The 102,961-nt window shown below is 36.8% G+C and overlaps 4 protein-coding genes across 4 annotated transcripts; 2 read left to right on the forward strand and 2 right to left on the reverse strand.

Annotated features, from left to right (window-relative positions):
- Positions 1-10,628: 10,628 nt before the first annotated feature.
- Positions 10,629-27,800, forward strand: LOC131957179 (putative ammonium transporter 1). The gene is made up of 13 exons (XM_059321906.1): positions 10,629-11,013; positions 13,601-13,828; positions 14,394-14,483; positions 16,655-16,882; positions 18,649-18,755; positions 20,087-20,224; positions 21,599-21,765; positions 22,538-22,601; positions 23,621-23,759; positions 23,909-24,003; positions 25,064-25,190; positions 25,949-26,062; positions 26,947-27,800. The coding sequence occupies exons 2-13, from the start codon at positions 13,660-13,662 to the stop codon at positions 27,264-27,266; spliced, it is 1,758 nt and encodes a 585-aa protein (XP_059177889.1). The 5' UTR covers positions 10,629-11,013; positions 13,601-13,659; the 3' UTR covers positions 27,267-27,800.
- Positions 27,801-28,036: 236 nt separating this feature from the next.
- LOC131957168 (tubulin alpha-1 chain) lies at positions 28,037-36,712 on the reverse strand. The gene is made up of 9 exons (XM_059321898.1): positions 36,572-36,712; positions 30,279-30,501; positions 30,004-30,196; positions 29,808-29,916; positions 29,517-29,716; positions 29,305-29,416; positions 28,924-29,139; positions 28,670-28,833; positions 28,037-28,310 (listed from the first exon to the last, which is right to left on the reverse strand). Exons 1-9 carry the CDS (start codon positions 36,572-36,574, stop codon positions 28,175-28,177), a joined length of 1,356 nt encoding a protein of 451 aa, XP_059177881.1. The 5' UTR covers positions 36,575-36,712; the 3' UTR covers positions 28,037-28,174.
- LOC131957170 (uncharacterized) lies at positions 34,276-35,934 on the reverse strand. The gene is made up of 3 exons (XM_059321899.1): positions 35,509-35,934; positions 34,647-34,762; positions 34,276-34,507 (listed from the first exon to the last, which is right to left on the reverse strand). The coding sequence occupies exons 1-3, from the start codon at positions 35,657-35,659 to the stop codon at positions 34,466-34,468; spliced, it is 309 nt and encodes a 102-aa protein (XP_059177882.1). The 5' UTR covers positions 35,660-35,934; the 3' UTR covers positions 34,276-34,465.
- Positions 36,713-38,256: 1,544 nt separating the features above from the next.
- Positions 38,257-83,722, forward strand: LOC131957167 (vinculin). Its single transcript, XM_059321897.1, has 26 exons — positions 38,257-38,534; positions 52,571-52,678; positions 53,231-53,402; positions 54,389-54,534; positions 55,387-55,555; positions 56,985-57,136; positions 57,604-57,676; positions 58,662-58,810; positions 62,361-62,553; positions 62,769-62,914; positions 63,057-63,149; positions 63,771-63,840; positions 64,489-64,640; positions 65,130-65,307; positions 66,053-66,250; positions 68,402-68,493; positions 69,516-69,627; positions 71,168-71,350; positions 72,744-72,791; positions 73,460-73,588; positions 75,741-75,865; positions 76,160-76,275; positions 76,589-76,712; positions 77,060-77,150; positions 78,815-78,853; positions 81,560-83,722. Exons 1-26 carry the CDS (start codon positions 38,478-38,480, stop codon positions 81,724-81,726), a joined length of 3,282 nt encoding a protein of 1,093 aa, XP_059177880.1. The 5' UTR covers positions 38,257-38,477; the 3' UTR covers positions 81,727-83,722.
- The last annotated feature ends 19,239 nt before the right edge of the window (positions 83,723-102,961 follow it).

The raw sequence follows: 102,961 nt of genomic DNA on the forward strand, positions 1-102,961 counted from the left end.
TATCGTTTATCCTTATCTCATAGCAGGGACTGATAACTCGAGCCCAACATGTTTCCAATTTGCCCTTGTTTTAAGAGCGCAACGCTCTAATAATAATAGCTGTAAACTAAGTTTTTATCAACTGTTATATTTAGACATTTTACTTTAAAAAGTTAAGAAAAAAATCATTGCACTAAAAAACAGACAAAATGGCTTTTCTGGTAGGTGATGTTATTGGTTAATCATCATCTTTTTCTCTCTTTGTACAAGACGAATAGTGACCTCGGTGTATAGGGGAATGGAGTGGTCAACACTATGCTCAAATGCTTTAGTTACCGTAACGGGAGTTCGGTACCCATCCACGTTGTGAGGACTCATTGACGTTAAACAGACTCGGGACCCAAGTTTCGAACTCAAGACTTCCGTGTTAGCAGTCGTGAGCTGTACCATTGCGAGGTCCTAGACCGACCCTGGAGAGTAAAAAAACAATATTCCTATCGGAAAACTCCCTTAGGGTCGTTAGATTTGTCCAGATGCTGTATTTTCTTATATAAACAATTATTTGTAAAAAAGTAAACAAAAACTACGTAATTTGGCCTGTGTACAGGGGAGGTAACTTTTTAAAGTAATCATTTTTTAATAACTTCTATACTATTTTAAAATAAAAAATAAAAATCAAATCACAAAGTATAGCATTCTTTTAAACAAATATTTCGTTTTAAATTGATTTATGTATTGTACTGAAAATATAAACATTAATTGCAAAAGTGTATGTAATATAATATTTGTTTTATACTATTAAGGAAGCCTTTGCAGTTCTAATAATCTTGCTTGTAATAAATTTGCGAATACTAAATGACATGATATTATCCTGGCAGTTTAAATACTTAAGCCGTAAGCACTCCGCAAAACAGCCAATCACCGATCAATTAATCATTCAAATTCTCGCTACACCCAAAAGAAATAAAAAGAATAATAAAAATATAAAAAACAAACGCAAATGTGGTCTGACACACACCCTCACTACAATAAAGATGATGGCTATTATAATTTGACACGAAAACAACAATACATAATCTTTCGACTCAGAACAGGTCATAACAGGGCATAACAGACTAAATCAACACATCCATAAAAAACTAAAGGTTGGGTGTGGCGAAATGTGCCCTTGTGGCAAGGCCCCGGAAAATACGGAGCACGTCCTTCAGGAATGCTCTTTGTATAGCCAGGCACGAGTCAGACACTGGTCCCTGCCCACCCCACTCAGGGAAAAATTATACGGGGCACCTGCCAAACTGCAGACCACAGTCCGGTTTGTTCACGAAGTTGGACTTGTTGTCTGAATCCTCCACCATATTCTCAATTAAGAACGAAGAAGAAGAAGAAAGATTCAAATTCTCAAAAGTTTTTTTGAACACCTAAGCGAAGCTAGGCAGTATGCCTAGAATATAAATATAACCATATGTATATCTGTACACCTTCGTTCTTCGTTCATATGTATATCTAAAATATATATGTTAGGCAGCCGACTCTTTCTATTGATTTACCCACCTCTACAACTAAAACCAGTTTTATTTTGTACTAATGAGTGTATCCAGAATAAGTTAAAATCTTAATGACGTTGGGGAAAAAAACGGACGGCCGTTTCTAGGCCCCTATATGGGATCTCTGCACGTGATGCTGACCCGAGTGTTTTGAGGTGGTTGCTCACACGTGTAGTTTTGGCTAACACATGCAGGGTCATATGACGTGGTCTAGGTGCAGGATGTGTCGAGATGTGTCAAGGATGTGTTAATCAGGGGGATTCATGTGTGTGTGTGTGTGTGTGTGTGTGTTTGGGGGGGGGGGGGGGGGGGATGGGGGTTTTAGTTGTGGGTTTAGGGGACACAAAGTGTGCCATTATGCACACGTGGAGTTAGGAGATTTGTTTAAATTTAAGAATTATAGTCAAAAGTTTGTGTAGGAAAGTTATCTATCAATGGTGGTCTGTCCAATTAAACCATGTATTTATAACCTGTATTTATATCATGTATTTATACCCTGTATTTATATAATGTATTTATAACCTGTATTTATATAATGTATTTATAACCTGTATTTATATCATGTATTTATAACCTGTATTTATATCATGTATTTATAACCTGTATTTAAATAATGTATTTATAACCTCTATTGAGTATGTTTTTGTTGTGAGTGACGTGAAGAAGTTGTGCTAGGGTGTTCATTCAATTTTGTTTGAGTGGAAAATAAACGAGTTCACAAAGCCATGGTATGATAGAGAAATCTTCACAAACATGTTACAAACTATCAATACGACACACAAGTAAATGGAAACCAACCAAGCATTATATCATGCAAATAACCAGCCAGCGCTTTCATTTATTGTCACCTACATAACGCTGCTAATAATCATTATATATATATATATATATATATATATATATATATATATATATATATATATATATATATATATACTACTTGTACTACTGTACGTATGTATTGTATATGTATATGTGTATCTCGGTTTTGTCATTAACGAAGTGTACAGATCTAATGTTAGGAGGCAGCACTGACTAGGGTTAGAGTTATATTTGGTTTACACATTTTAACGACGTTACTGATGCTAGTAAGTATAGTTCCCTTTCAAACCTGACTGTCTATGGGACAAGTGAAGTAGAGTTCACTTGTTTCTGTGACCTCGGCATATGAAGAGATAGTGTGGTCAGCACTATGCCCAGACGCCTTTACTTTCCCTAACGTGAGTTAGGTACCCATCAGAGTTGGGTGGACTCAGGGACGGTCTACTTACTTGAACCCGTTACTGATGCTAGCTTTTGACTTACTCCTTTCGTTTTTTAAGCCCTATTACGTTATATAACCCAAATCTAATTCTCATAGTGGATTTATCCTTATAGTCAAAGTAAATCAAACCCTAAATTAATCCAAAAAAAAAAAAAACATTTGAAAAAAAAAAGAAATCCACCCTGTTTCTCCCTAGACAAGGAAGCACCAGCACGTTCTTTAGGTGTTTTTTGTTTTGTTTTGTTTTCTAGCCCACTGTTTTCCCCAACCACTCAGAGGGTCGGAGTGATTCCGTGGCAAGCTGGCGGTAATTCGGTTCCTTCTCTTGCAGGAGAGCTCCACTGTTTTAACAACCGGCGTTTCCAGAAACCCCTGGCAGAAGTGACCGAGCCCGCAGCCCAGTAGGAAACTGACCACGGACTGTACTTCACCACCTAACCACCCCTCGCCAGATGTCGCTGCCGGAAGTGGACGAACGGCCGAATCACGTGACGCGCAAGGATTCATCATCCGGGTTTCTTTATGGCGGATGCGTGGACGTGAGTTCGACGCTGGTGGCATTTCCCCCCACATTACGGGTAAATTGTCTGCGGACAGACGACTGCTTCGTGTGCACAAAATTTACCGGAATCGCCTTAAGTATCGATACTTTATATAGCTACTGTGTGCCTCGGGTTGAATTCAACACGTACAAGTTCTAAAATTAGATCTTGGTGTGTTTTTAATAAGCTTTTATTTTCTAATGAATATCGATTTTTTAAAATATAGGCCTATATTTAAACGTTAAATGTATATTAACAAAACATTTTATATTTCTGCTACTTTAAAAAAATGAATTTACGTTAGCTTTAAGAAGAAATAAGTTCATAATGGTATGGGGATTAGAACATAATTGAGCGCTAAACCGCGGTCAGCGCAGGCCATAAGCCACGCCTAGTGACCGCTGGTGTGTCAGAGAGCGTCACCTAATGGCCGACACCGGCCGCTAATGGTCCCTGATGGATCGATTTGTCTGTGGAGACAGGTTCGATCGCTGCTTCGATTGCACGTGAACCATCAGCCCCCCCCCCCCCCCCTGGTGACGTCACGATGTTTGTCTCTGATGGTTTGTTGCAAGAAATTGGAACAACTTGGTCGAGTCGTAAAAATGTGTTTTGTTAACCCGAAAGTCGTGAGTTCGGTACCTACGCTCAAGGTCGTATGACGTAAACAATTCAAATACGCGGCCCTTACCAGATCACGTGTTATGATACACGTCGGGGGTGGGGGGGTTAGTGGTAATAAATGGGCACAGTGGATACGAGGTCTTCACTTTAGATATTGTTGTCATACCTGTGACAGTGGATGAGAAGACAGCACTTTAGATATTGTTGTCCTACTTCTTATTGCGGTTTGTCGGTTTCACCAGAACTGCTAACGCCAAAAATTCAGTGAAGCTTTACGTACATCTGTATTATAGTGCTGATTGTCATTTAGATACAGTTAATTAACGCTAATGATACATTGATATTTTGCGCTATTAACCAAAATTTAGAGAAACAAATCTTGATTTTATATATCATACAAGCAGTTTATATAGTGCTGCTACACACCCGGCCCAACGAACCAATCAAAACAGCCGACAATTTGAAGAGGTGGTTTCAGGCTGTCACTGTGTTACCTCGTGTTGTCAACAACAAAAGCACCATTCAATCTGTTTAAAATTGTGATTGTAATGATTGTTCTTCTATAGTACACGTGAAGTAATCATAATATTCAGCTCCAAATTCTGGCCGTCTAGACTAGACAATGTAGAATTGTGTTAGGCATAAGAAAGGGATAAAAAATCATAATAAAGTTTAGCCGTCAGTACACCCTCCTCCCCTCCCACATTGAGTGACATCATGTGTCCATTAGAGCATGGATGGACTGTGATGTGATACAGCAGTGAGCCATCAGACATGGGTCATTGGACCGTGACGAGATGTGACAGGTGCTTGATGTATGTGAATATGACTCGACTAAGTCGTGACTAATTTTTTATACTTTGATACAAGTGGCGTAAATGGGAAGTGACTGATGTCATTATGACGTGACTGTTGCGTGCTAAAATTGTGGCTGGGATGTGGCTTGGACCTGGTTGTGACATGACTTAGACATGACAGGTACATGACAATGTTGTGACTGGGACATCAATTAGACATGACTTTGACTGGGACGTGGCTGTGACTGAGACATGACTTAAACATGACTGTGCCGTGACATGGTTTGTGACTGGGACTTGACTTAGAAGTTACTTTGACTGGGATGTGGTTGAGACTTTATTCTGTCCTAGAGACTAGAAACTCGAGTGATTGGGGCTGGGTGGTTTAGCAACTAACCTCAGACCGGTGTATCCAGGTAATTCGCTAAACGGGTTTACCCCAGTTCACAACACAATCAACCAACCTTAAGTAAACTAAAAACAGTTTGTATGTCTAATCACGTGAACAAATGATCTCAATTAATTACTATTCTAACCATGTTTTCAACACAGGATTATTTTAAGACATTATTCTTATACAGCATTCAGAGTTTCTTCCGGGCATCACTTCGGGCGAGGAGGGGAGGGGGGGGGGTGGTGGGAGTCTACTGCCACCCCGAACGAAATGGAATTTATATAGAAAATATACTATTAAGGGTGTCCGCCCCCCCCCCCCCCCACCGGAGAAACAAGTCTGAAAAAAAAAACACTGACAGCATTGACGACTAACCTTTAGACTAACAGAGTCGGTGGGTGTGGATTCTTTAATTAATTAGTGTCTAATTAATCAGAATGCACTATTGCATCTAAAATTAGAGTAAAATTAGAGTAAAATCCATTTGAGTTTTAAATTTTTATTTTAAATCTTTTAATAATCACCCCCCCCCCCCCACACAAACTCCACCCACGATCTCGACTTAAACCCCCCCCCCCCCCACCCCATCGGTCCCCTCTACACAGAGCTCATCATTGCCAGGTTTCGTCAACGACCGCAGTTCGTGATCGCTCTTGGGTTGCCGGCTAGGAATTCCCGCTTAGAAGGTCGAAGCACTGGCTCCCAACTTCCGGTTTAGGCTCGCGCCAAGAGCGGCAACTCTAATCTGAGATGATCTCGCGGAGATACGTAGGAAGAGCTTTGTCAACAAGCAAACCTGGCTGTGTTTTAGCAAAAGTTTCAAGCACCATTTCAATTTGATTAAAACAATACAGGTTATTTTTATACAGTGACATGTGACTCGTCTGGCGACACTACATTTTCTGATTTTTCGTTAAATACATACATACGTACATGTTATATATATATATATATATATATATATATATATATATATATATATATATATATATATATATATATATATATATATATATATATGTTTGTAATCGTTTTAATGGAGACCAAACATACCCAGTGGACTGACCAAAGTATACTAATGAGGTCTAACTATGGATATGAGGAAGGAGACAAAATCCTTAACATGTCTAGCGATTTGTGGATGCATCCAAAAGAGATCAACATCCGATTCCTGGAGCTAAATGAGTTATTCGAATTGTGCTTCTGTGGCCCCTGAGGAGCAAAGAGCTACACCCACACATATCTAAAGGTCTAAAGAGCTACACCCACACCTATCCAAAGGTCTAAAGAGCTACACCCACACCTATCCAAAGGTCTAAAGAGCTACACCCACACCTATCCAAAAAGCTCAGATTTGGGCAGCTCTCTGTAGAAGAGCCTCTCCTTTCACCGTCCAGCTCCAGGATTCTCTTCGCCGGGCTTCTTCCCTCTTACCCTGGGGATTCCATTCTAACTCTTGCCTCAAAATGTTACCCTCTTCCCGTTTGCGGGATTTGATGTCCGTGTTGCCTTTTGTTAACTTTGGTGTCGTTTGTAAAAATATGAAAGGCGAGTGACTTTGGTTCGTTTTAGCCATTCCTATTTAAAATTATAGCATGTTTATCTTAAGTAGCTTATAATGCCTTATTAAAAACATAGTATAGTGGACGGCGTGGCCTAGCGGTAGACTGCTAACCCGAGAGTCTCGAGTTCAAATCCGGGTTGAAATCAGCGTTATGGAAACAAAGGCGGTTGGGCATAGTGCTGACCACACTATCCCTACATATGCCGAGGTCAATAAATCAGATGAACCCTACTTCATCTGCCCCATGTGTCTTGGACACCAAAAGGATTCAGAAGAAGAAGATAGTATTAGTATGTCAGATTCCTCCCTTTCCCCTACCCTTTTTTTTTCAGTTATAGTCACCAAAAAGCCGGAGCCAAGAATAGAAACTATCTAGTTACTCATAAATTTGATTTATTGAGGGAGATAATATTAGTGGGTTTTTTGTTTTGGTGATAAACGACATAAAAATATTTTCCCCATTGTACAAATAAAAATCATAATGCTAAAGAAAAAACAGTTCCAAGCCCTTAAAACTGTCACGATTTTGTTGATTCCAATATTTATTTTTATGAGTATCATCTTTTTTAAAACAATAAGAGTAAAATGTGACTTGTCTTGGGGTTGTTTCCCTTATCTCGCAACATAGTTGTGAACTTAACGCGAACGTGCGTGTGGGCGTTGGAAATAGAACTTTTTAGTGTACCGGCCCAGCGCCATATTGCCGCGGAGGGGGACGACTTCCGGTGAGGACCGCAGAGATAAGACAGTGCCGCAGTAAATGGGGGGGGGGGGGCATGAGACGGAGCGAGGACAAGCTAGATAAAACCGGAGATGACCCACTATTAGAAACCTCTGTGTTCGGTGTGTGTTTCAGTTAATATTTTTTCCCAATTTATGCCGGGTATTTAATAAAGCTGTTAAATCTCAAGCTAAGATATTGTTGGGCCAAGCTAGATAAAAGGGAGATGACCCACAATTAGAAACCTCTGTGTTTCTGTGTGTGTTTCAGTTAATATTTTTTCCCAATTTATGCCGGGTATTTAATAAAGCTGTTAAATCTCAAGCTAAGATATTGTTGGGCCAAGCTAGATAAAGCGGAGTTGGGTTGACCCACTATTAGAAACATGTGCGTGTGTATGTGTGTGTGTGTTTTTTTTTCAGCAAATATTTTCTCCACTTATTGCCGGGTATTGAATATAGCTGTTAAAGCTCCATCTCAGGTATTGCTGGAGATTACCCACTATTAGAAACCTCTGTATGTGTATTTGTGTGTGTGAGTGTGTGTGTGTGTGTGTGTGTGTGTGTGTGTGTGTGTGTGTGTGTAAGTGTGTGTTTCAGCAAATATCTTCCCCAAGTTAAGGCGGATATTTAATGCAGCTGTTAAAGACCCGCTTCTTCAGGTATTGCCTTTGTCAATATTGACTAAAGGGTGAGAAAAATATTGGCCTTTGGTTTAAACTGTGAGTTAGGATCGTAATTAGAATAATAAAAAATGAACACCAGAAAAGTTTTCAGTTCTGTTCATGATTTAAGTACACGGTAACAAAGCACTGAGTTTGAACTTGCCGCCCACCCACACAAAGCTGCACTTCAATTTATCAACATTTCAGCTTTGTTTTTCTTGTTTTTTTCTTCTTAAAATAAAACTTCAGGCATTTTCTTTTTCACTGCCCATCAACAAATGAAGAAAGAATGTAACATTCGGTGAACAAGAGGAGGGGGGAGGGGAGGAGGGAGAGAGAGAAGGGGGGGGGTGAAACAGCCAATCGTGGAGCGACTAGGGAAGACACTTTCTTTAATAAACGCATTGGTCATTAGTTGATCAAATCATAGAATCCTTTTAAATTTTAGACACATTATTTTTATAAAATGAATATATATATATATATATATATATATATATATATATATATATATATATATATATATATATATATATATATATTCATTTTATACAAATAAAATATAATGAAATATAATAACATAAAAAAGAAAATATGCATAACGAATATATATATATATATATATATATATATATATATATATATATATATATATATATATATATATATATATATATATATATATATATTGACATAGATATATATATTGACATAGATATATACATTTATACACAAGTATGTATGTGCATGTGTCTACAACAGATGAAAGACAGGAAGGAACACTATGTGTATGTAGTAAACAATACCACGTGACCCCCATACGACCGCAACAAGTTGTTGACAGACGTGACACGATTCCTCGCACGAGTGACACCACGAGGTACGGGGGGGGGAGTCTTTTAGTCATCGCCCCTGGCACTGTTTGTCTGCTCTTGACACGTGACACCCGTACAGCGGTGTGTGACACGTGACTACTGTGTTGTCCTGTATTACATCAGATTCACGCTAGAGTGATTCCATGGTTGACTGGGTCAAACCCGAATTAGCCTGTTCTAATTTGATATACGTTCACTTTCCAATACAAATGTAATGAATGATTTAACTATATAAATATCATATATGAACATACAAGCGAGATTTTTCTTATACCATTATACGTTTGTGTGTCTGTTTGTGGGTCTATAATCAAATATTGTAACTCAATTTTGACCCTTCTATCATACAGCAATTATTTTTTTCAAAATATTTTAAATAAATGCAATTACAATGCAGGAATGTATAATTTTCAGTTTAGTTGTTCATAAAAATTGGCCTTTAAAAATGTAGTTAATGTTTACTCTATTGAACAACAAAAGGGCAATATCTAGGTAGCATTAATCACTATATTAGTAAGGTGAGTTGGAGTTCATGAACGATGTTTACAATTCTTAGAGCCAATACGAACATAGGTGTTGATCATTTTCATCATGATCTACTGATTGGTTTTTAAAACAAACAATTTGTATTCGTATGGTGTATTGGCCTGATTAAAAACGATCGAACTGGAAAGAAAGGATATGTTACTTATTGATTTTATGTTTAAATATCGATTTATAATTATAATTCAGTAGAACAAAAGATAATGACGCGTAGAAAATAAAACACGAATAAAACCCATAAATAATAAAATGTTTCCAAATGCTTTGAAAATTAAATAAAAAATGTTAAAACTTTCTTTAGATATAACAGAAAAAGTAGATGCTTTATGTTCATCTTTGTCAATGTTAAAGTTTTTTATTTTAAGTTGTTTTTAAATACCAGTTTTATTACTAATCTAAGATACAGAAAGGGGAGGCTAGACGGGTGACAAACAAGACAAGACAAAAATGTAAATACGAGTTACTGTTCCTGAGTAGGTTGGGACGTGTTGAAAACCAGTTTCGTGTGGTTGCATCTTGTATAACCGTGACCTAAAAGAAACCCTTCTTCGCTTAAAGTGCTAAGTTACATCACGTAGTTTCCTGTGTTTTACCTTCGTGGGTCAAGAATAGTAAGAATAGAACTAACATCGGCGTCTAATGAAGAATCATTAATAGATGAGAAACTAGCCGAAATATAACAAAAAATACAACCGAGTTTTATATATATAAACATATATATATATATTTATACATATATATATATATATATATATATATATATATATATATATATATATATATATATATGCTGGCTTTATAATTTAAAAATAATAATGCTTAGAATATTTTTAGATAGAATGTGAAGTCTGGTTGTAAATATATCTAATTTAAATAGCCCTTTAACACCCCCCCCCCATCCCACTGTTGTGACAACGAAAATCATTCTGCCATAAAATTTGAACCAGAATAACATTCCAAACTCCCGTACGAGTTAGCTTCCACGAGTGACCAGGGGTGTGTAATGCACCATTCAGCTCAGGGGCTGAAAGCAGTGACGCCCCCTGTCACTAATGGGTGCCTTGTCCTGTCAATATATATATAGTCCACGATACCATTTTTTAACATTTCGTTACAATATTCCACCCGTGTTTAATTTTAATTCCAATTTTGTTCCGTTTATTGCTCTCTTTAAGACGACGCAGTTTTTGATGAACCAGCAGACGTTTGATTCCTGACCTGGCCGGTCTATCGCTATGCAAGGAAGTTTGATCTGTTCTGCCCCCGTCTTTGTACTGCTGATGAGATTACAAGAGCAATCTCATCAGCATCCTGCCATTGTACGTTTCAAGAAAAAGATCAAAGATCAAAAGATCAAACTTCTATACTAAAAACTTTCGAAAGATCGGAATCAACGATAGTTTTTTGAAGAGGATTTTCACTCAATAACATTGTAGTACTAGTTGTTTTTATATACTGTCAAAGAGTTTAGCCCGTAAAATTATTACACTAATAATCACAAGGTAAGACAATTTTAAATTCTTCATAAAAAAAATTTCTTATATTTATTTTTAAATCGATGTTCTATCAATAGATTAGAAATTGAATTTTAATTATTCTGCTTTCTTAATTACTAAGCAGCAATCACAACTAGAATTTTACAAGATGTTCGACCGAGTTACGAACCCTGAACAACGGGGTGAGGTACCACCCTTAATCATCTTATGGTAGAACATTCGATTTTGTTATTTTCTATTGAGAATAGAGTCTTTTATCACTCATAGAATTATACACTCGAAGTCACGCACTGTTGTTGCTTATATGCACATTTAGTATAATCATGCATATCATTGTTTAGGAATACAGAACTACAACAGCTCAGATAGGGGTTCATCCATTTATGACGTCCCCATTTTTTTTTATAAATATAAATATAAAATAAATATCTCACATCAGTAGTTATAAAAGTAAAGGTCCCTTTTCGAACCTAACGGTCCTTGGGGGAAGTTCGCCTGTTTCCTTGATCTCAACGTATGTACTGTGGTCAGCACTATTCCCAGTCGCCGTTACTTCCCCTTACGTAAATTGGGTACTCATTAGAGCTGGGTGGACTCAGAGACATTCTACTGACTTGAACTCGCATTCGAACTCGAGACTTCCAGTTTAGCAGTCTAGCCATCTACTTCTTGGCCACGTCCTTCCATATCAGTGTTTACAACTGCTCCATAACAGTTGCGTCATGAAGCGAGAACGGGGGTTGAAAAAAAGGGGGCTGGGGGTGTATGAAATGGTGTAAAATTCAACATTAAGCGCAGATGTACATCACTTAAGGTGAGGGCTGACACCAAGCCAATAATTTCAAAGAGAAGGGTCTTTTAATATTTTATAAATGACCTGACAAGACCCACCATTTAAAAAAAGTTATACCCGAGCTTGTGACCCCACTACTCCTGAAATATCCACGGAAAAATAGTTTTGTTTGATTTTATACCCTTTTTGTGTGGAGATCAGTTAGGTTTTTGCGCCACAAGTTTTAAACCCGTGTGAGTCGAGTTTAGTTAGTTTCTCAAATCTTTATCGTATGGTGCTCTACATGAATTGGGGTTTGGGACACAAGTTTTATACCCCTGTTGTAGTGCTCTATATTTTTTTTATCATCGATGATGTATGGGAGAGGGGGGGGGGGCAGCGGAGGGGTTTGAGAGGGGTGAATTTAAAAAGTGACAGTGGTTTAAAATACTAATTGTGGATTTCTCATTAATTGTCTTCTTTAAGCTTTTAAATGATGCTGTGTCATTTTTATAAAACTCCGGTGGATTCATTGGCGGTGGTGATGGGGGTGTGATAGTGGGGGGTGGGGGTGGAAGGGTAGGTCACATTCCAATCCCTTACCATTTGGAGTATAAACATACTCCAAAATGTTTTCGCTTTGTGGGTCTGTGTTCTTACACCCTACCCACACACCCCCACATACACAAACACAATCTCTCCCCCCCCCCTCCCCCATTTTTTTTAGCTTCAACTCGTTCAATGGTAAAAATTATCTGAGGAACTAGGGGTTGGCGTGGTCGAGTCGGTAAAGCTCATGGTCGCTAAACCGAAAAGTCTCGAGTTCGAACCCCCGGGCAGATGAGGCTCGTTAGCTGGGGACAGCCACTCTTCTAGGAGAGGCAACTCCAAAATTAAACAACTGCTGCCTTGTAGTTTGTTCTTGGTTGGACAAAGGCTATGGAAGCAAATCCAAAAAGAAAATCAGGCTGAAATCGGAGTCAATGGCCTCAATGGCGCATAACCAGTTGACACGTAACGCTTAATTGTGTTGGAGGCGTGGTCGAGTCGGTCAAAAGCTCATGGTTGATAAATTCGAACAAAGTCTCGAGTTCAAACCCACTGGCAGATAAATCTCGATCCCCTTCAACACTAAAATATTAAGAACGAAGAAGAAGAAGAAAGATCTGAGGAAGTAAAGTAAAATTCTCTTTTCGAACTTGACTGTCCGTGTTTTTTTTTCGACCAAATTTAGGCACAAAAATTTTACTAAATTATCACAAAGTGATACTCCTTTCCTTCCCCCCACCCTTTTTTGAAGAGTAAATTCCGTATTTGTAACTTAAAACCTGTCCTTTACCACAAGGTATTGATCCCATGCTTTCCACACATTTTCCATTGCCGCCCCACTTAACAAGGGAAGTCACTCGTGTGTCTCTAATGAGTCACTACCATCTCACTGCCTGGGTTGTCGATCTTTTGTTGTTTACATTGCGCCCCGTCACGCATGTTTGGATGCGACCTAATTCAAGAATGTAAAACTGCGGTCATCGAAGCGTAACGACGGCATCTTAGATTAAATTAGTTCGGCATTTAAGAGTATTAGAAAACTTTTATCTTTTTTCATTATTTTTTAATGATACACTTTAGTTTATAAATAAAAAAATAAAAATTAATTGAGTATGCATATTCCTTATTTTTAATAAATACGGGAAGTAACTGGGTAAATGATTCTACCTGAATTGTCGTGAAAAATGATGGGTGTTGCCTCCCTTACTTAGATTATATATGAAAAAAAACCAAAAAAACTAATGTTCAGTTTTATTATTTATTGTGTTGCAGGAATTTTGTATTCTACTTACACGTTGCCATCTACTGCTGCCCATAATCTTCTAGTCGCCATGGCTAACGTCACTGCTAAAACCGTGTCTGAGTTGACAACCAAAGCGTTCCTGGATCTCACAGTCATCAAACACAACAGCTCCCTCCACGGGGGAGAGGATGACGGGCTGACACCCAAACACTACACGGACCAGCTGTATCTGCTCGTCTTTGGGATCATGATCGTGTGTACGTCTTCAAACTTTCAAGGCTCTAGCTTTTATTATTATTCGAAGACTTACATTATATACACACACAAACATACACACACATACATATTTATATATGTAAGTATATATATATATATATATATATATATATATATATATATATATATATATATATATATATGTATAGGTATATATATATATATATATATATATATATATATATATATATATATATATATATATATATATATATATATATATATATATATATATATATATATGTTGTGTTTGTGTACGTGTGTGTGTGTTTAGTTCAAAATTATGTGTGTTTAATTCCAATTTATGTATGTGTGCATTATTAATTTCTATTTATATGTATGTTTCTATGTGTGAATTAGAGATAACACAATTAAAAGTTTTTTGGGAAAACAATTTTAATTAGTATTAATAAATTTAACAGCGACGTCATCTGTTGAAAAATATAAATTAAAAGTTAATGGAGATAACTCAATTAATGTTTTTTAAAGTACTTTAAACTTTGTTACCTCCCTTGTAACCTTCTCATTGTCTTGACATGATCGCAGTTATGGACGTAGGCTTTGGTCTGATTGAAGCAGGGAGTGTGAGAACAAAGAACACAACACACATCTTGATCAAGAACATTCTTGACTCGCGTAAGTTCGCTGCATGTGATTTGTCCCCATATCCCTAAAAAATCTCGACACCTGTGATTTTCAATGTGATTTGTCCCTTCACCCCTAACACCTTGCTACACCTCTGATTTTCAATGTGATCTGTCCATTTAACAAATCTCAGCACCTGTGATTTTCAATGTGATCTGTCCATTTAACAAATCTCTACACCTGTGATTTTCAATGTGATCTGTCCCTTCACCCCTAACACCTTGCTACACCTCTGATTTTCAATGTGATCTGTCCATTTAACAAATCTCAGCACCTGTGATTTTCAATGTGATCTGTCCATTTAACAAATCTCTACACCTGTGATTTTCAATGTGATCTGTCCATTTAACAAATCTCAACACCTGTGATTTTCAATGTGATCTGTCCATTTAACAAATCTCAACACCTGTGATTTTCAATGTGATCTGTCCATTTAACAAATCTCTACACCTGTGATTTTCAATGTGATCTGTCCATTTAACAAATCTCAACACCTGTGATTTTCAATGTGATCTGTCCATTTAACAAATCTCAACACCTGTGATTTTCAATGTGATCTGTCCATTTAACAAATCTCTACACCTGTGATTTTCAATGTGATCTGTCCCTTCACCCCTTACATCGTGCTACACCTGTAATTTTCAATGGTATATAATTGTCTCTTTCTAAAAACATTAATTCCTCTTTGTCTATTTAAATCACCTATGCCTTCTCGCTTGTCTTATTTAAATATGTCTGTTAACTTTCAATTACATCACTTTTACACCATGTCTTTATACCGGCTATTGAATATAATTGTCAATGTACATTTATTCTATTTGGTCAATGTACATTTATTCTATTTGGTCAATTTACATTTATTCTATTTGGTCAATGTACATTTATTCTATTTGGTCAATTTACATTTATTCTATTTGGTCAATGTACATTTATTCTATTTGGTCAATATACATTTATTCTATTTGGTCAATGTACATTTATTCTATTTGGTCAATATACATCTATATATATAATTCTCTTCTGGGAGCCGTTAGAAAACAAGCTGCAAGCGCGCGCCTTGCAGTCCCCTCTCTTCCTTTCTATCACTATCACTACCACCCCCACCCCACCCCCACATGATCTGGTGAGCTGTGGTTCACTGTAAATGTTTACAAATTGTAGAGTCGGGTTTGTTGACGGCTATTAGGGTCAGATAATTTAGTTTGAAACGATTTTAAACTTACAGGAGGTAACTAAGAGGAGGCTGCTTTCACGGGGGGGGGGGGGGGGGGGGGGGTGTAGGGTAGGGTAGGGTAGGGGTTGGGGGAAAGGGGGGTGGTTAGTGATTTAAAGCAAATATTTTCAGTGGCAGCATTGGTACTGTCGAATTCACAAATTATGAATTACTGAAAAGTAGAAAATAAAACAACTAAATAGCGGCGTATGATACGCCGCGGGTCGGCTCCTTTATTCTATTTGGACAATGTACATTTATTCTATTTGGTCAATGTACATTTATTCTATTTGGTCAATGTACATTTATTCTATTTGATCAATTTACATTTATTCTATTTGGTCAATTTACATTTATTCTATTTCGTCTATGTTAATCATCTCTGCCGTGTCACGTGTCTGTCGATGTCAGCCATCTCTACCATATTACCTGTCTAATCTAAACATATCTATTACCTTTCAGCTAATTGTCTACGTCTTCGTCAAGCATATTATTATGTCAAATGTGATTTGTCTAAAATAAACATATCTGTTACCTTTCAGTCGCCGCCGATACCTGTATGTCTATGTATATACCAATTATTTGTCCTATGTCACTGGTCTCATATAAACATGTTACCTTTCAGTCACTGAGGGATTCTAATTGTATTTTTCTCAGTCAATAATCTGTCGTATGTCATTTGTTAATATATCCGTTACCTTACAGATTCAGCCGTTATCTAAGTGTCTATGTCAGTCATCTCTACCATGTTACGTGTCACATACATAATCATTTTACCTTTCATTCGCCATGGGTGTATGTATGTCTATGTCAGTCATCTCTACCATATCACCTCTCTAACCTAAACTTCCCATTACCTTCCAGTTGCAGCCGGTATCTGTATGTCTATGTATATGTCAATCATGTTCCATATCACCTGTCTAACCTAAACATATCCATTACCTTCCAGTTGCCGCCGGCATTGCCTACTGGCTGTTTGGCTTTGCTCTGGCCTTTGGCTACGGCAATGAGTTTGTTGGCTGGACCAACTGGGCCATGGCCGGGCTGGACGACTCGAAGATCGCCTTCGCTTTCTACCAGGCCATGTTCGCCTCCACCGCCACCACCATCGTGGCTGGGGCCGTCACGGAGAGGTGTGAGTTCATCGCGTACCTGCTATACAGTTTTGTGCTTACAGGTGAGTTCTGGTGTGTGGGTGTGTGTGGGTGTGTGGGTGTGTGAATGTGTGGATGTGTGGGTGTGTGTGGGTGTGTGGGTGTGTGGGTGTGTGGGTGTGTGAATGTGTGGATGTGTGGGTGTGTGTGGGTGTGTGGGTGTGTGAATGTGTGGATGTGTGGGTGTGTGTGTGTGTGTGGGTGTGTGGGTGTGTGGGTGTGTGGGTGTGTGAATGTGTGGATGTGTGGGTGTGTGTGGGTGTGTGGGTGTGTGAATGTGTGGATGTGTGGGTGTGTGTGGGTGTGTGGGTGTGTGGGTGTGTGGGTGTGTGAATGTGTGGATGTGTGGGTGTGTGTGGGTGTGTGGGTGTGTGAATGTGTGGATGTGTGGGTGTGTGTGTGTGTGTGGGTGTGTGGGTGTGTGGTTTTGTGTGAGTTCATCGCCTACCTGCTGTACAGTTTTGTGCTTACAGGTGAGTTCTGGTGTGTGGGTGTGTGTGGGTGTGTGGGTGTGTGAATGTGTGGATGTGTGGGTGTGTGGGTGTGTGTGGGTGTGTGGGTGTGTGGGTTTGTGTGAGTTCATCGCCTACCTGCTGTACAGTTTTGTGCTTACAGGTGAATTCTGGTGTGTGGGTGTGTGGGTGTGGGTGTGTGGGTGTGTGTGAGTTCATCGCCTACATGCTGTACAGTTTTGTGCTTACAGGTGAGTTCAGGTGTGTGGATGTGTGGGTGTATGTGGGTGTGTGGGTTTGTGTGAGTTCATCGCCTACCTGCTGTACAGTTTTGTGCTTACAGGTGAGTTCTGGTGTGTGGGTGTGTGTGTGGACGTGTGTGAGTTCATCGCCTACCATCTGTACAATTGAGTGTGTTTGTGTGTGTGCGTGCGTGCGTGCGAGCGTGTGTGTGTGTGTGAGTGTGTGTGTGTAAGGTCATCGTCACAAGTCATTTCATGAGATCCGATTTTTGCGCCCCGGGCTATCATGTGATGGCGTTCGTTTTAAAGAGTGCTGTAAGTTATGGATAAAATTGGTTATCATAGTCGTTTACTAAATCGAATCAGGCGCATCATCCGGTATGGTACTATTTGGCGCTCCGGGCTTTCCCGTGGGCGCTATGGCGCCTAAGTTCTTTTTAAACAGTGCGATAGACTATGGATAAGTTGGGTATTATAGTCGTTCACAAATTGAATCAGGTGCATCAGCCAACCTCCCCGGTAGTTCGTAAGCTCCTTGTAGTCTAACGGGGGCTACCAGGGCTGCCCCGTTAGGTCCCTGAAATCGGGGCGGTCGCGGAGGTGTGTGCTTCGTCACGATCTCGGAAAGTGATCAACGTACGTGACTCAAGTTTCTCATACAGTACGCCCCAGGGTCCGTTGTATTACCCCTCTAACGACCATTTGTACAGTATTAATTATTTTAGCTTGGTAAATTAGGCCCAAAAAGATTATTATTACTTTTTGTTCCTTTTTTTTTCTTCTTTTTTTTCACTAAGATTAATAACGAATATAATACTCAACATATGGGAGTCATCGATCGCATATTAAGGAGTCGGCGAGATTTATAAATATTAATTAATTTTTAGCTCTTTATGGTTTACTTACTTTACAATATTTTATTTTGTTTCACGAGATCCATCTAAAATAAAAATATTTTTATTTTTATTGTTTGCTATATATTATTTATGTACTTTTGATATCAAATGTAAGAGAATGCCCACTTCCTTAGAGTCTACGATGCCGAATTTTTCCTGCCTGGATATTATCTCAGAGTTAGCGTTCTTTATTCCTCAGGATTTATCTACCCTGTTGTGACCCACTGGGGCTGGGCATACCAGGGCTGGCTTTTCAAGGGACACAACTTTAACATTGATGGCAAACTGGTCAAAGTTCATTATGAGGTGAGCTATCAAATGAACTATAGGTACTCAATGTCCCCCAACTCATAAATTTTAAACACAGTATCTAATTATTTAACTGATAATATCTATTACACCTGAATTACGGACATTCTAGTCTGGATATTCATTTACTTTATACTGTGTTCGAAGAATCGTTGTCAGATAGTAAATAGATACTCCAAATAATTTAGAAGTTTTGTAGATATACTCGTTCGTTAAAGACATTTCTTTCCTTGTTTGTGTACTGTTTGCCAATATGCACGTCTATATCGGGGGAATATACAGACATTTCTTTCCTACCAAAAATGGTTTGTGTACAGTATATGTGTTCATTTCATAATGGCTGAACTTTATCTTCGTTCTTAATTGTAATATCAAAGGGTAATTACTCCTATGATATAAAGTGTTGACAAAGCTGCCCTCATCGCCAATGTTTATCCAAGAACAATCTTTAGCAGTTGTTTCAATTCGAGTTTTCTCTCCTAGGTGTGTTTCTGTCCCCAGCTAACGAAACTTAACTACCTAGGAGCCGAACAGTGATTCTATCTGGCATCTCTTAGCACCCCCCTCCAGAAACACGTCTACCCCCCCCCCCACCCCACCCCCCTCAACGGAATAGAATTAATATTGAAAATATATCCTTGTTAAAGAATCTATATATCTATATATATATATATAATTTTCTTCTGGGAGACGTTAGAAAACAAGCTGTAAGCGCGCCTTGCAGTCCCCTCTCTTCCTCTCTAGGACGTCTGGTGAGCTGTGGTTCACGCTAAATGTTTACAATCGTAGAGCCGGGTTTAGTGACGGCTATAAGGGGCAGATAATGTAGTTTGAAACGATTTTAAACTTGGGGGAGGTAACTAAGAGGAGTTTGCTTTCAAGGGGGGGGAGGAGGGGTTGGGTGGGGGGAGTGAGGATGGGGGGGGTGAGTGGGGTAGGGGTTGGGGGAAAGGAGGGGGTATCGTCCTTAACGACCATCTGATAGTGTTTTAAAGCAAATATTTTCAGTGGCAGCATTGGTACTGTCGAATTCACAAATTATGAATTACTGAAAAGTAGAAAATAAAACAACTAAATAGCGGCTTTACGCCGCGGGTCGACTCGTTGTATTCTGTTTTGTCTATGTGATGGTGTGTCTTATATTACAGAATTGTATTATGTTGTGACTATGTGATTGTCTGTTTTATGTTACAGAATTGTATTATGTTGTGACTATGTGATTATGTGTCTTATGTTACAGAATAGTATTATGTTGTGACTATGTGATTGTCTTATGTTACAGAATTGTGTTATGTTGTGACTATGTGGTTGTGTGTCTGGTGTTTCAGGATTTTGGTGGCAGTGGTGTGGTGCATTTAGTTGGAGGTACAGCCGCGCTGGTAGCTGCCATTATCATAGGACCCCGCATTGGGAGGTTTGACAAGGACACGGGGAAGGTGAACTACATCAAAGGACACTCTGTTGCTGTAAGTGGTGGGGGTGGGGAATGTGTGGGTGTGTGTGGGTGGACTACATCAAAGGACACTCTGTTGCTGTAAGTGGTGGTGGTGGGGGGATGTGTGGGGGGTGTGGGTGTGTGGGTGGGTGAACTACATCAAAGGACATTCTGTTGCTGTAAGTGGTGGTGATGGGGGGATGTGTGGGGGTGTGTGGGTGTGTGGGTGGGTGAACTACATCAAAGGACACTCTGTTGCTGTAAGTGGTGGTGATGGGGGGATGTGTGGGGGTGTGTGGGTGGGTGAACTACATCAAAGGACACTCTGTTGCTGTAAGTGCTGGGGGTGGGGGATGTGTGGGGGTGTGTGGGGTGTGTGGGTGAACTACATCAAAGGACACTCTGTTGCTGTAAGTGGTGGGGGTGGGGGATGTGTGGGGGTGTGTGGGGGTGTGTGGGTGAACTACATCAAAGGACACTCTGTTGCTGTAAGTGGTGGGGGTAGGGGATGTGTGGGGGTGTGTGGGGGTGTGTAGGTGGACTACATCAAAGGACACTCTGTTGCTGTAAGTGGTGGGGGTAGGGGATGTGTGGGGAAATGTGTGGGTGTGTGTGTGGGTGAGGGTGGGAAGGTGAACTACATCAAGGTGCACTCTGTTGCTGAAAGTGGTGGGGTGGGGATGTGTGGGGGTGTGTGGGTGGACTACATCAAGGTGCACTCTGTTGCTGTAAGTGGTGGGGGTAGGGGATGTGTGGGGGTGTGTGGGGGTGTGTAGGTGGACTACATCAAAGGACACTCTGTTGCTGTAAGTGGTGGGGGTAGGGGATGTGTGGGGAAATGTGTGGGTGTGTGTGTGGGTGAGGGTGGGAAGGTGAACTACATCAAGGTGCACTCTGTTGCTGAAAGTGGTGGGGTGGGGAATTTTTGGGGGGATGTGTGGGTGAGTGGGTGTGTGGATGAACTACGTCAATGGGGTACTCTGTTGCTGTAAGTCTAGGGAGGAGGTGTGGGGAAATTAAGTGGGAGGAAGGGGTGGGTGGGTGAATGTACGTGTGGATGTGTGGGTAATTGTGTGGGTGAACAACATCAAGGGACATTCTGATGCTGTATGTCTAGGGGTGGGGGAATGTGAGTGGATGTGTGGGTGTGTGAGTGAGGAGTGTGTGGGATGTGTGGGTGGACTACATCAAGGGTTACTGTTGCTATAAATCTGTAGAGTGGGGAGCGATGAGCGTTGGTGGGTGTATCGGTTGGTGGAGTTTTGGGTTTATGTTTAACCCAATAAAATAAACCAACTAAATACATACAGGTGAATACGCTGTCGTATGTCCATATTGTTATTTAGCTCTGCTGCTTTTATCATGTTTATCAACCGCCACACCCCCCCCCACCCTCCATCCACAGCTGGCCACCATCGGTGTCTTTGTTCTACTCTTTGGGTTCATGGCTCTGAACGCGGGGGCCCAGCACCACATCAGCTACCCCGGGGACGCCTCTGCCATCAGTCTGGCTGTCTTCAACACGCTGATCGCTGCCAGTGTGGGGGGATTCGTCTCGCTCTTCACCCACAGGTCAGTAGCATGACCCACGTCATTGTCTTTGTACTTTGTGGCAGTGTTTCTTCCAGACTTTTTTTTCTCCGGGGGTGGGGGGGGGCACTTGATATATATATATATATATATATATACGGGGGGGGGTCGACATTCTTCGGAGAGAAGGCTAGTAAAAGTGTATGTTTATAAATTCCATATCGTTGGGGGGGGGGGGGCTGTGGATGCCTGGAAGAAACTGCTTTGTGGTGTTTCTTTAAGACATTATCTCTCGGTTTGGGAGGATTTGAAACTTTCGGCAGGGGGGGGGGGGGGGGCAAATGAGGGGTATTGATATTTCCAACCAACGGGGTGGGGGACTCTGATACTGGTTACAATATATATTTACAGAAATTATCTTTTATATTTCGTCGAAAACTATTTTCAACCAAAAGGGATCTCTTTGATTGGGTTCTAATTTTTTAAATATTTGCCAAAATATTTGCCAAATATACTTTTAAAAAGGCGTCTATTATTTCAAAACCTGATTTGAAAGGTGTTGTTTTATTTTTTACCTCGACATATGAAAAGGTTGTGTGGATAGCGAAAGATCCACCAACCTTGAGATGGATAAATTGTGTGTTTCTTGATGTTCATCTAAATAGTTTATGAAAAAAAAAACTATGTTAACAGCAGTGGAAAACAAACCGGGTGGGGGAACTAGTTATCGTCGCCACGTCACTGTTTCCAATTATTGAATGTACAGGTTAACTCAGTACTAACAAACATTGTATTTATGTGTATCTCACGACAGAATTGGTTTGTTTGGAAACAGCTGGAGCATTCATGCAGTCATCAACGGGGCCTTCGCTTCAATGGTAAAGACATGTGCGCGATTTTACAGTTGTGGGGGTGGCTGTGTGTGTGAGAGTGTGTGTGTAGCTGGGAGATTAGTAGCTTGTATGTGTGCGCATGTGTTCAAGCGTGTGCGTGTGCGCGTCTGTGTGTGTGAGAAAGAGAGAGAGATAGTGTGTGTGAGAGTGTGTGTGAGAGTGTGTGTAGTTGGGAGAATAGTTGCTTGTGTGTGTGCGCATGTGCTCAAGCGTGTGTGTGTATGTGCGTGCGTGCGTATGTGTGTGTATGTTTGTGTTCAGAGTTTCTCTCAGACATTTTTCCTCAGGGTGGGTAGGGTGGTTAAAGTATATTGGATAAGTATATTATTTCTAAATAAAATTGTTTTTTTTTAATTTCGTCCTAGGGGGGGGGGTGGGGAAAGGGCAGAGGTACAACCACCCCCTCCCCCCTATTCATCACCACCCTCCGTAGCGATGCCTGAAAGAAACAGTGTGTGATGTGTTTATGTAAATTGTTGTGAGAAAAAATTTGTCATGAAAATAACAGTGTATTGATACGTTGACGTGAATGTGTTCAAAATATTCGATACACAGGCTAACACCCCTTACAGTACATATCAACAACAAATCTTGACTCACCGCGCCTACAAGCTATGATTCATATAATCAATGCCACTCAGAGGCGTAGCGAGAGGGGGGGTGCGGACCGAACCGGTTGACACCATTTAGGGGGGGGGGTGACACCAAGGCAAAAAATAGTAAAATATATAGAGAAAAACTTGAGGGGGGTGCAAAGTGAAAGTTTGAAAGTTTGTCCCCGGGAAATGTCGCTACGCCTCTGAGGGGGGGGGGGGTGACACCATTAAGTGCCGCACCAGGTGACACCCGACCTCGCTACGCCCCTGATGCCACTATCACTATTGACACTGACTAAATCAGAGCCCAGCTGAATTACCTGTTCGAATAATGAAACAGACTTATAACTTTTCAATAAGTGTGAAATTATATTTGAATTAATGAGCTTTTTGCGTGGTCACCTCCAGGTAGCCATTTGCGGGGGGTGTAACTCAATGAGGCCATGGGGCGCCGCCATTGTGGGCGTGGTGGCGAGTTTTCTCATGAAGGGAATAGAACAGCTTCTGTTTAAACTGAAGATCGATGACCCTTTAAACGCCGTCGGAAGTAAGTTGCTGTATTGATTAAATCAAATCAATAACTTATTTTTTCTTACTAATATTCTACTTGTTACTTTTGTATTTGAGAATTTACTACAAATTGACAACGGGTAAAACTATCAATAAGTTGAATTTCTGTTCTGAAAATACCCACAGTTCACTTTGGAGGCGGTGCATGGGGCATTATAAGTGTGGCTTTCTTCAAGTACGATACTGGTATCGTGTTGGCATGGAACAAACAGTCAGGGGCGGTAAGTCAATAGAATTATTCTATTTGTCAATAAATGGAGTCACGCATGTAAAACGGACTAGTGAAAATTTGGGACTGATGTAAGGTTATAGATGATGGGGAAGTGTAGGAGGGGGGGGGGGGGGGTAGAAAAATGTGATGTAAAAGAATACAATGTATCTTAATTTACCTTTAGAATAAGAACGTGGAATTTTTTGGGGTAGGTTTAACTTTATGACATATCTTGTGCGGAAGAAAAGGGGGGGGGGGGATGACTTACTTTATGGCTCTGAAAATGTGCGAAAACTGCTTGAGTTGTAGCACGTCCCAGAGTCCACCTAACTCTAAAGTCTAAAGGTACGTAACTTACGTTAGGGAAAGTAAAGGCAGCTGACCACACGACGTTTAACGAGGTCATAGAAACAGGCGAACTCTACTTCACCTGCCGTCTGGTTCGAAAGGGAAGTTTACAAGTTTACAAAAAATAAACTTACAAAAACTTAACAACGGCACATAATTAACAGCATAAATTATTCCGTCACTACTTTGTTCATCATTATAAAATGTTCATCGTTTTAAAATGTTCATCTTTAAAAAATTACCATCGTTATAAAATGTCCATCGTTATAAAATGTTCTTCATTATAAAATGTTCATCGTTAAAAAACGTTCATCTTTTAAAATGTTGATCATTATAAAATGTTCATCTTTTAAAAATGTTCATCGTTATAAAATGTTCATCATTATAAAATGTTCATCGTTATAAAATGTTCATCATTATAAAATGTTCATCGTTATAAAACGTTCATCTTTTTAAAATGTTCATCGTTATAAAATGTTCATCTTTTTAAAATGTTCATCATCATTATAAAACGTTCATCTTTTTAAAATGTTCATCATCATTATAAAACGTTCATCTTTTTAAAATGTTCATCGTTATAAAATGTTCATCATTATAAAATGTTCATCGTTATAAAACGTTCATCTTTTTAAAATGTTCATCATTATAAAATGTTCACCGTTATGAAATGTTCATCATTATAAAGCGTTCATCTTTTAAAAATGTTCATGTTTGTTTACCAGATGCTGGCCTGGCAGCTGGCAGGTGTTGGTGCCATCGTTCTGTGGACAGGGGTTCTCACGTTCTTCTTGTTCGGGGCCCTTAGACTCTTGGGAATCTTCAGGGTTTCTGAAGAGGTCGAGAGGAAAGGTGAGTGACCGTCTCGATAGAAAAAAATAAAATATGAAGATTAGTTACACTAAAATAAACATAGTGATCATTGCTGTCAGTATCCTTATATTAAAAATCCCGATAACAAGGGCGTATTTTTTATACTCAGAAAAAGTTAAATATTATCGATGTCCATATCTTTATATATTTGACTGATTATATCGTTTTTAATTATCCCTATATATATATATATATATATATATATATATATATATATATATATATATATATATATATATATATATATATAAATATATATTCTATATATTCTATATATTCTATATATTCTATATATTCTATATATTCTATATATTCTATATATTCTATATATTCTATATATTCTATATATTCTATATATTCTATATATTCTATATATTCTATATATTCTATATATTCTATATATTCTATATATTCTATATATTCTATATATTCTATATATTCTATATATTCTATATATTCTATATATTCTATATATTCTATATATTCTATATATTCTATATATTCTATATATTCTATATATTCTATATATTCTATATATTCTATATATTCTATATATTCATTGTATAGATATAAACATTGTAAATGGCCGTACATGATATTCAATACATTTTCATAGTACAAAGTTTGTTAACACAAATGTCTGTTTCCCTATAATTGTTCATCTCAACTCCTCCGTATCGATGTATAAAACAGTATGATGTCCATGCGCTAGAAGATCCGTGTTATTTCTATTCCAGGCCTAGATATCACCAGACACCACCAAAACGCCTACCCGCTTGAGTCCTACGGCTACGGTCACCTGCACATCATGGCTGTCGGAGACAACGGTAACCCCAGCTCCATCGAGCAAGGTAAGTCACCATTTGTAGAGTTTTCTTCCAGGAATCACTTCGGGGGGGGGGGGGGGGGGGGGCGAAAAATTCTACCCCCCCCCCCGAAAGAAATCAAATTTATATAATTTATATAGAAAATATATACTTTTAATAGTGTCCGCCCCCTCCCCCCCCCCCCCCCGAAGAAAGTCTACCGCCCCCCCCCCCCGAAAATTTCAAGTTCCCCCCCCCCACCCCGGAGAAAAAAGTCTGGAAGAAATACTGTTTGTAGTCACCTTCAGTATCTCTTTCAAACACTTCTAAGTCCCCACATTTAGCCTCTGTAGTCACCTTCATACAGTGTCCCCACAGTCAACCTCTGTTGTCACCTTCAGTGTCTATTTCAGACATTTTTCATCCCTCCCCACACAATCACCCTCTGTAGTCACCTTCATACAGTGTCTATTTCAGGTATCTCTACACCCCCACAGTCACCCTCTGTAGTCAGTCAACTTCATACAGTGTCCCTTTCAAACACCTCTACGCCCCCCAGTCACCCTATATAGTCACCTTCTTTCACACATCTCTACGTTCCCACAGTCACCACCCCCCCCCCCTTTAGATCCGCCACTGACAATAAAGAAAACCCCTAAAATACATGTATTTTACTAACAATAAAGATCCACACCACACGACGTATATTTCACTGACAATGAAGATACCCACATGAAAGACGTATTTTTCTCTCAAAATGAAGATACCCTCTAAAAGACATGCATTTCACTGACAATAAAGACACCCTTTAAAAGACGTGTATTTCACTGACAATAAAGATACCCTTTAAAAGACGTATATTTCACTGACAATAAAGATACACGCAAGCAGACAACGAATTTCACTGAAAATTTTAATTTCTCTAACAGGTTACGTTAATAAGGTGTTTGTGACGTACGAGGGTCACCATGACCCATCGGACAAGCACGCCAACGGTATCCAAAGTATCCACACTGTACCGTCCTTCATTGAGCTGGAGCCTATCGACGACAACGACCTTCAGTCCCTGGACAAGGTCCGTATCCGGAAGTTGGAGTCCATAGAAGGGGAGGCTAATCTCTCAACTAAGAATAAAGTCAAGCAGTTAATGCCGCTGTTGTGGAAAAAGGGAAAGAATAAAGGAGATGGGGGTAAATTAGGGGACGTTATTTCAGCTCACACGATTGATATCGAAGCTACCAAAGTTTAATGTGGGTTTTGATTACAAAATGGTTTACAAATTATACTGTTAAAGCAGTAGCGTAAATACAATTAAAATTTTTGATCATACCTGCGACTAATTTGTTCTGGCCAATCTAGATGACAATTTTATTTTTAAACAAAAAGATGCGTGAGAATAAGATGAATGGGAACGTTAACTGTTGTATAATTAATACAGAATAAGGTTTTTTCATTGGCCACCACCCGCTATGGCTTGCCTTACCGATAGGCGCCAACCATTGTACCGCTCCTTGCCTGGTACAAAGGAAATAATGGGATACATCAGACTTGAAGATGGCAACATATCATGTTACTACCCATAGTAGGGCTGAAATTAGTTTGGGGTAATGTTTGTGCTGTTGATTATATTCCAGATTTTGTTTTGAAGACACCACTATTTCATGTTTTTTTGCATTTTATATAATTGCTTTTTTGTGTTGATTTTAAATATTTTATTTTCTTTAAGCATTTATATTTATAAATTATTTTCATGTCTTTTATAATTAATAAACTTTACAAATTATATCTGTCTGGTGTAATACTTAATTTAGCTTTAGTAATAGTAGCCAAAGTGATGCAAGATGTCAGGCAATTTTCTACACCTGCACTTGACTATCGTATAAAATCTACTATATAAATAATTTCTTTAGTTCAGCCTTGCAATTATTAAGTGTCTGGTGTGATGGTGTAAGTTTAAGCAACAGATAACTCAGACTTCTTTCAAAACATCCTTACAATCACAAATTTTTAAAAAGTATGCTTTGTTCAACAAGATTTTAATTTCACCAAAACAATTCAACATAAACCATACAATAAAAAACTGTAGAACTCTAGTAAAGAACGCCCAGCATTTACTCTAGGTATAGAATGTAAATTGTGTTGGTAAGACCTTTGGAATTAATATTCCTCTCCTTCGCCTTCACCCTCAGCTTCAACTGAGTCTACTCCAACCTCTTCATAATCTTTCTCTAGGGCAGCCAAATCTTCACGGGCTTCGGAGAACTCTCCCTCTTCCATACCCTCACCGACATACCTGAGACAATACAGAATTAGTGTTAACATAGTCATAGAAAAACGTAATATAAAAATTTATTAAAAAGCATACATAATATTTATAGTTTTAAAAAAAAAATGGCCATATGGTATATTGAAAAGTTGGAAAATCTCAAATATAATTTGACCTACATAGTCTTATAAACTTTTTAAAACACTAGTACACAAACATTGCTAAGAAAGGATAGTAGTAATTTATGTAATTGAAAACAAGTGACCCATGCCCAATTAATAAACAATCTACATAAAAGTTCATGTCACATTGCAGCTTTGATAGAAATGTAATCAGCTGTTAAAGAGTTTCCAAATATAAAAAGCTTGTAAAACAGTAAGACATACCAGTGCACAAAAGCTCTCTTGGCATACATAAGGTCAAACTTGTGATCCAATCTTGCCCAGGCTTCAGCAATGGCTGTGGTGTTGCTCAACATGCATACAGCACGTTGGACCTTGGCCAAGTCACCACCAGGTACAACAGTTGGTGGTTGGTAGTTGATGCCAACCTGAAGAGAAAAATGAAACCCATGTATTAAAACTTATTTAATGCCCGTAAAATCTAAACAAAAACAAACTCCAGAAGTAAAATAGCTTACCTTGAAACCTGTGGGACACCAGTCTACAAACTGAATGGTGCGCTTGGTCTTGATGGTAGCAATAGCAGCATTGACATCTTTAGGTACCACATCACCACGGTACAACATGCAACAAGCCATGTATTTGCCATGACGAGGATCACACTTGACCAACTGGTTAGCTGGTTCAAAGCATGCATTGGTGATTTCAGCCACAGACAGTTGTTCATGATAAGCCTGTACAGGGAGAGAAAGAAAACGTTAAAAACAAACATCATTGATAATACTAAAGAGCTATCACTTTCCTTTAAGTACTGTTATCGTACATGCCTGGAAATAGAACTAAAGCAAGTTAAATGCTAAGCAAACAAAATAAAAATCGCCTCAAAATATTAAACTCACCTTCTCAGCCGAGATGACAGGAGCATAGGTTGCAAGGGGGAAGTGAATACGTGGGTAAGGAACCAAGTTAGTTTGGAACTCAGTCAAATCCACATTCAATGCACCATCAAACCTGTAAATGAAAAATCAATACATTAAATTTTTTTTTTAAGAAATGTAATGGTAAACAACTTTGAGAAACAAGCATTTGTATACAACAAACACAAACTTGCCTAAGGGAAGCTGTAATTGATGAAACAATCTGACCAATGAGGCGGTTAAGATTGGTGTAAGTGGGACGTTCAATATCCAGATTCCTACGACAAATGTCATAGATGGCTTCATTATCAACCATGAAAGCACAGTCGGAATGCTCCAGTGTGGTATGAGTGGTCAGAATGGAATTGTAGGGTTCAACAACAGCTGTAGACACCTATGCAAGAAATAAAAAGGTTTTTACTACATTGTTGCTGTTAACACCTGCAGGCAACTATAAAAGTTCATGAAGACAGTGATTACAATACCTGAGGTGCAGGGTAAACTGAAAATTCCAGCTTAGACTTCTTGCCATAATCCACAGAGAGTCTCTCCATGAGAAGGGAAGTAAATCCAGAGCCAGTTCCACCACCAAAACTAGAAAAAATAAAAGGCATATAGAGCATACATCATACACATACCAACAGGTAACACATCAAAAAGGCCAACCGAAAAATAGGCTACCTGTGGAAGATGAGGAAACCTTGAAGGCCAGTGCACTGATCAGACAGCTTTCTGATACGATCCAGCACAAGATCAATCAGTTCCTTGCCGACGGTGTAGTGACCTCTGGCATAGTTGTTGGCAGCATCTTCTTTACCAGTTATCAGTTGTTCAGGGTGGAAAAGCTGTCTGTATGTGCCAGTACGAACCTCATCTGTGAGGCAGATTTCATACAGTTAAAAACCATACATTATATTAAGTTTTAATTAGGATAACCAGTTGCTTGATAAACCTACCAACAACAGTAGGCTCCAAGTCTACAAAAACAGCTCTAGGGACATGTTTTCCTGCACCAGTCTCACTGAAGAATGTGTTGAAGGAATCATCACCCCCGCCAATAGTTTTGTCAGAGGGCATTTGACCATCAGGCTGGATACCATGTTCCAAACAATACAGTTCCCAACAAGCATTGCCCATCTGGACACCAGCTTGACCAACATGGATGGAGATGCATTCACGCTAAAAAAATAAAAATAAAATGTCACATACAAATTTGCAGCCATGTAGTGTAGGCATAATGTTGATGTGTTTTGGCCAACTCTGCTTTTGATGTAGGTGCATTATTTAGTATCCAAGTTACATCTATGCAGGACTATTGTCTATGATTCTGATCTAACTGAATTTATTATAAAAAAATAGACATTTAAAAGAGTAGGCCAAAAATGCTATTCTAATCCCTAGGCATTTTGGTAAATTTTGCCTAATTATCTCAGAATGATAAAACACACATAATATTGAAGGCCATAAACTGCCATTTAATAAACCACTAAATTTATCACTGTAGGCCCAGTAGTTTTTTTTTTATGAATTTTTTAAGTTGTATGTTAAACAGCTTATATTTTATTGTAAAGTTGCAAAATATTTGGTGTCCTTCTTTGAGTTCATATAGCGTTGTTATTTTTTAACATGTAATGATAAAACTTTGCATATTGATACTAGAGAGTACAGGCAACAGGAATATGCAATTGAAATAAAGATCAGTAAAGGTAAAACCAAAAATAATTAAGACTAATTAAGGGTCATGGCGTTTTTATATAGAGAGCAACGTTAGTCTATTGTCAAACTGCACAACTCTGTTGTTAATAAAGATATATTGATAATACTTTGCATATTGGTGCTAGGGAGTACAGGCAACAGGAATATGCAAGTGAAATACAGCTTAATTAAAAGGAAAACAACTAATAATTAACTTAATAAAGCCCAATTAAGGAGTGCGGTGCCGTTCTACTATGATTGCCACAAGTCACTTTTCATACTGAATATCTATGTTGCTATTGATGATACAAAGATAAAACTTAGCACATAGATGCTTAAGGATGTTGGGAATAGAAATTTACAAGTCAAAAAAATGCTAGGAGAAAAAGACAATCACATATAATAAAGTCTAATTAATGGGGGTGGCACTGAAATCTTGTATCAATAATACCTGTGTATTATACTCATACTGGAATATGATATGGTTAGGATTATGTTGAAATATCTAAATATTAGTAGCATTAGTTATAGGCTACTTTTAATAAGTAGCCAAGGATGGTTAATCAATAGACAGCCTACAGAAACTAGATGAGATGTGTCGCAACCGAAGGATAGACAGCTGCCTTATTTGCTGATCTGAACCTACTGTTTAAAAAAAATTACTGTTGCTTAGTTTAAGTTATAAAATTAAGTCACATTGTTCAAAGTGTTACTGTTTCTGTTTTCTTTTTGACTTTTAAAAAAATGTATCTATCACTGTTGCTTTAGATCACATTATTAAAGTGAAGTGTTAATGTTTCTATTTTATCTTTGACTTCATTTATTTTACTTTCCATGCCTCTATAGATCTAGTAGTATATTTTAGCTATTATTAAATTTTAAAGATAATATACTATAATCTGAGAAATGACCAATTTAATCTTTGTAATTATTTTCTTAATCAGTTTTTCCTGAAACGGGGTAACTAAAGTTTAGACATCATCCATAAGTAATTTTACAACATAATTATATATTTAAGCTTGATGCAATAAATATTAGTTCTATTAGATTCTTATAAGCAATTACTCATTAAAATACATAGATCTAAATCTATTCTATAGGGGCCTAATATTTATAAGGGCCTATTTATTACTATTTAAAATTTTAATTAGGCCTATTATTATTACCCAATTGAAAATGACTAATATGGAAGATTATTAATGAATGGGACTATTAATTCCATTGCTTTAAATTTTATTTAATCCATAAAAAACATTCTATAAGCTAAAATCTTGCCAATTCAATGAATAGTGTTAAACAGTAATAGTAATATCAAATGTGCGATTTTTTATATTTCATGCATATGGTCTATGGACCGTCATAAAAATTTAAACTCGGCCGTCATTATTAAAATTGCGTAGATCCCCTTCACTTCACGCAAGAAGCAATATCTGGTTATAAAGAGCTAAAAAGCCCCATAAAACCAACATTTCCACCCATCAAAATAGTTTGGCATTACTTATTTACTAGATCTAGTTTCCTGAACTTATCTCTTTTTTAAATGCCGAAATTTGGTTCTATCGATAATAGGTAACCTCGCGGCCCCTATCGCCCTGTTAAAAAATTGTGTCAGCGGGACCCCCCCAAGATTTACCAATGCTTTTTAAGCATGTTCCAATGAAAAGAACTCTATGAAACTGTTATTTTTGTTCTTGAGAATGGTTAGGATGCTCATTACAACTAATGTCTAGCTTATTATACTTTACTTTCTTGCTAAAATTAATACTAATTGAAAGAAGTCGGTTACTGCGTTTAATGAGACGTGCTCGCTAAGATACCTCGATAAAATTGGGATCGATATGTTAAAATGTAACTAATAGTTTTCCATACAAACATAGAATATAAAAACAGCCCACTTTGACGTATCGAATACATTAATTTATCGATTCTCTCATGATAACTAAGCACTTGGATGGAAAATGGCCGAAATTACAAAAGTTGGCTTGAAAAATTTCGGATGTGGCCAGATTAAACAAAATGGCGGACATCGAAATGCCTACTAATCCCAAATGTAGCCTTTTTTCACACAGACTAGAGATCTAGAGTAAAAAAATTAACCTCAAAATCTTTAGGCCTAGCCTACCTGCTTATAATACTGATATTCATCTTATTCAAGACTTATTCTCAACTTTTCAATTAGGCCTAATCTAGATCTAGTCATTTAAAGTATTTAAGTCTGTATTTTTATTAGATCAAGTAGGTATTCAAAATGAAATTTTTATAATGAAATTAAATAAAATTTAACACTTCCACCTGATAGAGACTGTTTTCATCAGAACAGAAACACCAAATTTATTGATGTATGTCCATTTTTAAAAAAGTTATGAATTTTTTAAAACTAAAAAAATGCGTTCGCTTTTTGAACAGTAAAGGGTCTATTTGAGACCCCTACTAACTTCTACAATAACTAAGTTAGAACTCTCAAATTTCTTGCACACACAGCCAGTAATACAAATAGCAAACCCAATTTTTTTCAAGGTAGTCAGACAGATATAAATAGAAAATTTATTCACATAAAAATGAGCCAAAGCACAATTTTACCGAAGTACGAAAAGGGAGACAAAAAGTTAATTTACAGTCATTTTTAAAAAATCATATAAAATAAACTAATTAAGCCACATTAATAATATAAATGTTCTAAGAAAGGAAATTCAAACCATGTTAATATAAAATAAGCAGGTAAAGAATTAATAAAGAAAGTAATTAGCGAGACCAGATTCAGCAAGGTCAGTTTATAAAAATTAGAAATTTCATCCTTTTTCAAAAAATTATAAAAAAATATTTAAGTAAGGTATCTTAATAAATTTTACACCAACTTAAAGCACATGATGTTCTTAATATATAATAAACACAGAGACATAAAATAATCATTCTGCAAAACAATACAAGGCATCCTTCCTTAACGCCCAAAATCAAGAATTAAGTGTTCTTACTTTTAAGAAAGTAATATAAATTGTGTAGGAAACATGTCAGCATTACTTTGTTATAAAAAACTAAATAACTATACTACTACTTTACTTATATACTATAATAAGAAGAAATTCCATGCATTTTAAAAACTGACGAAGTAAGATAACTAATTAAACTGAAATTCTTTTTAAATTACCCTAATAGAGTTGTGATGTTCATCTAGTTTTGTTACTCTGGTTCCTAATCATGGCTTGTTAAGCATAAATTTACTTGTTACTAGTATATTTTATTTCTTCTAGATAGTTATTGATCAAAGTCAACTTCTGGAAATGTCTAGGTCCTAACTTATACAATTATCAGAAATCTTAGAGCAGGTTAAAAAAGACAGGTCAATATCCTGATTGGGAAAATTCTCTATGAGGTTGGGTAGCATTGTAATTAATAGTCAATATCCTGGTTGAGTTTGTCTTCTTCAGGGTTACAGATCAAATTATGGAATCTAGTAAGGGATCCTTCCATTGGTCCAGAGTATAGAAAATGTCTGTGAATAAAAACAATTAATTAGCATTTCAAATATACTGACTTATATAGCAGGCCTGTATATCTTTATACCAACTTAGATATCAATCATGTAACATTACATCATTATAAATAATAAGCAAAGTGCAAACAATACTAACATTTGACATATGGTTTCCTTCAAAAGTATTCAGGAGTCCTGTTGTTGCTCTCACAACAATACAAAATTTTTGGTAGGCCAATGAGTTTCCCCTTTCTTTTATGCTAATATCTTGCTCTGTAAATAGAATAATAATAATATTAAAAGTAAGGCTGCTCAATGCTTTTTAGATATTAAATGTAAGCACTATAGATAGTTCTACTACTAGATCTAAATATTAACATGAAAGCAATAGTGAATCTAACTAATCTAAGTAGATCTAGACTAAATCTAGAAACAACTTTGGACTAAACTATTATGGAAGGGGGGCTACATTTTGTTTTAAGTCGTCTTTACAATAAATCTAGAGATAAAAAATGTAAAAGATCGTAATATTCTAAAATTTAATGTAACTACTGCACATATATAGAATAGTTAACTATTAAACTAGGAAAGACAAAAAAAAAACCAATGCTACAATAAATTGAAAGTATGCTGTTAACCGCTGCGGTAATATAATAGTTGAACCCAACACTACGAGAAAGTAAAAAAAAAACATGGCGGACAATCGGCTTGAAATATCGACAAAATATTGATAGTTTAATCGGCCGATGTTATTAAGTAACATAATTTACTAAAACAAATTAAATTCTATCATCCTTTTAAACATCTTTTTGATTTAATTGTGCATTCCTTTTTTATTTCAGTGACCATAAATTAAATACAACTGACTTTTAAAAAAGGCTAGATAATTTTTTGGAAAAAATTTTTTTAAGCGTGGAGCAATTACCGATAAGCGGACACTAATATTCAAATGTATTAAAGCAGCAGTTAATCATAAATAAATAGAATATAGCTAGTAATATAATGTGCATTCAACTTACCTGCACGTGTTTTTAAATCCACTGTAATCAACGAATAAACACAAAATCTTGCTCTGAACCGAGGTCGGGTGTTCCGGAATTCAACAAAATCTTGACTCAAGCCGGCGAAATTTAGATGCGGGTCGTCGCGATTTGTATACATTGGTTTCATTTACTGCGGTCCGACCCCATACACGGAGTGTTCATTAAATCGTAACAGTTTTATGGCAAATTGGATGCCCTTTCGGAATATACAACTTTGGCGGCTGTAAAATTATTTTTTCATTGAAAAAAATCATTTTAAAATTTTAAATTGAACATTTTTAGCATTTAATTATATTATACAGCTGGTAAAGTTATACCATCTTACAGAGCTACCATTCTTCTTTCTAAATCAGTGGTTTCTAATTGCGTATGTGTTATGGGGTCGGACCGCCGCGCGATGCCGCAACGCGACCAAAAATTTTTAAAACCGGCTAAAATTTTTCGGCTCATTTAGAATACCTAGATCAAGCAAAAGTGAAAATAATTTAAGTTTAATTTTTAACTTTAAATCTAAGTTAAGTCAGTTCTTAAACAAAATCAAAATTAAACTTGTTAGGCCGTATGAATCATCGGTAACAGATTGCTAGCTAGCCCACCTATGAAAGCCCATCCTCCCCCCACTGTGATGACTCATTGCGATAAAGAATGCATTCTTTGTCGTAGGCCTAGACCAGCAACGGCAAGTGGCCGGCTAGCTGATGACGTGGTAGGCGACAATCATCCATTGTTTCGGAATTAATTTAATCAATAAACTTTAGGCAGATCAGTAACTTTGTTCTATATCGGGAATGTCTAGGTCGAGTTAGGAATTTGACTATTTGCACAATACCTAATTAACAAGCAAGGTTTATTCTACATGATTTTAATATTAAAACTTGGTGGGTGATGCCGGTAGTGATGGGAGGAAATGGCGGCTAACATCTCATTAGGTAGGATAGAGAACGCCTAAGCCAAAAATCGAATTCGGTAGATCGTTCTTATAGGATCGATTTATCTGTAGAATCTATTTCTAGATCTAATTCAAAGAAATCAAACTTACCATTTTGATTGTTTAGAGTTACTAGCAAAAATTAACAAAGGGAAAAATTCAGGTTGAACAACGTTCTCAATGCGACTTAAAGCGTCGAGAGATGAGACGAAGTAATGCGTAAAAAGCTTGCGCGCTGCTTTATATACCAGCGGTTTTCAAACACAGCGCGCATGTTTTAAAATGTGTCTCAGTTCCCATTCGGTTAGGCCTAGGCCAAACAGGAAAAAAAAACCTGTGACCGGAAAGTCACTGTTAGTCCGAAAATACAAGATATTAAATTATTATAAATAGGCCTAATATAAAGCATTTTGATTTTCTCCTGACAAATTGTAGCATAATAGTAATAGGATACATTTTGCACATTTTATTCTCAGGAAAAAAACAACGGAAATCGTGTAGATTCAATTGACATACAAACTTTGGTAGCTTAAATCTACTAGATCTAGTTCGTTTGACTCGTTGTTCCCGATCAGATACAATCTCTAAATAATCTGTGTTTATATTAAAATCGGCGAAATGCAACCGAGAAGAATTTCTGACGTTTAAAAATAATTTTAAATGTTGACGTCACACTTGTTTGCAGATGTTTACCCCCTCCCCCACCACCCCATCGTTTGGCATCTCGTAAGTCCAAACCTCCAACACTAAAATGAGATACACTTCAGTCCCTTCTCTCAACATTTACATTTTTTTTTTTTTAATGTCTAAACCTTTTATTAAGGGACGTATCCAAGAAAACAAATAACTGTTTGCGAGTCAGATTATTTTGGCCGTAAAAATCGCAACTACTTTTTAAAAAAAATCCTTTTAACTTGATACATTAATCCACTTTGATTACAACTTATGAAGTCATAAGTCTTTCAAAAGCAAAATATAAAATTCATTAAAAAATACAATATTACAAAAGTGTGACGTCACACTAGATTACACCCCTCTTCTTCGTCACCGACATCTTTAATGGAAAAATTGTTTCTTTCAGACATTTTTCTTGGGGGGGGGGGGGGGGGGGCACTTGAAACTTTCGGTTAACAACGGTTAAAGTAATTATTTTCTATATAAATTATACATTGTTTCAATTTCGTACGAATGAAGCCAGAAAGAAACTCTACCTCATATACTCACAGAAACCAGTTGTAAGGAACTGTTACTTTTTACGTAGCAGTTTTTTTTAAATTACTGTTAGACAATGGCCGAAGAATAAATTGTCATTCTAATTTCAAAATCACACCTTTCCCTATTTAGTCTTTACTATCATCGCAAAAGCTAGATCTTAATTTAGTTTCAAATTAATTCTGATTTAAAAGAAATTGTGCATATGCCCAGATTAGAGCTCTAAGGTACACTCGGTCAAACCATCAATGCCATCATATAAAAAATAGCCGACTATTTTACTCGCTTTTTCTTTTTATTGAAAGTATATGATAATTATATAATTATATGTTACGAACGGTGTTTAAAACGAACACTGCGTTAGAAGTTATTACACTGTAATTTTTAACAGATTTAGGTTAATTTTTTAAAAAGATATTCTGTCACCCCTATAGTACAAAATGAGAAAGTCCATGTAGGTCACATTCTCGCCATATATGGGAACTAGATACGAATCAATTACATCTGCTTCGCTCTATTAACTACTATTTAAACAAATGAATGTTATATTGTGTCAATATTTGTACTTTGATTATCTTTTAAGAACTCAAAACTACGGTGATTTTGTCGGGTTTTTAAATAAAGGTCGATCATTTTAACCCATGACCCCGAATTTATAATGATGCTTCCGGAAATAAACTATTTCGTGTGTAACTTGACTGTGTGAAAATAAAGCACAGTGTGCTGACTCGCCACTATCCTTGTATTTCTGGTTGTAACTGTGGATTTAAAATAATTTTATTTGCGGTTCACAACACAATTAAAGATGCCAGTCTTCCACACGAAGACGATCGAAAGTATTTTAGAACCTGTCGCACAACAAGTAAGTAAATTACTATTCAGTTCTTGACTGTACAATAAAAAATTTATTATCGAACTTTGCTGCTAGCAGAAACCTAGCAGACAGAAAAATAGGTCATTATTCCGGCTTCTAATGATAATATTTATATTATTAATAATAATAGTAATATAGGCCTACACAATATAGTCGATGTATGTGTAGATCTATATTTTAACCCGATCTAGATCTAGATATCTAGATCTGGTTGTAAACAAGAACCATCATCTATGAATAATCTATAATCTATGATACATGATTGATAGAGTTACGAGTAGATATTTTATTGAATTTTAGATTTATTTATTTACTATTTACTTATTTACTAGATCTAACACTAGAATCTAGATCTAGTATTACTAACTATATTAATTAGCCTTAGCCCACCTCTAGACTCTAGACTCTAGGTCACTCTAGGGCGTCTATCCCCTAGATTATTTTAAATTTTAAATATTTTTAGGCCTAAAAGGGTGTATAAAGTGTAGATCTATAGATCTCAAGATCTAGATCTAAATAAAATAGGAGAATCTCATACCATACTAACATATTTTCTGGATATTTTGAATTATTTTGCCTTGTCTCTATCAGCTCTATCTATACTTATTACTTAATTATTAACACCCGGTTAACTTAACATGAATTAACATGCCTATAGTTAACTATAGTATATTATAAATAGATCTAGCTAGATCTAGACCTAGCCTAGTATAGTCTATAGTCTATAGCAGGGGTCTCCAAACTACGGCCCGCGGGGTCCTCTTATCCGGCCCGTGGAGATCTCTTTGTCCACGGAAAAAGCGTTTGTTGGTAATGGCTGAGGAACTTTGCCCAGAAAATCAAAGACATGCCTGGAAGAAACTGGCCCCTGAACTGAAAATTGATAGTTAATGCGGCCCTCGGACTGAAAAGTTTGGAGACCCCTGGTCTATAGTCTATAGGCCTATAAATTATAATATATTATAAATACATAGGCCTATATAATATATATTATATAGGGTAAAGCAGGGCACTAGGTGCATGTTTTGAGCACTTGCACCTTTTAAAAGATGTCTACTAATTCAAGTATTTTCTAATATTGAAAATAAAAAAGTAAAGGTCCCTTATGGAACCTGACAGTCCATGGGGCAAGTGAAGTAGTTTACCTGTTAATGTGACCTTGGCATATGAAGGGATCATGTTATCAGCACTATGTCCAGCCACCTTAACTTTCTCCAACTAGAGTTAAGTACCCATCCAAACTAGATGGGCTTAATGATGCTCTGCTGACTTGAATCAGGATTAGATATCAAGACTTTGGAGTTAGCAGACCGTCGCCTTGCTGCTAGACCATGCTGTCCCCGCATTAGAACATTATTTTAATGCATCATACCCAGTATAAAAATAATACAAAGAATAAAAATAAGGCAACAAAAAAACCCACCTTAAATGACCTGTTCTTCAATATTTGCGAACACCCTTAGGATTTAGGTTCAAGTCGCTGTTAGAACCAGGATAGTGTTACAAAAAAGAATAAATGAACATAATTAAAATAACCTGCTGGCAAACGTAGCATTAGGGGATGGCGTGGCCTAGCGGTAGAGTCTTGAGGCCCTGTGAGATGGAGGGCCTTATTGGGAACCCTCCCTCACCTACCCTATCCTCACTATGTCACTGTATAAATAAGTTCTGCAGTCATCTAATTGTTTTAGGTTTTCTTTAGATTTGTTTAAGTAATGAATGTTTTTCATCAGGAATCCAATTTCTTTCTATTGGCATAGTCATCAAGCCAAATCCTCCAATATTTTTTGCTTTAGTTAAACAACTCATCCTCTTTTAAAACAGCATAGTTTAATCAATGTGTAATGCAACATTGTTTCATTTGCTTATGTTGAGATAGTTTCTTTCAATTTTTTCATCTCTAGCTGTAACTTCCTTTAGTTTCCCTGTAGATTGAGAAAAAATATTTCTCAGTTAAGTAACAAGTGTCTTATTTTCTTTGAACTTTTAACTGGAAAAAAAGGCATTTAAGTAATATGTGTCTTATTTTCTTTGAACTTTTAAACTGAAAAAAGGGCATTGAAGTAACAAGTGTCTTATTTTCTTTGAACTTTTAAACTGAAAAAAAGGGCATTAAAGTAATGTGTCCTATTTTCTTTGATTTTTTAAACTGATTGATCAAAAGGCAGAAGGCCTATAGTAACGAGAATCCTGTTTTCATTGAAGTCGAGAATCCTGTTTTCATTAAACTCCTATACTGACTGAATCAGGAATAAATTTTTCAGGCACCTTCCTTATTTTTTAACCACCATGTGTATCGTAGTATTAAATTTCATGCACCTTCTGATAAAGGAAGATTTATGTTTTTATTTTTAAAAGAAATATGCGCTATGTGTTACAATCTAAAGGTGCACAGTTGACAAGAACCGTGAGAAGGGGTTTGGTAGGAGGGCCACTATGTGGGGGGGGGGGGGGGGGGAGAGGGCTTGAATGATAAGTTACAATTATTTTTTCTTGGGCGTGCCTGTTGGCTCAGTAGTTAACATTTATTCATATAATATACCCAACTGTAAAAAAATTTTTTTTTTTTTTTTTGGGGTGGTGGGGGTTGGGGTTGCTTTTATATGAAATGGAAAGTAAAATTGCGAACACAAATTTTTGCCTTCTGTTTCGTGAAATACGGTACCATTTTCAGTTACCAGTTGCGTTGTCTGGCAAGTTGATTCCATTTTAACCTCTCCCTCCCACCCACTCCTCATTCATGATCCCAATATTTTTATGACATTATCTTTTTATCACCGATGACATTTAATGAGCTCACTGCTTAAGGTTGCCGTATTTATCTGCTGTGCTCTAACTGCTTTCTATTACACTATTTACACTTAATCAAGTTGTTGAAATATTTTTATTAGATATTAGGATAGGCCGAAGCATCACATTTGTGAAACTGTATAGAATCTATATGCATACACAGATCTAGTAAGATTCTGAAACCTCTTTACGTTACACGTATTCTAGTTATTAAATTTTTTTTATATGCATCAAATTCGTGAAACAGTATAGAATTTAGCTCTAGTAAAATTCAGATCTATATGCATACACAGAATTAGATCTAGTAAGCATCTCTAACTTCTCTTTTGTGACTTTTAAATTCCGTATCAATGTAAAAAAAAAATGTTGAACGTGCTCAGCACATGTGCTGCAGTGGTTTGCCGTGTTGAACTGGTCTAGCACACGGGAGGGCACCCACTGCGTTTTACCGGCTGGTGGCTCATCCTTGCTCCGTACACCTACGAATTTTATGAATCATCTAACAGGCGTGTTTCTCTCGCCGTATACTAACAGTTCAGTGGCAGTGCTGACGTCGTCACAGCCATACACAATCCGGATTCGTAAACAAGGCGTATGCGTAAACGTCAAGGGCCTTTGAAAAGCATTTCCGATAAAACTTGGAGAAAGCTCAGCCACCGTGCGTCGTAACAACACGCCACGAGTGGTTTTTGCAGTACGTCTGCGTATCGTTTGAGAGGCGACTTAAGTAATCTTTTTTTTTTTTTTTTTGGTACGCCGTGCCGCGTGCATACTGAAAAGGTCGTGTGCATGTACTTTAGGCTTCCATACTTTACTTGTGTACTATGCTAATACATTGTGCTGGTGTTATTTTAGTAGTGAAAAAAAAATCTAAACGTAGAGTCGCCTGCACTCACTTTAGGCATCGCTACTTATGAAGGCTACTATGCTGATGTATTTTGGTTGTAAATTTAACAGTATCTTTACGAAGCGTTGGTTTACTTGCAAGAAAAAGCGAATAAAACGTAATGTAATTTTTATTGATTATAGAAGAGCTGTTGCATGTTTGGTTTATTATTGATTAAGCGTACTCACATATTTGTATATTGGCTATACCCCCTTACGATTCTTTAAAGCCCTAAGTGTTGTAATTGTATGCGAAGTTATTGGCGATACTAGATGGAGGCCTTCGAATAAATGGTAGACTTACACATTTAAAATCAGAACATTTCATATACAATAGCTATCACACGTACTTTGGACATTTGAAAGCGAAACGAAGACCGATCTAGATCTCTATATGGTTGATTGACTGTAGCAGGGAGAAGATGATGCTTTTAAACATGAAAACAGTGCAAGGTTTAACACGCAGGGAATATTAATGACAGGTTTATTGAAAGCTAATTAGAGACTGTGAGTGCACAAGGACATTAGTGATGCTTTAGTAAATTAATCGCGGGCGAAAAGTTACTGAAATTGTGGCTATGTTCCATATATAGGCTATAGCCTGTATAGATATCTAAAATCAATTATATTTTCTATACAAATCCCTATATAGTATATAGAAACCATTACATATGTTACCGAACATTCTTATAAAATTACTTTAAAAATTGTACATATTAAACCACGGGCTGTCTATAAACTGGTATATAAACCTTTTCTAGATATGAAATCAGCTAAGCGGATTTGTGTCGTGTTTCTCGGCGGAAATCTGCCATCTTACACGGAAATAAAAACATGATAATTAAAATTAGTTAATGTCATCCATCACAGTTTGAACCCGTTTCATTTTTCCCCATTCAGCTATACCAGATGTGTATATCTTGTCAGTTTTCACACCATATGGCATAATGCCCATCTGGAAGTTCCGGGTCGGGCAGTCTAGAGTTGATTCCATAAACACACATGTATTTCTAAGCCAGCACCTCCCCCCCCCTAGTTTATTCGAGTTTCTCTCATGTGTATACGCTAGCCCCATCACTTGACGTTGAATATAAAAACATAAAGGTGAAACGTCATGTGTAATTATCATTGTGACTTGATAATGCTCTGTATTACACATAACACACACACACTCACCACTCACATGTGTGTTTACGTGTATAAACTACCAATCAATTATAACTCACCAAAGTATACATTTGCACTCATAATTTGTACATCACCTCATCTCATTATTCTCACCTCGCCATTACCCTCATCTTGACATCTGTACTCTCCCCTCAATCCTCCTCTCTCCTCAATCCTCCTCTCTCCATTAATACTCTCCTGTCACTCATCTTCTCTCCATTAATACTCTCCTGTCACTCTTCTGCACTCCTTTAATACTCTTCTGCACTCCTTATATCTCCGTTTATTCTCTCCTTTCATTCCTTTTCTCTTCATTTATACTCTTCATTCACTACCCCATCTCTCCATCATTACTCTCCCTCCCCCAGCTCTCCATCATTACTCTCCCTTCCCTCCCCCATCTCTCCATCATTACTCTCCCTTCCCTCCTCATCTCTCCATCATTACTCCCCTCCACATCTCTCCATCAATACTCTCCCTCCCCTCCCCATCTCTCCACCATTACCCTCCCCATCTCTCCACCATTACCCTCCCCATCTCTCCACCATTACCCTCCCCATCTCTCCACCATTACCCTCCCCTCCTCTCCACCAATACTTCCCAGCACCTTCCCCACCATACAGACCAAGACGCCCATCACCCGCCAGCCTGAGAAATCAGCACAAACTTGTTCATTAACGTCAATACCTGCTCGTTTAATTAGCCCAACGCTCTAGCACAGAAAGAAAGAAAAAAAACCTGACCCGGGAAGCCAAACGGTACGTTTACCTTGAAGGCAGGTTCCTGTTAGAAACCACGAGATAACTCTAACAATCAGGGTGAGTTTCTCGTGTGGACGCTGTTTGTTGCGACCACCTTTAGCGTAGCTCCAACAATCAGGGTGAGTTTCTCGTGTGGACGCTGTTTGTTGCGACCACCTTTAGCGTAGCTCCAACAATCAGGGTGAGTTTCTCGTGTGGACGCTGTTTGTTGCGATCACCTTTAGCGTAGCTCCAACAATCAGGGTGAGTTTCTCGTGTGGACGCTGTTTGTTGCGACCACCTTTAGCGTAGCTCCAACAATCAGGGTGAGTTTCTCGTGTGGACGCTGTTTGTTGCGACCACCTTTAGCGTAGCTCCAACAATCAGGGTGAGTTTCTCGTGTGGACGCTGTTTGTTGCGACCACCTTTAGCGTAGCTCCAACAATCAGGGTGAGTTTCTCGTGTGGACGCTGTTTGTTGCGACCACCTTTAGCGTAGCTCCAACAATCAGGGTGAGTTTCTCGTGTGGACGCTGTTTGTTGCGACCACCTTTAGCGTAGCTCCAACAATCAGGGTGAGTTTCTCACGTGGACGCTGTTTGTTGCGACCACCTTTAGCGTAGCTCCAACAATCAGGGTGAGTTTCTCGTGTGGACGCTGTTTGTTGCGACCACCTTTAGCGTAGCTCCAACAATCAGGGTGAGTTTCTCGTGTGGACGCTGTTTGTTGCGACCACCTTTAGCGTAGCTCCAACAATCAGGGTGAGTTTCTTACGTGGACGCTGTTTGTTGCGATCACCTTTAGCGTAGCTCCAACAATCAGGGTGAGTTTCTCGTGTGGACGCTGTTTGTTGCGACCACCTTTAGCGTAGCTCCAACAATCAGGGTGAGTTTCTCGTGTGGACGCTGTTTGTTGCGACCACCTTTAGCGTAGCTCCAACAATCAGGGTGAGTTTCTTACGTGGACGCTGTTTGTTGCGATCACCTTTAGCGTAGCTCCAACAATCAGGGTGAGTTTCTCGTGTGGACGCTGTTTGTTGCGGTCACCTTTAGCGTAGCTCCAACAATCAGGGTGAGTTTCTCGTGTGGACGCTGTTTGTTGCGACCACCTTTAGCGTAGCTCCAACAATCAGGGTGAGTTTCTCGTGTGGACGCTGTTTGTTGCGACCACCTTTAGCGTAGCTCCAACAATCAGGGTGAGTTTCTCACGTGGACGCTGTTTGTTGCGACCACCTTTAGCGTAGCTCCAACAATCAGGGTGAGTTTCTCGTGTGGACGCTGTTTGTTGCGACCACCTTTAGCGTAGCTCCAACAATCAGGGTGAGTTTCTCGTGTGGACGCTGTTTGTTGCGACCACCTTTAGCGTAGCTCCAACAATCAGGGTGAGTTTCTCGTGTGGACGCTGTTTGTTGCGACCACCTTTAGCGTAGCCCCGGACTACGACCCGGTTTGGTGCACCTTCTCCCTGAGACAACTATTTTTCCTGGTTAAATACCAGTTTGTTCAAGGCGCATCGCCATGTTTGTTTAAAGCAAGAGTTGACTTTCCTTGGGTCGGAGAGGTCAAGATGTCTTGTTACATTTTCTCTGTAGCTGTTAATGTTATTTAAGTTCGAGATAAACTACATGAAAAGGTATACTTTTGGTACACTAAGGAATTCATAAACTACACGAACAGTTATACTTTTAGTACACTGAGGCAAACTACACAAATAGGTATACTTTGTGCAGTCCCTTTAAAAACCACACAAAAAAGCATAATTTTGGTACACTAAGACCTTCACAAACGACACGAAAAGGTATACTTATGGTACGATAATACCTTTTGGTACACTAAAACCTTCATGAACGAAATGAAAAGGTATATACTTTTGGATACACTAAATCTTTATAAAGTACAAGAAAATGTATATTTTTGTTACGCTCAGGCTTTCATAAATTACATGAAAAGATATACTTTTGGTACACTATAAAGGATTTGATGTACACCTTTAAAATGTATATTATTGATATAAAAGCTATATGGAATGAGATTAAACGAATGAAGCACGTAGTCACCGATATAGTAGCGCAGCAGAACGAACATGTACACCTGTAATAGATAATAACAGGTAGCCCGTTATCTTAATGGGGTTAGTAGCTGTGTGGTAGAGCGCACAACCAAGTCTTTTAGGCACCAATATTGGACCATACTGTTTCTGAGGCCAACGGGCATGTGAGGGTTGTTTGGTCACGACTTGTGAAGTAGGTGTGGTCCAATCGTGATTAGTATCCCCGATCTAATCAGTACCGGTACATGTCTTAGTGGAGTGGACTCGGGAAGGTTCTACTGGACGTTAACAGACGTGCGCTCTACCGCTTGACCACCATTATTTAAAAAAAAAATTGTCAACACTTAGAGTGGGGGGGGGGGGGGAAGATTATAAGCCTTTGACAGAATCACATAAATACCACCTTTGACTCTTCTTGACACAATATTGACTTACCTTGACCGTTAGATCTCACAGGGAGCCCCCCCCCACCCCACCCCCAATTCCCATGTACACAGTATAAACAATCCTATATAAACACAACCTTTTCACCTGTTGATGTCCGTCCACCTGCCCACGTCAACATCCAACTGACATGTTCCTCACCTACACTTCCAGATGTTCATCTTACTCTTTGATCGATACAACAGGAATTCTTTATCTCTCTCGCCTATTTCAGAACGTGCTTGTTATAGCTAGTATTGAGCCCTTTATTTCCCCAAGAACCCATATACGTGCCTATAGTTGTGTAGAAATAATTAGTACACCCCCTCCCTCCCTCCCACGTGAACTGTCAGAACTGGAATTAGGTTACCGTTGTGTTGAGGCCAGTTAATCCATTCACTACGTGGGGTCTTAGTAAATAAGGGGGTGTCATATTTCCTTGTTTTATTCTAGCATGTTGTTCACGGAAAATTTATAATTTAATGCCAGTTATGATGATTCTCCATGCCGACGATATGAGTGGTTTACTAGGATCTAATCCCTTCCCTATGTGGGGTCTTAGTAAGAAAGGGGGTGTCATATTTCATTGCTGTTTTTTTTTTCATTTTTTCTAGCGTGTTGTTCAGATAAAAATATTTTTAAATGCTAGTTATGATACCGGTATTCTCCATGCCGACTATATGAGTGGGTTTACTAGGATTATAGCTTATGACGAAACTTTATTATATTGCATACATCATTGGCGAAGTATCCGACACCTAACTCGTTTTTTGATTGGGTGTTGTGTTGGCTTAGTTTATGCAAGCACCAGTATCTTTAACTTAATGAATTAGGCTCTTTAAGGGGATACATGCGATGCGGCTCTTTATATTAACGAAATAGTTTTTTTTTTAATTGATGAAATCTCTGAGTGGATGAATTCGACCATTTAAATATTACTGAGTGTGGTTCTTTTATTTTTTATTGAACACTGTCTATAAATAGCAAACAATTGAATGAGGCTTGTATGACATTTTTAAAATATAGTTTTTTCATTACCCTACAACTTCCTTACTATTTTACAATACTCGAGAATGGGGAAATGGCAGCTGTTCATAGCGCTGACCACTGTTCCCTCTAAGGCGCGCGAAAGTACGCCAGTGTAAGTACTCCAGAGTACCGCGCACACACAATATGAAAAAAGTTTCGTTCCTTATGGGGAATATTGGTGCTGACCACACGATTTCATCTGCTCTATTGTCTGAAAGTTTCTTGTTGTTTTTTTTGTTTTTGTTTTTTTATTAAAAAGATTACGTACTTGAAAATTAGTAACACAGTATGGCATGGCTCCGTGTCATTATAACATAGTCCATTCACAAAAACCCTTTCACATAATAGTTTCGCGGTACGACACTTGAAACTCAATCCTTAACCCTAAACATCAAAGGGCAATTAATATTGAACTTTTATTTTTAGAGTCTAACCTTTCATCTACCGACTGCTTTACCAACAGGATGTTCTATTTCCTTAAGCATTATTACATTTTAGAGGGACATAGTGACCTAGCGGTAGAGAGCTGCTAATCCGTAAGCCGAGGTCACAGAAACAAGTGAACTCTACTTTTCTTGCCCCGTAAACTGTCAGGTTTGAAGGGAACTTTACTTACTTTACTATAATCTATCTATATATATAATTCTCTTCTGGGAGCCGTTAGAAAACAAGCTGCAAGCGCCTCCTTGCAGTACCCTCTCTTTCTCTCTATCACTATCACTACCACCCCCACCCCACCCCCACATTGTCTGGTGAGATGTGGTCACGCTAAATGTTTACAAAGCTAAATGTTTACAAATCGGGGCAGATAATTTAGTTCGATTTTAAACGTACAGGAGGTAACTAAGAAATAACTAAGAGGAGGCTGCTTTCACGGGGGGGGGGGGGGTGTAGGGTCGGGGTTAGGGGAAAGGGGGGGGGGGTAGTGTTTTAAAGCAAATATTTTCAGTGGCAGCGTTGGTACTGTCGAATTCACAAATTATGAATTACTGAAAAGTAGAAAATAAAACAACTAAATAGCAGCGTATGATACGCTGCGGGTCGGCTCGTTACTATTAAATCGGGATCTCAGATGGACACAGGCAACATTTTTAGAACCTCTGTTTCCATCGTTTGGCGCGTGAGTCGTCGCTATATTAAGTTACTCACCTTCTGAACCCCCCTCCTCCCACCACCACTCCTTCTCCCACACACCTTGCTATCGCCAAGCCCTCCCTCACAAACTCACCACATTCCCAACAGTTCACGCTGATCCAGCCAGTGCTACTGAACTGTGTCGTTGCCTTGACCTCATTCTCTTTACACACCTCACTCCCTCGTGTGTATATTTAAATTTTCTGTCAGTTTTTACACACAGTAGGATATTCACAAGCACCAGCCGTTACACATCTGTTTTAAAAAAAAACTGTTGGTACACAGTAGACAGGTTGATACCCGACCTTTTATAAACGTCTGCTGCACACCTGCTGAATCATAGTCATGGGGAAACTACCTATACGCAGCACTGTATTATCTCCCTTGATACAGAGTTACCGTTCCTGCTTATTTATCAAGCTTCACTGTCACTGTCATAACTAGTTAAACTGCTCTCTTATACAGAGCAGTTTATAGGCCTTAGGCTTAGCCTACATTGATATCATTGCTAGACAACTCAGTGGGATGACTATTTTAATGATATTACCATGGCATTTGCCTAACATTAACAACTACATAAAAATTGTACAGTTTTAGTAACATTCTATGTGGTCGTCCATAAATGACTTCGCACTGGTAGGGGGGAGGGGGGGGGGGGGTCCGTAAGTTTGTGACGGTGTGTGACGAGGGGGAGAGGTTGGGGGGTTCAGATGGTGTGACGTCACTTTTTTGCATTATAAAAAAGCAGTTAGACAACGAGTTTTAGCTGTTTCGCGTTTTAGAAAACGGTTTTAATAAATTGTAATAGGAATTGATCAAAATACTCTATGTTGACAGAGTTCTGACAAGATTTTGGAAAAATATCGATGTTTTAAGAAAAATTCAACATCAATTTTGAGAGGGGGGGGGGTTGTAGGCTGAGGTGTGACGTCATTTTAGGGGGGGGGTCTGGCTTTTTGTGACGATGTGTGACAGAGGGTAGGTAAAAATCGGCAAAAAAATCGTGACGTCATTTATGGATGACCCTATATTGAAAAATACTTCATTAAAGTTTCAAGGGAAATTACTTATTTTTGAAACAATCCCATACTTGTTATAAATAAAATACTTATTGATTAACCATTCCCTAACCATAATCCAGTGATATGATTAGAGATACACTTGAACATGGATTATAGATAAAACAACAAACAATCAATAAAATATAATAGTTAATTAATCAATAAAAAGCCACTATGCTCTAATCTTCTTGAATATACTCAGCTAGTTAACACAAGACTCACAGTGGTTGCAGCTGATGTGATAGTTGAGATATACATTATCTCAATAGCTGCTCCACCATTTTATTTATTTTTTATTTTCCAACATTGAAACAATTTTATTTTGTTATGAAGCATATTAGGAAGCTGCAGATTGTAAACACGGACAGAAAAACAACAACTAATTAACTTGTCCAATTAGAAAGCTGCATGTGGAGACTGTCAGCTGCCATGGCTTCAATTTATTAACACTCCTCTTTGCCCAATTTACTCACACAGTCCTCTTTCTACACCCACCTTACACTGTACTCTTGCTACTGCTATTTTTGGAAAACCCCATACTGTTCCCATGACAATGCAATTACTTATACACCCTCTCCCCCATTCACAATCTCATGGATTTCCCTGTGATTTATCACTGAAATATATAATTATTAAATGTAATACTTTTTATTGTGATTAGTTAGAATTTTCAACTTTGTCCTTTTTTTATTTAAATTAGTAATTGAAAATTAATTTCTTTGCCTTTTATTTAACTAAACTAACCTTACAATCTAATATGTATCATGAAGAAATCCAATTTAACCTTAATTATCAACAAATACATATAGTATTAATAGCTAAAAGTCATAATGCTAATGATTAGAACAGCTAGTTAAAAGGAAAAGATAACTCGAGTTTCTTAATTTAAATTTCATATAGTTAACTCCCTTGACTATTTTAAGCCTCCCAATGAAAAGTTCACCAGATAAGGGAAATGTCAGGGGTGGTTCATCACTGAATGCTGCCCATTTTACATGCCCCAGAATTTTAGAATGCCACACCTTACAGACATTTTAAATAGGGCTGATTAGCTTGTAAAAACTATCAAGGCACTTTCCTGTCCAGCATTATATACATGTTAAGGGGATTTCCTTGTTAAGTTTTTTTTAAAGACACAATTTAAATTAGTTTAGAATTATTAAATATCACAGGGGATGATATATTAATTCTTCTTCATATTGGCTATCACAAGGGAGTCAATGTTTATTACAACTCATCAGAAACGCCTTCGTCTTCCATCCACCGCATTAAACATTACTATAGACAATTCAAACATTGAACAGGTAGACAGTTACAAATGCCTAGGATTGTTTATAGATCACAACCTCACTTGGTCTGACCATATTCATTTTCTAAGAATGTCCTTATTAAAAACAACCTTTCAATTAGCAAGGATAAAGAACTTTCTCAACTATAGGAGCAGGCTGGTTTTTTATGAGGCTTTTATTCAATCCAGGTTGGATTATGCTTCTATAGTGTGGAGCGGCAGCTTTATATCTAAGCAGCGTCCTCTTCTTTCTTTACAAAAAAGGGCTATAAAACTGGTTACTGGCTTGTCTAGTAGTCTGGATTCTTTTCTTACTACTAAAATACTTCCATTAAATAAAAAGATAATATATACTAAATCAATTTTCTTATATAAAATATTCCACGAAACAGCCCCCTCTTACTTATCAGATCTATTTTCTTTTAACATAAAATTAAATCGTCGTCTTAATTTACCATTCCCTTATTCAACCTTTTTCCAAAAACATAGCTTCGCCTACTCTGGTTCTAATTTGTGGAACAATCTTCCTAATAAAATAAAGCTATCTAGATCTGAAAATATATTCAAATCTAAACTAAAACTAAAATTATTTAATGACCTAACTGACTCATTGTAACATTTCTCATTCATCTATTATATTCTCTTTTTTATCTCATTATGTATGATAGCTATGTACCATTGTTTCTTTATTCCACGTTTTCAGTGCTATGTGTTACTGCTATGTGTTATTGAATTGCTTTATTTGTTTAAACGGCCAATGTGAAAAAAGGCCTTTGTGCCTACAATTGTAACCGTTGTTTGAATAAATTTGAATTTGAGATAATAAAAATAGTTTTTATTTATTAGGAATAGGAATTTCCAATAGGAATTTAGTTTAAACTAGTCATGCCTAAATGTTAAATTAAATTAAAATAGAAAATGTTGGGTTTTTTTTTGTTTTTTATGAACAAAAGGAAAAAAAAATATGTAGCATTCTGTAGGCCAATTTTTTGGCAAAGCCCACTGCTAATTTTTTTTGGCTGCATGAAGCAGTCAGGATGCCACAATTTAATGGTGCACAAGCTCATTAAAATATCCTTAGAAGCAACAGGTGGTTAATATATTCATTCTCTGATTTTGTGGTAAAAAGTTTTAAATAAAGTTACCATTTGACCTGTTGTTCAATAGAGCAAATGATGTCGAGTCCATCTGCTTCTGTTACTTCATCATGTAAAGGGATATTGTAGATAGATCTATGACCAGTCTTCTTTACTTTCCCTAATATATATAAGATACCCATCAGAGCTGTGTGGGACATCCTACAGTCTCAAACCAGCATCCGAACTCGAGCATTGGGCTAGCACTACCACCAGACCACATCACTCCATATAAGAAAGATTAGAGACTGCATAAATACCTCAATAAACTTGCCATTTATAAGTGCCAGTATTTACATTTTTTTGTCTTGCGCTCTCTCCAGGTTTCCAGACTTGTGATTCTCCATGAAGAAGCTGAGGATGGAAATGCTATGCCTGACCTGGCTCAGCCTGTCAGGGTGGTCAAGCTGGCTGTGGATAACTTAGTCAGGGTCAGTGGCTATCTGTATTCTTTATCCAGAAAAGCACACAGTTAGTGTGTGTTGGAGGGGGGGGGGGCATCTTTATTTAAACCTAGTATTTAACCATGAGTCTTTAAAATGCTGTTTATATTTTTCAATTGAATTAATTTTCAATATTTTTGTATCATTCTTACATTTAATTTTTTTTTTCGTTAATAAAGAAATTAAGGCAGTTCAAAACTTGAAATACAATCTTGTTCATCTTGACTAGATCAAACATGTACTGTCTTAATGATTCTGCTACATGTTCTGCTACATGTTCTGCTACATGTTCCATTACATGTTCTGCTACATGTTCTGCTACATGTTATGCTACATGTTATGCTACATGTTCTGCTACATGTTCTGCCACATGTTCTGCTACATGTTCTGCTACATGTTCTGCTACATGTTCTGCTATATGTTCTGCTACATGTTCTGCTACATGTTCTGCTATATGTTCTGCTACATGTTCTGCTACATGTTCCGTTACATGTTCTGCTACATGTTCTGCTACATGTTCTGCTACATGTTCTGCTCTAGGTCGGCTATGACACCATCAACAGCAGTGAAGACCAGATCCTCAAGCAGGACATGCCTCCTGCCCTCAAGCGTGTGGAGGAGTCCTCTCTGTACCTGCTGGATGCTTCAGAGCTCCTGAGGTCTGATCCTTACTCCGGCCCAGCCAGGAAAAAGCTGATTGAAGGATCTAGAGGTAAATTTTCTTTTCAGTATGAAAAAAATTATTTAATGACTTACATTAGCTTGTCAGTCGCACTAGTGTATCATTAGAACTAGTCTGAAAAGTCTGAAAAATTGGCCTCTCAAGTGGAAGGAACAGCTAATGTATAACTTAGCAGTACTTGAAGAGCACCATTAGGGTGTAGACGTCAGTGAAATCATATAGGCTCAGCTATAATGACAGCTATCAAAATGAGCACCCACATTCTAGCTCAAACTTACAGTCCTGCTATTTCTTAGCTAAGGTGTTGTGTTTAGTCAATCACAAACCTAAACCTACATACACAGTGTCGTTAAAATACAACTCAAAAGTTACATACAGGCATATAAAAATTTAAAGTCTTTGACTGATTTTAAGAGCATGAAAAATGTTTGATGTCTAATTTTTATGAAGCAGCCTGACCCTTGCTCTTGTTGTAGAAATGACTGAGAACTTCATTTCTATAAAACTGCCATCTATATTTTTACAAACCTAATCTTACCACAAAACTACTTTAGTGTTGATGTAAACTGGCTGACTCTACTACATTGTGTTGATCATTACATTTAAAAATAATAGTTCTCCCTAATAGTTGATTGTGTCTTATAGTAATAAAACAGATAGGGTTAGTTACCTCAGAAGTTGTGTCTTAGTAGCAAAATTGTCACAGCCTTTTTGTGTGACTGGGTTCACGATATAAACTTGCCACAGGCCTTTCTCCTACCTTTATCTATCACATACGAAATCACAAGACAAGCCTTCTTTCACGTTCTATATACATTTATTTTGTCTTCACATAGACAGCGTGTTCAGCCAACTTACACCATGTTCTTGCCTTCCTTTCCCTTCCTCTCACGCATGCGCACAGCTACTGTCTTTTTTTGATGCAATCTCAAAACACACTCCCAAGATACGATCCAACAATGTTTCACTGTTATAAAAATGTAAGGCAACATTTGTATTTTCTTTTTTCCCCCCAGGTATTCTTCAAGGGACATCATCCCTGCTGCTGGCCTTTGACGAATCAGAAGTCAGGAAAATCATCCGAGTCTGTAAAAGTGTGCTGGAGTACCTGGCGATCACTGAGGTGGTGGACAGGATGGAGGACCTGGTCACTTTTGTCAAGGTCAGTCAACAACGGGGTGTTGAAAAAATACAATATAATATATGAGCTGACCCGCGATGTATCATCTAGCCGCTATCTAGTTGTTTTATTTTTCTGCTTATCAGCAATTCATAATTTGTGAATTCGACACTACCCCCCCCCCCCCACAGTGAAAGTAGCCGTTTACAGACGACAATAAAAAGATTAAGCAGAAATTGTTACCTCCCCTTTGTTTCAAATCGTTTAAATACTAAATTTTCTGCCCCTAATAGCCAGCTCTACTATTGTAAACAACATTTGTCGTGAACTAAAGCTCACCAGACTGGTGGGGTGGGGGTGGTAGCGATATGCCTAGAGAGAGCGGGGTAGGAATGGCTAAGCCCTTACTTGGTGGTGTCTCGCATGGTCCCCACATAGAGAATTAAATATATATATATATATATATATATATATATATATATATATATATATATATATATATATATATACCTGGGATATCAATAATTTAAAAAACAAACTTGAAATATGACGCTAAAAAGGCTTCTGAATGTTGTTCTAGGCCAGGGGTCTCCAAACTTTTCAGTCCGAGGGCAGCATTAACTATCAAATATCAGTTCGGGGGCCAGTTTCTTCCAGCCATGTCTTTGATTTTTTGGGCAAAGTTCCTCAGCCATCACCAACAAACGATTTTTCCTTGGATGAGAGGACTTCGCAGGCCGCATCCGGCCCGCGGGCCGTAGTTTGGAGACCCCTGTTCTAGGCCATGAGTACCGATGGGATTTCTTATACATAAAAGATTTTATTGTTAGTAAATCTAAACCCTTTCCCGTGTCTATTTTCCAGTCTGTTAACTCTTAAAATTATTCCTCACAGAATCTGAGTCCTGTTTTAACCAAGATGACCAAGGAGGTGGACAACAGAGAAAAAGAACTGACCCACCAGGTCCACAGGGACATGTTGATAAGGTCCCTGGAGCAGGTGAAACAGCTGACACCTGTCCTCATCAGCGGCATTAAAATTTTTATCACCGCCAGCCAGTCAGGTGAGTTATAGCCATACAACTGTTTGCTGTCATGTAATTCTTTTAGCAGTTATGATAAGCGTACCTGGGATAAAATTATACTTAGCTACACTTTTAATTGAATTGATTGCTTGATTGCAGTTTAAACCTATGTGGAGTACAAGTAAAAAAGATTTGGTGCATTGACAACCTACAATATAATTAATGTGAACATGAGAAGTAAAATTTAAAAAAAAACTTTTTACATGATTATCCTTAAAAATATGAAATGAATAAATAAATATATTTGAATTTCATAAAAAATAAACCCGGAGTGATCTCCCCTAAACTTTCTTGAATATTCTTATATAAAATAACAGGGGATGGGAACTCGGGCTATAGACATGATTTTTAATCCATTTTAAATACTTAAATTTTTAAAAATAGAATAAAATCTAGTGGACAAATTAATTGCACACCAAGTGAACGCCAAATAAAAAAGTGCATAATAGTGCGCAATATTATTAGTACTTTAAAAATTTACATTAGTTTTTTGAGAAATCGGAAGTAGCGTAAATTACTACTTCCAGTCAACGGAAATTACTCAAAATTTAACAGAAGGTAGAGAATTAGATCTTTTACTTACATGTGAAATTTCATTTATCTATCTGAAATAGTACTCAAGTTATAGGCTTTTGAAAAATTCAAAGTAGGAAAAGTACCACTTCCGGTTATCAGAAATCGCTCAAAAGTTGATACGGATCTATGATTTTGATAAAATACTTATATATGAATTTTTATCAACCTAGCTGTAACGGTACTCAAGTTATCGTGTTTACACACGGACACACACACACACAGAAAGACACACAGACATACGGACTAGATGGCAAAATTATGATTTTCCGTATCAGTGAGATGCAAAACGTCACTGATTTTTTTTTTTTTTTTTTTTTTGCACGTTGACAAGACTTTCTTTATACTTTGTACATACGAGAAAGTAAAAATTGGAATAAAAGATGCTTTGAATAAGTTTAAACAATTATTTTCATGCCGAAATAGTCAGCATTATGTTTTATCCTGTAATACTTTTTATCATAAAGCAGTTTGCAGTGTTTTTACAAGCTTTTATTTAACTCACTTCCTCTGTCTGTCGTAAGTCTGTCTTGACGGAAACGCAGGAGTGAAAATTCGGACAGTTCTACTTGACCGACACGATTCACAGTTGGCACGTGGGTCAAGACATGAAGACAATGCAATCTGAAACTAAATTTGACTTAATTGGATGCTTTTCTTTATAGTTATTTAAATAGTAGTCTATAATTTATTTTCTACTTTTTAGTGCATCATTACATAAAAGCTTGTTATTAAAACGTTTTTTTATGAATTTTTTATTACTCTGCTCATCAGTAGTTTACATTTTCATTTGGTGGAGCTCTCTATAAAATAAGATCACTTTTCTTTCTTGCAGGTCAGGGTGTGAAAGAGGCACAGAACAATCGGGACTACACCGTGCGCAAGATGTCTGATGAAATTCATGAAATTATCCGTGTCCTGCAGCTGACCACATACGATGAAGACGAGTGGGACGCAGATGATCTAACTGTCATGAAGAAAGCCCAGGTAATACACAGGCAACAAAATTTCCACTTTATTAAGCCAGTAGATAATAAGTAGTGTTTACTGTATGGCTATAGTTCCATTGGTCATGTTTTACATTGTAAAAAATCTAACCCACTAATGCATGTTGAAAAAAAAAGAAAAATCAAAACCAGAAAAACAGTATTAGAACATAGTGCTATGGTATTGTTACAAGTATTATGTAATGTAGTTTAGTTTTGACAAAGATTTAAAAAAAATAATTAGGACCTCATTACCAAAGCTTGAAATATTAAAATATAACCATCCCAGATAGATTAAATTGAATCCAGAATTGCAACTCACTATGAATTAACATTTCTGGGAATAAAATTTATATAATTAATGTGCATTTAAATTATTGGTTTTGATTATATTTAAGATTTATATTGTGATATTTTAGAAAGCTGTATGTTTCTATTTTTTAAAGCTGTATCTATTTTAAATCCTAGAATGCTATTGAAGGCAAGATGAAGTCAGCTAATGATTGGCTACTTGATCCAGCAGCTTTAGTAGGTAGCTTAGGTGAGTGGGATTTTTCTTTCATTCTACTTTTGTATTTAGTCTATACTTATTCAAACACTTATGACAGCACTAGAGAGGCTAATTAATACCTGCAGCAGAATTGTGCTGCAGTGGATCCCGGGCCACTGCCAGATCCAGGAAAACGAGATTGCAGACCAGCTGGCAAAAATTGGGGGAAAGAAACCACAACCGGAAATTTCGCTACACCCAAAAGAAATAAAAAGAATAATAAAAAACAAACAAACGCAAATGTGGTCTGACACACACCCTCACTACAATAAAGATGACGGCTATTATAATCTGACACGAAAACAACAATACATAATCTTTCGACTCAGAACAGGCCACAACAGACTAAATCAACACATGCACAGAAAACTGAAGGTTGGGTGTAGCGAAATGTGCCCTTGTGGCAAGGCCCCGGAAAACACGGAGCACGTACTCCAGGAATGTACTTTGTATAGCCAGGCACGAGTCAGACACTGGCCCCAGCCCACCCCACTCAGGGAAAAATTATATGGGGCACCTGACAAACTGGAGACCACAGTCCGGTTTGTTCACGAAGTTGGACTTGTTGTCTGAATCCTCCACCATAATCACTATTAAGAATGAAAAAGAAGAACAAGAAGTCTATACTTCATTTTAAAGATTTTTATAATATTTTTTGAAGTATCACTAGACAACAACAGGTATCCAGTCTGTTTATTTGCATTTGAAAATTGTGTATTTTAAACTATTTCCAAAAAAATATGCCTACAGCTTTTTGTATAAGAATTTTAATTTTTAAATGCTTATATTTGGTTAAACTTAATATTTTAGTTCAATGTTAGTCAGCCCAATATATTCTAGTTTATGTTGGTTAAAAAAGGCCAGATTTTCAAATCTTCTTTGCAAGCAAAAATGTTCAAGGTTCACATATTGAAAAATGGCCAGCTTTCCCCATACTATACAGTATTCCTTAAACCTTTTTCCTTTTTGGTTATAGGAGATAAAGCTCTTAGACAAATCATTGACGATTCTAGAAAAGTCGCAGAAAGATGTAGTAATCCGGCGGATAGAGACGCCATTTTGAGAAGTGCCAGTGATGTGGAGAGTATGGTCAATGCATTGTCTGAGTTAAGACAACAAGGAAAGGTATGGCAATACTGTGGAAGATTTAAAAATTTTCTTTACATTCATATGCCTATTCCTGACACCTTTCATTAACAATTATAACAAAATAAAAATAATTAAACAAGCCTGGTTATTATTTATTTGAGTGTTAAAATTTAGTTAACAAAATCTGCATCTTTGAATTTTGCTGATTATGATTTAGTTAATGAAACAGCATTTTATATAATTTGCCATTCCACAAATCAATGGGGAAAAAAGATAGTCAGAACTAAAATTATTGGTGAATTAGTGAATAAATGAATTGGTTTTTACATTTAAAAAATAATTATCATGTTTAGGCACTAAATATTTAGTGTTTTGGCTTTTATTTATCATTGTTCATTACCACAATGGCTAAAACAAATGTCTCTAGTAATAACCCAACTGTCTTCAGTGATAACCCAACTGTCTTCAGTGATAACCCAACTGTCTTCAGTGATAACCCAACTGTCTTCAGTGATAACCCAAATGTCTTCAGTGATAACCCAACTGTCTTCAGTTATAACCCAAATGTCTTCAGTGATAACCCAACTGTCTTCAGTGATAACCCAAATGTCTTCAGTGATAACCCAACTGTCTTCAGTGATAACCCAACTGTCTTCAGTGATAACCCAACTGTCTTCAGTGATAACCCAACTGTCTTCAGTGATAACCCAACTGTCTTCAGTGATAACCTAAATGTCTTCAGTGATAACCCAACTGTTTTCAGTGATAACCCAACTGTCTTCAATGATAACCCAGCTGTCTTCAGTGATAACCCAACTGTCTTCAGTGATAACCCAACTGTCTTCAGTGATAACCCAAATGTCTTCAGTGATAACCCAACTGTCTTTAGTGATAACCCAAATGTCTTCAGTTATAACCCGTCTTCAGTGATAACCCAACTGTCTTCAGTGATAACCCAAATGTCTTCAGTGATAACCCAAATGTCTTCAGTGATAACCCAACTGTCTTCAGTGATAACCCAACTGTCTTCAGTGATAACCCAACTGTCTTCAGTGATAACCCAACTGTCCTATTTGATAACATAACTGTCTTCAGTGATAACCTAAATGTCTTCAGTGATAACCCAAATGTCTTCAGTGATAACCCAACTGTCTTCAGTGATAACCCAACTGTCTTCAATGATAACCCAGCTGTCTTCAGTGATAACCCAACTGTCTTCAGTGATAACCCAAATGTCTTCAGTAATAACCCGTCTTCAGTGATAACCCAACTGTCTTCAGTGTTAACCCAACTGTCTTCAGTGATAACCCAACTGTCTTCAGTGATAACCCAACTGTCTTCAGTGATAACCCAACTGTCTTTAGTGATAACCCAAATGTCTTCAGTTATAACCCGTCTTCAGTGATAACCCAACTGTCTTCAGTGATAACCCAACTGTCCTATTTGATAACATAACTGTCTTCAGTGATAACCTAAATGTCTTCAGTGATAACCCAACTGTCTTCAGTGATAACCCAAATGTCTTCAGTGATATTGATAACCCAACTGTCTTCAGTGATAACCCAACTGTCTTCAATGATAACCCAGCTGTCTTCAGTGATAACCCAACTGTCTTCAGTGATAACCCAAATGTCTTCAGTAATAACCCGTCTTCAGTGATAACCCAACTGTCTTCAGTGATAACCCAACTGTCTTCAGTGATAACTCAAATGTCTTCAGTGATAACCCAACTGTCTTCAGTGATAACCCAACTGTCTTCAGTGATAACCCAACTGTCTTCAGTGATAACCCAAATGTCTTCAGTGATAACCCAACTGTCTTCAGTGATAACCCAACTGTCTTCAGTGATAACCCAACTGTCTTCAGTGATAACCCAACTGTCTTCAGTGATAACCCAACTGTCTTCAGTGATAACCCAACTGTCTTCAGTGATAACCCAACTGTCTTCAGTGATAACCCAACTGTCTTCAGTGATAACCCAAATGTCTTCAGCGATAACCCAAATGTCTTCAGTGATAACCCAACTGTCTTCAGTGATAACCCAAATGTCTTCAGTGATAACCCAGTGATAACCCAACTGTCTTCAGTGATAACTCAAATGTCTTCAGTGATAACCCAACTGTCTTCAGTGATAACCCAACTGTCTTCAGTGATAACCCAACTGTCTTCAGTGATAACCCAAATGTCTTCAGTGATAACCCAACTGTCTTCAGCGATAACCCAAATGTCTTCAGTGATAACCCAACTGTCTTCAGTGATAACCCAACTGTCTTCAGTGATAACCCAAATGTCTTCAGTGATAACCCAACTGTCTTCAGTGATAACCCAACTGTCTTCAGTGATAACCCAACTGTCTTTAGTGATAACCCAACTGTCTTCAGTGATAACCCAACTGTCTTTAGTGATAACCCAAATGTCTTCAGTTATAACCCGTCTTCAGTGATAACCCAACTGTCTTCAGTGATAACCCAACTGTCTCCAGTGATAACCCAACTGTCTTCAGTGATAACCCAACTGTCTTCAGTGATAACCCAACTGTCTTCAGTGATAACCCAAATGTCTTCAGTGATAACCCAACTGTCTTCAGTGATAACCCAAATGTCTTCAGTGATAACCCAACTGTCTTCAGTGATAACCCAACTGTCTTCAGTGATAACCCAACTGTCTTCAGTGATAACCCAACTGTCTTCAGTGATAACCCAACTGTCTTCAGTGATAACCCAACTATCTTTAGTGATAACCCAAATGTCTTCAGTGATAACCCAAATGTCTTCAGTGATAACCCAACTGTCTTCAGTGATAACCCAACTGTCTTTAGTGATAACCCAACTGTCTTCAGTGATAACCCAAATGTCTTCAGTGATAACCCAAATGTCTTCAGCGATAACCCAAATGTCTTCAGTGATAACCCAACTGTCTTCAGTGATAACCCAACTGTCTTCAGTGATAACCCAACTGTCTTCAGTGATAACCCAACTGTCTTCAGTGATAACCCAACTGTCTTCAGTGATAACCCAAATGTCTTCAGCGATAACCCAAATGTCTTCAGTGATAACCCAACTGTCTTCAGTGATAACCCAAATGTCTTCAGTGATAACCTAGTGATAACCCAACTGTCTTCAGTGATAACTCAAATGTCTTCAGTGATAACCCAACTGTCTTCAGTGATAACCCAACTGTCTTCAGTGATAACCCAACTGTCTTCAGTGATAACCCAAATGTCTTCAGTGATAACCCAACTGTCTTCAGCGATAACCCAAATGTCTTCAGTGATAACCCAACTGTCTTCAGTGATAACCCAACTGTCTTCAGTGATAACCCAAATGTCTTCAGTGATAACCCAAATGTCTTCAGTGATAACCCAACTGTCTTCAGTGATAACCCAACTGTCTTCAGTGATAACCCAACTGTTTTTAGTGATAACCCAACTGTCTTTAGTGATAACCGAACTGTCTTCAGTAATAACCCAACATTCTCATGTCACTCTCAGTCCTGTTTCTTGGCCTGCCTCTTTGTCCCTACAAATTCCAGGCGAGGCCAGTATAGCTGTACAATCTTTACACTGTTTACATTTTTCATGTTTTAGGGCAGCAGCCCCCAGGCCATGGCGCTGGCCCGTGGCATCCAAGACAAGCTGCGAGAGCTACAGCACCAGACAGCACAAGGCATCATGAACACGGAGCGCAGTGGTATCCGTAAACCCGCACCCACAGTGGATGGTAAAGTGGAGCAGGCCAGGCAGTGGCTGGCTAATCCAGGCTTTGATGACAAGGGGCTAGGTGGGTGTGGTCTTAATGGATTGTTAGATATGGAGTTTGGTGGACTTGGACAAATGGCTGTCATGGTGTGGACTAAACATTGTTAGAAATGGGGCTAGGCTGGTAACATTTTTATTAGATTAACAGATTCACGGAATAGACATTTTGTATAATTTTTCTTTTTTAAAATATTTTTTCCAATTTGACATTAATTATAAAAATATTTATTTATCCAGGTGAAGCTGCTACCCGTATGGTTGTTAACGAGGGTCGTAAAGTAGCCAACTGCTGCACTGGCCCGCAGAGGCAGGAGCTGCTGAGGCTGTGTGACGAGGCTGAGATTCTGACCAATCAGCTGTCAGATCTATGCAAGAGAGGCCAAGTAAGAGCAAACAATGCTGACTGTGTTTTTTACATCTTATTTCCATGTGTAAAATCACAATAATGCAACAAAAGACTATATAATAAACAATATACAGTATTACTTAACAAATTGTATAACTGGAACTGTAATGTCTAACTAGGGTAATGGTCCACAAGCTCGAGCTATAGCTCGCAACTTATCTGAGAAGTTGGCCTCACTCAAAGTCAAAATCCAGGATGCTCTGGTTAGCCAGGTGAGTTGTGTTTTTCATGTAGGTACAGATAAGTGAATTATTCATTCTTTTATCATTCCTGAATGAAAACTGTTTTAGAGAAATGGTTACAATTTGCTAAGTTGGGTAAAAGTAAAGTTCCCCTTCCAAACCTGATGGTCTATGGCAGAGGCGTAGCGAGGGGGGGTGGGGGCAAGGGGCGCGGACCGCACCAGGTAACACCATTTAGGGGGGTGACACCAAGGCAAAAGAATAGCAACATATATAGAGAAAAACTTGACGGGGGAGGGTGCAAATCGAAAGTTTGAGGGGGGGGGTGCAAATCAAAAGTATGAAAGTTTTTCCCTGGGAAGGGTTGCTATGTCTCAGGGGGGTGACACCATTAAGTGCCGCACCAGTTTACACCCGACCTCGCTACGCCACTGGTCTATGGGGCAGGTGAAATAGAGTTCACCTGTTTCTGTTCCTCAGCATATGTAAAGTTGGGTTGCTGAGGTTAATTTTTTATAATAGAAAAACTAATGTAATAATAGATTTAAAGTATAAAACTTAAATAAATTCACAACTGGTTTAATTTTTCAAGACCGTTTAAAAATTGTACAGTTTATAAAACAAAAATAAATAATTGTATAACTTGTTCAGGTTGCAGAGGATTTCATTGATACAACCACACCATTAAAGCAACTCAGTGAGGCGGCTGCTGTTCCTCTAGGTATGATTGTTTTTTTTCTTCTTAACAGTTAAAACAATAGAGGATAAATCAAGGTTAATTTAGTGTTAATTAATGGGAGTTTAAAACTGCTAGTGCACTTGATTGCTTACCTAAAGTCTTAAATTTAGTTTTTGAACCTGCTTAGCTCTGATGGGTACCTGACCCTAATGTGAGAAAACTAAAAAAAGGCTATGCTTAGTGTTGACATACAATCTTTTTTTTGTGCCAAAGTTAAAGGAACAGATCAACTCCACATGAACCATTGGTCATAAAAAGTATCTGTCATATAAAGTATTTTACTTTACATTTACCAATACAATGTAACACCTATTATTTTAATTTTATATGGTATTGAAAGTGGTTGATTATAATTGAATTTGGTCTAGATAGTTAATAAGATATGAAATAATTGCATTAGGCCTAGATAGTTAAATTAATATGAAATAATTGCATCAGGCCTAGATAGTTAAATTAATATGAAATAATTGAATTGGGCCTAGATGGTTAAATTAATATGAAATAATTGAATTAGACCTAGATAGTAAAATTAATATGAAATAATTGCATTAGGCCTAGATAGTAAAATTAATATGAAATAATTGAATTAGACCTAGATGGTTAAATTAATATGAAAATACTTGTTATAAGGAACCCCTGGGCGTGAGGACAACTTTGAAGGTAAAGTGCGTCAGTTCCTGGACCACGCCAACAGACTGGCAGACACAGCCAACTCTGTGGCTACTGCAGGAGGCTGCAGGAATAAACAAACAGTGGAGGCCATTTTCAAAAACTCTAACCAGGTAATCTTATGGAATAAGCCATGTGATGTTTACCATGAATAGGATGTCTATTTTTTAAAATGTTTGATAAAAACCATTACACACACCACAGATATACAAAATAAACATGTACAGTCTCATTCTGAATCCCAATAAACTAGACAACACATTCCCCTTCCAGTTAAGAAGTGAAAAAAAAGCACACAGTTCAGGTCACTGTTTGTGGTCAGCAGATAAAACAGTGTCTTCTATTTTATTATCCAGGATCTGTCACTATCCATTTAAGTCAGCCGCTATAACCCCTTATTTTATTTGAAAATATTTCCAAAAACCAAAAAACCAAGAAAAATCATCTTGTAAATGAGTAGCATACACAATAATTATTTATTTCAATTTTTTTCTTATTAAATTTTTTTTAATACTAGGTACCTTGATTGATTTTAACTAATTATAAGACCACTTGCCAATTTTTTTTTTTTTTGACAACCTCTCATTGCTTGAACTTAACAGATCAAAGACTTGACCCCACAAGTCATCAACGCGGCCCGCGTTCTGTTCTCCAACCCCAACAACCAAGCAGCCGTGGAACACTTTGACCTGTTGAAGAAGCAGTGGTCAGACAACATGGACAGGCTGCGAGGCCTTGTTGACGAGGCTGTTGACTCTGCTGCACTCATTCGTGCTGAAGGTTTGTTTGCTAATTTTTACTCCAGTGTGTTTTTTAATTAGTTGTTTTAGTTTCTTTTATGTTTGATGAAAAGAAGTTATATTTTTCAAATACCAACATCAGATGGGCATAATGCACACAACTTTATACATAAACAGGATAAACTAAACTTATAATATAAGGGATCATAATACATAAAATAGTATAAGTTAATTATTTTTCAGCAACTATAAAATAGTGTTTATAAATTCTACTCACCTAAAGCTAATTTGACAGATTTTGAATTATTACCTTGCACAAACTTGAACTGCCTTGTACATTATTTAAGTTATTGTTATGCTGTCTGTGAGTCTATTTGGGTGGGTTCCTGACTCGGTTAAGGAAAATAGCAACTGGGCTCTGTGTTGGTGGCGTATTCCTTCCATTAGTCACAGACCTACAAACAGATTAGATTGTTTTTTTTTTCTCCAGCTTCATGAGACATTTATTTTCATAGGTTTTTTTTTAAATTTTCTTTGAAATAGATGAAATTATAATTTATTTATGATTTTTTTTTTTTTTTTTTTTTTTTGCTGAGTGGACTATTTAGTCTTTAAGTGCTTATTTATTTACTTAGCAATAGACACATTTTAGCTTCATTGGACATTCAATCACCTATTTTATTTTCCAGTGCTTAAAATTTTACTTTTTTCACAGAGGATGGACCATTTAGTCTCAGACTTTTGTCTCTAATATATCATGTGCTTAAAATTGTGTATCTTCACAGAGGAAGGGATCCTTCGTGACACAGAGAGGATAGAGGAGGGCATCAGGACAAGGGACTCACCAAAGATCGCCACCCACGCCTCCAACATTGCCAGACGTGCTGACCGCGTGCTGCAGGTGGCTGACATGGAGGCCCAGAACAGTGAAGATCCTGCTTTTGTTGATAGGGTCAACCAGGCCTCGGAGATTCTAGCATCAAGTAAGTGGGGGGGGGGGGGTAACTTTTGTTGATAGGGTCAACCAGGCCTCGGAGATTCTAGCATCAAGTAAGTGGGGGGGGGGGGTAGCTTTTGTTGATAGGGTCAACCAGGCCTCGGAGATTCTAGCATCAAGTAGTTGGGGGAGGGGGGGGGGGTAGCTTTGTTGATAGGGTCAACCAGGCCTCAGAGATTCTAGCATCAAGTAATTGGGGGGGGGGGGGGTAGCTTTGTTGATAGGGTCAACCAGGCCTCAGAGATTCTAGCATCAAGTAAGTGGAGGGGGGGTAGCTTTTGTTGATAGGGTCAACCAGGCCTCAGAGATTCTAGCATCAAGTAAGTGGGGGGGGGGGGGTAGCTTTTGTTGATAGGGTCAACCAGGCCTTGGAGATTCTAGCCTCAAGTAAGTGGGGGGGGGGGGGGTAGCTTTTGTTGATAGGGTCAACCAGGCCTCAGAGATTCTAGCATCAAGTAAGTGGGGGAGGGGGGGGGTAGCTTTTGTTGATAGGGTCAACCAGGCCTTGGAGATTCTAGCCTCAAGTAAGTGGGGGGTGGGTAGCTTTTGTTGATAGGGTCAACCAGGCCTCAGAGATTCTAGCATCAAGTAGGTGGGGGAGGTAACCAAGTCTTTGAGATTTTAGTATCAAGTAAGTGGGGGAGGTAACCAAGCCTCAGAGATTTTAGCATCAAGTGGGGGAGATAACCATGTCTTTGAGATTTTAATGTAATGTAACAACTAATTTCTAATTTGTAATCTAATCAAATTTAAAAACCTAGCTTGATAAAAATGTAAATAATTTTATATTATAAATTTGTTTAAAATAATTAAGGAACTCTAGTTTCTTATTAAAAATTGCATTATAATTAAAATAGCAATGTGAGTTGCTTCACACAAGATTAGAAAACAGCAGTAAATCTTACTTAATTGTGAACTGACTACAATCACTGTTCATGTCTTTCCAATATGTTTCTTAAGTTATTTCAACAAAGAGTTATTAATTATGTCCTCATTTCCTGTTTATGAAGAGTATGAATATAAACCTGGCCAAAAGTATAACAAAGATGGCAGCAGTATCAATTGAATTTCTGTTTGGACGGAAAATTGTGTGTACATTGTTTTGGTACTTTTCCTCACCATAGAGTACAAGACTGACAGCTACATGTGTACTGATTTAAAAGTCTTTACTAGCCTTTCACCTCTTTTCTATAGATGGTTGATTATTATAATTATAAAGAAACTTGCAATATTTATGGATATTATACAGAAGAAAATTTAATACTAACATTATATCTGTCTTTCATTTCAATTTACCTTTTTTTTTTCTCTGCCGCCCTCTATCTATTAATTTCAGATTAAGAGTTCTATATTAAGCCTACAATAATGTGATTAAGTCAATACAGTACAGAGTTAATTGGAATAATCCTGATGAGCATTAGATTTCAGATTAGATTTCAGACTCGTGTATATAATTTTGTATAGTTGGAAAATAAACTTTCAAAATTTCAAAAAAAAAAAAAAAAAAAAAAAAAAAAAAAAAACAACAACAAACAGTTATTAATTGTGTTGGCCTCAGTCTTGGGGTTATTGTAAGTTCATAAATGTTTATTTATAGTATCATGCCTGGGAGATACTTGTAAAAATACAAACTTAACAGTCTTGCAATTGTGAGTTACGTTTGTACTTCACCCATTGCCATGAAAATTCTGACACACGAACATAGCACATTCATATCATTCAATAATCTAAATTTGGATTTTTCTCAAGTTTTGACAAAAGTAAATTATCAAAATTAAAACAAAGTCAATCTCTTTGTATTTTTATTCATTTGTTAAAACAAAAATACAATGCAAATAAATAAATCATGTTTTTCTTAAAAAAAAAAAAAAAAAAAAAAAAACCAAGAGAAAAAAAGAAAAAGAGTTATTCACTCAATGAGCATGATATAAATAAGTTTAAAAATATAATATTGTAAATTACTTTTAAGTAGATTCTATTACTGGTCTTATATGTTATTTAATGAATATGAAAAGAAAATCTTGTGTTTGAACAATTTTCCCTCGCTATTCCTTGTATCAATCAAAGTGTAATATTTTAAATAAATATAAAAAGAAAATCTTGCGTATGAACAATTTTCCCTCACTATTTCTTGTAGCTATCACACCAAATGTGCAGACAGCCAAGGCTCTGGCCATGAACCCTGCTAACAAGACAGCAGAACAGGATTGGAGGATCAACAACAGGGCTGTAAGTACAGCTTAATGGGAAATACACAGAAGTGGTGTGGGATTTATACACATGTATTACATGATGTGATGTTTGTTACACATAGAGCTGTACTGAAAAGGTGTGGGATTTATACCAAGTATTACATAGTGTGGTGTTTGTTACGCATAGAGGAGTACTGAAAAATTGACTGTGTTTTATTGCACTAATCTCAGCCCTAATCCCTACCCTGATCCTTACATTGATACCAACATATATAAACTTTGGTCATTCACTTTGGAGCCCTGCTTGTAATGACCCTAGCCCTAATCCTCACACTGACCCTTACATTGATACCAACATATATAAACTTTGGTCATTCACTTTGGAGCCCTGCTTGTACTGACCCTAGCCCTAATGCTCACTCTGACCCTTACATTGATACCAACAGATATAAACTTTGGTCATTCTATTTGTAACCTTACTTGTACCAACACTATCCCTGAACCCTTGATGCTCATCACATCATCTTTACCCATATGTGCCCAGGACACATGGGGCCACCACAGAAAGCACTTTCCACTTAAGCCAGTCTCTGGCTACTGTCTTGAGTTCTCCAAGATAGTCTGGTTCTTGTCAGTTGCTTTTCTGCTGTGCGTCTCCACATCTCCCTTGGCCTTCCTTGTTTTTTTCCTTAAGGCGTATTGGCCCTAAGCCTTGACTCCTAACAGTGATTCCATCATTCTACTCATGCCTTAATTAGAACCCTATTATTTAACTATTACAACATGTTTGCTTTATAATTAGAACCCTATTATTTAACCACTACAACATGTTTGATTTATAATTAGAACCCTATTATTTAACCACTACAACATGTTTGGTCTACAATTAGAACCCTATTATTTAACAATTACAACATATTTGTTCCATAATTAGAAACCTATTATTTAACCATTACAACGTGATTGTTCTACAATAAGAATCCTATTATTTAACCAATACATATTTTTTCCATAAGTAGAAACCTATTATTTAACCATTACAACATGTTTGGTCCACAGCTAATTGAAGCCGTAGGGTCAGTGAGGAATGCAGTGACCGTCCAGCCTAAGGCCAGCTACTATGATGATAGATACCCTCCCCCACCTGACCTGTCCCAGCTCCATATATCAGGTAAAGTGATCAGCTTTTTAACAGCTATTACATTGTGTTGTTGGTTTTTTACTTTAATTGTTTCATATTCTAGTTGTGGGTTTTTAATTTTTGAAAGCATGGAAATGTTTTTAATCTTGTTATAATATTATTACAACTTTTTAAAACCTATATAATAAATTTATTTAAAAGTATTTATTATTTTAATAATTTATAATATGACATTTTATGCAGTATTTAACAGCTTTTTAAAATTATTTATTTTCTAAACTTGAAGAGTTTATTTTAATTGGGGCAACACCTCTGTTTAGCACTTATTAATTGTCATAAAACTTAGACTCATCACAATGTCTTGACATTAACATTAAGATTTGTAAAGTATATATTGTTTATCATTTATAACTTCATAGTAGCAACTTGTCATGTGGCTGTTGTGTGCTGCAGTTTATTTATAGACATGGTTTATGACAACCTAACAACAAGCACATAGTATAGCTGATAAGATACATCTATAGCTACAGAGTTGGACAAAGAATTTCTAACTCCCTCTCTGCAGCTTAAGTTACTAATCATATGAGGTCATAGCATACCCATAAGGCTATTAATCCTATGAGGTCATAGCATACCCATAAGGCTATTAATCCTATGAGGTCATAGCATACCCATAAGGCTACTAATCATATGAGGTCATAGCATACCCATAAGGTTACTAACCCTATGAGGTCATAGCATACCCATAAGGTTACTAACCCTATGAGGTCATAGCATACTCATAAGGTTACTAATCATATGAGGTCATAGCACACTCATTTACCTGAACCTATTCAGCTCTTCATACTAATTGTAAAGAATATAATTTTTTCAAGTTTTACAGTTTAAAAACAATGGAGCCTACTACAGCAAACAACTCATAACATAGACATCTTTTATTTCTTTATCGATGTTCATGTGAAATTATCTAATTAAGTAGAACTACTGAGAGTTATCTCACTCTACTTTTACAATAGTAAATAAACAAGTCTTTAGAAAAGAGAAAAAAAAAGTGGATAAAATTTTGAAATTCCTTGTGCTAAATTGTGATTTTTTTTTACATAGTCCTTGTGTGATACCTTAAATAAGTAGAAAATGAGGGTCCAACTACGTCCTTGCACTTATTATATTTTAAAGTTATAAAAAATTTGAGAAAACTAAACAAAAAAAAAAAAGCAGAAAAAAAGTGATTTACAAAGAGTAAAAATTCCATTTGAAATAAATAGTTCATTCAGCCATAGGTGCTAGTAATTTGTTGCTACATACCATTGCAAACTAAGTTACCTTACTTGAAGATTTATGTAGCATAAATAAAGTTGTAAAGACTCCGTTGTAGATTTGTACAATTAATAACTGTGATCTCATATGGTTGTTATTAATAACTTTTAAATAGATTTAACATGTACTTATTTAGTATTAAACTATGCATCATTTATTTATCATGTTTCTTATTAATTATTGATGTTTTTGCTTCTGTGATTTTTACGTTTGGTGCAATATTTTACATATTGTTGTTATGTCCTCATTATAGCACCGCAGGCATTTTCAGACAGGACCACTCCCCTCCAGTCCCCGCCCCAATCCTATCAATATCCTGTACAGGAACGCAGTAGTGTATATCACCCACCACCCCCATATTCAGCAATGGTACCTCCCAACCACCCCTGCTCCCTGGAGGTGGATGGTGATGTGGGCCGTTCTATAATAGCTAGAGGTAGTGGCATACTAGTGTTTTGCTGTGACTGCATCCCTTTTACAATAAACTATATAAAAAAAAATGTTTATAAATTTCTACATTGTTTTGTTATGAAATGTATTTTGATACTTCATTTTTAACAGTTTTTAAAAATTTCTTCTATGTTTAACATACCAATGATTTCTGCTTGTTGTAAAAAATTTAGTTAATATAAAATAACCTTTTATGGTTTTTTAACTTTTTTTCAGTTGTCTTAGTAATATTTCTTATACCTTCTCACACTCACAAAATTATTTTTTTTTGCTTGTTTGTATTAAATAACTCTTCAATTCCCTTAATCTTCTTTTCTTAGTAAGTTTAAAGACCAGACACAGACAGGTTTATTTATTTACACAAACTCTCTAAAGTTTTCTCAACATGTTTAACACTGTAGACCGCAGTAAAAAAATAAATTACCATAGCATTTTCATAGAGTTAGATTAGAGGGACTGTGGGCTCTGCACAACGCCCAGCTGACTTTTTGTTCTCAACACATATGCCAGGTACTCATCAGTGAACTGATTCAAAATATTTGATTTAGCCATCACATTTTCCTCTAGTGAAGTATATGATTTCACCCAGATCTAAAAAACACTTGAAACTTTTGTCATTTCACTTTCACTTACGAACCCCAAAATTTCTATAAATTGTCAAAAATGGCTAAGTTATTCCATAGGCGATTGATACAAAATAATTGCAAAATTAGTTGGCTAAAATCTGCTGATCTTCACAAAATTGACCATATAAAATATCTGTACAGGCCAAAAATATCTCTATACAATGTGACCTGTGTACAAAATAACCTGTATATAAAATGATGATTTTCAAAATGACTGAACTGACAATCAACTGCTCTTTTTCATGTTGAATTATTATTAACATTAACTGTGGCACAATCCATTTGTTTATTGATTGTTTTTTGTTTTCTGTTTGTCTTGGTTACCAACCAATGAGACCAACTATTTATTTAATATTTAAAGGCTCATTTGTTTTTTTGTTCAAACACCCTTATCCCTGCTAACATTTTTAAAATTTTCTTTGGTGTTATACAAAAATATATTTAAAATTGAATAATAATGATTTCTTACATTTTAAACTTAAAAGCAAAATCAAACTTTCATTCATGTTTCTTTTTTTAAAAATCAATGTGAAAATATTGTACTTGTATTTAATGTATTCTTATAAGTGTTGCTAAATGTTTCAGTGTTTCACACCACGTTTTTTTTAATTGAATTGTTGTCTCACCACTTTTGATGGAGTTTTGTTCCACTTATAATGGGTTGTTGTTTTTGAAAAATCTCTTTCATCTTTTGGCTGTTTGGTCTGCTGTGTTCTCCACCAACTAATTCCACCTGCTCCTTACTGCTACCAGTACCAGACCACTATGGAGGTGATCGACACACAAACTCTCTTAATGAAGGTATAAAGCGTCACATGATGCTGCTGATCTTTCCCCGCAACTTGGCATTTCAACATCAGCTTACTCTAAAAAAAAATATGTTACAAAATATTTTTGCATGAAGAAATCTTCTCTATAAAGTTATACATTTTAATTTATTTTAACTTATTATTTTAAATATTAATTTAATCCTATAAAATAAATAAAAAATAAATGTCATTTAATTTCTATTTTTTTTCTTAAACATTATTAAATAAAATAAATTTAGCTTTTTAAAATCAGTGCCTGTATAAAATTCAATTAGCAGTTTATTCTTTCTTTCAATGAATTACTAGTTGTGTATTGTAATGTAGCACATATAAAATGGCTTCTGTTCAGTGTTGCACAAAAAAGCTCATGTGTTAGTTTGTGTATGATTTTTGCTTCACATTTATCATATGCTTCTTGAATGATAAATATACTTTAGAGGTTCTCAAAACATCTGTCATATCCCAGATGCTTTAAAGTGTTCAAGTTTTTCTGTAACGACTTGGTTTAATTTTCAAAAGTGTTGTAAAAAAATTAAATAATTATTTTGTATGGTAAGTTTGATAAGGGGCTGTAGCATAGATTTTGAGAACCTTTTTTGTTGTGACAGCATATCAATGTATAACTATATTCAAGCCACTAATGGACACATTATTCACCAGCCTCTTTACGACCAGAAGAAAGGTTCAGCCAGCAAAGGGCTGCGGCGCCACCCGCGGCTCCCCCGCCACCACGCTCTATGCCACCACCTGTGCCCCCACCTCCAATGGATCCCTACGGATACTATTATGGTCAGCGGGAGTTGCTCTTCTCCCTGCTTGCCACTGCCGCTCAAGCAGTTTTTTTTTTTATTGCCTTGCTCTAAGAATGCGACTAATTGCATTGCTCCTTCTCTACTGGTTAATTAAAAAAAACTCCATTATCCATGATTACCTCCCTTTTTATCCATTGCATTACTTCCCTTGATGTCGTCTAGAACCTAAATAAAATTTAACTTTTAATCTGCAGATGGCTAATTTTGTGAATAATATTCACTGTTTTACATGTTGTAATTTTTATTTTATTTGATGATCTTATGCTGCAACTTAGTTAAACAAGGAGTGAACATTTTCTCATTTTAATTTTGATTGTTTCTTTGAGTGGCATGCTGAAAGCTTGCATGAAAAAAGAAATCAATTCCCTTCTGAAATATTGAAAATAATAAGCATCTGCGCAAACCAAAAGTATTAGTATTGATATGAAGTATAAATGTTATTACTAAATGTAGATTAATAATTAAAATGCTATTAGATAATATTAATTAATAAATTAAGGGGTTAGTAGTAAAGGTGTTTCAAGTACTTTCTAGCTAGAATCTACTTTACTTTTAAAACAACAAAATTTCTCAACAGACGAAAATAACCATTAAATTATTTGAAAATCTTTAAAAATTGCTGTTGAAAGTAAAATATTCTTAAAAAATTAAGCAACTTATTTTAGCCCAAAAAAAATCTTAAATTATTTAACTTATTTTTTTGAAACAATAAGCACTTCACATTTGAATATATACTTGTTGTCCAACTTTGAAACATCTTAATTAATCTTTTTGTCTCATGAAATCCCAAGAAACCTTTCTAATCTATAGCCCTCATTTCTGTGTGACTTCAGGTACATAAAAATGGTTTTCATAATATTTATGGTCTTAAAGATAAAAAATTTAAATAGCGCAATTTAAAAAAAAATCAAATTTAAAAAAAAAATGGAATGTTAACATTTCAAATAAAAATTTTGTTTTTACTGATGATGGTTAAGTAATTTCTTTGACTTGGTATTACAGCAGTTTAAAATTGAGCATGGTTGTTATTTATTGTAATAAATTTTCCCTCTGGACAGTCAACTAATAAAAGCTGTGCAAGATCTAAACATAATCTAAATTTTGTTGTTTTAAACTCTTTTTAATATAATTTCCAGTTATTTACCTGTACTTTCATTTTCAAAAATTTTTTAGTCACTTTACCTTGCTTTGCATATGAGGTGCGTTTAAAAAGATTTAGAATTGAGAGATGGATAATTGCTTTACTGGGTACAGATGTGCATATTTATTATGCAATAGCTTTATGGAGAAGGGTCTTTAGAAAAAGATGCAATAAAACTGATGATGTTTACATTTTTTATGTAATTAGTTTCCAGTCATTAAAATTAATTAAAAGAATCTTTAATTATATTTGCTTCTGGTCAGCCATGCAATGTCTTCCATATACCATTTCAAAATTCTTTTATTCTCTTTTTAAACTGTATATCTTAATAATTCCTGTTAATTTTCTGTTTATAATTTGATGAAAAAAGTCTTTTCTTTGTTTTCATGATTATAGATTTAGTTGAAAATGAAGTCATATAAATAAGCTGGGGTTAATACTATGGTGGATTATAAAAAATCATAAGTAAATGATCTGCATAATTTTTTGCATGAAAAGCTATTGTGGAATTCAAGAATACATTAGATTGTAGATTATGCATGTGTTGTTTGTATAATAATGGGGATAATATTCTTTAAAATAACTTTATAAACATGTGTAAATAGATTTAGTGTTTTGTTGAATCTTAGGCGATGTAACTCAAAATGAAAGGTTAACCTTCCCTTTATAAATGTAGCTTCTATATTTAGCTCCTTTTAAAAATAATTAGATCTTCATAGTATGAGAAATAGATTTAACTGTATGAAACTATCATTTGCTACATTGGTTTGTTAGTGTAATTCCCATGTAAAGTTTTATAGAAATATTTTTAGCATTTGTAGTGTTAGCTTTGAAAGGTTGAATACGCCATTGACTGATTCTTATATTCTTATGAGACAGTTTCAGCAAAAGGAAATCCTCTAGGAATAGCATACCAGGTGTTGTTTTAAAATTATTTTGAAATAATTACTTATAAAGTTTGACTATATTTTTCACCTCAATTCAACAGGAGAAGGTGCCCCACCACGCCCACCACCACCTCATGATCATGCACCTCCCCGCCCCCCACCACCAGAGACAGATGACGAGGATGAAGCAGCTTTCCCCATACCCCAAGCTAATCAACCAATCATGGTAAAAAAAAAATTTACACTTCATTTTCCTCAATTATTTAGAAACACTTCTAAAATATGTTACATGTAGTATTTAAAAATAATTTAGTAAAAAATATCAAATTCTTTTAATATATTAAAAAATACAATTATTAGTATTAGTTTTTAAAAATATTAATTTTTTGGAAAACTCAAATTAATTGATATTTAAATTAAAAAGTATATCCAATGTCTCTTTTAAGTAAAGTGAATGTTTAATTAAATCAATTAAATATTTTTTCTGTTAGTCTAAAACTACATTTTTTTAAATCTCTAGATGGCAGCACATGCCTTACACATGGAAACTAAACAATGGTCCAGTAAAGATAATGAGATTATTGCTGCAGCCAAGAAAATGGCTTTATTGATGGCAAAACTCAGTCAGCTAGTCAGGTAAAAAATATGTATATGTCCAAAAATAATGTTCTGAATCCATAATTGGGATGTTAATCAAAGACAATATACAAAATAATAGAATTTGTTTTTAAATGCTGAAATAGAAAAAATACCTTACTAAAATAAAATAAACATGGTAATCGAAAATAAAATAAAAATGCTGATCTAAAATAAAATAAAATTTTAAAATAAAATAATATAATTTAAAATAAAATAAAAAATGCCTAATCTGATAAGTAATAGCATGAGTTTTTGTCTACATGGGTCCAAACTTGTTATGAAAACTATGGTCCTTTTTATCTTCCTCTAGAGGTGAAGGGGGAACTAAGAAAGACCTGATAGCCACAGCTAAAGGTATTGCTGAGGCCTCTGAAGAAGTGACCCGACTGGCCAAGAAATTGGCTGCTGAGTGTACTGACAAGAAGATGAGGATGGTGAGCTCTTCCCATTTGAAGATAGTTAAATTTAATAAAATGGTTAAATCTATTACTTTTTTTATTCTTTGATATATAATACAATTGTTTGAATTATAGCTGTTTTGTTTAAAGTTAAGGAATCTCCTCATCACACCTTAAATATTCTTACAGTATGCAGTATATATGATTTGTTCAGTTTAGTTACTTTCTTTTGTTCCTTAAAAACCTGATCGAAGTTTTCACTATATTTTTTTATTACTGCTATCAGTTTAGCCATAATGAGACCTGAATAAAGCCCATGCCATTTGTGTTAAAACCAACTGTTTATGACATGTATAAACAGCATTTTAAAATCCAATTCACAGAATCTTTTGAATGTGTGTGAGCGTATTCCAACCATTGGTACACAGCTGAAGATTTTGTCCACCGTCAAAGCCACCATGTTAGGAGCACAAGGTAACTTTGTTTTATTTTGTTGTCATGATCATAACTGGATCAGTTTCAAAATTTTGATTTTCAAGTTTGTGTTACTATATTTAGGGGTATCTAATAAAAAAGAAAAAAATACATATGTATATTTTATATATATATATATATATATATATATATATATTCTAATGTTCCACGAACATAAAAATGCAACTTAGAGGCTCTTAAAGTTGAAAAAAATAGTATTTGCAAATGTAGTATTTATAGAAGATGTAGGCTATAATAATTACAGTGCAAACTTGTTAAAAAAATGTAATTCAGTTTAAAACATTTATTTTTAGTTAACAGAGGATTTTAATTTATCATAGAATATTCATTTTTTAAAGAATCTCAGTTAAATGAACACCAAATTTTAACAAGAGGTTCTTTGTTTTCTGAGGAGTGCACAGGAGGTCGTTGACATTTAAGATTTCCATCCAGCTAATGCCAGTCATGTACATACACTTGTGAGGGTTTATGATAAATTATAACATTGTAGCCACCAATGTTGACCATTATATTCCATTCATATAAATTGACTCCAAAAAACAGTTGCACATAATTTCATTTTTTTATTTTTTTGAGTTTTATTAGATCCCAAAGGTTTTAATATGCTTTCTTGAGAACATCTGAAATACATATTAACATGTACTGTTAATGTGGCTGAAGGTTCTTTAAAAACTCTGAAGTGCCAGCTGCTTCAAATTTTTAAATATTGTCATTCTAACTTAATTGATTTAAATTATTTTTTATCATCCTTCTATGAATCAAAATAATCTAATTGAAAAATGTTTTGCCTAAAAAAATTTAGCTTGCCTATTTATGCTAAAACATTATTTTTGTTTTATTTAAATTATTTATTCTGAAAATTCAGTTAAGTTCTCATTTTTTTAAAATACAAAAAAAACAACATTCGTAATAAATTTTGATTTCTACTATTCCTTGATTTATATTTTCTTTCATCTTTGGTTTTGCTTCTTTTATTTGTTTTTTTTTTTACCCTGAGTTTGGATTATCTTTCCTTATCAGAGCCAATATGTGGGCCAGACGGGAGTGAAATCCCTTGTGGTAAAATTATTGCCTGAAAAAATATGGCCGCAGCTGTTTATCTCTGAAATATCTAGAAGCGTTTTTTGTTCTTTGTGCTGATTTTGGTTTTCTTTCTATGCATTTTGTTTGGTTCAAGTTTTGTGTAGATATATTGCAGCTTTCTTTGTTTCTTGCCTTACCAAACCTTAGTTCATTTGACTACAGAGACTTTTTTCAAATCTCATTTTTACTTGCATGAAGGGCTCATTAATTTTTTTTTAGTTCTAGGTTCCCTGATTCATAAAAATAATACTAGTTTTTACAAAAAAATAATTTTTTTTACATCTTGTTTTTTAATTCAGGACTGTATTTAAGTAGGTCTTTAACATTCGAGATCACATTTAGAAATTTTTTAAAATAGTTTTTTTAAACAAAAATAAAATTTAAAAAAGTAGAATGAAAACAATTTCTATTTTGTATTTTTTTTACATTCCACAATCTTTCATTTTACTTGGGAAACATTTATGATATACCTAAGTAGTCTTATGGCTCATACACTTTCATACACGTACAAAATGTACACCATTTCTAAATATAATCATGACTTCCTCATCATGTGACAGAACCCATCCCAGCACCGGATGGCAGTGAGATAGCGTGTGGTAAACTTATAAACTTTTACTTGACAAATCGCATGTCACAACTGACAAATAGTCTGTCTATAATGTATGCATCATCCGCTCATTAACATCACTGAGACAAAATAGCTCGTCAGTAGTTTATGCATTGACTGGGTCTATGTCAAACCTAATTAACACCATCTGTCATTCTAAAACCATTACATCTCAGTAAGCTGTACTTGTTAAGGAATTTAGCTAAGGAATTTCTAAATATCGAGTTCTCTGCATCGAACTTTTTTAAACATCACCTATCATCCTGATAGCATTAAGTCAGATCACACTTTGCTTTACTCTTTGCAGCGGACTTTCTAAGCGCAAGAACTTTTTGCACCTCCAATCAAAATTTATTTTTATCTTACGACTGTACATATTCAATTCTACTTTGGTCATCGCCACATGATTAAGCCTTCACTATCATTTCTTTGAAAATATGTCAATTTTAATATTTTAAGCAGGAAGCTATACATTTTTTTTCCTTCCAAAAGATGAATCCAAACTACTCCAAACTATTTTCCGTTTTCTGCTAAAAGAATATCTTTCTATCCCACTTTTTGTTTCAATTCATATAAAGTAAATTGTGCTTTAACAGATACAAAATTAATTTTTTAATTTAATATTTGAAAGGTATTTCTAATTTAAGAATTTTCTAGAACTGTAATAAAAATATTGCTGTCTCACATTGTTTTAAACATCTCCTGCTAGAGCATGTCAATGTGGTCTAGATAACTAAGACATGTTCTTGGCTTGTATAGTGTAGTGGTCTAGTTTTGCAGTTTGTGTTAGCTGAAGTGTATGTGATGGTGTGTGTGTGTGCTTGTGTGTGTTTGTGTGTGAATACTGGCCCTAATGTGTTCAACTAGCTTGCAACTAAACTTAATTGCATGAAAGGAATAGTCCAATACAAGCATGGATTATGCTGTTTAAATTCTCATGCAATTGGTATGAGTTAGTTTCAGTGAAAAAAAGTAATTGTTGTGTACTATGTAACCACTTCTTGCTTGCAAGTTTATCCACCCTTTCTCTTTGCAGTAAAATACACATTTCAAACTCCACTTTAGCTGCCAAGTTTTTAATACAATTGTGTTTTAGTGTATTAAAATATATTTATTGTTTACTTATTTCTAATTATCTCTAATGCATCTGCTGGCCACAGAATCAAGTAAGTACTGCAACTCCAGTAAAGAAAAGATTTACTTCCCCTTACACATTTTGTTTTTGTTTTCTTATAGCAGTTTACCCTGAATGAGCTGAATTCATGAGTTCTCATGAGAAATGTTTAGCTATCATTTCAATTTAACTTTAATATTGTTTAACATTTTTACAAAAATATAAAATTTCTTTTCTTACCATTAATTGACAAGATTTGTTCAAATTGAAGTTTCAACATGTTGAAATAATACATAACATACTTTAAACATGATCATGCATATTTCAACAGGAATTTTAAAAGTGCAATTCTAATCACTTTAATTTTAGATGTATTTCCTTTATACTTTAAGAGTTTTAGATGCATGCTACCATAATAACCCAAGAAATTAGGGTTAACTTATAAAATTGAAGTAGGTAACTCTATGTTTTTATAAAATTAAAAAAAAATTCTATGATGACTGCCTTCTTCAAAGAAAAACATTTTGCTCCCTTGATTAATATCAATTTTGAAATAATGTCTCAATTCACCCAATTTTTAACTTTATTATTGAAAGATTCTTATATTTTTTTTCTAAAGACCATTTGTTACGGCACACAAATTTGAGTAAAAATCTTTTAATGATTATATGCTACCACTGCAATATATTATTTTATACCCCTCCCCCCCCAACTCTCACATTTTCTGTTTTTAAAATTTGATTTGATTATACCTGAAGGCCCTGTTGTTACTCAATAGAAAAACCTTTAAACAATTGTGTAGAGAAGTTATCAACATTTTTGTATTTAGAAACTCCATAGATAATAGAATAGTGACACGATTACATCTGGAACACGCAAACTCTCACAAACACACACTAACAATTAACTGGATCCACCATTAAATCTTGAACATTCAAACTCTCACAAACAAACTAACAATTAACTGGATAAGATCTCTCTGATATATTTGAATACAGTTTGATAACCTGTCTAACTTGTATACCTAAATATTGAAATAAATATACAAAACACAATTTGATTATCTGTCTAACATATGTACCTAAATATTAAAATAAATATACAAAACACAATTTGATAACCTGTCTAACTTGTATACCTAAATATTGAAATAAATATACAAACATACTGAAATTGTGTGCATAAAGATAAGAACACTTACACAATTATGGTAGGCCTGCTACAGAAACATACTTATAAACAAACTTATCCTCGTGTAGTGAGTTATAGTAGGTTTTGAATGTCATAGACTTAGGTTGTCTTTTTTTTCACCAATTTTTCCCCTCATTCATCACTTTTCACAAAATTTTAATGTTCTTATTTATCATTAATATTAAGTTTTGAATTGTAAAAGTTATTGTTTTATGACCCATTTTAAATATAAAATATTCCTTTTAAGATAATCAAATAATTAATACAGTGATTCCATATGAAATTTATTAGCAGTTTAAAAACCTTTCATCAGAGATGATTTACTATGTTTAAGAACCATCTGTATCTAGAAGATGGACCATTTTTTAAAAGTGTTTTTAATGGTTGTAGGTTCTGAGGAAGACCAAGAGGCCACAGAAATGCTGGTGGGTAATGCACAGAACTTGATGCAGGCTGTGAAGGAAACCGTCCGCACAGCGGAGGCCGCGTCCATCAAGATCCGCGTGGACTCTGGATACACCATCCGATGGGCCCGCAAGCGACCTTGGTACACATAATAGCTGTGACCAGGATAGAAGACAAGGGTAGAATAATAATAATAAAATTTTCAGGTTTTACTATTGCTGTAGATACCCTACTGTTTTGCTTACTTTGAACTCTTTAATTAATCACGTGTACAAGCCAAACCATGCTTATGGTTACAGAACAGTTTAGTCATGGTAATATTGATATTAAAGACTTTCAACCTACTGGAGAGCTTTTCAGTTCGGATTTATGATTTTTTTTTTCTGTCATATAAGATGTATATTTTTTATGTTGTAGTGAAGAAACAGATATAGTTTTTAGGTGAAAGAACAAAAGATAAAATTTGCTATTAGTAATAGATTGAAAGATTTATAAGAAAAAGTTTAGAAATGAACATTTTAAAAATTAGTTTAAATATGTCTTAGCTGGAAAATTTTTTAAAATATTTAAAACTATAGCATGCATTTTGTAACATGTGTTATATCTCTTTATTTATCAACACACTGGAGTAAGGTTTGGCCTAGATTCTAATGGTGCTAGCTGGCAATCCATCAGTTGAAGCTTGGCCAGGTTTCAACTGATTTTGGTGCCTTCATTGCTTTTATGTCATTTGTTTTTCAGTTTGAGTGTGAGAAATGAGTTGTTTCATTAAAAATTTAGATGTAAATGACATGGAATTTATTATAATTTAAAAAGCAAAGTAAAAACTTACAGTTTCAACATTTTGTTGAAACTATAAAAATAAAATGTTACATCATAGTCTCTTTATGTTAATATGTTGAACATAAAAACATAATTAAACTGTAATCTATATGTAAATTATTTACTGTTTATATTTGTTCATTAGCCAACTGTCCCAATTACTTAATGCCAACAATATCTTGGTTCATTATACCTGGGGAATATCCAACTAACTTTAACAGAAATATCTGATTTTATGAAAAGTATACTTAAATATGAGTTTGTTTTTTATTTTGTAATCATTTTTGTATTGAAATTTTTTGTGGTAAAAAATTTTTTTTAATGAGAGTTCAGTTATTTTAGACCTAATTTACTATGTCATAGCTTGATGACACATATATTCTGTAACTTTGATATATTTATTTAACATTATCTAATTATCTATACATTCAAACTATATGCATTATACAATAGCTATTTTAAAATTTGTTTTGTTTTCCTGTTTAATTCAGTTGTATTTTTAAAAGTCTGCTTTAGTATTGTATTGTGATGTATTGAAGTTTGTGTCTATAACGTATAAGTATTGTTAGAATTATTTATTTTTTAAAAATTTAGGGTTTACAATTCCAGTAAGTGCATAGATATTTTGTTTCTGATACAAACCACACATGACGAAAATCTGTTGTTAGTTGTGAAGGAAAGAAAAAGTAACTGTTACTTAGCAACCACCAAACATTGATGTAGTCTTGTTTTGTTTTTGAATGGTAGATTAGCATTTGTTTAACAAGTAGATCTAGTCTCCTCACTGTGTTATTTTTTTTTCCTCTTTTTATTTTAGCTAATGTGAGTTAGCATAATAAATTATCCACATTCTTTGTATTCTTGTCAGGGTTTCATCACTGAAATAGCTGCTAACGTTTTGCGCTAGACTAAAAAAAATTAGTTAAACGCTATTTTTTAAAATCATATTTTTGTTGTAAGAGAAAGAAAAAAGTACAAGAAAGCAAATGTTTGTAGTCCGTTGTGGCATATCGCATGGGTGTGAGGCAATGGGGGTTGATTATTTTTAATTACATACTGTAATATTCTATCTAGGCTGTCATTTTTTATTCTCTAAAAATATGATTCTAGAAAGCAATATAAAATTTGTATTTGCCTTGAGCAACACCAAACTCTACATTCAAAATTCTAGTTTTTTTTAAACCTGTTGGAAGTTTTAGAGAAAAAAAAATTTTATGTTGTTAAATTAATAAAATTAAACAACGAATATACTTATAACTTAAATTAATATTTGTTAATTTTTATTAAAAAATGGAAAAATTAAAATAAATTTCTGCAAAAAAACAATTGTTGTTTGACCAGTAGACTATTTTTAGTCTTTTAGCATTTAATTTATTACCTCCCCTGACAGTTGAAACCATTTGGGCGGGTTATGTTGGATTCTTCTTTACTGAATAAACTGACCAATCAGAGTGCTGCAAAAGCCATTGCTTTAGAATGTTAAAGTGTAGCTGTAAATATATTTCTGTATGCTACTCTCCATACTTTCTTGTTATGATCAGATATCTCACAATTCAGCATTCTTCTATTATTAGAAAAATCAATAGAGATTACTCGGATTGGAATAGAAAAGCAAAATTTAATTTTTGGATTGGAATAGCTTTTCCTATTAAGTATAATCTATTAATTGATTAATTTGCAGAGATTCAAATTGAAAAACATGTAAAATAAGTATTGAAAAACATGTCTGATAGAGTGGAAGAATATTAATGTTTTAATGAGTCCATATTTCTGCACTCTGTCATGTACAATTTTCTATTAGTTATGATAAAAACTTGTATTTCTAATAAGTAATAAACTATGATGTGTTGTATGCTAAAACTGTCTTTGTTTTCTCAATGTATGTATTATAATATACACATAGATAGATTGGATATACAGAGATAGGCTATGTAATGTATGTGTATATTTGTTTTGAAGTTGAACACTTACAATAAGCACATACTAATCGTTATTATTTTTTTAAAAAAACATTTTACTAGGAAAATGTTTAAACATTAATAACTTCCGTGTGAACCAAACTTTGTAAAAAAAAATAATTAATTCTTTTGGGTTATCAGTACACCCCATTTTGCTTGATATTAATCCCACCAACCAATCTTGAAAATATAACCTCATATAAAAACCAACACCAAATCCTCTAAACTCTAAACCTAACATTTAAATCCTATCGTGTGTTTAGCCCACAGCTACAACATTTAATTATTTTTTTTAGTTTGGAAACCCCACCTTACGTGCAATGAAACGATCAATCAATAGCCATTTACATTGATTAATTTAGCACACAGCTAATCTGAGTTGGTCGTGAACAGAAATGCTACCACGCGCAGTGATACGGATAAACACGGGAAGTAAATCCGCGTTAACTAGTGCGGTGATTTGTCTACCTTACAACAACGCGATGGCTGAGCGCATCTATTGGGGTTGACAAATCCGACATTTTCGCGGTAAAGCTTTTGATTGTTGGGCGTAAGCCTGTGGAAGCCGATTCTGAATGGCTGCTGGAGTCTGACATTTGGAACAAGATTACATGAATTCAGATGCTAGAGGGAGCAGGGTGATGAAGTGCAACGGTTTTTTCAGACTTTTTTTTTACTCCGAGGGAGCATTTCGATGTAGTGTGGGAGGGGGTGGACACTGGTTGATGTTGTATATTTTTCTATGTAAATCTTTTTTTTTTCTATTTCTTCTTCTTCGTTCTTAATTTTTATTTTTGGTGTTGGAAGGGATCGAGCCTATTATCTATTTAAAACGTAATTTTTTAAAAAAATTTCGTCTTGGGGGAGGGGCGATGGGCATACTCAATGGGGGGGGGGGGGGGGGGGGAAGGGGGTATCCCTCGAGTTGATGCCTGAAAGAAACTCCAATGAAGTGCGATACGGGTAACCAGATATGGGCAAAGGGGGAAGAGGCGAATGTGTTTGGAACAATGCGTTAAATTTATACATTTGCAGTGAATATAGTGTGGTACATAGGTAGATAAGCACATGGTCGGGGATTAAAGGGGAGGGGGGGGGGGGGGTAGAGTGCGAAATGCATAGGTTTAGTTCACGGTTCCGTGTTCACTGGACGTCCCAGAACTCAGCCATCTCTAATAGGGACCTGACCAGTCGGGGAAAGCCAAGCCGGCTGCCATAGGGTTGACCACCTTATCCCTTCATGTGCCGAGGTCTACTCGAACTACTTCATCTGCAACCTCTGGTCTGAAACGGGACTTGAATGGTGGAAGAGGGGCGTGTGTGTGTGTGTGTGTGTGTATGATACGGATAGCATGCGATCAAATGTTTGCTGTCGAGGGCGCTAGGAGATTGATGGAGGAGGGAGTATTACACTGATAACAAGATATCTCTTCAAACCAAGCTCGTGGGGGGGGGGGGGGAGTGTAGTGTAAAGCTAAATATTAGCTTCTGCAGAGAAATGGAGTTCGGGTGGAAAGGGGGGGGGGATGAAAATGCTACACTGAAATAAATTAGCGCGGCTACGGCACGGTTCGGAGGAGAGGGTAGGAGCAGTGTTTCTTTCAGACTTTTTTTTCTTCGGGGGGGGGGGCTGACACTGGTAAAAGTATATATTTTCTATATAAATTATATTTTCGTTCGGAGGAAAGGGGGCGGTAGACGTTCGGAGGCACGGAGCGTGGGGGGGGGGGGGTCGCTCACCGAAGAAATGCCTGGAAGAAACTCTCAGTAGGAGGGAATAAGAAACGTTTTCAATAGTGAGCAGAGTTTCTTTCAGGCATCTCTCTCCCTCTCCTCCCCCGCCCCACCGAAGAATGTCTCCCACGAATGAAATAGAATTTATATCGAAAATATATACCAGCTTGCTTTTATTTTCTCACAAAAAAAAACAAGTAAATTTAAAAATGTTTCCTTATTTATCTATAAGTCGCCCGATTGTGTCTAGAATGCTTACATGGAAGTGACCTTTACAATACAATTTAAAAATAAACCTGACCAGATATTCTAACAATACGTCACGTTCTACACACTGGTTTATACAGCAGCTGCGCCACCCCGCCACCCTTTTTCTTTCTTTCTCTGTCCTAGACTAAGTTATATAATAAATACATCATCCGCCATGCCCCAACTCAAACTACGGTATATAACAGTTACATCAACACCACCACCCTTCAAGAATCTATCTATCTATATCTATATATATAATTCTCTTCTGGGAGCCGCTAGAAAACAAGCTGCAAACGCGCCTAGAAAACAAGCTGTAAACGCGCTCCATACCTCCCCACCCCTACATGGTTTTAGTGAGCTGTGTTCACTCTAAATGTTTACAAGCAGAGCCAACGATTTTAAACGTAGGGGGGGATGGAAGGAATGGGGGGGGGGGTATGGTCCTTAACGAGCTACTTATAGTGTTTTAAAGAAATATTTTCAGTGTCAGCGTTGGTACTGTCGAATTCACAAATTATGAATTACTGAAAATTAGAAACAACTAAATAGCGGCGTATGATACGCAGCGGGTCGGCTCGTATATATAATTCTCTTCTGGGAGCCGTTAGAAAACAAGCTGCAAGCGCCTCCTTGCAGTCCCCTCTCTTTCTCTCTATCACTATCACTACCACCCCCCACCCCACCCCAACATTGTCTGGTGAGCGGTGTTCACTCTAAATTTTTACAAAGCTAAATGCTTACAAATCGTAGAGCCGTACAGCCGGGTTTCTATTAGGGGCAGATAATTTAGTTCGATTTTAAACTTACAGGGGGTAACTAAGAAATAACGAAGAGGAGGCTGCTTTCACGGGGGGTGTAGGGTCGGGGTTAGGGGAAAGGGGTTAGTGTTTTAAAGCAAATATTTTCAGTGGCAGCATTGGTACTGTCGAATTCACAAATTATGAATTACTGAAAAGTAGAAAATAAAACAACTAAATAGCGGCGTATGATACGCTGCGGGTCGGCTCGTATATAATTCTATTCTGGGATCAGTTAGAAAACAAGCTGCAAGCGCGCCTTTGCAGTCCCCTCTCTTCCTCTCTATCACTATCACTACCACCCCCACCCCACCCCCAAATGATCTGGTGAGCGGTGTTCACTCTGTTTACATTTTACAATCATAGAGACGGGTTTGATGACGGCAATTAGGGGCAGATAATTTAGTTTGAAACGATTTTAAACTTAGAGGAGGTAACTAAGAGGAGGCTGCTTTCACGTGGGGGGGGGGGGGGGGTAGTGTTTTTAAGCAAATATTTTCAATGGCAGTATTGGTACTGTCGAATTCACAAATTATAAATTACTGAAAAGTAGAAAAAAAAACAACTAAATAGCGGCGTATGATACGCAGCGGGTCGGCTCGTATATATAATTCTCTTCTGGGAGACACTAGAAAACAAGCTGTAAACGCGCTCCCTACCATCCCCACCCCTACATGGTCTAAGTGAGCTGTGGTTCACGCTATGTTTACCTTCGTGGAGTCGGGTTTAGTGACGGCTATTAGGGGCAGATAATTTAGTTTGAAACGATTTCAAACGTTGGGGGGGGGGGGGGGGAATGGGGGGGGGGGGGGTTATGGTCTTTAACGAGCTACTTATAGTGTTTTAAAGAAATATTTTCAGTGTCAACGTTGGTACTGTCGAATTCACAAATTATGAATTACTGAAAAGTAGAAAAAAGAACAACTAAATAGCGGCGTATGATACGCTGCGGGTCGGCTCGTATATAATTCTATTCTGGGATCAGTTAGAAAACAAGCTGCAAGCGCGCCTTTGCAGTCCCCTCTCTACCTCTCTATCACTATCACTACCACCCCCACCCCACCCCCAAATGATCTGGTGAGCGGTGTTCACTCTGTTTACATTTTACAATCATAGAGACGGGTTTGATGACGGCAATTAGGGGCAGATAATTTAGTTTGAAACGATTTTAAACTTAGAGGAGGTAACTAAGAGGAGGCTGCTTTCACGTGGGGGGGGGGGTAGTGTTTTTAAGCAAATATTTTCAATGGCAGTATTGGTACTGTCGAATTCACAAATTATAAATTACTGAAAAGTAGAAAAAAAAACAACTAAATAGCGGCGTATGATACGCAGCGGGTCGGCTCGTATATATAATTCTCTTCTGGGAGACACTAGAAAACAAGCTGTAAACGCGCTCCCTACCATCCCCACCCCTACATGGTCTAAGTGAGCTGTGGTTCACGCTATGTTTACCTTCGTGGAGTCGGGTTTAGTGACGGCTATTAGGGGCAGATAATTTAGTTTGAAACGATTTCAAACGTTGGGGGGGGGGAATGGGGGGGGGGGGGTTATGGTCTTTAACGAGCTACTTATAGTGTTTTAAAGAAATATTTTCAGTGTCAGCGTTGGTACTGTCGAATTCACAAATTATGAATTACTGAAAAGTAGAAAAAAGAACAACTAAATAGCGGCGTATGTTAAGCCGCGGGCCGGCTCGTAGGATATACAGCAGCTACATCTTCAACCGCCCCCACATTATATAATTACAGCAAACATCCCAGGCTACATTATACAGTAACCACCACTAGACTACATTATACAGTAATCACCATAGACTACATTATACAGCAAACATCCCAGGCTACATTATACAGTAATCACCATTATGCAGTAACCACCACCATAACCACCGCTAGACTACATTACACAACAACCACACATTCAACCATTCCTCAGACAAATACAGCAACCACCCCAGACTACATCACACAACTACACTATAAACCATCATCAACTACATTATACAATAACCACACCATCTACCACCTGCCATATACTCTGATTTATTATGACCCCCCCCCCTCTTCCAATTCTCCTCCCGCTCCCCCCCCCCATCCCCCCACAGCCGTACCCTAACGCAATACTCTGGGAAAACCAGCAACTGTTTATGTTGGCACTGGGCTCCATCAGTGGTAAACAAATACGTGTGGACGCAGGAGTCACTCGGTTCATATATCCCACACACTCAACGGACAAAGAAAGTAATTGACATTAACGGTTGGACAGGATTGATGAATAAATAAACAGCATCGGGTTTTCTCATTTTACACCTTAAAAAAAAAAAAAAAGTCACAGCTAAGGGAAACAATTCCAAGTTGTTTTTAGTTATCTCCCCTGGTCTAGAGTTGCTTTCGTGATAAAACATGGAAGTGATTTTTTTTTTCACGCCGGTGTCGCGGGTGAGACAAGCGCACATCCAGCAATGCCTCGTGTCCTATTCATGTTGTGACGTCGGATTGGCACCCGCGTGCAAGGGAGAGTACCTAGGAAAATCGATCTCGCTGCTAAAAATGAAATGAAAGAGTAGAGTCCCTTGTGGGAGGGGGGGGGGGGGGCGAAAGCGTGAAAGTAAAACGATACTCTTGTAGCTTAGTTAGCAAAATAAAAACCAGAAATAGAAAATCCCATTAAACAATGATAAAGTTCTATTTTAAAATATAAAAAAAGTGTTTGTAAAACTATTTTCAGAACATTTATTTAAACAATAAAAAGACTAAAAAGAAAGATGTTTGGGTGATCAAAACAACCCACTCCCCCATAACAATAATAATTAAAAACGCTGCGTTAAGTTTGATTATAAATGGTAAGGCTATCAAAATAATACTCTTTAATACAACAGCTGTCATTCTAGCTGCTCATACTATTCTTGTTTTACATAGTCATTCTGTTTAACTCATTTCGTTTTTTACTTTCTCGTATATACGAAGTATAGAGAAAGTCTTGTAATCGTGCAAAAAAAAAAATCGAGATTTGTAAGATTTTTACAAATCTCGACGTTTTACATCTCACTGATACGGAAAAACATAATTTTGCAATCTTGTCCGTATGTCTGTGTGTCTGTCTGTGTGTCTGTGTGTGTGTGTGTAAACACGATAACTTGAGTACCGTTACAGCTAGGTTGATGACATTTCATATATAAGTATTTTATCAAAATCGTAGATCCGAATCAACTTTTGAGCGATTGCCGATAACCCGAAATGGTACTTTTTCTACTTTGAATTTTTCAAAAGCCTATAACTTGAGTACTATTTCAGACAGATAAATGAAATTTCACATGTCAGTAAAATATCTAATTCTCTACCTTCTGTCAAATTTTGAGTAATTTTCCTTGACCGTAAGTACTAATTTACGCTATTTCCGATTTCTCAAAAAACGCATGTAAATTTATAAAGTACTAATAATATTGCGCACTATTATGCACTTTTTTATTTGGCGTTCACTTGGTGTGCAATTCTTTTGTCTACGAGATTTTATTCTATTTTAAAAACTTTAAGTATTTAAAATGGATTAAAAATCATGTCTATAGCCCGAGTTCCCATCCTGTGTTATTTTATATAAGAATATTCGAGAAAGTTTTGGGGAGATCACTCCCGGTTTATTTAATGTGATTTTTTTTTCCATTGCGCATTTTTTTCGGTACGCAATATTTGAATGCGCATTGTTGAATGAAAACGTTCCATCCATGAGCAATTTATTTGCAGGAGCCTAGTTACCCGTGTCGAAACAGATGTAGCAAGGCATAAAAACCGATGATAAAATATCTGAGAAGTTCAGATTAAATCATCACACAGTTTTTCTACCATGTAAGGCAAATGGCCTCTATTAGCTACTTGTACCGTTGCTATCTCTAGCATTTTCTGCCCTCTCCGGAAATAGAATTAAAGTAATGCTCGAATCTTAGCATTTTTTAAAAAGTCTGGTAATCGATTAAAAAGCCAACCTGATACTTTCCTGAGATGGAAAACTTTTTTGAAATGGTAGAAAAATCATTTCTCTATACCAGACAGCAATTTATTGATAAAATATGTCGTGCCCAGAAAGTTTCTGCTATCGATCTAGTACTGTAAAGAGGTTAGGAGTAGAGTTAGGTTTTGGATTAAACAATAGGTGAAAGGTTACCCTAGGCGAGGAGCAAAGCGGGTTTGTTGTGTATGGGATGTAGCAGCATTTTTCGCTCTCTTACAAATGTATGCAGTTGGAGGATTTTGCGATAAAAAACGATTCGGAGTGGCGGTGTCCAGGCACTCGAGTACCGTATAGCGCCCTGAGTCCCGTCCCCCCCCCCCCACACCATTAGCTCTCTTAGAACCTGCTGCAGGGATACTAGTTGATTTAAAGGTTAAACTGCACCAGGCGCATCCGCCGGCGCCCGGTGTTCTTTTGGTAAGAAGCACCCCGGACTCCCCAATGAGCACCATGAAAACTACGTTGATTTTTAATGAGTAACATACAGTATGGCTACGATGGGTTACTATAATCGTTGTCTAAATTGAGCCAAACGCATCCGTCGGCGCCCTGGCGGTCGTTTGATATGGAGCACCCCAGTTTCCACTGTGAGCACCATGACGCCTACATTTGTTTTTAAGAGCACCCTTAACTTGGACACGGTGGACCACTACATTCAGTGACTAAACCGAAGCAAGGGACGCACCCAACGCCTTTCTGTAGGGTTACCGGTGGCTCCTAAGAGCACCCCGCAACGCCCCTAACATCTGGGCGGTAGCAGAGGTGAGTTCTACCTCAATATTTCTGAGGGTTATTAAACTCAAGGCGATCTTGCAGCTTGCCGACGTGTTTCTGGGCGGAAGTGTGGACAAACTCGTGCCCCAACAACTGACATCCATCATGAGCTTTTTACACTTAAATAACTCACTTTTAGAAAAACAAGTTCACACATTTAAAAATACGCGATTAGTAACGCGTTGAAACCTTTATAAAATGTTTCGGCACAGGTGTGTAGGCCTAGATCGTAGCAACGCGCGGGACGAGTACGCCTGTGAATACATACATGTGTGTAGCTTTAGCTCACTCCATGCGCCAAAGTGTGTACAACACAGCTTAGAAATGTGCCGACGCACCCCGTAACTGCGAAGCACCGAACGACACACTAATCCCGTCTAATTAATCCTGCGTAGCCATAGATCAAAGTATTATCAATTTTTTATCCACCCTGTTATTAGTCGTAGCGTGCGCAGTTTTCAGACCTAACGTGCGGTGCAGGCAGTAACGTGCGGTGAAAGTTTTCGTTTTCATCTGTCACGCCGGAAGTCGAAAGTGTCACGCGCGCATGGCGGCGGCACGGGTTTCATACGGCAACTCGCGCGCAACCACCTCCCACTAGACGCCGGGGAACGTCAGACGCAAATCTGCTGCGTCAAACTTTTTTTTTTCTCTGACGGTCACACAAACAGGCAGAGGTTGACAAAAGCTTAAAGGATTTTCTTTTTTAACGGAACAAAATGATTCATGACTTATAAAAAGGTGAATGTCTTTTAGTTATGATAAAGATCTAATACCAATCTATGTAAGTATTTATCAAATGCTGTTAACATGAACTATTTCTTTGCAATAGATTTGTGACTGTTTTATTTATGTATGTTTAACTTAATGGCTACAATAGTTTCGTCTAGATCTAAACCATGGGCATAGGTAATGCTCACATTTTACAAAGGTTTACAGTATTAGTTTTTATACATCTAGGGTGACGGATGGGGGTGGTTTGAGAGGTGGCGGTACGCCGACTTAATTATCTTCACCCAAAGATAGAAGTCACATCGCTTCGTTAGTAACTGATATTGACAATGCCCTACTAACTAGTAAAACAACTGTAATTGGAATGAGCTCAATCAGTAACATAGTGTGTGTGTGTCTGTGGGGGGCAGTGTTTCTTCCAGACTTTTTTCTCCGGGGGGGGGGGGATCTTGAAATTTTCGGGGGGGGGGGGGCGGTAAACTTTCTTCGGGGGGGGGGGCGGACACTGTTAAAAGTATATATTTTCTATATAAATTATATTCATTTTGTTCGGGGGGGGGCGGTAAAAATTTTTCGGGGGGGGGGGGGGGGGCTAAGCCCCCCCCCCCCCCCCGAAGAGATGCCTGGAAGAAACTCTGGTGGAGGGAGGGTTAAAGTTATCTTTTCTTACTTGGTGGTTCAGGGAGCTGATGAAGTAGAGTTCACCTGTTTCTGTGACCTCGGCTTATAAAGGAATAATTTGATCAGAACTAAGCAGTGCCGCTTTTAATTTCTTTAACGTGAGTTGGGTACCCATCAGAGCTGGATGGATTCATGGACTTCCTACGAACTCGAGCCCGAGATCCGAACTCGAAGCATTCGGGTAGACGTCTTGAGCTCTACCATCCGACCATACCAATCCATGTTTTAGAGTGGCGTTTATTACCCCCTACTCACACATGGACCCCCAAAATAACACACAAAATCCAGCTTTGACCACTGCGCTAAAGAATATATTACCAATCAGTCTACAACATTTAAAACATAATTATTAAGTTATTTTATTAATACAACTACTCCCAATCCTCCCCTCCCCGTATTATAAAATAACACATGTGACCTACGTATAATATTACAAGGCGTATACTTAAGGTGGGTGAAATCTTGAAACATTATCCTACATCTATACAATACGTCCAGAACCCACCTGAGGATGTAACTCGATAAACACGTGGCCGCCCTTACCTAAATAAGTTGTTCGAACTCTCTGGAATCAACTGACCCAAGTGCCAGCGCCCTCTAGAAAGGTTTTCCCATCCACTTTCACTCACGTTCTGCGGGAGGTAACTGCCACACTGACATTCAGAGCTCTTCAATTATTGATGGTAATTTTCCTTACAAAAGAGCTCCGCCTAGCTCAATGGAACAAAGTGCGCCGACGTACAAGATTTAGAAAAGTTTTTTAAAATGAATAGTGAATGTCGGTTAAAACAAGTGATATATTGCTAGTGTGTAAAAACGGACATTGATTTTTCTTAATGTGTGGTTTGTGCGCGGATGAGAGTTCATATATTTCCATGTTGTTAAAAGGTATTGATGAAACGTGATTAACCTTTTTCGATTCGTTGTTGTTTTTCAAGCAGAGAAATACTCGGATTGAAGATTTTTTTTAACCGATATTTTTGGTACGTTTAGAATTAAGAAATTAGGTTATGTGTCAGTGTTAGGGGTTAGAGTGGGATAGGGGTAATGGTTAAGTTTGCGATAACAGCGAAAAAAACCACCCTGTCAAAGAATATATAGGTTCGGGTCGGTAAAGCTCATGATTTCTAAACCGAGAAGTCCAGAGTTCGAACCCTCGGGCAGATGAGTTTCGATAGCTGGGGACAGCGATCTATCTATGAAAGAAAACCCTAAACAACTGTCGTATGTTATAGGATGGATAAAGGCTATGGAAGCAAATCCAAAGAGAAAAAGTAGGCTGAAATCGGAGTCAAGTGGCGCATAACAGATTAATTTAGTTGGAGGAAATCCCGTCCTCCATTACAACTAAGAACGAAGAAGAAGGATAACAATCAGTACTGAGTTAATCTTCCTTCCCGTTCGTTATTAGAAGCTGTTTGAACTAGGTTAGATGGGTTAGGATGTGTTAAAGACACGTTAGCAGTCATCTTCGTATGTCGTCGTGTATAAACACGGCTGTTTAAATATTAAACTTTTTTTCAGCTACTCTTTAAAACTATTAATTAAAATAGGCCTAATTTAGCCAAAACTTTTTTTTTCTTTAAATCGGGTTCATGGTCTCGATGTCATCGACAACATGCCCCAGGGAGCGTTGCCCATTCCAGTATCGTTTACGTGCAGTTGCGTAGCGACGGGGGGAGGGGGGGCAGGGGGGGGGGGTACATATGTCTAGAGGCGTAGCGAGGGGGGGAGCGGAGAGGGACATATGTCCCCGGGCGCCGACCTTAGGGGGTGCCAAAATGGGTTGGAAAAACAAATTGAAAGTTTGAGGGGGGGGGGGGGTGCAAATTGAAAGTTTGAGGGGGGGGGGGGGGGGTTGCAAATCGAAAGTTTGTCCCCAGGCGCCGGGAAGGGTCGCTACGCCTCTGCATATGTCCCCGGGTGCCGACCCTAGGGGCGCCAAAAAAAGCTAATTTAAGCTATTTTGAATTATAAATATAAAATATATATGGGAGGGGGGGGGGGGGGCGCCAAATTGAAAGTTTGTCCAGGAGGGGTCGCTACGCCTCTGTTTACGTGTCATGTCTACCTAATCTGACCAATCGTTACTGACCACACGTGTCCAGCGTTTATAGGCCTATCGTACGCGCATGGCTCGCCATGTATTGTCTAGACTGCCCAAAATGACACTTACCAGATGGCCAGTCACGGATGTCGCCATTCCAGGTGCAGGTCACGTGATATAACGATAACAGTGCTGTTTATTTTTTTAAAGTATTTTTATTAATGAAACAACTGAAGAAAATAGAAATTGTGAAACAGAAAGTATTGAGGCTCAGGCTCCGGAACCTCGGCTGCTCAGAGGCGTAGCGACCCTTCCCGGCGCCCGGGGACAAGCTTTTCGATTTGCACCCCCCTCAAGATTTCGATTTGCACCTCCCCCCCCCCCCTCAAACTTTCGATTTGCACCCACCCCCTCGAGATTTCCATTTGCGCCCCCCCCCCCCCTCAAACTTTCGGTTTGCACCCCCCTTCAACCTTTCAATTTATTTTTCCGACCCATTTTGGCGCCCCCTAAGGTCGGCGCCCGAGGACATATGTCCCCCCCCCCCCCTCGCTACGCTACTACGGCTGCTTATTCCAAAACATAACTAAGACTTTTTAAAACTCACAAATTATATCGATCTAGATTCTAGTTATATCATACTGCAAATGAAAACAGAATGTAAAATTTCGATGATATATAACATCACTGTTGTGTCTGACAAACCGCAATTAAAATATACCCACGACGACAGGCGATATAATTTGAATGTGGTCAAATTGGCAGCCCAAAAATAAAACTGTCTAGACTGACCGAACTGACACTTACCAGATGGCCACACGAGGAGACGCCATCCCAGGTGCAGGTCACGTCATACTAACAGTAGCCTTTAATTAAATTGTGTAGTTAAAGTTTAGCTGTTACTGAAGTATGTTGCTTTCGTTCAAGATAGGCTAACGTACGAAAAATGTTGACCATATCTATTTATGTAAGTAAATTTAAACATTTGTAAAATGTTCAATGTACATCAAATAGTTGATCGTTATTGTTGATATAGATGAAACCCCAAACGTAGCGGCCGTAAAAAAATATTAAGCCTGAAAGAATTAATACATTTTAACACTTTAGGAATCAATGACATGGCATTTTTGCGTGTAAGGCTACACTTTTATTTATTTTCTTCAAGCCTAAATTATAACTTGCAGTTTCCCTTTCGTAAGACAAGATTTGATTGGCTGTACAGAAACCCCGTGATCGATCTTCCCGTAAACCCCATTTAGTTGTAATTTGTACCCAAATCTTTGCCGTTAATTTAAAAAAAATTATCATTTTTAAAACTACATGGCCTTGTTAGGCCATGTTTATTTTCAGTGAAAAAATGAAAACAACCAAGTAGTGTTTCGCCTTTTAAAATTTTTATTTAGTTATCGAAAATACCAAAAAAACATCAAATACATCCAATCTTTGTAAAGTCTGATAAAAATCAAAAAGTCAGGTTTTTTATAACTTATAACCATATTTATTTTAATAACATGCACTTGATTTTAAAATTTTATTGGTCCTGCGACTAACATCGAGGCTATTCTCTTTAGTGTCCATAATAATAACAACATCATTTGAGATTTAGATTTTGCAATTAAAATCTGGATTGTAAAAAATAACTTAATGATCTATTAATTTGAATTTATTGCTAATTCATCTTGCATTAAAATGCCAGCACCATCAATCAATAAGCAAAGGTACTTTTAAATAAAAATAATTCAATTTTTGAAAGAATATCCTTGGGGAAATTAAATGGACAACGATGTAGAATACTGGTAGAGCTGGCATATTTTACAAACCGCATTGGTTCGCTATCTGATTTATTGCATGTGATTATCTTTTTTTTTTGTAATTACAATTTTATTTTTAAACCTGAAAATGGAAAGTGTAGTCAAATGGTGATTCGACGATCAGTGGGTCCACCCCCCCCCCTTTTTTTTTTATTTTCTCTTTCTCTTTCCCTTTCAGTGGGGTGGGTTGATGGGGTATTGGGCTTATTAGTAGAGCTAATATAAATTTAAGGTTAAATAGAAAAAAATGCTTGTGATAATCTCTCTTTTTTTGGATTTACAAATACTAAAAAAATTAATGTTAAAAATAACACAGTTTACAGTAAATTTTTACAATTTACAGAAAATACAATTTTCAAATAACATTAAGTCACTGTAATATTTAAACTGGTAAACTAGAATTGTTTTAAATCTAAAGTGATAATCTCTCTTGGAGTTACAAGCTGAAGTATATGTCAACTATTGAAAAAGGCTAAATGTCACTAAATGAAGAGGAAAATACATTGATTTTGTATTGGGTATTTGTTTATGTGTGTGTATGTGTTTTATTAGTTTGTATAATCTGCTTTTAGTCTACACATTTTTAAAAGAATTTACAGTAGCCATCATCTTTTTTTTTTCTTTTTTTCAGCCGTAGTTTTTTTCTCGCCCTAACTAACTTTGATGCTCAGATTGCTGGAGTTGTCTGTCCCTTACACAAATTAGGCCACCACAAGAGCAGTTCTCGCCCCTGTTTGTGACGTTTGGATTTACGTGTTTATTCCACTGGAGGGACACAGAAGATGGTGGATTATTGATGATTCAAAAACTTTGGTGGATTATTGGTGGCAGAGTGAAAACTTTGGTCGATTATTAACAGCCAATTAAACTTCTTGGCGGATTATTGATTACAATCACATTCCTATTGGTTGGATTATTGCAAAGTTAAAAATGACGTTCCACAAAAGTAAGTTTCTAAGCATTTCTAACAAATTTCACTTGATGCAAATACATCATTTTATATATATACCAAACGTAGAAAACATTTAACCCCCCCCCTCCCCCCAACACCTGCCCTTCCCACAACGAAATGAAATCGAGGTTTTCTTTTGAGGTTATCACGTACACAGTTCAACATCATCTTGTTAGGTGAAAAACGCTTAGTTAGGAAAACTCGAACTTTCATAGAAATGAAAGAAACAAAAACAAATATCTGGGAATTTTAATATTGGACCTCTAAATGTAATACGGTCTAGATCTAGATCAGGGGTCTCCAAACTACGGCCCGCGGGCCGTATGCGGCCCGCGGGGTCCTCTCATCCGGCCCGCGGAGATCTTTTTGTCCACGGAAAAAAACGTTTGCTGGTGATGGCTGAGGAGCTTTGCCCAGAAAAATCAAAGACATGACTGGAAGAAACTGGCCCACGAGCTGAAATTTGATAGTCAATGCGGCCCTCGGACTGAAACGTTTGGAGACCTCTGATCTAGATGAATGTTGGACAACAACGCGGGATTTGGTGCCCACGGTATTAAGTCTAAGTGGGATTGTGTGACCCCTGTCGTCCACTACACCTGGATTTACTAAATTGGTAGTATTGTGGGGGGGGGGGGGGGGGGGGGAGGGGGGAGACACATAAGAAAATGAAATTCATTGTTAGATTCTAGGTCTTATAAAATAATTTAAGGAAAAAAGTGAAAATTCGGACAGTTCTACTTGACCGATACGATTCACATTTGACACGTGGGTCAAGACATGAAGACAATGCAATCTGAAACTAAATTTGACTTAATTGGATGCCTAATTAATTTTTTTATGAATTAATAAAAATTTGGACCGAATTAGTAGGCATGTCTAGCCAACCACACCACACGCGTCAACACCTTCAATAGCTGCGCCATCACGTAATGGCTGCGTTCAAAAACCATTGCGCGCCTACTGAACGTGATGATGTTCAGTAGGCGCGCAATGGTTTTTAGTCATGTAACTCTATTGTAAATAAAACATGTAAAGTACTGAAAAAAATTCATAAAAAACGTTTTAATAACAAGCTTTTATGTAATGATGCACTAAAAAGTAGAAAATAAATTATAGACTACTATTTAAATAACTATAAAGAAAAGCGTGGGTGTCTTCCTTAACATTAGTAAAGGTATCCAATAGATACTAAAGTGACCCACGCTTTTCTTTATAGTTATTTATTACAAGCTTTTATTTAACTCACTTCCTCGTCAGTCTGTCTAGACGGAAACGCAGGAGTGAAAATTCGGAAACTTCTACTTGACCGACACGATTCACAGTTGGCACGTGGGTCAAGACATGAAGACAATGCAATCTGAAACTAAATTTGACTTAATTGGATGCCTAATTAATTTTTTATTAATTAATTAAAATTTGGACCGAATTAGTAGGCATGTCTAGCCAACCACACCACACGCGTCATCACCTTCAATAGCTGCGCCATCACGTAATGGCTGCGTTCAAAAACCATTGCGCGCCTACTGAACGTGATGTTCAGTAGGCGCGCAATGGTTTTTAGTCATGTAACTCTATTGTAAATAAAACATGTAAAGTACTGAAAATTTTTTTCATAAAAAACGTTTTAATAACAAGCTTTTATGTAATGATGCACTAAAAAGTAGAAAATAAATTATAGACTACTATTTAAATAACTATAAAGAAAAGCGTGGGTCACTTTAGTATCTATTGGATACCTTTACTAATGTTAAGGAAGACACCCACGCTTTTCTTTATAGTTATTTAAATAGTAGTCTATAATTTATTTTCTACTTTTTAGTGCATCATTACATAAAAGCTTGTTATTAAAACGTTTTTTATGAAAAAAAATTTTAATGACTAATCAATGTCCAACACAACACCAACAAAAATACGCGGCACAAAGAAAAATCAACAAAAAAAAAAAAAAAAAAACAACCTCAGCTCTGACCGACCTCCAAGAAGTCCTTTATTTATTCCTTTACGACCCGAAGATAAACAAACTACCCGTCTCTTTTATTGAGTCGTCGCTAGAATTTGTTTGCACGTAAATAATTAACAAGTATTTTTTGTTCCGTTTCTCAAATACAATTATTTTTTAAATCACTATTTTTTTAGTCGCGCACTGTGTATTGAGTATTCGTGTAGTGAAAGGTCTTATCGACTAGGAAGTACTTTTTAAAATTATAGCATCTCCTTGTATAAAGTTTTTAAAAATAAATTTATTTTTTAAAACTAAAAGTTAAGCTACCCTTTCGGATCTGAAGGGCTGGTCAATATAGCAAATGGAGTAGATGTAGCCTATTGTGTGAGCTTGGAAGAATGGTCAGTACATTACACGTCCGCTTTTACTTTTCTTAACAGAGTCATCTAGCTATCATAGCTTAAATCCAACGGGACTCGAGAATTAGCAGCTGCACTCGTAAATTATATTATCTGTGGACTAGGTTTCGGGGTGCATAAATGTGAAAGAGATTGCACTAAGCTTACTTCTGTAACAAGCGACAAATTAAACATGAACTATTTTGACTAAAGATTTATTATTCATGGAAATATGTATCGTATTTACAATTTAAAGACCTAGTTAAAAAAGTTACATATTCTTAGTTTAACATACACGCGAATCGATGTTACAACAAATTTACATTTAGTTACATTGTTATAAAAAAATCTTGCCATTAATTCTTCAGTTTTTTGCATATGTATATGCTTGTAAGAGTTCTTGCAAAACATGCATGCACATAAAACAGCGATTTAAATAAATTCATGAGTTAGTAAATTATTTGACTGTGAGCCGAGTGGGGGGGGGGCGGAGGTGGGGAGGTGAATACATGGAGCAGTTTCTTTTAGGCATCTCTTCGGAGGGGTACAGCACAGCCCCAACCCCCAAGCATATCTACCCGTACGTCCGTCCCCCCCCCCCGTCTCCTCATCCCCCGGGGAGAAAAAAGTCTGAAAGAAACAGTGACGGGGAGGGCGAGTATTACATGGATGACTGGATGGAGGCACCTAACCGAAGGAAGAAATCAGTCCTAGTCACAAATATAAAAATCAATGAAACACATTCACAAGTTCAGTGATATTTGAGTGTATGGGGGGGGGGGGGGGGGCTGAGAGAGAGGGAGAGAGAAAATGTGTGTGTCAGGGGGGGGGGGGGGAAGAAGGCTGGAGAAGGCGAAAGATTGGGAAAAACTTTCCCAATTATTAACGCCCCCCCCCCCATACACATATACCAAACAAGTGAACAAAAGAATGTTGGAAATAATGCAGTTCCAAAATAGGATATAAAAAAAGCGGTTCTTGATAATGTGCGCAGCACTAAATGTTGAGCAGGGTAAAAAACAGTCACACAATAGACGTCACCTAACGGCTCATTGACAAAAATATCGTGCGCAGACGGCCGCTCTGTATGAGTTCCACATTTAACCTTCTGAGTCTGCACTTGGTGAGGAAACGAAAAGGTCAAGGCTATTATAAAATATCATTTTTAGAATAAATGGGACAAGCGAGCCGTATTCCTGTTGTGTGACTTGGTATAAATTATTTCTTTTCTGAGTGGGGAAAAAAAATGGCACCGATTATCATTACTGTGTCGCAGCCGAGTGACGAATTGCGTCCCTTAGGTGATGAGATGTGTCTTTTTTTTCGGTATTGAATTGTTTCCCTTTGGCCTCCACCGTTAAACGAGATTAACGCCGGAAATGTGCTACAGTGCAAGCTGCAACTTCCGGTGTCGGAAAGCTGTGATAAAAAATATTATTTAAGAATCGATTTTTAGAATAATCGATGTCCGTAATCAAATCAATCGTATTGATCGTTTTATTGAAGTTAAAGCGTTAAAGATATACGCACGAATAGGGGGGGGGGGTAATTAAGTAAACTGATTAGATTAATTGGACTAGAATGATTTTAGAGTAACTTTTGGGGAGACAAATGTTGCCTAGTTATAACTAGGTCATCATCATCATATTTTCTCGTTCGTGCCCAAGTAATGTGAGGTAGACGAAGTAGAGTTTGTCTGTTTCATCGACCACGGCGTACGAGGTGAGAGTGTGTTCAGTACAATGCCCGGCCGTTTTTTTTGTTTCCCTAACGTGAGTCATGTATCCATCAGAGCTGGGTGGACTCAATGGCGTTCTACTGTCTGGAGCCCGGGATCCGAACTCCAGACTTTCAGGTTTAGCAGTCGAATGCTCTACCATTCAAAAATAAAAATAAATAAAAACCAAGCTCTGCCATTAATATATATATATATATATATATATATATATATATATATATATATATATATATATATATATATATATATATATTATATTTATATATATATATATATATATATATATATATATATATATAATTAAGTGATCGAAACGCTACTGTTAAAACTGTTGAAACCGTGTTTTACTATTTATGAAAGAGTTTGTAAGTTTCAAGAACTTTATTTACCACGCGATTTGGAAACACAATTCAGTTATTTAATTGGCTTATTTAGAAATAAAAACCTAACTACCTTGAGATGAAAGTACGATGACTAGAGATACAAAATTACATTCGCTGCTACATAGATCTATATTCAAAGACTTATAAACTCCCTTAGGATATCAATTATGGAGGCAGATTATAAATAACTCAATACTATATGCTCACCCCACCATCGCTAGTGCGCATGCACGTAATTTAGAAACACGTTCAGTTTGGGTTCGGTTTTTTTCTATAAATAGCTATAAATAGCGTTTTACATAACTAGGATCTGGGTTATTCCTAATTGGTTGAAAGCTGAGTCGTGGCCTTGTGA

The sequence above is a fragment of the Physella acuta genome, unplaced genomic scaffold, assembly GCF_028476545.2.
Source record: "Physella acuta isolate Inbredline_101_S28 unplaced genomic scaffold, ASM2847654v3 ptg001216l, whole genome shotgun sequence".
NCBI lineage: Eukaryota > Metazoa > Mollusca > Gastropoda > Physidae > Physella > Physella acuta.

Excerpts from the sequence above, each read along its gene's own strand:
- LOC131957179 (XM_059321906.1), top strand. The coding sequence starts at position 13,660 with ATGGCTAACGTCACTGCTAAAACCGTGTCTGAGTTGACAACCAAAGCG. Across the intron at positions 21,766-22,537 it reads GTCTCGCTCTTCACCCACAG|AATTGGTTTGTTTGGAAACA; the intron begins GTCAGTAGCATG and ends ATCTCACGACAG. Across the intron at positions 24,004-25,063 it reads GGAACAAACAGTCAGGGGCG|ATGCTGGCCTGGCAGCTGGC; the intron begins GTAAGTCAATAG and ends TTTGTTTACCAG.
- LOC131957170 (XM_059321899.1), bottom strand. The coding sequence starts at position 35,659 with ATGAAACCAATGTATACAAATCGCGACGACCCGCATCTAAATTTCGCC. Across the intron at positions 34,763-35,508 it reads GGATTTAAAAACACGTGCAG|AGCAAGATATTAGCATAAAA; the intron begins GTAAGTTGAATG and ends TTCTATTTACAG. Across the intron at positions 34,508-34,646 it reads AAGGAAACCATATGTCAAAT|ACATTTTCTATACTCTGGAC; the intron begins GTTAGTATTGTT and ends TTTTATTCACAG.
- LOC131957168 (XM_059321898.1), bottom strand. Across the intron at positions 29,917-30,003 it reads GGTTTCCTCATCTTCCACAG|TTTTGGTGGTGGAACTGGCT; the intron begins GTAGCCTATTTT and ends TATTTTTTCTAG. Across the intron at positions 29,417-29,516 it reads TCAATTACAGCTTCCCTTAG|GTTTGATGGTGCATTGAATG; the intron begins GCAAGTTTGTGT and ends TTTCATTTACAG.
- LOC131957167 (XM_059321897.1), top strand. The coding sequence starts at position 38,478 with ATGCCAGTCTTCCACACGAAGACGATCGAAAGTATTTTAGAACCTGTC. Across the intron at positions 55,556-56,984 it reads TATCACCGCCAGCCAGTCAG|GTCAGGGTGTGAAAGAGGCA; the intron begins GTGAGTTATAGC and ends TCTTTCTTGCAG. Across the intron at positions 63,841-64,488 it reads GGCGGCTGCTGTTCCTCTAG|GAACCCCTGGGCGTGAGGAC; the intron begins GTATGATTGTTT and ends ACTTGTTATAAG.